At 42.2% G+C, this 144,179-nt stretch overlaps 1 protein-coding gene across 6 annotated transcripts; it reads right to left on the bottom strand.

Moving 5' to 3' along the window:
• Positions 1-8,207: 8,207 nt before the first annotated feature.
• TMEM178A (transmembrane protein 178A) lies at positions 8,208-92,863 on the bottom strand. Of its 6 annotated transcripts, none has more exons than XM_057743417.1 (5): positions 92,819-92,863; positions 51,819-51,928; positions 22,532-22,645; positions 19,578-19,715; positions 8,208-9,182 (listed from the first exon to the last, which is right to left on the bottom strand). In XM_057743417.1, exons 2-5 carry the CDS (start codon positions 51,844-51,846, stop codon positions 8,941-8,943), a joined length of 522 nt encoding a protein of 173 aa, XP_057599400.1. In that variant the 5' UTR covers positions 51,847-51,928; positions 92,819-92,863; the 3' UTR covers positions 8,208-8,940. The 6 variants fall into 6 exon arrangements, with proteins under 6 accessions (XP_057599400.1, XP_057599401.1, XP_057599398.1 ...); XM_057743418.1 differs by lacking the exons at positions 51,819-51,928; positions 92,819-92,863 and adding exons at positions 30,842-30,894; positions 39,577-39,624; XM_057743415.1 differs by lacking the exons at positions 51,819-51,928; positions 92,819-92,863 and adding an exon at positions 59,981-60,453.
• Between the last annotated feature and the right edge of the window lie 51,316 nt (positions 92,864-144,179).

The following is a 144,179-nucleotide window of genomic DNA, read 5'->3' on the forward strand; positions in this document are numbered from 1 at the left end:
GAGACTGGCTGAGAAATCTGGGTTAATGCTCAGCATCTCAGTTTCCTCTGTTGTCAACAGGATGACAATCAGAGCCTCCGTATACCTCCCAAGGCTGTCTTGAGATTTTGTTTTGTTTTGTTTCGTTTCGTTTTGAAGTCACCACACAGCTATCAATGCCTCCAAGAGAAAATACAAAATGAAGTACACTCCTTGATTCAGAATAGAAAAGTGGCGCATTGGTTAAGAATCCGCCTGCCAATGCAGGGGACATGGGTTCCAGCCCTGGGCCGGGAAGATCCCACATGCCGCGGAGCAACTAAGCATGTGTGCCACAACTACTGAGTCTGTGCTCTAGAGCCTGCATGCCACAACTACTGAGCCCACGTACCACAACTACTGAAGCCTGCGCACCTAGAGCCCATGCTCTACTACAAGAGAAGCCACCACAATGTGAAGCCCGTAACAAAGAGTAACTCCCACTCACCGCAACTAGAGACAGCCCACGCGCAGAAACAAAGACCCGGTGCAGCCAAAAATAAAATAAATAAAACCTTAAAACAAAAAAACTTGGAGGATATCCTTACTTGGAGGATGGTTTTACTTTATTGTTTGTGTAATCTCCATGCTCTATTTTCAAAATCAGTTCGCATTCAACTTGGATAAACAAAAGTTTACAGAGGTGTTCAAAGTATTTCACAGGCTTCTCAAAAATGTGATTATAGCCAACATCCCAGAAAGCACATCAGCTCATGGATGTGTCCAGAAGTTCAGAAGAGATGGTTGGCTTTCAGAACCACACATCAAGACAGTCACAAAACAAGGACTAAAATTCCTGAGTCTCTGAGTTCCTATACTATCTCTAACCATATAGTCTCCTTTTTGAGTAATTGCTTTCATTTAACAACTTTTAAAAAGCCATCAGGAATGCTTTCGCAGGACAAAGGAAGGAAGACTTACCCACTTAAATATCAATCTTTGAGCCTCCCTGGTGACATGGGAATTTCTCAAAATGTTCTGTGCGGGGAGTGCCAAGCAGGTAATTAAAATTGCTGTCATACCTTTAGGCTACTGCAGAGGACAGGGTCTGCTGAAGGTCACTCATGTAAGGAGAGGTTCTGTGCTTGTAAAAATAGGTCTGGCATTCTTTATAGAATTACAAAGGGCAGTGTGTGCTCTGGTTTAGAAATGCAGCAGCTTGATTAAAAGCTGCAGAGCAATAACTTCCCAAGGGGAACCGTGAAAAACATGGGGGACTGTGAACCTATTTAGATGTATAAAATTTTGAAAAATAAGCTCAGATATGGTTAAAAGTGCACTATTGGTGTTTGAGCTGGGTCCCGGGTAGGTCGTGTGGATGTCATGTGGAGAAGTATAAAGAGTATTGACTTTGGAGAGAGCAGGACAGAATCCAAACCTTGGCTCAGCCACTTGGTACCTTAGGGAAGGTGATTTAACCTCTAGGAGCCTTACTTTCTCCGACTATAAAGTAGGGGCTATAAAACCAAGATGAGGCTTGTAAGGAGCATGGCCTGTAATAGTCCCTGAGGAAACTCAGTCCGTCCCTTCAGTATCTCATAAATGTCGAGAGACAGAATGGAGAGGACTTGGGAATCAGAGCTTTCTTTTCCACTTCTCACTTATATCTAACATTTACAAGAATGAAGGAAACCTAGGAATTGACAGGAAGAGGACTCCAGCACCATCCTCTTAGAATCAAGTGCTTTGCAAGTGGGAAGTGGTTTTTTGAGCACCTGAGAAAACTAACAAATGGAAACCAGGGCTTAGGGAGAGATGGAAAAAACCTCAACAATCTATGCAGGTGTCTGGGGCCCTTTTGTGTCCCTATGCTTAACAGCTTCAACCAGCGTGATGAGCTGTGATGTGTTTCACATGTGGGGAATGATTTTGAAGCCCACTGATGCCACAGCTGGGTGAAGTTCAGTTCCAGTGTGGCCAGATTCCTAAAGCAAGTATTCAGGTCTCATCACAGTCAACTTGATTGACAGGCAAAGCCATGAGGGTGAAAATAAACGGTGTTCAAGAACTAAACATCCTGAGTGTGACAACTGTCTGTGAGTGTGAGGGACCTTTTGTGTTCTGCGGGCATCGTCAGTTAGGCCCCAGGACCTTCTTGCTGGGATCTAGTGGAGCCTCCATGAACCCCTGCTCCAGTGAGGCTTCCATGCTCTTCCCAGAATCCCCAGAGGATGTTACTCCACATGCATGCAGCTGTTGAAAGAATTCACCTCTATGGTCCTGTGTAGATTTAGAACATTGCCTAAAGAGCCTGTGGGTAAGTTTATCCATCTTCACAACCCATGCTCAAGGTGGTGGCATCGTCCGAGTTTTGGCCATCCAGAATGAGCAGATGATGGGGCAGTGGTCTGTGCATTTTGTGAATGTCAGTAATGTCAGCCCTAAGACATGATGGAAACTTAATGAAAGCAGGCCAATAGTCTATCAGGTAGGATTTAAGCTGGGGGTGGCCAGGGCGTGACATCTGCCTTTCCCATTCACTCACAATCACTACCTCCTTTCCTCTGTGGCCGGAATGAAATCTTCCCAATCACCACTAATTAAGTTCACACACAGACTGAATCCTATTTGCCAGCCCTGGTATAGACAGCTTCTGGAGAACAACTAGAAACCAAAGAGGATGAGGCTAGCCATTGGATCAATTAGAGAGAAGGCTCATTGGGGTCATTGGACCATACATATGATCAAGTACAGCTTTTCAATCCTGGGATCCACTCAGTTAAGGATTTATCCTAACCCAGGTGCCCTACTAGGTGACACTGGGTTTGTCATAAAACTTCGCGTGTTTTCTTTTTTCAAATTATGGTATCCCCTTTTTGATACAAGAACCATAATTTCCTTAGTAAATAACCTACCTCTAAAAATTACTGGGACTTCCTTGTTGGCACAGTGGTTAAGAATCCACGTGCCAATGCAAGGGACACGGGTTCGATGCCTGGTCCAGAAAGATCCCACATGCCTCGGAGCAACTAAGCCCATGTGCCACAACTACCAAGCCTGCACTCTAGAGCCCGCAAGCCACAACTATTGAGCCCACGTGCCAAGAGCCCATGCTCCACAACAAGAGAAGCCACCGCAATGGGAAGCCCTCGCACTGCAACAAAGAGTAGCCCCTGCTCACCGCAACTAGAGAAAGCCTGTGTGCAGCAACATAGACCCAGTGCAGCCAATAAATAAATAAATAAATAAATAAAATTACTTAGTTGTCATCCTTGATAACGTCCCTTCTTCCCCCTCCTCCATCCACTTTACCAGCACATCTCGTCAACTCCATCTCTAAACTATATCCACACACTTCCATCTTCCTCACCATATCCATGGCCACCATCACATCTCCTGGACTCCAGCAACACCCCCTCTTCAACAGGCTTCTCCACCTCCAGTCTTGCCTTCTTCCAATCCATTCTCCATCCAGTGACAACACTGACATCATTAAAGTAGAAATCAGATCCCGTTGTTGTCCTTCTTTAAAAACTTTCATTGCTTTCCATTGCCAGAATAAACCCCAGTCTCCTTATGGTGGCCAGCAAGGCTCTGCCCATCTTGGAAGTCACTGCCCTCTTGCTCTTGCTCCTCCAGCCCATGATCTCTCATTTCCTGTCTGCAGAGAGGCCCTGACAAAAGTCTGCATGTAGCCCAAGGCCTATACATAGCAGGCAATATTTTATAATACTTGCTGACAAGAGAAAAAAATAGAAAATAAAGACAGAAAAGTATCTTATTTTTTAGCCAACCAATTTGTTTTCCTCTTATGGATGCTATAAGAAGACATTCTATTAGGTTTTAGAACAATTAGAAATCTTATTTTGAACAATGGCAAAATACAGATTGTATATAAAGAGGAAACATATTGGATAGCCATATTCCCAGTATACAATAGCATGCCTTGAGTGTCTTCAAGCATTTGTGGTTGTCTTACAGCAAGAACTTCCGGTCAAAGGACAGGGCCTTGGGGAAATTCACATAATGCAATTTAAAAGGATTCTTGGTCAGTATAGCTATTTGCATTCAAAGGAAATCATTTTTGAAGCATTCCTTTCAGAATTCCAATTAGAGATTTGAGACACATCCGAGCATAAATGGAAAAGCTTTAAATTGAGGTGTAGAACCATATTGAGGTTACGAACATAATACTGTTTGAGTCATCAAATAAATGTTCCATAGTACTTAGTTCATAACACATTTCAAGTTATATCTGGGTTAGTTTGTGTTAATCGTCCTTTTAATTATTCTAATGAGACTTCCTTGCTTGCCAAGCTATATTCTCATTCCATTTAGCCCATTATACTACTGTTTATTTTTTTATGGGTTCCCTAAAATTGGTGCTAAGGGAGTCAGTTCTGTCCAGGGAAGAGGAAAGTTTGTGACTGAATTCACTCATTTATTCCACAAAGGTTTATAAGCACCTGTTGGTTCCAGGGCTAAACCCTGGTGACAAAACTCACACAAGACAGGGTTTACCCCTTGCGAGAGTCTATGATCCAGTTAGGGGTGAGCAGGTAAGTGGTATGCAGAGTGTAACTGGGCGGGAAAGGGGTTGACTAGGGTAGTGTGTTCAAACCTGGCTTCTAGGAGTGTTGTGTTGAAGCTGAGACACAAGGAGAAGTCAGTGTGAGCCAGGAAGAGTAAGAGTAGGTGTCTCCCAGCTCAGAGGAAACAGCCTGAGCTATGAAGGCAGTGACCAGGCAGCATTACCTTCCCAATGCACTTGCCTCCATTGGGTAGGTGATCTTGACCTTGTGGCCTCGTGGCCTGAGTCTCCCAGATCCCAGGTCCCTCTTCATTCTTAGCTCAGGTAACCTTAGGAACCAGGTTCCTTAGTGCAGGTGACTGAGGCTTTACTTGTGCAGTACACCTTTGTGTTCTCAGATTTAAGTTTCAATTGGGAAGTCTTAGAAAGGCAAACTCATCCCCCCTCCAAAAAAAATTAATTACGTACTTTTTATGTTATTGAGGATAGATTCAAATAAGAATAATATGAAGTGAAATACATAGCCAATGAAAACATAATTCAAAAGAAACATTTTAATAACTGAGTTGAATTACTTTAATTCTGGATTTATGAAATCATGTGGGGCTTGAAAGGGTGAATTTAATTTTTTACTTGTACTTTACTGCATTTTACGAGAATAAGCTTCACAGGGGCAAAAACCTTGGTCTGTTTTGCATCATTGATGTTTCCCAAGTGCCTAGAATACCACAAGGCACATAGTAGGAATTCTGTAAATATCTGTTGAAAGATACAATGACTTTTATGGAGAAATTACATTCTGTGTAAGTTTCCTACATCCTGGACTATCAAGGGTCCATGGTGCTGTGAAGGAGGGAGTAGGGTTCCCTTGGAGTGGGCAGCAATGTTCAAATATTGCAAATAAGCCAAAAATGACATTAGTAAAAGGAGGGGCCTGTGGGATCTATGATGATCTCATCAAGGCTTTGGGGAGAGCTCTCTTTTTTCATAAATGTTGTCTACATACAGAAGATGGACATGAGTCTTAGTCTACATTCTCAGGTGTTCTGTAAATTCACTTACTTTCTATTCAAAGCCCTTTCTTGCAGGCTGAGGGAGAATTTGCCCTCGTCATTACTGGGGACACACACACAGCTGTACCAATGTCCCTGGACCTTCCAAGTGTCAGACTGGCTACCACCAAGAAGTCAATTATTCCTAGCCCATTGATTCTGCTGCTGTGAAACCATGGTTGGGGCATGAGAGCCATTGTACCAAGGGCCACAGTATCTCTGGACACCCCACGCAGCCTTCCTTCCTGAGGTCCTGATAACCTCAAGAAATGCATGGACCCAGCTAATCACAGGGCTGCCATCCTTTTCTCTTTCCTGTCTCCAGGATGCCCTTGAGCACTTCTAGCCCACAAGGTCAGTCCTCTGGCCTGTCCTCCCTTCTGGACCCACTGCATCCTCACTTTAAGAAGATCAGCTACCTATACTTTCTGCCTGGCAAAAAATGCCCGAGGCAAAAAAAAAACAAAAACAGGCATGCAACTAGAAGTAGGACAGAGAGAACATAGGAAGAACACACACATTATCTCAATTATTTTTCTGCCCATGCAGTACTGCGCAGCCATTTCAATCACTCATTCACAAGCCAATTAAGGAAACATCCCTAAGAGAAGCCTAAGGACTGGGAGCCAAATGCCTGACTTTGGCAACATTTACTCACACTCCGAGACAGTAAATAGAAAGCAAGGAACCTTGCTCTGAGCTCACTTTGGCTGAAAGGCAGGGCAGCTCTGTTCTTGCCAACACACGTTTGAATCCGAAGTGAACTCCCCTGGCTTCTGGGCAAATCTTTCTGGTATGTGAACCCTTCAACCTTCTGTCACTCCGAGGCTCTCTTCCACTCCACCTCAAACCCCTGGGAAGCTGCGCGGAAACTTCAAAAGTCACTCACTCAGACACTGCTTTGGTGGTTGGAATATAAATGCTCAAGAGTCTTGACATTTTCTATGGGGAATCTTTAAAGAAAACTTCAAAGAAACAGCTCTCCTGCTTTGAAAATTTCCCACGTAAGTAATAAATGAAAATAATTGCCCCTTTCTATACGTCTCTGATCTCTTCCAGAGGGACAGGTTTATTAAACAGGCCTGAGAGACTGCCAGGGAGTGCAGCCACAGGCCTCAGAGCTTGTGTGGTCACTGGGATCACCTAACCTCATCCAAAAAGCTTACGTGACAATATGTGGACACCGTCACTTGGAAATCAGACTTGATTTTGGGGTGGAGGCAGGTAGATTATCAGTATCCTTTTACAAATACCATATCAGGTTTTATAATGAAGAGGGAAAAGAGCATCTTTTATAAAATTAAAACCTGAAACACTGTTGTACTTCTGGTATAGCATCTTCCCTCTTTTCAGGACCATCTTTCTCACACATTGTGTGTAAAATACTGGATAATGTCAGAGTTAAAAGGAAAAGCTAAGAAGTTAGCTAGTGCCCACCCTTCCATTTAAAGATAAGGAAACACTATGGAAGGGTTTTAATTTTGTCCTAGGACCATACATTGAAGGAAAAGAAGTGAATGTTCTGAGTCTGCCCTTCAGCTTTGTCATCAGTAAAAATGAATAAGAGTACCTACCCGTATGGTCAGGCCACTGAAGATGATCTCTCTCTTGCTCTCTGTCCATCCTCTGCTCGACCGGTCCCTGCTTCACCTACACCCTACTCACATGAACGTGCTCGCCCCCGCCCCTTAGGCCAGAACGGCTCCACCTGCTAGTTTATTAAAGGGAAACATGTGCTCTCGTGATAGTCATTAACCTGAGGGGCTGTGAGGGATGTGTCGCGGCTGCTGGTTTCCTTGGTAACTGATGAGCCAACCTGACATCAATTCCTCCTATTAATGGTAGCCTCCTCCTCCCCCTAGTAGCAAAGACTGCTGCCATGTCCTGTCTACTATCTATGGTGGGGTGTTGCTCCAGGACCTTTTGCTTCAGATGTGTAAGATCCCTTGTCCAATAAATCATTGCTGTCTCTGTCGCTGTCTCTGGGCTTGTTCTTTGGCCTTGAGGCTGGGCATCCATAAGGCTTGCAGGCCTGCAGAGTGTAGCCCAACACTATGTTACAGAATTTTTGAGAGGATTCAATGAAATACCTGGGAAAAAACCTGGCCCGGTTAGTGGCACACAGGAGGTACTAAATAAATGCTAGCTGCTAAGGCGATAACTGTAGCTCTGACCCAGTACAGTAGCTCTAAATCCCAACTGCACATCAGAATTATCTGAGATTTCTTTTTTTTCCAAAAATACTCAAGCCCAGGCCCAGCTGCAGACAGTCTAAGTCAATTGGTCTGGGGTGGGGCCCAGTTTAGGTGCAGTTGGAGATGATTAACCAGGTGATTCTGATGTGCAGCCAAGGTTGAAACCCATTGGCTTAGGAGGTCCAAGGATAAGGCCAGAGACTGGGAATCCTCATCACTGGCTAAATACCAGGCAGATGGTAAACAGACAGGAAGAGGGAGAGAAGAAAACTCAAAAAACTAAGGTAAGGTTTTAAAAGAAGTTTAAAAAACGACATCTTTTGTCAATAGCATGTGTGTGGTTGCTACAAAACGTAAATAAAAATGACCGACCTAAATGAAATGAAGCAAGTCTCTTAAAATCAAGAGTTCTCACCTGTCCAAATGGCTAGGGAGACCTACTGCCACAGCTGAAAGGAAAACACACCCAGATTAACAAGGGGGCAGTCATTTAATGCAGAAATCCATTTAACGTAAAGAGACAGGTTGAACAACAGATAGGACTTCAAACAATACTGCATAGTATTACAGGTTAGCTCTTCCACGGTTGATCTGCTTCTCTTATGATTTTGATTCCCGTACAGAGATGGAGAAGAGACTTCAATTAAAAATAAATAAATAAGGCAACAGAAGAATCTTCCTGTGACAAAAAACATCCACAAATAGTGCACAAATATCCGGTGCTGACACAAGACACCATTAGGACAAGTTCTGAAGGTGCCGCATTAAAATTTAACAAGCATGGTACGATGACAAGAAAATTATACTCGCTTTGTCATGAATCCTTTCGCAAATAGAAATGACTCTAGGGTAATTGTTATATACAAACTTTCTGAAATAAATGGCAATCATACAAATTTTTCCACTACGGTTTCCTCTTTTTTTCTAAACCCAGAAATGTTCCATGGCACTGCTCCCTACGCCTCACAGTCAGAGCATAAATAGTCATTAAAGCACTTGAATCCACAGTAGTCTTGTCCCTGGAAAGGTATGGAGGTTTTGCATGATTTGATATCATTCATCCAGAAGGGGCTGGCAGGCAACAGGCTGGAATGTAAAAGACCGATTTTGTGCTTGGGGTCCTGACTCGAACTCCGCTCCGTCCCCTTCAAGAGTTGTCCGCACCGTGGACGGGCCACCGAGCAGGGAACTTGAGTGCGGACAGTCATACCGTGGAGTCCCTGCCGGACTTTAGATGTGCAATCTTGGTCCGGCTAATAAATGGGTAAGCGATGCAGAGACCTCCAGCTGCCACAATAAAGCCTAAACTGCACCAGGCACAAAAGATAGACCAGCTGTAGCCGTGTTCCACGTCATCAGGCAGGCTGTAAATTAGCTTCGGGAGCCGGTTCAAATCATAGGAGATGCTGGCGGCGTAAGTGCAGAGGGAAATGGTGCAAAATATTCCTATAAATAACACAAGGAGAGCAGAGTGATCGGTTACAATTTTGCCTGCTACAAGGCAAATGCCAGACAGGTCCTTGTGAACATCGGATCCACAGATGAGACGATGAGTCCAAATTAACACAGGATCGACAGTTCTTTCACCTGAGTTACTTCACTCAACAAACGTTGGCAAAACCTTTATGTGCCAGACTGTGTGCTAGGTTCTGGAGATGCAGAGTGAAAAAGACAGACGAGAAAATTCTGATAACTTGAATTATTCAGAATTATCTCAATTAAATTGGTATGCATATTTGAATCTTTTTTTTTATTCTTAAAAACAACTTAGTAGAGATTTTCATTATTTTTAAGAAAAAAAATCTATGGTCACTCAAACCTAATACAATTTTCATTTCCCTTTGTTCTGTACCTGAGTTGACACATTTTTAGACAGTGGCAATCATCACACCAAGTCTTTCTTTTTCAATTACCATTATCATTAGTATGTACCATGTTGCCTGTGGATAATATTTTAAGTGAATTTTTACAAGTTTTGTTTTTTTTTTTAAGGCACAGAGCCTGGCACATTCTAGGGCCTTAAAAATCGTTTTGTTTTTTTTTAATGAATGGATAAAATATTTTAAATAATATAAATTAAATCCAGGAAGTTGGAATTGACATAAAAGAGCTGACATCATCTACAGGAGACCTATAGTTCAACCACTCAGAATGCAGGTAATTTGGGTGGCCTAAGGAAAATGAACAGACCCAAAATTTTACTTTTTTATACCAACATGTTATATATAATTGTCCTTTCAGAACACTAAAATCAGCATTCTGATAAAAATACTTCAAAAACCCAAAACACAGGATTGGTAGTACTCAAGGATGTAGATGCTTCTATTTCATCACAGTGGACACCCAAGGATGCTCCTTTGGGGTGGGCATGGGATCACATTAAGACAGGGGCTAAGATAAAGGTGGGTAATAAATACAAAAACTGGCACCCAGTCAAGTATCAGAATGTTTCGTTCTGTTCCGAGTTCTACACATTTCTTTTTCATACTTTGGTTCGTCACTGTGTACGATGGAGGTTACATCCATGTGCTGGAAAATTGCTTTGGTAAACCTTAGGGATCTATGCAGCATCTCCATAGGAAAGGGAGACAGAATTGGAAACTGAAGAGAGAGGGCTCAAAGTAACAGACCCCCACACCCCTTTTTAAGAGAGCTTTGGGGATCAGAAGCAATAGCAGAAAAACAAACTTAGAGCAGGAAGCAATCAGGAGGAAATAAGGATCACCTTAATGCCATTTTTTTCCCCTGAACGCCATTTTTAAGTGCTAGAATTCTGCCTGCGCTCAAATCACATAAGAACACATGGCCTGAATCCTTTTCCAAATGTGCATTTAGAAATGCTTTAAATTAAAAGGACACTTGATCTGAGGTGATTTGATATCTCCTATTCTTTGCCTAATTCTATTTTTAGACTCTAAAGTGATTCTGTTTTTCTAAAAAGGACAAAATCTTGTCTTCTGACTTCTTGCTCCAAATTATTATGATAAACACATCACTTTGAGTTCTCCAAAGAAAGAGCATGATGGAAGTAATTCTTTCATAAAGGAATAGTCCAGTCAAAAACAGAACACTCCTCTGCTTTTTTTAAACCTTGTGAAGAGCAAATGTCCTTACATCTGCATGAATGCTTTCACTGGCACCAAAACAAAGACAGTGTTGTATATAACAAGGTCCTTCTAATGAATGCTGGTAAGAGAACAATAAAGCAGTTAGAAAAATCTGACCTCTGGAGTATCAGCAGGTAAAACAGAATAAAAGAACAATAACCTGTTCACAGGGAAAACAACTCTATTCTGCATTTAACTGTCTGCACACAGCTGAATACACGTAAAAGCAAAGCTTTTTACAAGTAACGTAGTTTTAATGACCTCTGAAAGCTTGAATTCAGACTAAGACTCTTAAACATCCTTTCATGTCCAAATGCATTGGGCTGGGATGCAGGGACTATGTATTCTGGTCCCCAGCTCTACTACGAATCACTGTGTGACCCTGAAATTACCTAACCTCTCTGAGCTTCATCTAGGGGGAAAAAATGGGGGATTTAGTTCCTGAAGTCCCTTGCAGTGTCAAATTTCTGTGAGTCTGTTATTCCACAATATTCCACATAGAGCAAGGACATTTCCCAAAATTTCCTAGTGAAGCTAATACTTGGTATTATGCAGCTAAATAAAAAATTGAACGTCATGGATTTCTGCACATACTTTTTTGGATTTTATACTAAACATTGATTTTATTAGCACCTCTTCCCTGCCAACTGCATAAAATTGCTCTTGGTGAAATGAATTTTAGCATAATAACACCAGTTCACACTGAATAGAAAAAGATTATAGAAACAACCTAACCTGAGAATTTAACCACAGGATGACTTTCTCTGCCCTGAGTGACAAGAGTAGTTGTGCTTTCCTAGGGCACTTAGTCTGTGCTTACCTCATAGACACTGTGAATGATGTCATTAATAGAATGTCTTTCTTTGACCAAGTTGCCAGAGAGCTGAAACTCCCCTAAGGCTAAATTAGTGGCCCCCCAGGAGAAAAAACTGGGGACTTCATGGCATGCTTTTTGGCTACCAATCTCACCCTTGGATCCATCTTGCCTTGCAAACCTGATTGCTCCTTTGTCTTATTTGTATTCCTTATTTGAATTTATTTTATCTCAAAATATTATATACATTTCTGTGCCACTTAAGTTCTTTCTGAAATAGGGCATCACCAAATCTTGATAAAACCTGCTTTACTTCCTTCTGTCTTTACTCACTCAGCTGAGACAGGGTGGAGGAGGTTACATGAGCCCATAAACATGCTTGATGTCTGTCCCTCCCCCTTCCCACAAATGCCCCCAGAGGCTGCTCTCCAGTGACATTTTTTCTCCCTCCAAGAGGCTCTTGAAGTGGTTCTGAGTGACAGAAAAGCAAAGATGAACCAAAGAGCATATCTAAGAATTTCCCCTTTCTGGACCCTCACATCTCCAAGGAAGTTTGCAAAATATATAGCTGCCACAGCAGTTATTTGTAGGATGGGCAGAACTCTTTCTGATTATTACGAAGAAATGTAGGGAGAGGAGACAAAGCAGTGGTTCCAATGTTTTCAACCAGCTTTGGTAAAACAGGCCTAACCCATTCAAGATAGCTTAAAAACAGGAAAGAAAAACCCTTCTAACCTCGAAGACACTAAGGAAAAATGTTTAAAGGATGAAAATACCTTTGTTGTAGCTAGATTAGCAGTCTTAGGTCAGTTCTGATCCTGTGGAATTCTATTTTACTTTCATATGCATGTCTTACAGTCCTCATGTGTATCAGTTTGCTCGGGCTGCCTTAAAGTAGCAATAGACTGGATGGCTGAAACAACAGAAGTTTACTTTCTCACAATTCTGGAGGCTAGAAATCTGAGATCAAGGTCCTGGCAGGATTGGTTTCTTCCAAGGCCTCTCTGCTTGGCTTAAAGATGGTGATGGTCTCTCCCTGTGCCTTCACACAGTCTTCCCTCTGTGACTATCTGTGTCCAAACTGCCCCTTCTTTATAAGGACACCAGTCATTAGGGCCCAACCTAATGACCTCATTTAGATTTAATCACCTCTCTAAAGACCCTATCTCCAAATACAGGCACATTCTGAGGTTCCAGGGGCTAGAACGTCAACATATGAATGGGGGGTGGCACACAATTCAGCCAATAACATTGTGTGTGTGTGTTGGGGGGGGTCAATGTATGAAGTATATTTCTGTCCTTTTTACAGCCCTAAGCAAGATTTTACTTTCTTTGACGGAGTTGTCAGCGAGCTGAAACTCCCCTAAAGCTAAATTAGTGGCCCCCCAGGGGCAAAGATTGGGGACTTCATGGCATGCTTTTTGGCTATTAATCTCACCCTTGAATCCATCTTACCTTGCAAACCTGATTGCTCCTTTGTCTTATTTTGAGTGTTATTTAATGAGTTATTCAAGAATTATTTGTAAGCATCTACTATGTTCCAGACCCAGCTCTGATTAGCTTAGCGGTAACTGAGTTGAAGGAGTTCTTGAGGATCACAGCCAGTACTGCTCTGATGTTGATGTGATCAGGAACCCCAGGTGTTCTTTCCCACTCACCTTCTAACATGCATCTCAGGGAAAAGGAGTAGAGACCCCTGGACTTCCTGTAAGTTCCACATGGAGCCTAACAGCACTGAGGACATGCAGTCAGCAAAACCTGCGGAACAAAACTGAGTTCTGCAACACAGTGAGTTCTACACACCTAAGAACCAGTTCATCCCAAATTACCTCCTGTAGGATTTACCTAGATAGCAAGATGAATTTCAGATAATGTTGCCTTTTTGTCAGTAGCGATCTACTTAATGCAAGATATGGGACGCGGGCATGGAAAGATAAGGTACCAGCCATGCATTCCAAAAGTTCAAAATCTTATGGTCCTTCCTGAAAATCCACGAGAAGCCAGATCACCTCTCCTCCCTTTGAAACGGAGCAGGTCTATGACCCCCATGTCCTCAGCCTGCCTTTTGTTTGCAGAAAAAATTTAGCCAAAGAATAAGTTTAATCAGAGAAATGAGAAAATGCAGAAACAAAGGAAAACAGTCAAAGGAGACCAAATAATAATAATGTAGTCACTAAGCAAAGTCAAGGACCTTTAGTTCCTCCTCAAGGGCTACAGATAGTATTCGGAACCATATCCTGTGAGCTGTCTTGTAGATACGGAAACCCCCACCAGGTGGAAGAAGTTAACTACATGATGACCAAACTGCAGCCATGACATAACCTGCCACAATTCTGAGAACTTGCCTCAAGGAAATGGGAACAAACCAGCCCTGGAACTGAAGACTAACTGCACTTAAAACAATCCCAATGCTGCTGATCAGACCACCAATGACCAATTTCAAGATGACTGTCAGGGCTGACGGTGCTGTCTCTGCATGTAGCCCCCTCCCTCAGCTTATAGAAGCTCTTGCCCACTGATTGTCAGTGGGGGAAGTTAGCCTTTGGACAGAAGTCCGCCCTCCCCCCGGTTGCTGCCATCCAAAATAAAGTAAACTTTCCTCGCTACCAACCTTGCCTCTTTATTGGTTTTTGAGCGGCAAGCAGATGGACCCCACTTTTGGTTACACCTTCTTCTTGTGGACTTTTCCTTCCCTTTCGCTTCTCCCCTGACCGGCCAGGAGTTCCCCAGGGCTACCACCACTGACACTCTTCAGCCCAGCTGGTGGTGCCAGGGGAAAGGGGTTTATAAGTCCCAAACTCGGTCCTGGCCATTGCTGGTAGCATCTTCAAAGGGTGAATAATTACTGGTTCTGAACACGCCTGTATGCATCTACTTTTCTTATAAAATATTAAAAGGTTTTCTGCCAAAATTCTTAATTAGAAGATACAGTGATATCATCGAATGACGAGACCGGAAGGGACATTTTCGGATCAGAAGAGAAGCACATTTATGCCACCATCCCAGATCCTCAACCTAATTTCCTTCCCTAAACTCTTCTCGGGTGCCCGTGGCCAGCTGGTACGATGTAATTAGGGTAACTGGGCTCACTCTTTGACTACCCTCCTTTGATGTGCTTGAAAGGCGGAAAGGAATGGAAGTTGCTTCACGTTGGTTAGCATGCTTGATAAATAACAGCTGCAACACCCAAAGGCATAAACATTGATTTCTTTTTTTTTTTTTCTATTCCTTCAAAAGATAGCCTGCCCATCATTCTGGTCTCTTTGCAATTCCAGAAAAAAGGAAAAAAAAAAAAAAAGGCATTCTGCTACTTTTCACACAGATTGCTCAAAAAGCCATTGCTAAGTTGCCTTAACTAAATGACTGGGCAGGACTAAGAGAGACAGACAACACTTTAAAATAAAATCAAATACAAGATCCACAATCTGCAATTACTAAATCCAAAGCACATCCGCTCTTTTTCCAAAAGATTACAGATCATTGACCGGCAAATCCCGGCCTGATGTGACATAAGGCTACTTATAGTCCTTATTGATCCCACCTAGTGTGAATATTCATGTTTGCCTGCAGAAATGTTAATGTATTTGATTTTAGACCCTGCTCAGGGTGTTAGATAATACAGAATACACGTACTACAGTACCTTTCTAAAATAAAACTTAAAAATCCTGAATTCCAAAATACACCTGGCCCCAAGGGCTTCAGATACAGCATTAAGGACCTGTAGTTTTAGGTCATAAGCAATGGATACCCTAGATAATTCAATACACCTACAGAGGAGTCATTTTTAAAATTTGAATGTATGGAAGCAACACAATGGGTTGCCTAACATGAGTGTTACCTGTCCCCGAGCTTTGCTGGTGCAGCCTGGGCTGTCTCTTCTCCCTCTGCTGTCCCGAAGGCCCAGCCTCGTGGGCAGTGGCCACTTAGGGCACAGCATATGAAGGGGAATGGAGGCCCCTATCAAGAGAGGACTAAGCTTTATCCAATTTTTGAGACTCCCAGAATATTAAAATTAAAACCCTACAACAGAAACATACAAATTGTATTTTTAAATAGCTGCGTTGAATAAATTAACCTTTTAACATATTTATATTTCTAACAAATGATAATCATCGTTCCATCACAGGGACAATCTAATAGAATGCATCACTGAAAGCGGATGGAAATGCTCGCGGCGTCTGGAGGCCGTGTGGTCTGGTGAAGGGCAGCCCCTCACGCCTGATCATGAGTTTGATTCCCTTTGTTCTCTGGATATGCCTCTGTGACGGTGTGTGTGCAGCCTCAGAGGACATGGAGTCACAAGGCTGCATCTGGGGCTCTTGGGAGATGTGAGGCCTGCCCCTGCCCTGCTGAGAGGCCCCGGGGAATTAGGAATGAGAAGCGACAGTCAGCAGCCCTGCTCTTCCACATGCAGGTAATCAAGAGCTGCCTGTCTGCACTAAGGCAGGAGAGAGATTGTTTCCAAGTTTCCATTATAACATCTCAAACTGTCATGCCACTGATGATCTTCATTGAAGGTTTGGCTAATAAATTCAGGTAGAGGATGAAGATGCCAGTGCCTTAGCAGAGGCTAAGTTTAGCATCAAAAATCTGTGGGAGTGAGGCCACCGTCTAGGACTGCTGAAGACACTTCTGCTTAATTAAAGTCAATTCTTTTAACCCTAATTTGCTCTCATCTCCTGCTGCTACGTGGGAAGGTCCTACAGCTAAGTGATCTCACCCAGTGGATTAGCGCAGTTATCTCGGTGTTACAAAGGAAATAGAAAGGCATTACTTGTAGTAGCAAACACGAGACAAACCTCCCTAAACCCCACAGTAAGAGAACACAACACAGCAAATCTACTCCATGGAAGAACATGCAGCTATTAAAAGCTATTAAAAACCGACCACAGAACAACATAGGGACATGGGGGATGCTTACGGTATGACGTTGAACAGAAGCCCGGAAAACGAAATAGTCAATACTTCCCATGTGATAACGCTGGCAAATGTTTTTTTTTTCCTTTTCTTTTCTTTTTGTTTTCTTTCTTTTAAATTTTTATCTCGAAATAACTGTAGATTCACATGCAGTCGAAAGAAATGAAACAGTGAGATCCAGTATACCCTTCACCCAATTTCCCTGAACAGTAACGTCTTGCACAGGTCCAATGGAATGGCACAACCAGGAAACTGACGGTGATACAATCCATTCACCTTACTCAGATCTCACCATTTTTACATGCACTCACTTGTGTGTGTGTGCACTTAGTTCCATGGAATGTTACCATATGTGCAGATTATATGACCATCACAGTCCAGATACAGAGTATTTCCATCACGAGGATGCCCTGAGCTACCCTTTTAGAACCACAGCCACTTCTCTCCCTTTTGTTGTTGTTTTTAATGAGACAAAGACTCGGGCAAGACTTGGGCTAGGATGAGGGAAATATTTTGACAAAATTTTTCAGGTGGTGGGATCTATACGTAGGTTTTCCCTTTATTCCAAAAAATGTTGTTTGGCCATCAAAAGCAAAAAAAAAAAAAAAAAAAAAAAAGCCAAACGGTGTTATGTAGTGTCTGTCTGTTCTTCAGGACTGGTCATCAAATTTCAAGTTTATAAGTTTGGGGTGTTTTGGGGTTGCAGTGGGTTTTTGCTTCTGTGGCTATTGTTCTGCTTGTTTTGTTTTTGTTTAATAATTGCTCAGGGACTTTTGATGATAAATCCTGCTGAGCCCTGAGCCAGTCTGGCCCGGCGGGGGAGGGTGGGGGAGGAGTGTTGGTTCAGGAAACTCAGTTCCTAGCTCTCCTCTGAGCCTACCCAAGACTGAACTCCCACCCTCCTTTCATTTAAAACCAAACCAGCCCCTCTGCCTCCCAAGGATTGCTCACTGAGCTTGGCTCTTACGGTCTTGTGATTTATTTTAATGCCAACAATTGTTTTATATCTAAGAGCATCCTAAATTATTCATGCACTACCCACATTAAAAGTGTCCTTTAAAAACAACTACTACTGAGGCTTTTGTCCGGCCCTTGGCTCCTTTCACTTTCCACAGGATGCCACGTGGGGCCTTTCCAGGGCTGGGGGATAGTGAGTCTGCACTTCTTTGATATATGTGAGAACAAGAGTTAGAAAAATGAGGGCTCAACTAATAAAGGAAGGGAAGAAAATGGGGGAGATTTTTCATGACCATTAAGCTTAAAGAAATCCCCCGCACAATACATGCCTCTCTGATTCTTTGCCGCCCTCACTTGTTCATTCTCTACTTTGGATTTTAAATGAATCCCTTAGGCAGGCACCCTCCCAATGACTGGTCTTCAGGGTTCAAATCCTCCTCCAAAACCTCAGGAATTAGAATTTTAGCCTCCCTGGGCTACCACCCTGTAGCCCTTGTGTATTCACCCAAATCTGGAAAACTTAAGTCGGTTTTCTGCTAAGAATGATTCAGGCGCCACGTGATTTTGAATGCTCTGTTGGGATGCTTATAATAATCATCTGTATTCCAAATCATGGCCCATTACAGCACCATCTCACCGGGTAGGAATGGGGCCCACAGGACTTAGAAGGAAGGGACTCTGTCTGTGAATTGGGTTACATAAGCTGACTGGTTGACCAATCAGAAGGCAAAGCACCACCTACCTGTCAGCCCTGAAAGACAGAGAAAATGGTGCCAGCCACCTAGGGGGTGCTGCAGCCTCCAGTTAACAGGGCTGGAGTGAGTGGCTGTGACAGTGAGAAAAGTGCTAGAAAACCCAGTTGTGGTCGCTTGAGTAACAGAACCCCAGGGAAGCAGAAATAAGCTCATTCAAAATGGCTACACATCTGGAAGAACATCACTCCTGATGCTGAGGGTACTTTGTGAAACTGTTAACTTGGCGTTCACTAATCACTAACATAATTTTCTGGGAAGCAGCCAGAGGAAAAGATTTCTTCCCCACAGCCACCTTCAGTCAGTTTCAGCCATCAACTCAGCTCCTGACTCCGTCTTAGACAAAAATGTCCTTCACCCGCTAATCAAAAAGACCATAGTCGTGTCTCCGCACACCCTCTTCCAATCTCCCGCATTAAGAGTAAGTCACTCCTTTGCCTTAAAAGCTTCTGGCGGCTTGTATCACCCTTAGATTAAAATCCAAGCCGCTGCCCGCTTCTCCACCTCATGGGATGCTGTCCTTTCCTTCCCTGCTCTCCAGCCACACTGGTCTTCTCTTTGTGGCTCAAAAGACACACATCAACCCATCCCTGCCTTAGGGCTTGGCACTGTGCCTTCCTCTGCCCGCAGCACACTCCGTATGTGGAAGAGCGTCCCCTGTGCCAACGCGTGTATCTTCCTCACAGCTTTCATCTCTGTCACAAACTCTTACCTGTGTCTCCCCACAACAGAAAGGGAGAAGGATTTTGTCTGCCTTAATCACTATGTGCCTCTAGCACATAAAGCAGCGCCTGGTGCATAATACATCCTCAAAAAATATCTGTGGAGTGAAATGAATGAATGTTTTGTGTGTAAAAATGACCCCATGACTCTGCCACTAAGAGATGGACTTTGAGTTGACCTTCAGCCCAGAGGCACGGGCTGTGCTGAACTATCACCCTCTCCTGGAGGGCTCCTGAGAAGCAATGGCCCATGTGTGCCAAGAATGCAGGCCAGGGTTAGGGGCACAATATGAAAGAATGAGACAGAAAAATCAGACCTACCTCATATGGAGAGTAAACCCAAGACACTTCCATCTAACCTTGTAATGAGCCTCAATGGGGAAATCAGGACTGCGTTTTTAACACTGTTGTGTTCTTTACATTCTGTATTACCCACCAAAGCCAAATGACCTTTTGGTTGCTTTTCTCACAAGTGAGAACAAAATTAATGGAGAGATAACAAAGTGAAGCCAGCTGCCTGCAGAGAGGCCCTCACTTTTGCTGGGAGCGGTATCAGAGGTGTTCCGCGTACCTGTCATGAGGAAAAGGAGTCCGGCCACATGCTGGGTCAGGCTTTCCTCCCAGAAGAAGCTGACCGTGGCCACAATGCAGCCACACAGCAGGACAGCCACAGCCATGCCCAGGAAGCCAGCAGTGATTCTTCTTAAATCTAATCTCAAAACACACAACATTCAAAATAACAAGCAGAAGAAGGAGAGTTACTGAAAATTAGAGAATGAAGAGCTTTATACACATTGTGAAAATTAATAAGTTACATGGACAGGCATAGTGTCTACAGGGCCAAGGTGATTTAGGAAATAAACTTTCCAGGTATTTCATAAGAGGACAGGTGGGATGCAACAAACAGACGGATGAGCATCTACCCTCCCTGAGTCCATGGAGGAGTCCACACCAAGTAGAAGACAGACCAGAGGACAACAGGGTAAACTTGGGTAATAGGTAACAAGTTACTTAGTGAACTGAGAGTGAGGAAGGTTTGCAAAAGAGCTTTATTATCCTTCAAAGAGCAACAGAAACACAGGTCACCACCACTGGAGTGGCTGCAATTAGTCTGACTTTGGGGAAAGAGCCTAAAGAGTGAGCTATGGTGAAGTATGGTTTTACCTGTGCACCAAGGATGCCAACTATTTTATTTTTCAGTTATATTTATTCCTGCATATTTTCAAAAAGGATTTGAGAAACTGGAGGCAACTGTAACTGAAATAGGGTCCAAAATGCCCATATAACACATCTGCTCATAAAGGCCCTCTCCCCTTAAACACAGGCCCTACAACCCAAACACCCAAGTATGCAGGTTAAGGAAGGACTGTTCCCACAGGCCAAGCCTCACTGTATACGCAACTGTCAAATCTGGTCTATCATAAAAACACAACTGTGGTGACTGCGCTGGGAACCCAACCCCTCCCCCACCTCCCAGGCGAAACCGAGAGATGGACTGACTTCATGCAAGTGGGTACACTTCCACTCCGATTGCCCACCCGCCTGCTGTTTTGCTTTTTCTTTCTATTTGCCTCCCTCCCTCCTTTTTTTTTCTTTTTTGAATGAAGCTAATTTTTAAAATTGTGAGCTAGATTTCTCTGATCCTTCTGAAAGCAATAGATCCCAAACATAAGTCTGCCCCTGAGGCCAGTCAACAGGTCTAGGCAAGGTGGACTGTGCACACCTGTGCACACACGGTGCCAAAGACAAGAGGCACACCCCACTGCATGAATGTGGGCTGCTCTGCGAAGGTGTCCAGGCAGCCACCACCTCATTGTGTGTTCCCGTGGCCCCAGGTGACTCGGGGTGATGTATACAGGGCAGATTACAGTAGCTTCCAGGCTTTCCCCTGTCAGATGTGGACCACTCCTTTCTTTTAAAGGGATTTCTCATTTGCAGCTCAGAGCATCAAAACTGAAGCAGGGCATCACAGCCTAGAAGGGGAAGTGTAGACACCACAGAGCTAGGGATCACAGGCACTGATCATTTAAAGGGGCTGTTTAATATTAAAGTGTAAGTCATTTTGAGACATCAATGTAATCGTAGTTCAGTCACCATTCTCTCATACTCTCTTAAAACTCCCTATGGTTCAAGTTTTATTTTCTATGGCCATGAAAAGCCACAAGGTTCAGATATAATCCACGTGGAATTTGCATTAGTACCAGATATATTAAGCTTATCTGGTAAACATGGTACAGATCACCAATTGTGACTTTCTTGGAAAAGGCCATACCTGAGACTATTGAAAGCATCTTTCCATGAGAACCTCAAAGAGGATTAAAAGGAGAATGCTCAATACTGTCTTGCTGGGCAGTAACAGGGTACAAACTCTTAAAGAGATGAGGTTCTTTTCCTGGACCCTGTGATGATCTTTTCTCGCCTAAAACCAGTGACTCCGTGGCTTTCTGGATAGATGATTAAGACAAAGAACTCCAAACATGCTCATAAAGAATTAAGATATAAAAACACTTAGATAAGGCTCTAAGATCTGCTGAGAAATGACCATTCAGATCAGGCAGTAAGAATCATTTTCGGGAAGTCATACTATTAAGAAATAAGCCACATTTTAGCCAATGACTTTTCAAGTCCTAAATTTGCCAGTCATATTTATAATATTACACCACTGCTGTGGGCAATATCTCAAGAGCTTCTATGTACGTGTTTGAGATTCAAAATAGAGCCCTTTGATCTGCAAAGAGATTTTACTTTACAAAATGAAACTCTGCTTGGCTTTCTGTAGTGACTATGGTGACCAAACAAGATCACTGAAGTCCTTGCATTGATTGCATTGGAAATGACGATGTCCACCTCTGTTTAGGGTAAACACTAAAAAGAATTAGGCCTAGTTTTTTGCTTTCTTGCATTATCTATCCTTAGGCAACATGAATCAACAGTTTTCAGGTAAATATCAGTCCTCTTTGGTGTCACACTGCAGGATCCTTTCTACAGTTTCACATTTTCCTGACAGTAAAAAAGATAGTTCCTGCCATTGGGATGTGGAGATAACAGACACCTTCTGAGAAAATTACAACATACACTCATAAAGATATTTTAGCAGAAATACTAAGGTCTGAGATAGACACAGTAACCAAAAATGAATATTGGATAAACAAAACAAAAATAACAGCACCTAAGGTATAATCTCCTTGGTTTACTAGACAAGTGCCAGATCAGGGCCTTGTACCACACGGTTTGGTAAAGAAAATTCAGGAGGTTGCTTGTATACAGATGCTAGCAGGATAGACATGCTCACTGCACTGTCTCACAAAGCCCCACACCTGACTCTCCCACATCTGATCTGCAAACAAGTTGTGACCGTGGCACAGTGAAATGACTCTCTGAGTCTCTGACCAAGTTGGATGGGGCCCAGAGGCCCATGTAGGATCAGCACAGCATCTTTCAGTCCAAATCTGAAAGGGCTAGTGGGAATGCTTTTTGTTCAGAAAGACACCATTTCCTCTCTGACACTTTCCCAGAAATACTCACGAAGCAGGTGCCATTCATCTTGCTGGATTGTCTTGGTCAAATTGAAAGGAATGTTTCGTAAGCGGATTGGCTGAGAAAAGTGGTACTTGATAGCTGTACATCGCTGTGCAATACCTTGAAGGAAATAAGAAATGTGATTTACTAGTCTGTGCACTTGTAACAGAATTCTGGAAACCGAAGGCAGGATAATGCATCCTAAACTGGGTTGAAGGGGCAGGGGATAGGAATCTCTTCATTACTCTCCTTAATAGAGACAAGTCAGAGCAGTAAAAACCCAAAACGTGAAATAATTTTTTAAATCATGTTTCATTTTTGAATGTATAAAATTTGATAAGAATCTAAACTTGCCTAATGGTTTTTCCAACACTGAATTTGTAGTAACTAAACTCAAAACTCCCCAAGGAGAAATGGCCCAAAAGTATACAGATGATTGGGAAAAATAAGCTTGGAATTTTAACAGAGATAAATTTTACGCATCCAGATTGGATCCAACCTCAAATTCTCTAATGGGCTGAATTAAAAAGTACATTAAGAAGTGTGTTTTTTGGACACTAGAAAACATTTTTCCATAAAGAGTCATCCACGTGGTGGTTTAAGCGGTGATTAGGTCTCCAGACAACCCACAAGAGCCTAACTAGCCCTAGAGCAGCTGACATGATTCCTTAATACAGATTCTACTGACCTGAATTCTACGTTCTAAGAGAAAGGGTAATATCAAAAGTAGAAAGGAGAAAGAAATTTTTTTCCTCCCTTTTCTGGTTGTATGTACAATATTTTGAAATGAGCAAGTACCACTGCTTTATCTAGTATCTTTTACTTTCCCTCCCAACCCATGCTTTTATTGTAAAAATTAACACAGGCCTATTTTTCCCCTAAAGTCTTCTGAATCCCATGAAAGTATCTATCGTCCCTTCAAATTAAAACAAAACAAAACCTCCTTCTTTCCTTGTAAATCACCTTGGTCAGTTGTTTGGATAAATGCAATCTCATTAGATTAATTTTTAAAGAGCTGTGAGTAAATGTTAATCCTTTAACGCCAGCAGCTGTTAAAAAGTATTCTCATAGATGCAAATAAATCTCTAATTGGTGGAATTTGTGTTAATGTAATAATAAAGTGAAATTTTTTAAAAATCAGGCATTGAAAGGGGAGATTAGTATTTAAGCACAGTTAACATCATGAGTCAGTCCCTGATGTGAAGGCATCTACAGGATCATCTCCCTTAAATAGTTTCTGTTATTAGTGTGCGTAAGAATCATCTGGGGAGCTAGTTTAAAATGTAGACTCCTGGACCCCAACCAAGATATTCTGAATCAAAAGATCTGGGATGGAGCCAGAAACCTGACTTTTAACAAACATCCCAAATAATTCTGAAACAGGCAGCTGAGAAACACTACCCAACACTATCTTTGCTTTTTGGAAGCTTTTTTTTTTTCCCTTAAGAAACCACAGATTCTCTAAAAGCTCAAAGCTCTTTTTATTTTTCTCTTTGTTTTTTCAACACAGGCCCCTGGCAATGGTTGTGAGGTCTAAGGCAAATAAGTTCAGTGTTTACTTATAAGTTATGTGTTTTTAAGTCAGAAAATGCCTGTGCTTACAAAGAGCAAATGATCTGGTCTGAGAATAATAACAGATAACAGATTGCAAATGTATTAATAGCTCACATTTGTGTTTTTCAAAACTATCATTCTACTTAATACTCAGCATCAGGCTAAACTTGGGTCTCTGTGTAAGCAGGAAGTGAAGGCTAAAACAAAGTTGAACACATGCCCCAACACATACAGAGCCCATAGACAAAGACTGGGGGACTTACTGGTTCCAGGCAGTTAAGGACATTTCTGTCCAATTATTAGCTTCCCACTAAGCTAGCCAAGCAGAGACTTCAGGGCCCACATATGACAAAGGATATAGACTTTACAGAATTAGTTCAGTAGAGTCACTCAAGAAACAAACAGCAACAACACAAAAACCATAATAAACCTTGAGGAGGAGGAAGAATCTAATTTCCAGAGTTGCTATATTGTTTTAAATGTCCAGTTTCAATTAAAAAGTACAAAACATACACAGAAGAAGGAACATATGACTCATACGTTAAAAAAAAAGTCAGTCAATAGAAACTGTCACTGAAGAAACCCAGACATTGGATTTACCTAACCAAGACTTTAAAATTCAAGGTTTGTTTTCTTTTTGGCACACACCACAGCATGTGGGATCTTAGTTCCCTGACCAGGGATCTAACCTTCGCCCCTGCAGTGGAAACATGGAGTCTTAACCACTGGACCACCAGGGAAGTCCCTAACCAAGACTTTAAATCAACTGTTTTAAATATGTTCAAAGAACTAAAGGAAACCATGTCCAAGGATATAAAGGCAAGTGTGAGAATATCTCACCAAATAGAGAATAGCAGTAAAGTGATGGAAAGTATGAAAAGAAAAAAACAAACAGAAATTCTCAAGTTGAAAAGTATAATAACTGAAATTTAAAAATTTACTAGAGGGGCTCAACAAAATTTTGTGCAGGCGTAAAAAAGAATCAGCAAACTTGAAGATACTTCAATTGAGATTATCCACTCTGGGGAGTATAATGGGAGTCCCAGAAAGCAGAAGAAGGAAAAGGGGACAAAAAGAGCATTTGAAGAAATAGTTGTCAAAAACTTCCTAAATTTGATTCAAAACATGAATCTACACATCTAAGAAGTCTGATGAAGTACAAATAGGATAAACTCAAAGGGATCCATACCCAGACACATCATCATCAAATTGTTGAAAGCCAAAGATAGAAAATCTTGAAAACAGCAAGAAAAAAAGCAATGTATCATGTATAAGGGCTCTTCAAAAGATTAGAGACTTTCTCATCAGAAAACATGGAGGTCAAAGGGAGTGGAATGACATATTCAAAGCACTGAAAGAAAGATTATCAACTGAGAATTATATATGCAGCAAAGTTATCCTTCAGAAATGAAGGGAAGGGCTTCCTAGGTGGCACAGTGGTTAAGAATCTGCCTGCCAATGCAGGGGACACGGGTTCGATCCCTGCTCCAGGAAGATCCCACATGCCTCGGAGCAACTGAGTCCATGCGCCACAACTACTGAGCCCACGTACCGCAACTACTGAAGCCCATGAGCCTAGAGCCTGTGCTCGGCAACAAGAAATGAGGAATCTGCGCACCACAATGAAGAGTAGCCCCCACTCACTATGACTAGAGAAAGCCCATGTGCAGCAATGAAGACCCAACACAACCAATAAATAAATAAATCAAATTAATTAATTTTAAAAAAAGAAATGAAGGGAAAATGAAGGTATTTCCAGTTAAACACAAACTGAAAGAATGTGTCACTAGCAGATGAATCCTACAAGAAATACTAAAGGGAGTCCTTCAGGCTGAATGAAAGGAGAGTAACTGAATCCACATGAAGAAACAAAGAACATTTGTAATGTTACAACACAAGTAAACATAAATGGAATTATATTAAATGTAAATAGACCAAACACTCCAATCAAAAGCAGAGATTGGCATTATACATAAAACATGATCCAACTATGTGATGTCCTCTAGAGACACATTTTAGATTCAAAGACACAAGTAGGTTAGATGTAAAAGGATGTTAAAAGATATACCACAAAAACAGTCACCAAAGAGAGATGGAATAGCTATACTAATATCATACAAAATAGACTTTAAGACAAAAAATGTTACTAGAGACAAAGTAAGATATTTTATAGTGTTAAAAAGGTCAATCCACTAAGAAGATATAACAACTATAAACATTTTATCCACTTACCAACAAAGTCCCAAAACATTTGAAAAAACTGACAGAATTAAAGGAAGAAATAGACAATTCAAAAATAATAGTTGGAGACTTCAGTACTCCACTTTCAATAATAGTAGAACAACTAGATAGAAGGTCAGCAAGGAAACAGAAGATTCGAACAACACTATAAACCAACTAAACGAAATAGACATCTATAGACCACTCCACCAAACGGCAGAATATACATAAATTTCAAGTGCACATAGAACACTCTCCAGCATACACCATACATTAGGCACTAAAAAAACAAATTTCAATAAATTTAAAAGAAAGTCATACAGTATGTTCTCTGACCACGATATAATGAAATTAAAAATAACAGAAGGAAATTTGGGAAATTAAGAAATTTGTGAAAATTAAGTAACATACTTCTAAACAACCAATGAGTGATAAAGAAATCACAAGGGAAATTTAAAAACACTTTGAGATTAATGAAAACAAAATCACAGTATATGAAAATTTATGGGATGCAGCTAAAGCAATGTTTAGAGGGAAATTTATACCTGTAAATGCCTACATTAAAAGAGAAAGTCTCAAATCAATAGCCTAACTTTCCACCTGAAGAAACTAAAAAGAGAAGAACAAACTAAACCCAAAGCAGAAGGAGAGAGATTACATAATTAGAGTGGAAATAAATGAAATAGAGACTAGAAAAATAAGGAAAATTTAAAAAAACAAAACTTGCCTCTTAGAAAAGATTAATAAAATTGACAAATCCTTATCTAGACCATTTAATATAAAAAGAAGACTCAACTTACTAAAATCAGGAATGAAACAGAAGACATAACTAGCTGCCTTAACAGAAATAAAAAGTAGTATAAGAGAATACTGTGAAAAATTTATATGCCAACAAATTAGAGAATACAGATTAAATGAGAACTTCCTATAAAGACACAAATTACCAAGACTGACTCAAGAAGAAACAGAACATGTAAACAAAGCTATACCAAGTAAAGAGACTGAGTTAGTAATTAACTTAGTACAAAAATTCCCACAAAGAAATGTCCAGGACCAGAGAGCTTCACTGGTGAATTTTACCAAATGTTTAAAGAAGAATTAACAATGTTTCGGGACTTCCTAGGTGGTGCAGTGGTTAAGAATCTGGCTGCCAGTGCAGGGGACACGGGTTCGATCCCTGGGCCAGGAAGATCGCACATGCCTTGGAGCAACTAAGCCTGTGTGCCACAACGACTGAGCCTATGTGCTGCAACTACTGAAGCCCGTGTGCGTAGCGCCCGTGCTCTGCAACGAGAGAAGCCACCACACTGAGGAGCCCACACACCACAACAAAGAGTAGCCCCCACTCGCTGCAACTAGAGAAAGCACGTGTGCAGCGATGAAGACCCAATGCAACCAATAAATAAATAAATAAACATTATTAAAAAAAAACATTTCATAAACTCTTCAAAAAAATACAAAAAAACCCAGGGACTTCCCTGATGGCTCAGTTGTTAAGAATCCACCTGCCAGTGCAAGGGACACAAGTCAGAGCCCTGGTCCAGGAAGATCTCACATGCCACAGAGCAACCAAGCCCGTGTGCCACAACTGCTGAGCCTGTCTGCTGCAACTACTGAAGCCCATGTGCCTAGAGCTTGTACTCTGCAACAAGAGAAGCCACCACACTGAGAAGCCCACGCACCACAACGAAGAGTAGCCCTGGCTCGCCACAATGAGAGAGGGCCCGCACGCAGTAACAAAGACCCAATGCAACCAAAAAATAAAAATTATGTAATTAATTTTTTAAAAAGCAAAACAAAAACAGAAGAGGAGGGAACAATTCCAAATCACTGTATGAGGCCAGTGCTGCCCTGACACAAAAAACAAAGGTATCACGAGAAAAAAGAATATGCCTTGTGAATATGTATTCATAAGTCCTCAACAAAGTACTAGCAAACTGAATTCAGCACCATATTAAAAAGGATTGTACTCCATTATTAAATGGGATTTATGCCAGAAATGTAAGGTTGGTTCAACACATGGTGATGAATTAATGTAATATACCTTATCAATAGAATAAAGCACAGAAACCACCTCATAGATGCAAAAAAAAACAAAACAAAAAGCATTTGACAAAATCCATTCGATACTCACCAAAATCCCCCATGAGCTAAATATGAAATAGGTATAGTTAGCTCCATTAGGTAGGCAGAAAAATCTGAAGCTCAGAGAGGTTAAGTAACTAGCCCAACGCCACAGTGCAACGCAATAACCAAGCTTTAACGTATATGGTGTTACCTAAACTTGTATAATGCTCACTCAGGAAACTTAGAAATCCTTACTCTTTTAGAAATGCATCTTAATTCTGTGGGTAATGAGAAAGACAGCTTGTTTGTTTTTCATGGAAAGGCATTTTATTTTAAACACAGCAGTGTATACATGACAGTCTCAAACTTGCAATCTACCCCTCCCGCTTCTCCTTTCCCCCAGTAACCATAAGTTTGAGAACTGCAGTTATTAAATGAACTGTCAGTTTGAAGTGAAAAACAACTTTTTTCAGTTTAGCACAAACATATGCTCTTTTGGAAACAAAGCTGATACCTAATTGAGGCTTCCGACTGTATATTATCCATACCTTTCAACACACATTATTTAGAGACAGGATTGGCTCACGGCTGACTTAGTAGCTTCATCCTTCCTGCATCTCATGGAAGCTGCTCAACGCTAGAGACGGGGTTGGGACTGGGGAGAAATTCACCTCTCAGACTCAGAGGGGCTGGCCTTCCACCGATTCCTGTGCTAGGGAAATGTGTGATCCCTTGTACATCACCGCTAACACTCTCAGAGCCCATCTCCTCCTCTGCCCCTTGCTGGGAACAGGCGTGATCCCAGTGGGCAGAAGGAGTAGCAGAAAGGAGGCAGGCGGCCAACCCAGTGCTCTCCTGCTCCACCAGGAGAGGCCCACACGTGCCAGGAATGAGGTAAACAGTGCACACATCACCAAATTCCCTTTCCTTTCCCAGTAGGCTTCCAGGCTAAATTTAAACTGCCAAGAACTCTGAAATGAGAAGAGAAAGGACATGGGGAAAGTGATGAAGGTCTGGACTGGAGAGTCACAAGAAGTACCCAAAGATCCCAAAGACTAGGAGTGTGGTAGGAGCCCAGAGCTTCCCCCTTGGGTCTGCAAGAAAATGCTCTACAGCCCTGGTGCCCCACTCCCCTGGAAGATGACTAGAGACTTCAGGCAGAATTGGAAGAGAAAGATGGCGTAAAGGACAGATCAGCAGTCGTGTCAGAGGCCTGCCATTAGCTCTTTTATTTCCTTATTCTTAAACACGTGTTCTACGCTTATAGCAGAAAGTCAAATAGATTCTAAGAGGAAAGTATATTATTAAGTTTTGGCTTCCTACAGCACACACATAAAACTAACAAAATGAAACGACAAAAATCACGCAGGAAAAGACACGTGGTTGCGTGACGGTTTGCCAAAGACAAATTAAGTCCTTTGGGTAAAAAGACAAATATACATATATACATAGATGGTGGTAAAGACAGAAGTTCCATGCAATATGTTGAAGAGTGATGCTGTGAAAATCCACAAGGAGGCATTAGATGCAAATTTTTTCAAAGCCATGCACGCGAACTTCGAAATTAACTGGCTTTCCGGGTTTAGAGAGCAATGAATCTGGCTCTCTGAAAAGGAACACAAAAAGCATGAGCTCACAGCACCAGATGGCATCACACAATGGGGGGAAGAGACACGCAGGGGGTTGAAAAGAACAACTTGTGGTCTATATTTAGTGATCAATTAGCTTCTTAAAGGACCAAGTAGAGCCACTTTAATGATGACATAAACCACAGAATAAGATATATAAAATATGCTGCACAGGGGTTAAAAATGGGGCATAGGGCTGGCGAATTTCTGTTGTTTCTGATGCTTAGAGAAGTGAATCAAATTCTAAGCTAAACTACAGAAACTCACACTGTAGGTTAAATGAAGGAGAAAAGTGAGAAACAGCAGAAGATGCTGTGTAAAATCACTGGAGTCAAACAATGATGAGGCAGTATATGCAGTGGCTAAAGGCTTTGAGGTCAGCCAGACTTGGATTTGATTCCTAGCTGTGTGACTTTTGGCAAATTACTTAACCTCTCTGAGCCTCGGTTCCTTCATGTGTAAAAGAGGGGGAATAATGGTAGATAACTTAGGGAGTTATTGTGAGGAAAGAAAGAGACGTTACCTAGGATGTGGCCCACTCTAAGGCTCAATAAATGTCAGCATTGGATTATGAGTTATCTCTCAGCATCTGCCCGTGTTCACCAACAGAACAATCAGACACACTAGGAGTCTGAACCCTAAATAAGCATCACAGATCAAGCCAAGTACACAGAGAAATAAACAGACACATGAAACTGCTACCTAAACAATGGCCTAATCAGTGGCTCTCATGTTTCCTCTCCTTTCTCACCAGCACTCAAGACTCTTAAAGAGTCTTCACTCCTAAACAGTTGGCTAACTGGCCTCTTTGCCACTATCTCCCCACCTTCCATCCCACCCTGCTCACCGCTCTTAGGTAAACCAGCTGTGTGAAGATCCTCTGGAGCCTCAGTTGCCCATCTGTAACATAGAACATGAAAACCTCTAAGATTTTTGCTATATATTCACCTGCCTTTTATAGCATAATGAACTTTTTGTTTCTTTAAATGGATAACTAGAAGTGGGACACAGTGTTACTTGCCATCATGTAACTGTATTTATTTTAGAATTATGTATTTATTCAAAAACAAGATAGGTGCTACATAATTGTATCTTGAATAGCTTTAATGCTGTGCCAATGTACCAGCTTCCACACTTAAGCAAACAGAAGATGAGAAAATTTTGGTAGTTTCTGAGAGCAGTAAGCCTGGGGTTTTCATTGTCCAGCTGTTTTTTGCCCCATCAAGAATGTACCATCATTGCCCAGTTCTGGTATCAGGGTGATGGTGGCCTTGTAGAATGAGTTTGGGAGTGTTCCTCCTTCTGCTATATTTTGGAAGAGTTTGAGAAGGATAGGTGTTAGCTCTTCTCTAAATGTTTGATAGAATTCGCCTGTGAAGCCATCTGACCCTAGGCTTTTGTTTGTTGGGAGATTTTAAATCACAGTCTCAATTTCAGTGCTTGTGGTTGGCCTGTTCATATTTTCTATTTCTTCCTGGTTCAGTCTTGGAAGATTGTACTTTTTCAAGACATTATTCATTTCTTCCAGGTTATCCAATTTATTGGCATATAGTTGCCTGTAGTAGTCTCTCATGATCTTTTGTATTTCTGAGGTGTCAGTTATTACTTCTTTTTCACTTCTAATTCTGTTGATTTGCATCTTCTCCCTTTTTTTCCTGATGAGTCTGGCTAATGGTTTATCAATTTTATCTTCTCAAAGATTTTAGTTTTACTGATCTTTGCTATTGTTTCCTTCATTTCTTTTTTCATTTATTTCTGCTCTGATCTTTATGATTTCTTTCCTTCTGCTCACTTTGGGGTGTTTTTTGTTGTTCTTTCTCTAATTGTTTTAGGTGTAAGGTTAGGTTGTTTATTCGAGATTTTTCTTGCTTCTTGAGGTAGGATTGTATTGCTATAAACTTCCCTCTTAGAACTGCTTTTGTTGCATCCCATAGGTTTTGGGTCACTGTGTTTTCATTGCCATTTGTTTCTAGGTATTTTTTGATTTCTTCTTTGATTTCCTCAGTGATTTCTTGGTTGTTTAATAATGTATTGTTTAGCCTCCATGTGTTTGTACTTTTTAGTTTTTTTCCTGTAATTGGTATCTAGTCTCATGGCGTTGTGCTTGGAGAAGATGCTTGATATGATTTCAATTTTCTTGAATATACCAAGGCTTGATTTGTGACCCAAGACGTGATCTATCCTGGAAAATGTTCCATGTGCACTTGAGAAGAAAGTATATTCTGTCGTTTCTGGATGGAATGTCCTATAAATATCAATTAAGTCGAGATGGTCTAATGTGTCATTTAAAGCTTGTGTGTCCTTATTTATTTTCTGTTTGGATGATCTGTCCATTGGTGTAAGTGGGGTGTTAAAGTCTCCTACTATTATTCTGTTACTGTCAATTCCCCCTTTTATGGCTGTTGGCATTTGCCTTGTGTATTGAGGTGCTCCTATGTTGGGTGCACAGATATTTAAAATTGTTATATCTTCTTCTTGGATTGATCCCTTGATCATTGTGTAGTGTCCTTTCTTATCTCTTGTAATAGTCTTTACTTTAAAACCTAATTTGTCTGATATGAGTATTGCTACTCCAGCTTTCTTTTGACTTCTATTTGCACAGAATATCTTTTTCCATCCCCTTACTTTCAGTCTCTATGTGTCCCTAGGTCTGAAGTGGATTTCTTGTAGACAGCACATATAAAGGTCTTGTTTTTGTATCCATTCAGCCAGTCTGTGTCTTTTGGTTGGAGCATTTAATCCATTTACACTTAAGGTAATTATTGACATGTATGTTCCTATTACCATTTTCTTAATTGTTTTGGGTTTGTTTTTGTAGGTCTTTTCCTTGTCTTGTGTTTCCTACTGAGAAAAGTTCTTTAGCAATTGTTGTAAGGCTGGTTTGGTGGTGCTGAATTCTCTTAACTTTTGCTTGTCTGTAAAGCTTTTGATTTCTCCGTCAAATCTGAATGAGATTCTTACTGGGTAGAGTATTCTTGGCTGTAGGTTTTTCTCTTTCAAGACTTTCAGTATATCCTGCCACTCCCTTCTGGCCTGCAGAGTTTCTGCAGAAAGATCAGCTGTTATCCTTGTGGGTTTTCCCTTATATGTTATTTGTTGCTTTTCTCTTGCTGCTTTTAATATTTTTTCTTTGTGTTTAATTTTCGTTAGTTTGATTAATATGTGCCTTGGTGTGTTTCTCCTTGGATTTATTCTGCATGGGACTCTCTGAGCTTCTTGGACTTGAAACAGAGCAAAGTAAGCCAGAAAGAGAAAAACAAATACCGTATGCTAACTCATATATATGGAATCTAAAAAAATGGTACTGATGAACCCAGTGACAGGACAAGAATAAAGATGCAGATCTAGAGAACGGACTTGAGGACACGGTTGGGGGGCGGGGGGGGTGAAGGGGAAGCTGGTAGGAGGTGAGAGTAGCATTGACATATATACACTACCAAATGTAAAATAGATAGCTAGTGGGAAGCTGCTGCATAACACAGGGAGAGCAACTCGATGATGGGTGATGACTTAGAGGGCTGGAATAGGGAGGGTGGGAGGGAGTCGTGGGAGGGAGGGGATACGGGGATATATGTATAAATACAGATGATTCACTTTGTTGTACAGCAAAAACTGGCACAACAGTGTAAAGCAATTATATTCCAATAAAGAGCTTAAAAAATAAATAAAATCAGACAGACCTGGAAGGGAAAAAAAAGAACATACCATCAGCTTCCCCCTGAATCAAGCCCAGGCTATGGGCCCCTATCATCTATCCCTGCCCCAGCTCACTTACACTTACCTGTGACTGGTCCCCGGAGGCTACTTCCACCCCCTCCCAGACATGTCCCCTGGCAGTGTCATGCCCATTTCTTCCTATTCCTACAGCCTTCACCTTAGAACAATCCACAATTTACTAAGCCCTCCAGGCCCACAGCCTTCATTCAAAGACCCAGAGCAGCCAAAATAAATAAATAAATATTTTTTTAAAAAACTCTTCCCCAAGCACACAGCCCATGCAGCTTACCCCCTTCCCTGGCTTTATTTGATGTTAGAGCCTGAGCCACACAATCTGGCTCTAATTACTCAGTCTCTGTTATTTCCTAATAGGTCAGCAAGTCTGCCTCCCCCTAAATGTCCCAAGTTCCTTAAGAGCCAAGGCTGTGACTCCTTTCCGGGTCCGTGATGTTTAAGAGGTACATCAGCAACAGTTGCTGACAACTGCAGTATAACTGATGCTTTAGGTTCCATAGCAGATGAAAGCGTTGCTGAACAGTCTGCATTGTTTCCTAAAACATTTCAAAGGCAACTTGGAATTCCATAACTGGCCCATGGGCAGAGAAATGAAGAGCTCTTTTCCTCCCAGCTCTGCCTGCGCACATGCCAGTTTAAAAGGAAAGACCAACTATGGGCTCACAGGGCAGGCTGGCTGCCATGTTCTTGTCCATGAGATTTAATTTCGGAGGGAATCGGGTGCTAAACAGACAAAAGAAAAGATTTTCCTCGTCACCTCCTTGAATAAGTATGAAGAGCCCTCTCTCAGATAAATAAACTACGTACAGTAAGCTTAGTATCTTAAAGCTGACTTTTAAGCCCAAAATGACCAAAACTGGTCCTGAAGGACAAACCCATCATGAAGTCTCCAGAATTAAAAGGACAAAGATATAAACGCAGTAAATCTAGAGTGTTGCTGTCCAATAGAAATAAAATGCAGGTCACATATATAATTTTAAATTTCCTAACAGTCACACTACAAAAATAAACAGGTGATATTAATTTTTAATATATTTTAACATACAATCAAGATTTTGAAAATTATTAATGAGGTATTTGACATGCTTTTTTTCACACCACGTCTTTGAAACCTGGTGGTTTTTTTCCCCTTACGGCATCCACCCTCTTGGATGAGTCTCATTTCAAGCGCTCAGTAGTCTCCCATGGCTGATGGCTTCTGTACTGGAGAGAGATTTCCAGATGAAGGTGAATAAGACTCCAATTAAAGCAAAAGCAACTAAGAGCAAGAGGATTTGATACCGGAAGTGCCTGAAAGGTGTGAATGTTATTCTTTGCTTAGAAGAATTCTATTCTTTGCTCTCTCCACACCATACTAGCTTGTTCTGCGATAATTACTTCTTATTACTCATGGAGAATCAACTTTGTAGCAGCATGGAATTATACTTGTGTTCACTCTATATTCTCTTTGGAGCAAGACAGCTTGGATTTGCATTCTGGCTTTACTACTCACTAGCTCCGTGCCTTTGGCTAGTTACTTAACCTCTCTGGGCATCGGTTTCCTCAGTTGTAATATATAGACGGTGATAGCCCATCTGACTCACAGGAGGATTAAATACATAATATTTACATAATATAATACTTATATAATACTATCAGTGTAAACTTCCATTATTATTATTGCTACTACTACTACTAGTACTACTAGTACTACTTCTATTTACCTGAACAAACCCAGACAACTGGACTATTTCTTAAAGGCAAGAGTCAGGTGAGTTCCTTGAACTATAAACACATGATCTCTGGGGACTAAAGAGGGAGGGCTCAATGCCAAGTCTGATGGATTCAACCTACTGCAGAAATAGTGAACACCAGCACAGGAAGTTTAAAAAAAAAAAAAGTGACGGGGAGAAAACCAGAAATAACACTGTTCCAACAGGTCTGATCCTGTGCAAAGGTGGAAACTGTCATTGGGTCAGGGTGATGACTGGTTTGCTGAATTAAAATTTAAATTTCCTTTAATTTAGTTATGTTGCTGTGTCTACAATAAAAAGAAATAAAATATTTAAAACTTTCAAACCAGGGGTTCTCAGTTTCTCAGAACCATCATGGCATACAGTCAGTGACGTAGCTGGTGGGCTGGGGATTTACGACTAGAGGCTGAAGGGAGGATGTGATTTCATGTGGCTTATGGGGGATTTCAGCCCAGATGGGCACTCTCTACCTCTCTCTCCCTCCCCGTTCTCATCTCCTCCCCGTTCTCATCTCCTCCCCTGCACCTTCTCTGTATAGCAGAAGATAGGAAAACCACAATGTGGAGACAGGTCCTGGTCTCTTTTTTCCATCTCAGAGTTGCCAGTGTGGGTAAGGGGGAAGTGATTATGCCATTGGAGAGAAGGCGGACACATCAATAACTGACACCCCATCCCACGCCTTGTTCCCTGAGCCCCATCACATGTGAAACCAAATACAGCCACTGACTCAGTGGATGCAGAAGTATCACACACTGTGGTATTTTCCCTCCCACGGGGATATTGTGTTACGGGGACAGGCCAACAGTCACTTCTAGTTACTCTTGCTCTGGTCACAACATGCTGACCTCAGAGAAATCAATACAGTCTGGACAAAAGCTGTCTTAATAGTACCTGGGTCTCCAGCTGTTGTTAATATACACTTGAAGTCAAAGTCTCCTGGATTCAGAAAGATATCCAGTCAATGTGAGAAGCAAACCTAAGCTTTCTTCCTTCTCCAGTCCCCATAACTTTTTCAGTTCATGTGAACATCAATGAATATAACTTTTTCTTTTTTTTCCAATTTTTAAATTTTTGACTGCCTTGGGTCTTCATTGCTGCTGGTGGGCTTTCCCTAGTTGTGGCAAGCGGGGACTACTTCTCCTTATAGTGCGCAGGCTTCTCATTGTGGTGGCTTCTCTAGTTGCAGAGCACAGGCTCTAGGCATGCAGGCGTCAGTAGTTGCAGTACGCGGGCTCAGTAGTTGTGGCACGTGGGCTCGAGAGCGAAGCTTCAGTAGTTGTGGTGCATGGGCTTAGTTGCTCCGCAGCATGTGGGATCTTCCCAGACCAGGGCTTGAACCCGTGCCCCCTGCATTGGCAGGCAGATTCTTAACCACTGCACCACCAGAGAAGTCCTATAACTTTTCCTAATCAGAAGGTTAAAACTTTGTACTCTAAATATTGGGAGAAAGTTGGGAATATGGGGCTTTTTGTGCATTTAATTTGTGCATATAAGAAGCAGCATGCAAGACTGTAAGCTAGAATATCAGCTTTAGAACCAGCTGTATGACTTAGAACAATACACCTGACCACTCTTAGCCTCCATTTCCTCATTTGTAAATCAGAGGTAATACGATCTCACAGAATTGTCACAAGGATCAAACGAGATAACATATATAGAGCATCCTAACAATGCCTAGCCCACAACTGATGCTTAATAAAGGACATTGTCCATCTACCCCCTCTCCTCCCGCCCTCTTCACAAGCAGGACCAGTAAAGTACGAGTTCTGACCTGAGGGAGAGCAGTAATTTCATCCTCATCTCCAGCATTTGGGAAAAAAAACAGTGGCTAAGTATCAATCATTACCTTTTGCCATCAAATGTCCATCAGCTCATCATTTATTCTTCCTTTCACTTACTCATTTGTTCAACAAACATTTATTTAGAGGGTGCCTTTTAGACAGAGAATCTACTTTCTGAATCTAAAATATGGTTCCACAAAAACTGAGAACTAACAAAGTGAAATTAAACCACAATTCTAAAATGGGGAGAGGGGAAAGAGGAAGGGGGTGGAAGGGGGGGGAGCGGAGAGAAAGTGATCTCCCACCTGTCACATGATAACCTACAAATACTGATGGCTTTAGCAGTTTCCCAACTACTCAGAAAAGAGCAACTTACTGGAGAAAGGCTGCCCATTTTAGACTGGGTTGGCAGTGTCCCAGGGCAAATGATCCTTAAAAGCAATGCACTCTTGGCCCCTTACAGGTGCCTTGATAGAATCCTTCAAAGTCTGTTTCCTTCACGAAGATAAGCCCTGGATCGAGCTGAAATGACTAATTGCTACCGTACATGGAGATTAGGAAAGCAACCTTTGGTGGAGCTAATCTATGAAAATATAGACAAGGGCAATAGCTCTGCTCAGACTGTGAAAAAATTTAAACATATTTGCTTCCATGAACAATGTTCTCATGTCCTCTTCACCAGATGGGCTGCTGGATTTATGCTGGGATGTGTCACAGATACACATCAAGATAAATGGAAACTAGGAGCCCCTTTAAAGCCAGCCTTCAGGATCCAAAGGGAGAGCTTGTTCTACTGCTGGCTTGATCACTGACAGAGATGTACTCCTGGGCTTTGATAGATGATTGAAACCAATTTCAAAAAACAATACAAACTGTTTTTAAACAATATTTTCAACTTTTTCTAAGAAATGATCAAGGCTAAGCAATGATTAACCAAAACTGACAAGTCTGAACTTCATTTCCTTTTACTCGTTCAGTCCACCCTCATAGTTAGGTGGCCTGGTAAAATCTCCAAGTTAGATGAATTATCAGGGATTCACTCCAACAAGAGCTGAGGATGACACTCATCACCTTCCAGTGGCAAGAACCTTACGGCAGAAGAAGCCAAATCTCAAAGCCATTTGCAGCAGCAGCAGGAAGATGGCAGTCAGGGCAGGGCCCCCTGTCTTTAGCAGCTTTTACCACTATTTCCCATGTATTCTGTCTCCTCCAAACAGCTCCACAGGCATCTCTAAATCACGACATAAATCTGCAGCCAGATAAGCACACTTTTGAGACCCCCAGAATTGCTTCACTGTAGTTATAGGAAAATGATAATCACACTCTTATTTATTATATGGCCTGTGATGCTGTATTCAAAGTGCCTTCTCACCCATCCTAGAAAGTTACATAAGGCAGATATCCTGTCCCGTTTACACATAAGGCACAGGCCACTTAAGTGGCCTAAGGCCACGTAACTAAATAGTGATATGATAACTTACCGAGGACTTGCTATGTGCACCAGGTTCTATGCCAAGAGCTTTATCCATGTTTCCCCCATGAGATAGGTTCTGTTTTACAAATGAGGAAATGGAAGCTCAGAGAGGTTAAATAATCTGCCTGAAGTCCCACAGCTAACAAGTGACAGAGCTGGCATTGAATTTGCACCTGCTTCCAAAGCCAGTTCTTAGATATCTTAGCAGACTTTGTCAGATGAGAGTCACTATGACTACATCTGATCACGCCTAATTAGTCCTCTTAAGTGAACAAGGACAGAGCAGGCAGGCACGGACTGATGCGTGGCACTGCTTTTATCGTACCATTAATTTGTATATTTCCATCCCCTTTGTTCTCACACTGCCCTGCACCCACAGGAAGCAGAAACAAAGACTCTAGGAAACCGCTGTCCAAAGCTCTGCAGGCAGAGACTTCTTTCAGGTGCACATACCCCCCCCCCACCACTGCCCCCCAAGGCAGAGGGAAAACAAAAGGGGCACAGGAGTGGCTGGGGAGAGAGAGGAAGGTGTGGGAAGGATGGGAGGGGAACGAGGGCCATTCATGGTAGAGATTCCACCCCAGAGCCCCTGGACACACGCAGGTTCCAAATTAGCAGGGGGAGGTGCCGGGCTTTACTACCTAAAGTGAGGATGGGAAGGCTAAACCTCCCGCTGGCCAAGGGGAACCCACCTCGGACAGGAATACCTGGGGGGGGGGGAGGGGGAAGCCCCCCCAGCCCCACAGCTGCACACTCTAAACTGACGTCCCCGTCCTTCCTCCTACTAGAACTACCCACCTACCCACATAATTCAAACAGCCAAAATAACCGTTGCGTGCTTGAGCCTGAAACATAAATGTACCTCTGCTCCAGTTTCAAGGACAGCGTGACGGAGAGCTGTAATTCTCTGTTTCCCACCTGTGCTTATCACATCTAGTCGTCACAAGTCCTTGTCTGAGGAAGAGGACAGGATGAGATAAGCTGCACATGGTCCAGAGCTGCTGTACCTTATCTACTACGGCACTCGCTGCACCTTGTAACACACACACACACACACACACACACACACACACACACCCCCACCACCACCACATTTCAGCCCACATCTCACCCAAACATGCCCACGAAATGTTTCCAGCCCTAATTTTACATCAGGAGGCATGAATGATATAGACGACCAGGCAGGAAAAAAGAAAAGTGCCCGTAGGCAGTTTTGCTGAGGGTCACGTCAGTCAGCTAGTTGAGGATACAGTGCTAAGAACCCAGGAAGTGGGCAGAGTTGATCAGAATCACAAAAATGACAGGTTAACCCCCAGCCCCCATTCATCCAGGCGGGCCAGCCAACCAGGCAATGCGCCTCCCCTCTGCTCCCCGCCCGGCCCCCCAGCCCTGTGCCCGGAGAGGCCTCCCCTTCAGCTGCCCGCTCAGCCCAGAGCTACAGCCATTAGCATTCCTATCACTCCCCTCAACCCAAGGGGAAAAACTTCCAGCTGCCTCATACGTAAGCATCGCCCGGGCACCAGCAGCCTGAGCCTGTGCGTAATTGACAAGGAATGTGTTGCTAAGGAGCAGGCCTGTTCCAAGTTTCTGAAGGATAACTGGGTAATTAAAAGAAAAACCTAATTTAAGAAAATTCGGAAGAAATGTTTGAAAACTCTCTGGCAACATCCTTTACGGATTATTCTCTTTTACGGAGACGTCTGTTTTGCCCTTGTCTGGTTTTCAAAGCCTGGGGCTAGATGGCCAGTGTTCCAGGGCCTCCACAGTCCCTGGGCTCCTCTGGGGGTAACTTTAAAAGTCCTGGATGAGAAGCAGAAAGGCCACCTCCGTTACCCTGCAGGGCTCAGAAGTACCTGAGTTTGCTCAAGTCTGAGCACCTGGCGACTTCTTGCTCGAGATTTAGCACAGTGCCCTTTGAGGACCCTGGCACCCAGCCAGCAGCTGCCCTCGCGTTTATCAGGCAATGCAAAAGGACTCAGAGGGCACCACGAATTCCCAGGAGCACCAGTGCACAGAGATAAAATCAGCCCCTGCAGCACTCCCTGCTTCTGGCTGCACCGCTTCGCCACCCAGCTGGTTTCAGACCATACGGCGAGCCAGCCAGCTGCAAAACGCACCCTGAGACATGCACACAAACCCCTGGGGCTCCACCGCCGCACACCAGGAGGTCCGTCACCTTCCAATGGACAGCCTGGAGCGGGCTGTCTTCATTCCACATGGCCCCCGCTCCTCGAGGCTGGCTTAGCATTGAATTATGCCCCACCCCCCGCTACCTTTATGAAAACCTCTGAGTCTGAGATAAAACGAGGCTGATAATGTTGATTTCACAGGTTATTCCAAGGACTACAGGAGAACAGGCACTTTGGACACATGAGCACCTCGAATGCACGCCGCCTGCGTTGGCCCACCTGGTGACACGGGACTGACCCGGTCTCATCTAGCTTGATTTGCTGATAGTTTTCTAACGTCAGCTACTGGACCTTGTGATTTTCCCCCAATCCAATCCTACCTATAAAAGAAAACGAACACAAGCCCCACCCTCAGAGAGCTTAAAGCCTAGTGAAAGACAGTGGCATCCTTGAAATAATAGCACAAGCAGATGCCAAATCACAACTCTGACACAAGGGAGAGGCACGCAGTGCTCGGAGACCATAGCAGAGGGTGCCTGGATGCTGGGGGAACAGTGGAGGCTGTCCAAGAAGGCTGAGCTCCCAAGGATGAGCAGGCTGACCCTCGTGGAGCAGAAGGAAGGGCACGTACGAGGGCCTGGAAGAGGAAGGCCTGTGAGACTGGGGTGCAGAGGCCGAGGAGGTGGCAGGGAAGGTGGCGCCAGAGAGGAGGGCGGGGGCTCGATGGCAGCGCGCCTGAAGGTGGATTGAGACGCGGCCTCCATCATGAGCCCCAGTGGAAGCCACCTCCGGTTGTAAATGACCAGAACTGATGATCCCAATTGATTTTCTAAAACAAACCAGCCAGAAAACACTTCCCTCGTGCCCTAGAGTGGAGAATGGACTGGAGGGGGCCCAGAGTCATCTGAATGATGGAGATCCAAGCAGGTTGCTATAGAACTGCCCAGAGAAACAGGTTCCCAATGAGGGGAAGGCAGAGAAGCCCCCCCCGGAAAGAATCTTAAAATGGAGCCAGAGTCAGCCAGATTATAGGGATGGTGGCATTAGAGGTAGGAATGGGCATTCCAGATGGAAGAACAGCAAAAGGGAAGGCGTAGAGGTAAGGAGTGTTTTCAGGGACTGACGGCCAGAAGGTTCAGTACTGTGTGAGACAGAGCGTGATGAGAAATAACAAGCTGAGAAGAGAGGTCAGCAGAGGCCAGGCAGGCAAAGCTCCTTCCCCCACACCGCAGGGCCTCATCCAGCAAGTTATCAGCAGCCGCAGAAGGGTTTAAGCAGGTAGGTGATAGGATCAAGTTTTATTTCCGGGAGACGATTCCGTCAGGTGGACCAAAAAGGGATAGGAGGAGAGGCAGGAGTAGGAGAGGTTGGTTAACTAGAAGGCTAGGCACCCACACGTTAAAACGCTCTGCAGATGTGAAAAGTGATTAAACTTGGAAAATTCTTGTGGCTCCATGCTGGATACAAAGCAGTATATATCATATTATATAAATATGTCTTCATATATGTATCTGCATAAAGACTGGATGGAAAAGAAATCAAACTTTGAACAGGATTACATAACTAAGTTGGAGGGTTACAGTTGATTTTTGTTTTCTTCTTTGCAGTTTTCTGCATTTTCTATAATGAGTATGTTTATGAAAGTTCATAATTAGAAAGAAAGAAAGAAAGATGTAAACTACACGGAGGCAGCACTAACGGTCCTATCAAACTGATAGCAACAATTCACATTTCACGAGGGCGTGATATTTAGTGACCCTAAATCTTAAGCCACACGATAAATACCTTTCTCTGTGTGTTCGCAGAGACAAAAATGAAAAACAGGGAAGCAAAATGATTCATTTAACATGACACAAAGGGCTAGAGGCAGAAGTAGATGGGAACTAGGTAGATGCAGGTACTCTTGACCTGGTTCATTTTTTTTTCTTTTTGCTGAGAAATTATTTGAACAGAACAGATCATGCACAATCCAATAATTAAGACAGCCAACATAATTAGAACCAGCCCAACAGACTGCATGACTATCAGCCCCAATCAATGAGGAAGAAGTCAATCCAAAGCCATGGATAAATAAGGCCTCAGGCTACACTGCTACAAGGACTGTAATTCCAGAATCCCGCGTGCAAATATGACAGTATTTTTCCATAAGTCAGGAGGGGCCAGCCTTAGAAGGGAAGAAAGCAGAAGTTGCTTCCACACTGTCCCCATCCTCATCCTTCCTGATGGTGTTAAAAAAGAGGAAAATTCTAGCACAAGTGGGACACAACGGGGGCTCCTTTAACTCCCATGCCAAAAGGGGTGGCGCAGTCCTGTTTCTCTAAGTACTGAACTCCTGGCTTTTCCCTACCCCACCCACCAGGAGTTACAGAAACACAGTCCTGGATGAAGCCACGGCCACACATATGGGACCCTCGTGGCTCCCTCCTGCCTAGGATGCGCTCCTATCCCCGTCCCGGGCAGGGGAGCTGTGGTCCCAGGATAGCACCAGGCCTGACTGCTTTTCTTCCATGAGAGCCCAGAAAACACAGTAAAGAGCCCCACGGGAGACTGGCCCATGTGACATACATTCATTCATTCATTTATTTATTTATTTATAAACTTCAGAAAAGCTTAGAGAAACCCCGTGGTATTTTTCAATATGGCTCCTCAGCCTAAAATAATATTCTCGGCTTTGTTGGGTGAGAGAGGGGAGATCATGGAGAGGGAGAATGGATTAAAAACATGCAAATTGGTCAGTGTCCAAGTTCATGTTGAAATGGACATTGTATTTGCAAGCTAATAAAGCAGCGTGTACACATAAATACACAGAACATGAAAAACTAATTTACATTTTTTTAATCTACCCACAAGTGGTCCCAAGGATCAACAGAATAACAATTAACCGGAAGTTCAGCATCCTTGGGTCCTGATTCAACCTTGCCCCTGCCAATCCCCCTGTATCTGCTTTATCTAAAGAAGGCAGTAATGGGCTGTCATGGTGGAGAATGGTTGGCACGCCAAGGCTGAGAACAGGATGACTGTGTGGGATGCCTTACAAATGAGACTTGGCCCTGCCTGTCAATCACCTGGTCCCTGTCACAGACCCGAACATCTGCCCTCTCGGTGACCCTTTTCTATTTCTGAGCCCTCTGGTAGTCCCTTGGGCTATGTCACTCCTGCCCTGCTCTCATTCTTCTTTTCTCCTCTAGGAAAGATGGTCACAAATGTTACATCATTCCATAAATAGGAAGAGTCAGACACCTTGATAACCAAGGGTCGCTTACTGCAACACAGAACACCCCAAAGGCATCAGGCAGTGACCTGAGGAAGTCCCCAAATCTTCACTCTCAGGAGTGCCTCCTGAAACCTCACCTGGAGACTATCTGGCCTAACTTCAGCCCTAATTCCAGCTTGCTTCACCTATGGCCCCCTGTTCCCAGCCCATCAGAAGCAGCAAAGTGGACTCGAAAAAGGCACAGCTCGAGACAGACAACAGAAGCAGAAGGAAGTGATATTTAGAAAAGCAGCAAACATAAAAAAAAAAAAAAAAAAAAAAAAAAAAACTCAGAACCAGCACAAGCATTTTTGTGCAAAGGATAGTGTGCTGCGTCATTCGGTTTTGAGGCACGTAGCTCTACACACCTCTATATTCCCCAAAGGGACCTGGCTATTACATCATAGTTCACAGTGACGATCCTGAGCCATTCAGCGACAGTTAAAGTTAGTGCTCTCTGTTTCAGGAGGCAGGGATGTGCAAAGTGCACTGAATAATATATCCATCCAGTTAGATACAAACAAGGTTTTGAGGCACGCAAAGGTAGGTTTTCGCTCTCTGGAAAACTCGCCCTTCCCTTCCTGATGCTTTAATAAGTCATAAAAGGCAATAATCTGGAAAACTTCTTGAAATCATGGAGCCCAGCTTTCTCTAGAGAGATTTAAATGACTTGCCAAGGTCCCACGATGGCAGAAAAGTCAGGACCAGGACCATAGCTCGCAGTTCCCAGGGTTCCTCATTCCACCCCACCCCCCACCCTCCCCGTGGCCACCTTCCCCTTCGAATACAAACAGCAATTAACAGCAGTCCCAGTGTTATCCTCCTCAATCCCCTATGCTTAGTCAGAGAACACGTCTCCTTTTTCTCTTTGTAAAAGCCGCTTTGAGTTATGTGGAAGAAATCTGCTGTGGAAATTTAAGGTGCTTTTCCTTATGAATTCCATGAATATCACACTTCTCATCATATGGCTTCTACAGAGTACTTTCAGTTTCCTAGTTCACAATCTCTCACAGGTTCTGTAAGACTCTTCCTAGTGTTACGGTTTGTAAAAGGAAACAAACAAACAAAATCCCAAAAGAATGAAGAGACTTTCTAAGAAATAGATTCCCAAACCCAGAGACCAAAGATAAGACCGTTATGTGATGACTCTCAATCTCCACGAAGCGGCCTCTCCCCCATCTTCACCATCACCATACGATGCAGTGTTGTTAACCTGTTTTGAACAAGTTTTTTCTTCTTCCTCTTAGATAAACTTCTAAGTCTTCCAAATGACCAAAATGCTTATGATGGGGCAAAGGTGAGGTGGGATGCTCGGTACCTTGGACCATATCCACTCTGTCTTCTGGAACTCACACTCTCTCAATAAGAATCAGCCTGACCGTGATGGGGATGATGCAGGTGACTGTCTCATCTACACCATCTCTGCTTTGTGCAGAAGGATTTAAGTAAAAACCACTGGTCCAATCAAGCAGCAGAAGTGGAGCAGCAGATCTGCCATTATAATCATTGCCATGGATGCCTAAAGAGGTTTACTTGGGCACACCCTTCCATCTACATAAAGAAGAAAATTTGGGGTCAAGGAAAGTCATATTGTGTTCGAATTTTTTGAACAGGGCTTTCAGTGAAATTAACTTTATGCCAATTACAACGCGTGGCAAGCCACCTAAAATATCATTTGAGAGGAAAAAAAGAAGTGAATAATCAAGATTCGTAATATGAATTAAAGTGATCAAATATAACTTCCAGGTATTTAACACAGTGGATTATTAAATTCAGAAAGCACATCTCTAAAACTTTTGAACAAAATGAATCATAAAAGATAACTGTGGATTTCTCTTTGACTTCACATGGCTTATAAGTATTAAATACTCTCATGATGCAAAAAAGGAATAAACCTAGGATTTTTTACCTGTAGTAACAACAACAAAAAAAGTATATGGTTTTTTTCTTTCATCAAACTCTTTTGAACTTCTTCAAAGAAATTTAAAATGAGCAAGTAAGGCAAATTTAAATTATACAATGCAATTTTCTAAAGGGTACTCCTTTTTTGCTATTATAAACTCTAACTTCAGTTCCTAAAACCAGATATAACTTATTATTACCAATTCCCTGTGAAATTATCTAAGAAGAAAAAAATTATACAGTTGAGTCCTTCCAACCAAATGGCAAACATTGCTCCTGCAGAAGTGAATTGCTGGAACAATATAGAAAGTCCTGCTTTCTCCTTTGAAACCCTCAGGAAATTAAAAAGAAAAGTAGCAATAAGAGAGCATGTCACATTCAAAAGAGCAAAGGAAAGACGCGTAGGTGAACAATTGAAAAGAGAAAGGCTCTCAGATTTGGATTGTCCTAACGTTTACCTGTTTCTAGAGAGAGCTGACCTTTTTCTATCTTTACACTTTGCTGAGTTAATTAAGCTGCTGTTTGCTGGGCATCCTATAATTGCAGCCAGTTAATGCTGCAGGAGACCCAGCAGGTTACATGGATCCGACCTCTATATTTACAAATGAGAAAATGAAGATCTGCAGAGGTGAGGTGACTCGCCCAAGGTCACATAGCTAGTTACTAGCAGAGAGAAGAAGATGCCCCAAATCTCTGCCTCCTGGCACCTCAATAAAGTACAAAATAAACGAGCTGAGAGGGAGATCATTTCAGCACACAGGAAAAGCCACCGGTCTCTTGGAGAGCTATCTCAGCTTGAAGAGTCCAAAGAGCACACTTGAACCCCATACGGCCCTCCAGGCTTTTTATTTTTCAGCATACAGGAGCCTCCCTCTTAAGACGTCTGACACAGCATCAGAATAGCTCAGTAAAGAGCCTGACAAAGGACAGCCACCAAGAGTTTTTCAGCGATTCATTCTAGCTACTGTGCTTTTTGGTGAAAGGAAGTATGTAGTTGGACTTGCAACAGTTTTACTAAAAAACAGAATATTTAATAAGCCAAAACTGTACAAGAAAATACTTAGAATAAACCTAGGAAAACACTACCCATCTATTGAGTTCCTAGTATCTGAAAGCCATCCAACTAGGTCCTGTGAGAGAACAGAGACAAAGGAACAGTTCCTTGAAGGCAGGGACTTCCGATGGGGTATAAGCAGAAAAACAAGAAAATCACAATAATAATGTAATCCTTTTGTTAAGGATTAAGAGCATTTTATGAGGAAAATCCTCCATAGAAAGCACCCTGTTAGTTTTACACTGATTTTTGGAATACTTTGAAAATAAAAGCAACCATAAATGTATCTTTTTCACATATACTACTACTACTGGTTTTTTTTTTTAATGTCAATTACTTCATCTTCTTTGAATTAATTATTAGTGTCCTGGTCTTTGAAAGCTTAGAATAAATGTCTCTTCTCTTTGTCCTTGAACTGAACAAGAAACTTTGGAGTGGGTGAAAAAGAATGGACCCGATATGACAGTGATTTGAATCAATCCAGTGGAATTTTTTCAACAGCTATTCTATGGGAAGATCGCCATGTGCCAGATACCGAGCTGGGTGGCATCTGTCCCTAATCTTAAGGTAGGGGGTAAAGTGGACAAGGAACTAAACCACAATACAATGTAGAAAGTACTATAAATAGAGGTAGGTACAAAGCACACTGGGGTCCCAACTAATAAAGCAATTAAGTCTGCAGGTAATGAGAGGCTAAGGGGAAAGTCAAGGAAAATCTAATGAGGAAATAATAATAGCACTAGGAAACTTTCAGGGAAGAGTGACCAGATGGACAAGGGGCCATGGCATTTCAGGCAGAGGAAAAAAGTTCCACGACACAGCGTGAAGGGCATATGTACTGAGGTAAGAGCACATGGTCTGGTGGAGCCTGACCCTGGATTTCACGAAGTGTCTGAGTACATAACCAGAAAGGGAGTTGGAGCCACATGGAGAAGACTTTTTTAGGACCTTCGAAGACGTTTAGACTTGCAGATGTGGGCAGTGCAAAACCATCAGAGATTTTGGTTTGGTTTGGTTTGGTTTGGTTTTGACCCCATTAACCATTTTAAAGTGTGTAATTCCTTGTCCTTTAGTACCCTGTACAACCATTCCCACTATCTATCTCTAGAACATTTCTATCAACCCGAAAGAAAACCCTGTACCCATGAATCCGTCGCTCCCCATTCTTCCTTTCTTGTTTTCTGTCTCTATGGATTGGCTGATTCTGGATATCTCATATCAATGGCATCATACAAGGCTTTGCCTTTTGTGTCTGGCTTCTTTCACTGAGCATAGTGTTTTCACGGTACCTCTGTGCTGTGGCATGTATGACTACATCACTCCTTTTCAGAGCTGAATACTGTTCCATTATACAGATGCAGCATGTTCTGTTTATCCATTCATCAGCTCATGGACATCGGGGGTGTATCCACCTTTTGGCTATTATGAACAGAGCTGCTGTGAACATTTATGTACAAGTTTTTGTTTGAGTCCCTGTTTTCCATTCTAGAGTATACTCCATTCTGGGGTATATTCCTAGGAGTGGAATTGCTGGATCATTGGGTCAGGCTATTTTAACTTATTGGGGAATCCATCAGACAGTGACTTTTAATCAAAAGAACGACGTGATAAGATTGTATTTTAGAAAGACACATCAACCTGATGGATATTGAAAGAAACAAGACCCCAGAGAGTTGGTTCCCCAAAGATCCACCAAATAGTTGTTCATTTGCTCCTTCCTGCTTTCCTTTCTTTCCTGCCTCCTCACTTGCTTTTTTTCTTTTTGAACCTACAAATTGGCATGCAATCTGGTGGTCCAAATATATGTCCTCCCACATACCTTGTGGTTCTACACCATCTTTTGAGGCTTCTGTGCTAAAATCCTGCTAGCTCAGCCCATCTGCAATAGTTCAGATTGTTTTCTTGCTCTGTAATTCCTGCTCTAAAGAGGTATCAAGCTTTAATAAATAGGCCTCTCAGTTTCAAATGAGAGGTCCAAGGGGAGCATAGCAATCCCATCAGGAAAGGTGAAGTGCCCTGGAGTGGTTTGACTTGAACATTCCTGCCAACATGCCTGAGCTTCATCTTAATACACTCTCCCTCCATCCCACTCCTCCAAACACAGGATCATATGTTGCTAAACAACATATGATTCCTCAGGTGGCCTTCTGCGTGTGTAACAACACTGACCTCATCAATCCAAGGTGTATTAAATTAATACACTGCACTATCAGATCTTAGAGCACATCAAAAGCCCCTAAAATGCACAGTTCTGGACATCTTACAGTCCATGTTTTAAAGTGAAGTTGTGAATAAGCCTACTTAAAAACAACCAGGCAGTCCCTGGGTTACTAGAGATTAAAGAGTCACAAAGAGCACAGGGCTTTCGGGGTGCTTCCAAATACCCCTGAAGAAGAGCACAACACACCACTCCCAAATACGCCACTGCGGCATAAGAATTACTTTGAGCTGAAGGCAATCGAGAAGAAGCAGATAGAAGAAAAGCTCTCTGCCCTTCTCCTACTTGCCTAAACGCAGGACATAAATTTATAAAGGTGCCCCCCCCTTCTTCTCTCTAGCAGGAAGGATAGAAGTTAATTACCGGGGATAAGTCTAGACCCTTATCAGCCAGAGACGGTACCAGAAGAATCCACATAACACTCCTTGCTAATACTAGCCCTTATCTACCATGAGCTTCTCCCGATATTTGCCTCCCCGCAATCTGTCAGCCCTAGAAACTCAAAGTCCTTTTCCTTTGTCTTATCATGTTTCTATAAATGTATTGCTCTTTCATTAAGGTGCCATGTGAACCCAAGTTCTCACCACCACTGTGAGTTACCCATCTCTGAGGGCTCCATATGCATGACGCACGTTTATAACTTCTGTTTTTCTCGTTTATCTTTTATCAGTCAATTTATAGGGACCCAACCAGAGAATTTAGGAATACAGAGGAAAAAGATGGTTTTCCTCCCCTACTCCCATCAGGGCAGGATGTGGCGAGAGAACGTGGTAAATCTGGAAGAGCTAGCAAAAAATCTGGGTTCTCCTCTCAGTCCTGTTCTACCTATGGAATGGTCACAGGTTGGAGGAGTGCCGTCCGGACTTCCCTGCGGCGGCAGCACTATGGCTGTGCCCACAAGAGCCATGCTTCTGTAGCTAACAGCAGCCAGACTTTGCTCAGGTGTCAGGCAGGCGAGTGCCTCCTGGGGAGACGGAACCCTTAGGCTCCGTCAGTGGGAGCTTGATTGGTAAGGGAATCATGATAATCCCACTCTACTCGCCAGGGATTGGTCTAGGAATGGTCATGTGACATAATTCTAACCAATGAGGCCTATGGGAAATCTGCTGAGAGACTTCTGGGACATTACATTCATTTTAAGAATGGTTTAGAAAAAAGGGGGCATGGCCTCTCTTCTGCGTTAGCCTTTGAACTATTGCTGTGTGAGGAAGTGACTGACAGCCCTGCTGGTGACCAACAAGAGACAAGCCTGAAGGCAAAAATCACCCATGTTGCAACAACTAAAGCCCAATAGAATTCAGTCTCTAATTAAACAGCCCAGGTACAGATGTCCTCCAGACTTCTTGTTATGGGAAATAATACATTTTCCTTGGAGGTTAAGCCATTTTTATTTGGGTTTTCTATTATTTGGCACTAAAAAATCCTTAACTGACAAACCCACTTATGTGAACGGATGAATGTTTATCAAGCACTTTATTAATTGCATTTAAAAAAATTAGACTCACAACCCAAATTATAATGTTTCATACCTGACTTTTCAGGAATAAAAACAACTCCAGGAAGCTACATATATGGGAGAATACTTAGCCAGGTGGGGAAAAATAGGTCTGCCATTTTAACCTGCAAATAGAACTGGAAGAGTGCTAAAACAAGAACTGTGTGATAATTTAGGAAATAAAAAAACATGCTCTAAAAAATACCCATGCCACAAATTTCCAAAATGAAAATCTGGGGCATATTAGTAAGAAGTACTCAATTTCCCCTATGGCATAATCAAATATGACTGCAGAATCATCTTGTATGTGTGGTTTACTGAATAGTGAACTACTTTGTTTAATGCCTCTCAGGGGCTCTCAGACAGATTTATTTCAATAACTCTGTCACACTTGGAGGGCAGACAAAACTGTGACCTTTTATGACTTCTCCTGTCATTTTTTTTTTTTTAACTTTCTCAAATCAGGTATGTTGGGACCAGCTCGGAAGACTGACAGGTAATGAGTTATTAATACAGCTCTCAATTTCCAAATCAGCGGTGGTGCCTGGGGATGGCTTTGGGAGACTGAAGTACGCATGCTCACAATATCCATCAGCTCCCTGCACAAGCCTCACCCCTAAAAAAATACATAACCGAGGTAAAGCTGCCACTCCCACAGCTGTCTCTAAGCCTCTTCTATATAAGATCAAAGGGCCTCCCCTGTCCAAAAGCTAGACTCTGTTTTATAGATTAAAACTGATCGAGATTACGCTGATAACAACATGCCCTCCTTCACAGGCATTCTGAAAACACAGTTTCAGAGAGAAAAGGAGGGAGTTAGAGCTGGTTTGCTAGGAATTGCATATAATCAACAGAAGTTTGTAGCGCACATGAAAATCCTCTATCATGGCATCATATTGAAAAAAAAATGGGTGAGGATCATGGCTTAAAGTTCCTTTCGATTCTATGAATCTTTGATTCTACATGTGCTTACCCATCTTCCTCCAACCAATTTGAGTTTTTTTTTCAGAAAGAAAAGGTAACCCTTGAGAGACAAAAAAAGGAAAGACATACATAACTTTGATGCTTCTTCAACAGGCATCTTCTGGCTGGATTTTATCTCTCACTGCTGAATAGTAAACGGTTTCCTTGTGCCTTTTTTTTGTTTTGTTTGTTTCAAACACCTGAACAAAAAGACAGTATTTTTCAGAAACGTTCCTGTCAGCAGTCACTGTTCCTTCTCCTGCCACTCTAGTTCAGCCTCTTAATTTTTCTAGTATTTGTTAGTTTTAGCTTCTTTCAACCAAAACGAACTTTCCCTAAAATATGTTAGATGCTAAGGATAAAATCACCTGGAATAAGTGATTAAGTATCATTGGCATGAAACAAATACTGAGCTTCAATTGACCCAGACTCAGTTATTGCCATTGGCAGTTATATTTTTGGTTCTTCCCCCTACAGTTTATTTTCTGCTAGGTCAAACTGTCTCTCTGATGATTAGTTCCATAATTCTTCAAACCCATGACAAGCGATCGATTCTGTTGTGTTTCAGGATAACTTCCTTGAATACCACTTAACAGGATGCCCATGCTGAAAATTCCACAACTCTAAACATTACTGTAAGCAGTTTTCAAAATTGTGAGAAAGTAAGAAATGGCATTCAAACTCAAATTCACCAACAGCCCTCACCCACCTCCTCACACCCTCTTCCTCACTACTCCGGGTGTCCTTAGAGAACGCACAACCTCACAGGGCAAGGAGGACACAGCACCCATGTTTTTCACTGAGCAGCCTCTTATTTGCAAAAGCATTTCTTTTCAACACTCAGTAACATTTGTTGACTGATTTCTGAGTGAAGCAAATGCTTACATCCCCCACACCAAATAAAAATTCCTTAAAACGTAGACAAAAGAGATCCAAGTCCCATACAGCCTCCCTCCCCTCCCCTCTCCCCAACCCCCGCCCCACCCCGCCCAATCTCGCCTGTTACAGGCACTAAGGATACAAGTCAGTGCTTACTGACATGGCAGAGGGAAGCATCAGTGTTGATTTACAGTTGAGGTACCTGTTGTAAAGGGACAATTAAGCCTTCTGGAATTATCTATCCATCCAGAATTTTCCACACACTACTGGAATCGCTTCCCTGTCTACCTGTATGGTATCAAATAACCTGGAGAAAGAAACCAAAAGGGAACATACTACATCCTTTCGGTCCTTAGAGGAGAAATGAGTTGATTGATTTCTTCCCATGAACAAAATACTTAAAAGTCTGAACACTGGGGGACATCCAGCAAGTTACAGAAAATAATTCAGTGTGTCCTCAGTCAGTCAAGATAAGGGAAACTGAAATATGGTTCGTATTGTTCCCCTTTTTTCACTTGCTAATGCATTCCCTGATGGGTGTCCCCATGACATTATTGTTGGGTCTGCAATCAGCTCATCTGGCTGAGTTACAAGAAAGATGGAGTGCAGCCTGTAGTTTCCCGGTACTCTGCAGCAAACAAAGGCTGTCAGCTTCATGACGGCCGATGCGGACTCCCTCAGGCTCCAAGAAGTTCAGTTACATCCTTTTAGGTAAAACGTGCAAGAAAACAGATTAATCACTGTAATCACTTTTAACCACAGGGAAACACTATAAGAAAGTGAGAAAAATAAACCATCATAAATGTTACCAGGTTTTGAAGATAAAGTCCATTTTCTACTGACAAACACCTCTATTTCGATAAAAATCTTTATAACCAGCTGTGCAAAGCTGTAGATAACAGCAATGGTGTAGTATTTTTTTTTTAAATATTAATTGTAGAAAAAACTAATTTGTTAAACTTCAAGCAAGTCTACAGGGTTTAAATGATCTTATCTGAATTGCCCCAAACTACTGAACTAAAATGTCACACCAAAGGTGACACATTTGCTATTTGTATTACTTGCCAAACCTCCAGTTTGGTTGTTTTCAACTTTTTTCCTTCCATTTCACCAGTTGCTTTGGCAAGGGAGAGGGAAGTGAAGGGGATAAAACCAAATCTGATTATTTTTATTCTTTTAACCAGCAAATAACACAGGCAAATGGGCCTCAGATGGTCACACAATTGAGTGTCAAAGAAGGACAGTGGAATCTCTCTGAAAGATAAGGTGGATACAAGACAGATGGGCTCAGGAACAAGGACACCGCCAACCTGAGGTCATGGCTTGCTTGGCAGAAGTCACAGATCAGTAGCCTGGGGTATACTGTGCTGCAGGTGCACTCAAAGAGGAAAGGAGAGTTCATTCTCGGTAACCGTCGGGAGAACCCTAGGACCTGCCTAAACTCCTTCAGCGTTGCCACTCCCCACGGTCTCCCATTTAGCATCGACACTGGGAGTCTCCGTTACTCCCTCAATGGAATGTAACTTCCAGATGCTCCCCCAACAAAAGCGCATCTCCTATGGCAATCAAGAACACTTGCAATTATAAGCAGTCTGCCTGATGGGGTTTAAGGGCTCTTTTTGAGCTCTGAAGAAGAAAAATCAGGAACTAAGGGAAAAAAATCACAGCAACTCGGGTATAATTGGATGTGAACTTTCTATGGCATAGCAAAAAACTCTTCTGTTTTTTTCCCTCAAGGCCATTGCTAAATGTTATCCACGAGACATGGTGGATACAAATGTCGTCGACTCCGGCAATTTTGATCACAAACCACTTAAAGCACCATCCATCCACTTTTGTGTTTATGAATCACTTTTAAAAGGTGACTTCCCTGTGTGGATGGAAAGAATGGAAGCAAGTATCTTTTTTTGATAGCAGAGAGGCGAGTAAGAGTTTAATTTCTATGCAAGATAACCTTCAGGAGTGTTAGCAATAGGATGTATTGAAATATAGGGTATCACATTTGGGTGACACTGTGTCTAACGTCAGAAATGATACAGAAATAAAATGTATCTTCTCTCCCCCGCGCAAGATGAATATGCGTGATAAAACGGTGGGCTGAGAGACCCACCACAGAGGTCAGCCATGATAGTAAAAACAAACAATGCTTCGTCCGCCCAGATGAGAAACTCAGCTTTACGGATGGGCAATGAGAGAAGCAGTCTCCCAAGAGGAGTATGTACATGCCGGGGGGGGGGGGGGGGGGGGGGGGGGGGGGCACACAAGCGGTGCTTTGCCAAGTGGGGGTGAAAATAGTTGAACTTCTTTTTCTATTTATTACCCCATCCCTTCAAAGTTTGTTTTCGTCTGTGTTTCACGATGTATATGTCAGTACAGCCCATACAACTAACTTTAAACTGAGTAAATATAAATTACATAGAGTGAGGCTTAAGACAATTTCAGACACCACTACCTTGAGAAGTAAAGAAAGAAAAAGGAAGTCTTAATGATATCCCCAGCACTCACTCCAAAACTGAGGAATCTCTTTGCCAGCAGCATCTTCTGGTCCAGGGAAAGGTCTGAGAACAGTGTGTGAACTAATGGGAAGAGAAACAGTGCTTGCCTCTCAGATTTCCCAGATACATCTGCTCTTGGGAGATAATTATTCTAACACAAATGATACTTTGGTCTACAAATGAGCTGGAGAAAATCATCAATCTATTTCTGTGTCAGGTAGAACTTGATGGGTCCTGTACAGACTATTAATTTCATGGAAAATAAGCCAACAGGGGAAACAGATATATCATTAGCAGAGTGAAGAAGAGACCCAATGAATTCCTACCAATCCTCCCACTTTCTTTTTCTTGCAGAGAGCAAAATGACAAAGTATTTATGTCCTACTGTCTTTGATATCTCTGTTTATCTCATTAAAGGAAAAATGCTTCTGAAACCACAAGGACATGTTCTATTTCAAGTCTCAAGAATTCAATCCCAAATAATTTATCCAAGTTAACAGTATGCCTACAGAATTATAATCTTCACATTTCTAAAATTCTATCACTTTTAATTTCATGAAAACAAAACACTACAACATTCATTTTCCTTTTGTGTATTGCAGACAACATATAATGTTAGGATTTAGTTTACATAAACAAGGTACATATATTTGAAAAGCGGTGTTAATTGTTTTTAATGAAAATTTTTAATTAAAAATTTTTTTCAATTAAACTTAAGGCTAGTAAGAACAGCTGGCACTTTTGATATTTCAATGACTAATTCCTATTCAAAATTAATTTCTCCGAAGTTCCACATAATGTATTCACAAGACTCATCAATGTTTATTTATTAAACTCAGTGTTTTCAGTAACTGAAAGAAGCATTATAGGATGTTTCCAACTGAGTCTCTTTCCATCTGTCCTCCTATTTTACTGTTCATCCAGTAGTTTAAACATAAGAATTGCACTTGGAACAGAATGGCCGTGCATCCCCCAAAAGGTTCAGCTCTCCATCACTTTGCACTGTATTTTCTGTCATTTACCTACCAGCGCTAGCAGCCTGCACAGTGTTCCTCCCACAACCTACTAAGAGCAGCGACTATAATTCACTAGAAAATAACTCCACCACTTGATATAAACCCTATCAGGGCAGGCGTTTTTATCCATTTTGTTCAATCCTGTATCTTGTATACCTAGAACGATACCTGACATTCAATATATATTTATTGAGTGAATAAACAGGATGAATGAAGGAATAAAGAACCTATCTTTAGGTCACCTCCTCTTACTTCCTGGGCTCCATACAGAATCCGTGCCACGCCCACCTGCCTTACTGGCTTTCTGTGATTTTTACATATAAAGCCTTCTTTCCAATGTTACATTCCCAGTGGCACAGAGGGGCCTGAGGCCCTACTCTTTAAACCCATTCTCTTAAGTTCCTACCACAAGGCTTCTTCAACTATTCTAGCCCCCCTGTTGCTGAGTGGAGGATGACTTCATCTGCATACTTATCAGAGGCTGTCTTTACTTTGACCAGCAAAGCTTCCTTAGCAACAAAAGTTAGCTGCAAGAAGGGTCTATATGGAAGAATAAGTTAGTCAATTGACCAACTCAAACACAAAAGAACCCCGACATGTGTAACTGAAATCTCCCTAATATGACCTTGCACATGACAGACTTTCAATGGGCATTTATTGTATTGGACAGTAAATATGGTAATATAGTGTGAAACTTCTATCTCTACAGCATTTGTAAGTTTCCATATTATCCCAGTGGGCAAGATAGCAAAATGTGGATAAGTCAATATAGTCAGAGGACTTGCTGCTGGAAAAACAACTGTATTCAAACGGTGCTGGTGACTGGTCCTTTGTCAGCCTGGGAGAAAAGTATCAAGTTCCGGAAATGCAAACAATTCCAATTGTGAGAGGTCTTCCTTATTATCAACTCTATGTTTCCCCTTTGTAACTTTCACCCACCTCCTGGCTTTGTGCTCTAAGTCCACAGGAAGACTGGCCTCTTTTTTTCTCTCAAAAGCTCACTAAATATGTCAGGCACTTCTTGTGGCCCTTTCCACCCCTCCACATTCTCCCATTGGAGTCTACTTTTCTCCATTTCCTATCAGTAACATTTCTAAATCTTGGGATTCATAAGGTAATTCAGAGAAGAAAGTAAAAATGCAACATGGGACCCTAGTTGTCCAGATTTTTAAATTAGATGTGATGTCAATTTCTACTTATATAGGGCTCATCTAAGAAATTCATACCACAGCCACAGATGCCAAAACATACCACAAATGCCAAATTCATATCACAGATGCCAAAACAAAGGTAATAATGTTTACCTAATATGGGTGTCAAAATCATCTGTTCAAATTATTCTTAGAATCACAGAATTTTAAAACTGTTCATTTCACCCATTCATTTCACGGATGATGAAACTGAGATCCAGAAGAGCTATGTAGGTAGCTCAAGGTAGATGAGTAGCAATACTGAAAGTACTTGAGGCCCTTTTGGCCATCTCCCAAACAACAAATTATGAGCCTATAACGTACTGAATGTCTGTCATTTTCTCCAAACTCCTCACGTCTTTATAATGTCAGCTCATTAACTTCCCAGGAAGCTAAATTTACATTGCTATTAGTACAACAATGACAGATTTTAGAACTAGAAAATCCCCTAAAGAATACTGAGCCTTCCTACTATGAACAAGAAAACTGAAGGCCAAGGAGGCCTGGATACTTGTTGGAGGAAGCACTGCGTTTTAGCCGTAGAGCCCGCGATGGAGCCCACGTCTTCTGGTGACAACCTAGAACTCTTTAGTATTCTACACAAAGGATTAGCTAAACACTGTCAGTATTACAAACCTGAGATCGTTTTAATCTCTACTTGCATTTATGGCTAGAAAACTATAATTCTTTTAACTGGTGCACAAGTTCTGTCTTATGGAAGTACTGAGCTGGATAACTGTTTGTCAGAAAGATGTAGAAGAAGGGAGTCTGAATGATGGGTGGGAGGTTGGACTGAATGACCTCTAAAGTCCCTTCAGCCTCTAGGATTATTCAATTTTGAAGTTCCCTGGAGCTGGGCACCTCAGCTAGCCAGGGCAGGTACGGAGATGCGGAATGAGCAAGCATCCTGTGGGGCACCCTCTGCTGCCTCCGGAGTGAATGAACTCTACCCTGCTGTTTCAGGCATTATTCTATATCCAGCTTACATGCAATCAAATACTCTAGGCACAGGAAGAGTGTAAGGAAATGCAGCTCTGTCATTTCCAAAGACAGACTACACTGCTTAGCTTTCAAAATTGCCTTGCCGAAATGAGCATTTCATAACGGAGCCTCCAAATTCAGCTTTTACAGTTTGTTCATGTACTATGCTACTATCAGAATTAATTATGCAGCATCTTCACAAGGAGAAATCAGATTTGGATGCGAGTTAGGAGAGGAAAGGATAAAGCGCACTTCCCAAAGGAAGGTTACTGTATCTGCTTCCCCCCCGAAAGCGCTGGAGTCCTTCCACACACAGACAGATTTCAGATGGCAGTCCCCAGCTGAGCTAGCCATGGGAAGGAGGAAGTTGACATGCTTGAGAAATGAGGAATACGCCAACTAACAAGACTCTGAGGCCAACATGTTATTAACCCCCTCTTTTCTACGTAATTCCATTCCAAACTGGAATTCAACACAAATCTGCTTCTTTGCTTGCCTGAATGGCTACTAAATATTTAATGTACTGATTTTAGACATCTTTTTTGCAATAATTAGTCCAAGAGAAGAAGGTGGGTTGTTTTATTTTTTCATCTCAGAGAAAAAGAATTCATAAGGGTCAAGCTCTGAAAGTTAGAAGGAAGCTTCAGCAATAGGACTGTCACATTGTGTATTTTTACATGAATGAGATTACCAAAAAAATTCAAACGATCCGATTACACGCATGGGAGCCAGGTGTCGCCTAGACTTCAGAAGAGCAAACTGATGCTCTACAACTCAGTGTCAAATAACAAAACAACAATAACAGCCTTACAAGGTATCACAAAGGTAAGAGAGAGTGATTCTGTAGAGAGACTCCGTGTGCAAATACAGAAAGCTCTACTTTAAAAGGCTTAGACAGGTTTTCCACTCTCCTCGCCCCCAGTGTGACTAGACTAAGGCTGGTGTGCCCACTCATCAGGAAGGTTGGAAAAAAGTAGATGTCCTATCTGCATTCAGCTGCCTCCATCAGTGCATTCACGTTATCTGAGGTCTAACCCAAAGGAAGGTCTAACCCCCTGCACTTCGGGGGTTTACAGGAAGGTTCTTCGGGCCTCCTGAGCTCCCTCCCCATTAACGTGTCAGGCTGGCACGACCACATCAGTCCCGTCTGCTACCAACATCAACACAATACAAGAAAAAGCCCCTTTCCTTCTCTTCTGAGGTTTGCACCACTTTTCCTGGAAAGGTATTTCTAAAAGGAAAGCACAACTTAAGGGAAGGAGCCCAACTGGGAAAGGTCGGGTCTTTTTGATTTTTACCTTCCAGGGGAGCAGCGACCAGAAAATCGACACATGCGTTCCAAGTCAGGCAGGTGTACAAAGACAGCGAAGGACGAGAGGCGGGGGGCGGGGGGGGGGGGGGGAAGGGGGGCGGGAAGGCCAAGGAAGGAAAGGAGATAGAGGCGGGGGGGGGGGGGCTGAAGCCCAGACTTGAGGGAAAAGGGGGAAAGGAAGAGGAGGATGGAGAGGAGAGAAGAGAGCTGGGGAAAGAAAGACGAGCGAGAGAGAAGAAGGGAGGGACGGGGGAAAGAAAGGAGGCGGCGGGGAAGACGAAAGAATGTGCCGGGGACTCGGCGGGGAGGCGGCCGCGGGGACCGGCGCGCCCCCGGGGAGGCGCGGGCGCCCAGGGCGCAGGGCGCGCCCGCCGCTTACCTTTCAGGATGAGGGTGTCAATGTCCCGGTCGATGCCCAGGAAGTAGCACTTCCTCCAGAGGCCAGAATAGGTGGCGAAGAGCGGCCGGCCGCACTCGGCGTCCAGCCCGCCGAGCCCCAGCAGCGAGCGCCAGGACTCGGGGTCGGCGCGCCCCGGGCCGCCCGGGAGCAGCCGGCGCCCCAGGGGGGGCGAGTCCCGCAGCGGCAGGTGCGACAGCGGCATCAGGCGGTTCTTCTGGTCCGGGGGGTCGGCGCCCGCGCGGCTGCGCTCGCAGCTCTCCTTGTGGCGCCGGGGGTCGGTCTCGTACCAGTGGTCGGTGAAGATGGCCGTGACCAGCAGCCCCAGGGAGCAGAGGCTGAGGCCAAGGCTGAGCGCCGTGACGAGCGCCCGCGGCTCCATGGCTGCCCGCCCCGCCGCGGCCGCCGGTGGGCTCGCGCGCCGCCGCCAGACACAATGCACTTGGCCTCGGCTCGCGCCGCTCTCCCTCCCGAGCTCCCCCACCTGCCCCCCGCCGCCCGCCCGCCCGCGGCCTCCCCGCCCTCGGCTCCCGGCCCGGCGCGCTCCCTCCACGGCTCCCTTCCGACCGCGCGCCCGCCCCCTCCCCGGCCCGCCGCTCCGCGCCTCCCCGAGCCTCGAGCGCTTTCCCGCCCCCCGCCTCTCCCGCAGCCCCCTCGCCTCCCTCCCCGCGCGCCCCCTCACCCCCGCGCACCCCCGCCGCACCTCCCGACCCACCCGTCCGCCCTGCTCTCCCGCGACCCCCCTTCCCTTTTGAATCCCTCCTCGCCGCCCTCACTTTTCTCTCGTCTCCCCCTCTCCCCTTCACCCCGTCCCTACTTTCCCCCTACTTTCCTTCAACTCTTCCTCCCTCTCTTTTGGTCCCTCTGTTTCCCGCTCCTTGTCCCTTTCTATCCCTGCCCTGGACGCGATGCTTCTCTCCAGCTACCCCCGAGCACACTGCCTGCCGTCCTCTCCCCTCCGACGACCTGAAAAGACTTCCACCAACATCAGACCTAGTCTTGTCACTTGTCCAAGTTGATGTTGATCACTGTTCCGTTTTGTACCCAGAAGCAAATCCCATCCGGGTCGGGCTGCGTGGTGATATTTAACTCTTAGGAATCTCGATCTGGAGCTGAAGACCCTTTTTTCCTCCTCCTGAAGGATGCAGCCTCGGAGACCCCTTGGCAGCTCTGTCTCCCTGCCATCCTCCCTTTCCCTCTCACTGCCCTCGGCAACCTCTCAGCGCTCTCTCTGCTCCAGACCCTCTTCTGAAAGAAAAGGCACCGAGTGTCACCGGAGCGGTAGACCAATGGCCAGAGATTTTCTCCCACTCCAGCCTGCTGGGAGGTGGACTTCTTTTTCATTGACCACCTCCATCTCCCGCCGGAGTGACGGCCTCTTGGCATTTCTAGAAGCGGATAGGATCAATAAGCCCTGGCAATGGCACCTGCTCTGCGAGGTGATTATTGCCTTTGAATAAAGAAAGCCCTTAGTAATAAATCAAAGGAATGATTTTTTTCTCCTGTGCAACTTTTTTGCACTGGCCGGGAGGGTCAGCAGCGAAGCAGTACTACACACCAAAGTCAACATCGCAGCTTGCTTCTGTTTTCCAGGGCACTCGGCAGTCACAGATGTTAATTCTGAGAATGGCAGGCAGATTCACATTTTCTAAAATAAGGAAGTGGTAGGACTCAGGGTCCTGAAAGAGTTAAATCTCTTGTGTTGTGGAGTCTCACGACAGAGGAGCAATACCCTCGTGCCACTGAATGCCCTTGCGGCCACATCACAGACAGAAAATCATGCTGCGTGAGCCCAGGGATGCCAGTTCTTGTGTTCTTATGCTATGAAATATTAATGATCAAAAGATGATGAGGCATTCATTAGATGCTAAATGTCATTACTCCACGATTTAATGGGACTTATTAATTAGTGCCCCACATCAATTGGTATGAATGTGATTTATATATTTCCTCTGAAATGACATCTGTAAAGGTGGTATAAGATCTTGCTGGGATTTATTTTCATTGCAGTTTGTACTCAGCATCTTCAGAGGGTGTATTTCCCATGAAGACTGTGTACCTCTTCTGAGTGCCTCCGTCCACAGATAGATCACTTAAGCAAATCTTTCAGTCATATTGGACACTCTGTGCCCATTTCTGCTGACCTGACAATGTGAATTATTACTTGGATTTTCTCACAGCTTCAGCAAGATCTATGGTGAGCTTCAGTCTAATTAAGGAAGACAAAGAATTATAATTTTAGTGTTCCTCTCACCTATAAGCTTTTCCTTAACAGGAAACGCTAAGCTCATCAAAGAAGTCTTATCTGGATTTACACAAAAATGATGAGACTTAGAAGTTCTCTCTTATTTACACTCTATAATATGTGTAAAATCCTAGATCTTTATGGATACACAGAGAGAATATCTTTAACTGTGAGCCCACGGCTGATATCTGAAATTTGCTCAAGTTGTCATGTGTCCTTTTGTTTTTTAAAACACCTCTGGAAATAAAGATATTACACACCTTGCAAGTCCCAGGGGTGGTTAAGCCTTTAGCAACTCTTCTTCCCCTTTTCAAACCCTGAAGTGCTCCAAGAAAAAATATTCTGCCACATTTCAGAGTCACCTGATTATCTTCACACAATAACCACATCCCCAACTGGAGCTGACAGAAAGAAACCTCTTTTTTAGGCACTTATGTTTAACTTAGAAGAAAATAATGTTCTGCTTCATTTTCCTACCCAGATCTCTTGAGCATACCCCTCTCAGAAAACAGCACTATCCTTGAAGTTCATTTATGTCTATGTTTAAGACCAGTCTCAGCATATAATCCAAAGGTTACTATATGATGGATTACTCTTGACAGTATTTCATAAAAAATGTCACACATTACAAATATGGGCCAGCAGCATGTAATGAGAGCACTGCCTCTGCTGGTGCAGCAGTAACAGCATCAGCGGGGATGTGACATATGATGTGTACACAGGTTTTGCTACAGCAACTGCATATCGCTCCATCCATGTTCTTAAATTTTCTCTTTTGGATATTTCCAACAATGAACTATCACTAGCCCCACTCTGTTATGGGAATGGGAAATACAAAGATGAATCAATGGTTCCCACCTTCAGGATGCTCCCAGTTTAGTGGCGAGAGACAGACACATAGATTTTTCTACACACTCTAGTAGAAATCAGAACAAAGTGTGTGGCAACGTGGACAATGAAAAGACTAACCACCTGGGGGAGTCAGGAAGGCTACTTAGAGACACTAACTTTCGAGTTAACTCTCGCAGGATGAGTTAAACTTTACCAAGAGGACTAGATCAGAGACACTGGCATTATGCTCAGCATAAAATTCTGATTTATGTATCTACCCAACAGACTTGAGGCTTCCATATTTGAGGCCACTGTAAAAGAAGAATGCTCTTCTACATTTTTAAATCATAAAGTTGGCATCTTCTAATCCCTGACCACAAGCTAAATACTTGCAGACGAGGAGAAGCAGGAGTCTAAGCCAGAACACAGTTGATGTATGAGGGCATTTAGCCTGGCAGGGAGTCAAGATGATGGGAGATCAAATATCCAACCAGAACACTGAGGCATGTCTCAGCTGTGGCTGTGCTGTGTCCTCAATGTTTTCAAACTTAGCTTGTGCTTCACTTGTCTTAAATTTCCCTTTGCCATCTCCAGATTTGATATCACCAACATCTCCCTTGGAGAAGAGCAGAGTCCTAAAATGACAGGGATAGAGCTGGAGAATTTCCACCTGGGCGTCTCACTGTATTGTAGTCAGTATGTCCAAAGGTCAACTGATAATTTCCTGTGGCCCAACTGTCCCTCCTTGCTTCTCTCTCGTTCTGGTGTTGACAAGTCAGTCAAGACACTCAAACTCAATATTTTAGAATTTTCTATCGCATTCACACAGTGGTAGGGATTCTTCCTCTGAAATGTCTTTGTAGCCAATCTTTCTTCTTCATTTCTACTACTTGCTATCACTGTGCGGACAGCTGGGTTCGTGGGCAGCTCCTCCTGAAGTTATCCTGGACACTGCTGCCCAATGCAACTTCCTGAAAGGTTGTTTTGATGACATCATTGTTCAGCATCCAATTCTTCTTTCTAAGTTAGAGGGAATTATCCTCTATGTTACTCTAGAGTCCTGCTTTGTCACTGTCAGTATTCCCATAGCATTTAAACATCCCAAGTGATGTGTTGGCCATGTTTAAATATTTAGAAAACAAAACACTTTTGCCTTCTCCAAACACACTTATAATATCTAGGTGCTTTATGACATTCATTGTATTTCTCTATACAGTCAGAAAGGTCTTAAATATTTTCTCACAAAAAGATACACACATCACACACACACACACACACACACGCACACACACACGGAGAGAGACATCTCCAATTATCACTGACCTATGGCAATGATTTATTGACATACCCATGCTAAGCTCACCATGCTAACCATGAATATTCTAAAAGGCTTTCACCCTTTTGCCCCAGTGCTGAGACCAAAAGCAGTATCTTTCCTCATTTCAAACATTTAGATTCCACAGAATTTAGACTATGCAGTTTAACCAAAACCACACACTGGCTTTCAAAAAGAGTAGGGGTTTATTCTTGGTACTATCAGACATTTTTACAGCATTTAATGTAAGGATAGAGTCAATTATGTTGTTGATCTACAATATGTCATTTCTGCAAATAATTGTGATACCTTATGTTAACATCATCATTCTAAACTGTTCCCCTATAACAATTTTATTTTAATTCAACAACATTCATTCATTGAGCACTTCCAATGTAAGTTATTGCACTGGGTCCCACTGGGTTATGCAAAGATGAAAAAAACAAAACACAAAACACGGCCTGTGCCCTCAGGGAGCTTTAGGTTAATGGAGGAGGAAGATAGAAACACAAGGGGCTATAAAGAGGGAGGCCTGGACTGAGTCCCATCACAGAGGTGCAGACAAAATTCAACCAGGAAACCTAGTACAGGGAGATCAATTTCCAGTGGGAAGAATATGGTGAAGCCAAGTGGAATAGATGCTATCTCAGGGAGGCCTTGGAGGAGACAGGGTATTTTCTGTATGTGTGTCAATTTAGTCCAGGGCAAGCCAAAAGTAAATTTTGGAAGTAGCACCTACCATGGTGCTCCTCTCTACCCCACACTTGTGGTAATTTATCTTGCCATTTTGTCACTAACTTGAAGCCTGGAACCAGAAAATACCACAAAGCCCCAAAATAGACGGTGCCTGATAAGTTTCTCATTTCACTGACACACCACGGAATGTCACCATTCTTTTTCACATTCCTGGATTAAACTGTTTCCTTTTTGGAGTCTTTAAGCACATATGGTGGAAAAAAAAAAAAAACAACAAAAAAAAACACGTTCAAAGAAACCCATAACCATCTTAAGTCCCACTCAGAGTGTGATGTTTTAGCAGATGGTGGTTCATTAATTGCCATACCTAACTGTATTCCCTGCCTTATCTGTGTGTCTGGATATTGAGTTTCTAAGTTGAAGGCTAGTTCAGCTCATTCAGGCCGTGTTTGACAACCAAGGCAGAGCTGGACATAACTAAGATATCAAGTCTCTCTGAGTCACAGCAGCCTGTGATGGTGCCCAGGTGAGCAAAAAAGCTAATTTTTTCAGATGTCTCTCCTTTTTCTTCCCCTCGAATCTCCCCTCTAAGTTGTATCTACTCAAAGGCACCAGGATCTGGGGAACACACATGAGCTGGTGTCAGACCACCTGTAAATTCCAGACCCACTATTTCTTAACTGCTCATCCTTAGCCAGTTACCTAACCTCTCCGAGCCACCCATATTCTGAAAAACAGGGATCTCAGCATCAACCTTTCAGGATTCATGAGTCATCATTACCACATACTAAATACGTTTCCTCCCATTCCTCCCTACTCCATCCACATAAACGCAGAAACATGCCTCAGAAAAGCCATAGCCTAATCATATTAAACCCACGTCATTTAAATGTCATAAATACAAATAGCTAAATAAGTTATTGATGGCATGATTTTTTTCATGTTACCTATTATTCACCTTATCCTTGTAGGAGAGGCAATCTACTAGTTTTGTTTGTTCAGTTAACATGTAGTGAGCACCTGTGGGCCAGGGAGAGCATGTTCCAGGCAGAGGGAACTGCCAGTGCAAAGGTCCTGAGGCATGAAAGAGCTTTGTATCACTCAGGAACTGGAAAGACACCACTGCAGCTAGAGAGTAAGTGAATGAGGCAGCAAGTGGTATGAGATTCAGTCGCAATGTCAGTCAATGGCCAGTTCATGCATGGCCTTAAAGGGCACTTTATGGAGTATGGACTTCAGTCAAAAGAAAACCTTTGGAGAGATTTAAGGAGGGGAAGGGAACGAGTTGATTCACATTTTAAACATCACATAAGACTAAGTGAAAAATGAATTGAGGCTGGGGTTGGCAAATATGAAAGCAGGGAAACCAGTCAGCAGGCTATTGCAATAGTTCAGACAAGCGCTTTAGACTAAAGACACAGCAGTGGAGAAAGAGAAGTGGGTCAAGGCTGAACTCACAGAATTACTGGGAGTCCAGATGAGAAAAAGGAAAGATCAAGAACCAGGCCTACATTTCTGGTTTGCGTGTCTGAACGATGGTATCATGTACTGAGGTGTGCAACGTTCTTGGGAACAAAATAAAAAATTCTTTTTGGGGCATGTGAAGTTTGAGATGCCATTTAGAAATCTCAACTGGATTCATGAATCTGAGAGTGAGGGCAGCAGTCTGCAAGGGAAAATTTCGATTGTTAGAGATGTCAGTAGATAGGTGTTAAATGCACGTTGATATTTAAATTCACAGGACTAGGTGAGATTGCTTAGAGGAGAGTGCTGCTAGAAAAACTACAAGGTTCGGGCAAGGCAGGCTTGAAGACACTCGAGCATTAAAACCTCCATAGGGGGTAGGAAGAGCCACAAAGGAGACCAGGAAGGAAGGCAGGAAGGAAACCAAGAAAATGCATGTCCCCAAAGCCAAGACAGGAGAGTCTAATGATATGCTTTGATGACACAGCAACAAGACATATAGAGCCCGGGCTGTGGGGTCAGAGGGACTTGGGTTCAAATTCTATGTGATTATTTTGTGGGGAGCAAGATTTGCTTAGCCTCTCCAAGCCTCCGTTTCCTCATCTGTAAAATGGGGATCAGAGTAATAGCAGAGTTGCTATGAGAATCAAATACATAATGAAAATAAAGCATTAGCAACATAGTGAATGTAAAGGCTGACATGTAATAAGTGCCCTGTGTATAAGGCAGCTGTTGTGATTGTTGTTATTTACCATCACCAACGATGATGTTTGGTGGCTGCTCACATCTGCAGGTCATGATCCTCGTGCGGTACAGGACGTCACTCTCCCAAAGATTGTGCCCCAGTGCAAAGCCTGGAGGCTTACCATAACGCTCCTGCACACATAAATCGTCTATAGTATTGGTGGAATGATGGGCGTTGAAAAGTGCAAGAAACCATTATGCTCTTTCAATAGGCTATTTTGTTATGAGCCCATAAAGGGGTTTAATGGTGTTTTGTAAACAACCAAAATAAGCTGCCAGAATACGATAAGGTATCTCCAATCCTCAAGGTCTCTAAATAGACTAAATGGAAACGCCTCTGTAGAAAATGACTGCCCATTTTTATTGGAACAAATCATGTTATGGGAATCTAGCGAGAACCTGGATGTCCCCTCCCCATGCAAGGGGGTGGGGAAGCCCAGAGAGGACAGGGGGACGTTAAGCCAGCTGTAAACAGCATCTGGATGAGAAGAGAGAAAGAGACAGCCTCCTCTACAAAGCGTAGGCAGAAAAAGTCAGACTCAGGAAGGACCCAAGACCCAGCCAAGATGAAGCTCCTAGAAGCCAGAAGGTAGCTCTCCACAAGTGATGAGAAATCCAAACTCTGTCCATGCGACCAAAGTCAACATTCCAGAGTCACATCCTCAAGACCAGGGGACAAAGATTGAGTCAAATGTCCCTGAACGTGATGAATTCAACCCAGGTCTGGAGGCATTATCCCCCCACCTCAGAGAGCAACATCAGCACCCTGGACAACTCTGTTTTCTTCTTCAATTCTTGATTTGGATAAGCCTCTTGGAAAATTACTTGAGTCCAGGCAATCATTAGCCAGTGCGTGAACAGCTATTATGAATCAGATACTCCAAAGAATACCCAATAATGTGTCATGTTCTTTACAACTCTCGGCATGCCAGCATTTCATCAGGCACTGTGGAGTGTAATCATCTGATGTGCACAGTGCTTGGAGAATCATCCTGTTCTTCTGGAAGGAGTCACCAGATTGGCAGGACTTGGCACACTGCCACACCTGAGCCCCTGTAATGAATGGGTGCCACATGGCATGGATGGTCACTCAAGTGCAAAAGAAGATGAAAGCTTGAGGACAAATTACCATCTCACCTCTGACTATTGGTGTGGAGAGGCAGAACCTTGTCAGGGTCAGATTTATGAGGCTGATTAAAAAAAGAGAGAGAGGAAATGCACCAATGGCCAAAAAGGAGTCCAAGTAGGTGGCTTTGATGTATGAGCTCCATCTGCCTGATTTATTTGGTGTCGACAATCTACATGTGATCAAGAGCCTTGGACTAGGTGAGTGGCAAGTCAGGGAGGGTGCTGACAGAGGCGGAGATGTAGCTTAGTGTTTTCCAACCAGGCCACCATGTGCCCTCACGAGCCCCACTGAAACAAAAACACAATAGAAAGGGATTCTCTCCAAAGAATCCTGGTATTTAGCCAAAAGAAATCCCTGAAGTTTTAAACAGTGAAGTTTAATCCCCACCTCAGGACTTTCTGAATATTTAGGGAAATTCTTTCATTTCTCAATTTCCTTTGCTGAAAGCTGCCTGGCTTTTTTTTTTTTTTTTTTTTTTTTTTGATCCTGAATAGTAAGGACAGAGTTTGAATTACTTACTTTTTCTATCCTCATTCAGCAGTTTACCCTTTTTCATATCAACCGCTTTTGCAAAGAAGCCCAGGTTCTTTGTGTCAATAAAATGAGAACTGAAAATGGCTCTCATGGCAGTATTGTTAACTGAGTTTATAGAACACTCTTTTAAATGTTATATTTGGTAGCAGTGACAGCAAACTTTAGATATAGAATCCTGAAAGGGGGAGGTCAACCCAGAACAGAGCCAGGATCAGGACTAAGCTTGCCTGGGGTTCCTGGGATCTGAAAGGAGATTTGGAGAAGAGGAGCTATAGAGAACACTCTGGAGACAAAGGAAAAAGAGGTGACAATAGCAAATAGTGTGTAATCAAGAAATGTTAGCTACATACTATCACTCTATAAATCTGCAGAATTTATATTCTAAAAACTGCACAAAATAAGCAATATTTCAAGCAGTAGGCACAGGTCAGAGTGGGTGGGAACAATTTTCCCCAGCCTGGTTCAGTATGGGTCTGGATATTTAAAGATTGAAATGGCTTATGCTTTCCACGGTTTCCCTGACCTTCTTGCCCACTACTTCCCACCTACAGTCATGGAGCTTTTATGGATTTATAAAATAATAGTATGTAGCTGACATTTGTTAATCACAGTCTATTTGCCAGGCATTGTTCTAAGCACTTTATGTTTTTTCACTTAATCCTCGTAACAAGTATCATCATCACCATCACCTTTATTTTGCAAATAAGGAAACTGAGGCACAGAAAAGGTAAATAACTTGCCCAAGGTCACACCCTTAGTAAGTGGCAGAGCCAGGGCTGAAACCTGCACGCTGTGACTCCAGGGCCCACATTCTTACCTGTTATTTGTATCATTAATGAGAGATGACAATGTTTTAGACCAGGTAATAAGAGTAGAATGACAGTAAGTGATTGGATGCCAGATAGATATTGGAAGTAGTGCCAACAGGATTTCCTGATGTGTACCATGTATGGTGAGAGAGAAAGAAAGGGACTGGGTGGAGCTGTCATCCATGGACATGGGGAGGCTATAGAAAGTATAGGTTGGAGTGCTGCCACTCGCAGGAGCTAGGTTTGGGATGCACTAAATTGAGATGCCTATTAGATATCTAAGTGGAGATGCTGAGTGAGCAATGGGATACATACATCTAGGGCTCAGGGAATGGGCTCAGGCAAAGATATAAATTTGGGAGCCAACAGAATCCACATACAGATAGTACTTTAAACCATGAGACTAGATGATGTCACCCAGGAAGGGAGTGTTGATAGAAGAGAGGACCAAGGACTGAGACACGGAAAACTGCTACAAGTTGAGGTCTAGGAGATGAATAGGAACCAGCAAAAGAGACTGGAGGGGCACGGCCAGAGAGACAGGAGTGTGGAGTCTGGGATCCAAGTGAAGAAAGTGTTTCAGATAGAAGCAAGTCATCAAGGTCGCAACGTTTCTGACTGGCCAAGCAAGATGAGAAGTGAGAACTGAGCACTGGACTCAGCAAAGAAGAGGTCTGGGTGACCTTAATAAGAGCATTTTCTGCTGACTATTGGGGCTGTAAGCTCAATTGGAATGCATTCAAGACAGAACAGGAAGAGAGAAGTTAGAGCAGTGCAGAGAGATCACTTTTTCAAGCAGTTTTGCTGTAAAGGAAAGGAGAAAAAATGAATAGCTAGAGGCAGAAGTCAGATTAAGAAAGGGTTTGTTTGTTTTTTTGAAGATGGGAAGATAACAGCATGCTTATGTACTGATGGAAATGATCCAGGAGGGATGGAGAAATTGATACAGAGGACTTCCCTGGTGGCACAGTGGTTAAGAATCTTCCTACCAATGCAGGGAACATGGGTTCAAGCCCTGGTCCAGGAAGATCCCACATGCCACAGAGCAACTAAGCCTATGCACCACAACTACTGAGCCTGCATGCCACAACTACTGAAGTCCACACGCCTAGAGCCTCTGCTCCACAACAAGAGAAGCCGGCACAATGAGAAACCTGCGCACCACAACAAAGAGTAACCCCCGCTCACTGCAACTAGAGAAAGCCTGCACACAGCAATGAAGACACAACACAGCCAAAAATAAATAAATAAATAAATTTATTTTTAAAAAAGGAAAGAAAGAAATTGATACAGAAAAGAGAAGCAGAAATGCTGGAGTGGGTTCTGGTAGATAAGTGGAGAGGTTGTCTTTGATAGGTGCCTGCAGAGTTCATCCACAGTAACAGTGGAAAGAATTCAGGTCATGGTGACAGTTGCAGGAAAATGAGTGGGTGGATGACTGGACATTATGGAAGTTCTCTGCTGATTTGCCATGTGCTCTGCAAATGTTAATGTGTTCAGAGGAAGGAGAAATCTTAAAAATGGAGATGGCCAAAGAAGCATTGATGGGGAGATTGGGAGTTGAGCTTTGAAAGGTCTATGAGAGTGAATTGGTGGAGAAGACAGTATTTCAGGAATGGAAAACCATGTGAACCCAGAGATAGCAATGAACAAGGTATGTTCATGGGATAGTGAACACCCTGGTCCTCCTAGAATTTTTGTGATGAAAAGTTTAAGATAAATTTGGAAATATTGATTAGATTCAGACAGTAGTGGATTTAAACAACACTAAGATCTTAGGCAATGAAGAAAGGAAGAAGGATATGATGGAAGAAGAGAGATTAGGAATTAATCTAGCAGTAATGGTGAAATAAGTGCTGAGAAGGACTTCAGATCACCCAGGCCTGGGTAATGAGAATCACAAGAGCAGCATTGGAGGCAAAGGAAGAGATGCCAGAAACATTATGAATAAAAATAGTGAATAGGTCAACCAAAGGGGATAAAAATAGTTAGATACCAATGCTGGAGATTCAAGCCAAGATGACTAGAACCATGATGGATCTGTTGACTAAAATAAATAAGCAGCCTTTATATAAGCAAGTTGGTACATAAATCAGGAGGGAGAACAGATTAGAAGATTAAAGCTCTGGCCATTTGGGTTTGAGAGGACAGAAGGATACCTGTATAGAAATGTCCACCAGATAGTTAGAAAAGTAGATTCGGCAGATATCTACGTAGAGGCAAACATGTTAAGAAGTCTGGGGGAACTAGGATGGAAAAGAAGAGCAGAAGTCGTGTCTGGAGGCGAGGGCTGGGTGGAGGACGAGGAACCAAGGTCTGCAGCATGCTGTGAGTGAATCGGGAGAGCCACACAAGCCAGGGATGGGGAATTTCAAGAAAGGCCTGGTCAATGGTGTTGAATCATGGGAATATCCAATGGTGGAAAGAAGAGTGAGAAAGTGTCTCAGCGACATAATACCTGGGGACTTCAGCAGGTCATCATCAATAGAGGGGTTATGGCAGGAATCAAACTTCTAAGGTCTGAGGGATGAATAGAATGTAAGGGGGGAAAAATGGGAACATGATTCATTTTCAGAGCATTTTGGCAGTCAAAGGTGGGAGGGAATTATTCTACAGCTAGAGAGGTCAGGAAGATTAAAGTTTTTTGAAGGCAGAGAGAGCTCCTGGATGTTTGAAGGAGAGACATGGAGAGGAGATATGAAAGTTACCCCTAAAACTGAAATTAAAGCAAAAATTTGAATAAAGAAAAAATATGATAGAATTAATAATATTATTATTGCTTGCCTATAATAAAATTTCACTTATCACAGACTGATTTGATGTCAAATAAAGATTTTTTTTAAATCTATGGCTATCCCATTAGATCTGAGGGAGACAAAAAAAGGTAGATCTAAAGTTAGAAGCTTCCTTTTTCTGTCTCAGTGAGGATATCAACTTTGTGGTTGTGGTAGGATAGAATAATCTGCCCCACCCCCACCCCTGCCCCCACCGCCGGGAACCCATGAACATGTTACCTTACATGGCAAAAGGGACTTGGCAGATGTGATTAAGGGTCTTGAAATGGGAAGATTATCCTGGATTATTCCAGTGGGTCCAATCTAATCCCATGCATTCCTAAAACCAGAGAACCTTTCCTGGGTACCATCAGAGAGAGGTGTAAAATGGAAAAATGGTTAGAGAGATGCACTGTTGCTGGCTTTGAAGATAGAGTTAATAGACCAGAAGCCAAGCAATACAGGAAACCTCTCAAAGCTGGAAAAGTCAAGGAAACAGATTCTTTCCTAGAGCTTTTAGGAAGTAATGCAGCCCCACTGATGCCTTGGCTTTAGCCTGGTGAGACTAACTTTGGATTTCTGACCTACAGAACTGTAAGGAAATAAATTGCCTTGTTTTAAGTTCTTAAAGTGGTCATAATTTGTTATAGCAGCAATTGGAAACTAATACTTTAATTAAATTGCTTTCTTTGTAGGATGGTAGCCCACAATTCACCACTACTTCCCCTCCTCCCTGACCCTGTTCCCCCTTTGATCATGCTCCAAGGGTCTACTGAATTCCAACAGACCTGACAATTAAAATTCCTAACAGCTGGAGAGTGAATGCCTCAGCTAATCCTCCTGCACTGCAGGCATCCATTTTCTCCAGGCATTTATTTCAGCTGGGCACTCATTGCCTCGCCCGAGGTGCTGCTCTGCCTGCCATCCAGGAATAGGAAAGGCTGGAGGATGATTGTGGTGGATGCTCCAGAAAGCAATGGAGAAGCCCGAGTGCCAACGATCGTGTCCACTACAGTCACAGGAAAGATGCATTCGGTGAGCTCTTCAGATTTATGCAGAACCATGAGCTGTTTCCTGTATCAAACAGCTGGAAAGATTTTTTTTTTTCAACTTCACTTTGAATTCAATCAGAATGAATTTCCACCTGGCATTTAACAGAATGGAGCATATGTAGCTATTGCCCTGATTACCTGAACCCAAGTTATCAAAGCCCTAGAGGTTGCCTTTGAACTGTGAACATGGACTCTGAAAAAGGACCCAAGTATCTTGAGAGTTACTTATAAGGCAGGCGTGTACTGAATGAGGAGAATTGATCCAGAGGAGGAATTTATTGTACAGGAGGAAGGAAAGACATCAAGGTTAACTAGTAGATATAAAAAGAGCTAAGTTCATAAATCCAGGGGAATGTGGACAGGTCATGAATACTTTATGGAGAAACAGCCAAAAACAAACAAACAAAAGAAAGGGAAGGAGCAACTGATAAATGTTTATATCTTAGCACCATAAAAGTGAGGGTGTGAAGAACACAGTTCGGTGTAGACATAAAGTGCAGAAGGTCTTCCCCAGTCACTGTTGCATTGGGGCTTATTAAATAAGCATTGGGGCTTACTTCCCTTGTTAATGATGGTATAAGAAAGAAAAGTGCATTAGGTTAGTTATTAGAAATTGGGTTGTTACATGTGTCTAATTAGCATCATTTTGAGAGATTTGAATAGGGGTTTAGAAGAAGGTGGTTGTACAGCCATGAATGAGGTCATGAAAGAAAAAAATTCATTACTTCTAAAGAGTTAAGTTGGACTCTTCCAACAGAGAGAGAGTTTCTGGCTCAGAGACCCCCCTCCCCCAGCCCCGTTGCTTCTCTGGCTGAACCAGCAAATGGGTACAAAACGTGTTTGTGTATAAGTACTGTCTTGCCAGACCTACAGGGGAGAAAATACTCGGCACACAGGCCAGTGGTGCTCTGTAGAAGCCAGTGGCTCGCCCTGCCTCACTGGTGTTCAGGAGGATGTGCCCCACCCCGTGGGTGCGTGTAGAAGAGGATCTAGTCAGTGGCACTTATCATTCATTGTAAAAACAAGACTAATCTTCAACAATACATGTGGGCTAATTTTTTAAGTAGGCTTGCTCAAGGCTACCATACATCACAGCAAACAAATCTATTGATCCTGATGACGTCTTTATGTAAGTCATTCCTGAAAAAATGAAAGATGTGTGCTTATTTGTACATTTTTCAGAGATCTCTAGACAAGGGAAGAAGCAGGAGTTGGGAGTGGAGGGACAATAATGTGATAAATCCTTTTCAACTTTAAAATGCATCTTTGTTGAAATTCCAAGGTACTTAAATGAAGGTTTATGTTTTGTCTTCTTGTACCCTGATAAAAGGTATGTGTATATATCAACTTTCAAACACTCACACATATTTGTAAATATACACTACCTCTCAATATATGCTGTTAATGTGTATATGTATAATATATGGGGTGAGGTGGGAGGGCCTACAAATCCCACCACTAAGAACCCCCTGTCACCTGGTAATTGTAGAGCTTCACTGCAGGAGACCTGAAGAAATAAACTATAATCTCAAATGACACAGTGATCTAGCGGTCTTGGAAGAACACACATGTCTTACTAATGCCAAACCAGTGATCCACGAGGAAAGTGGGCTATGTCAGTACACATAATATTATGCAGAGTAATAGGTTATATATCCAATTTTTATTAGCACCACTGCTTGACAATTCTTTGCTTCCCTCTAAGGCTACCCTAATTTAGATCAGCCTGTAGCATGCCTTTTATTCTGAAGCTCGGACACCTGGGGTCTTGCTGACCCTGGAGAGCCTGCCCCTTCCAGGGCCAGCCAACTCCAGAAAGAGTTAAGGACTTGCAGGAGCACACCTTTCATATGCAAACCAACCAACTCAGAGCCATGCCCTAACCACCTCCTTTAACGGGCTTTCCCATGCTGAGCCACATTCCCCCTACCCTAATCACCCCAGGACTAGGGTACCAAACAGCCAGAGATAGCCCCTATATCCCAGAACCCACTGGAATTATTCAAACTAACCAATCCTAAACTTGTTTGTCCTGTCTGACCTGTTTCTTCCCTCGGAAACCACAAGGGCTCTTGCCCTTGCTTTCCCCTTGCTCCTTCTGCCTCCTGACAGAGCCTGCTGCTTCCCTGTATGCCCCTCCCCCTCCTCCTCTCCCTCCCCCCTCCTCCTCTCCCCCTCCCCCCCCAGGCATGGTGGAGCCCCTCCCCTTGAGAACTGTGAGTAACAAACTAATTTTTCAATGGCAGTCATCTCTTGATCTACTGTCCTCACCATTCCTGAATAAAACAAAAGCCGTGTCTTAAAACAGAGCCCTGTGGGGGTAGGTTCATGAAAATTGTGTTGATTAGTTGAAAGTTGCTGGGGAGATGGTACTAATAAGACCAATAGTTCAGTCAGAAGAAAAGTCAATCTCTTTTATCACCCATTGCCAAATATTTACACTGCAAATCCAGTTACTAGCAAATAGTTATTTGGAACTACCACGTACCAACTAGACCTGTATAAAACCATCTCTCTACTTTAATTCAAGTGGAATGCTTATATAAGTAGCTGGAATTACCAAGGCCAGGAAAGAACCACAGTTCACCTCTGGTGGGCCATGACCATCTGTGCCACCTGGAATGGAGGGCCACAGCACGGATGTGACCATATCACCTTGAGTCCCTTCCAACCAATCTGCAATCATTTGTCCTTTAAATCACTTCACAAATATACAGCCTTTAACTTCACACCTAAATATGCTAATAGAAAGGATGGCTGCCATGTCTTTACAACGTCTCTTTAAACACATCCATGGAATTGTCCCAAAGTTAATTGCAGGGTATTAGCTAGGGAGGATCTACTTGGTTTCACTTAAACAATTGTATACTTTTACACTTAGAAAACTTCTCCATCCCAGTGGCATAGTTGAGGAATCTGAGACCTAGAAAAACAGCGATTTTTCTAGAATTAATGGCTAACTGGGGATAGAATCCCTGACTCCTATTGCAGTTCTGCCCTAATCGTGTGATTTAGAGCATGACTATGAACTTCCCTAAACCTCAATTACTTTTTCTGAAAACAAGGATAATAGCACCCCTCACAGCTTTGTTGTAAAAAGTGAAATGTGTCATTTATAGTATCATTAAGCTGACAGAACAAAGGGGTCAGGCCAATAAACAACTTGGACTTATAGTCCCACCTTCTCTCAGAAGACAGAACACATATCCTAGAAACACGCTTGGATGAAATGCTTCATCCAAGAGCCTGGAGCAACCATGGAACCTCTGTTTGTAATTCTGGAGTTATTCTTTTTGGCTACTACGTAATCCCAGGATTACTCTGGGCATCTTGACTGGAAAGCTTTAAATTATTTAATCTCCTTTTGCAAATATACATTTAGTTACAGCAGTAATAGACGTTAACTGCAAACTTCTCAGTAAAACAGAAATGTAGAAAGCCAAAGTGATGCTCCTTCCTTCAGTTTCCCCAGTTCCAGTCCCCCAGGGCAGAACTGCTTCACACACATAGTTTTTTAAACACAGAAATAGGATCATAATAGATAGCCAGAGAGAGAGAGAGAGATTTTTTCCTCAGCAATCTATAATGGGCAGCTTTATTCACATAAGGCTGCTTGGCTGTTTTTCCACAGCTATGTAATATTCTGTTGCATAAATCATACCATAATTGATGCTCCCCTCTCCCCCCGCCATTAAGGCTGTTTCCAATTTGTCATTCTTGTACATGTCTTCATTGTGGATGGCCCTGTAGACACTCGTTTTAGTACTTCTACAGAATTGATTCCTGGAAGTCAAAGGGCAGACACCTTTGGGGGTGTGCTCAGAGAACCTAGACTTGGGGGTTTCCACTTTAAGTAACTGCCCTGACTTTCACCATTCTTTATCACCAACTACACCTCCCAGCAGACAACGGTGCAGTGTCCAAGGCAGATGCCGTCTAGATGGAGCAGAGTCGGTAAGGACGCGAGAACAGAACCAGTTACGTAAGAGGGGTTGTGTGGCGTGCTCTGCAGTGACTCATCCCTCGCGTCGTTTGCCACTCACCCTGTCAAACTCCGCATTCCTGCTGACTCGCAGCATCTGTGTGTACAATGAAACTTTTGACAACACCAGCCTAGGGTTGCTTTAAATACACCAAGGAGGTCCTGTCACAGTTAGCGAACATTCATAAATAACTTCCTAATGAATATAAACAAGAGGAAGCTGAAACTCCCACCCTGCAAAAAGGTCAGGCTCGGTCTCCATTTGCAGACGGGGAATATCCATCCTTCATCAGTCCAGCAAAGCCCCGGCCCACCCAAGGCACGGTTCTACCCAGTGGGCTGCTCACAACTGCAGCCTCTCTCAGCTCCCACAGTCCCAGCCTATGCATGTGAACTCCAACTCTTGGGAAAATGCTGGAACAAATCCCAACTTTTGGAGCTGTCTTCAGCTTTGAGAAAATGTCTTCAGTGGTCCAGTTGCATTTGCTGAACATTCACTGACCAATTCCTGATGCATCCAATTTTCACCCGTTACATTTGGACCTTTGGCCATGTTATAGTTTTCCTAAATTGAAATGTTTCTTAAGCTCAAAGATCTCCCTGGTGTTCAAAAGCAAAATTGGCTTCCTATAAAAACTTGACATTGCTATCATTAATTAACAGAAAGTAGAATGCCTCTGTGTGTTTACCTTCACAGTGCATCCATGCAATGCATTTCTTTCCCAGAGGCATAGCTTTCTCCTATGGACCAGAAATTAAGAATGTATTAAAAAAAAAAAAAAAAAGTGCATGCTTTGCACCAGGAGGGAAGTTTTGAGAAGCAGACTACTATATTTCCTGAAAAGACATCAGACACAGGGGTGTGAAAATTAAATAGAGCCTCTCGCTATGAGAAAGCAAATTATGTTAAATCGCTTGCTGTATCTGAGGCGACTTTTCTGTGGCTTCATCCAATTTGCCAAACAATGTATGGGCTGACCATCCAGCCGGTCAGGAGCTATTCATTGGCCAGCTTTATGGTTGCTTCAACTTGCTGGTAATATTGCAAGGTGGAACTGTGTGCATGTGTGTGTGTATGTGTGTGTGTGTGTGAGAGAGAGAGAGAGAGAGAGAGACAAAGAGAGAGAGAGGGAGAGAGAGAGAGAAAGAGAAAGAGAGAGATTTTATCACTAGTTATAACAAAAGGACTCCTGGAACTGTAGGGCTTAAAGTTAGAATTCCTTTAAAGACCGGCACTGGAAAGTAAGATTACAACAAAGTTTCTCTGTGTGGTTTCTTTTAGGTCCCTATAATTTGAGTCATGGTAGATCTAAATCCATCAATCATATTGTGATATTAGTTACATTTCTATATACATTAAATGACATTTCATTTATTGGCTGTGTTACGTCTTCGTTGCTATGCTCGGGCTTTTGTCTAGTTGTGGCAAGTGGGGGCTACTCTACTTTGGGGCATGTGGACTTCTCAATGCAGTGGCTTCTCTTGTTGCGGAGCACGGGATCTAGGCGTGCAGGCTTCAGTAGTTGTGGCACGTGGGCTCAATAGTTGTGGCTCACAGGCTTAGTTGCTCTCCGGCATGTGGGATCTTCCCAGAGCAGGCATCCAATCCATGTACCCTGCATTAGCAGGTAGATTCTTTTTTTCTTTTCTTTTTTTTTTTATAAATTTATTTATTTTATTGGCGGCATTGGGTCTTTTTTTTGCTGTGCACGGGTTTTCTTTAGTTGCGGTGAGTGGGGGCTACTCTTCGTTGTGGTGTGCGGGCTCCTCATTGCCATGGCTTCTCTTGTTGCGGAGCATGGGTTCTAAGCACGTTGGCTTCAGTAGTTGCAGCACATAGGCTCAATAGTTGTGGCTCACGGGCTCTAAAGCACAGGCTCAATAGTTGCGGTGCACGGGCTTAGTTGCTCCGCAGCATGTGGGATCTTCCTGGAGCAGGGATCAAACCCGTGTCCCCTGTGTTGGCAGGCGGATTCTTAACCACTGTGCAACCAGGGAAGTCCCTAAATGACTTTAATTCATAATGATTTCTGGGTATGCCCTTAAAGTATGGAATCACATTTTATATTATTTTTGCCTCTGTGGCTTCTACAACAAGGTTAGGGATATAAGTAAAACTGATAAATACTAAACATTTGATAAACACTTGCTCACTTTAATTAGAAATGATCTCTTCCCTCCACTATTTATGTGCTATGATAGACAAACATAAAATGAAATACTTTAATTGAAAAATGCTACTCAGAATCCTTCAGGCTTGTCACTCATAAGAAGCCGGGGGCACAGTGTGACTCAGAGTTGAAGGAAATGGCCTTGTTGGCAGTCCTCTTTTCTTTCCCCCTTCTGTTGAAATCAGGGCCAGAGCCAAACAGAGCAATGCCATGTGTCCTGGGAGCTCTGAGTAACATCAATTCTATTAAACCAAAAATGGGACAGAGCCCAGACTTGGGCAGGCAGGAGGCTTGCTGGGGCCTTGGCAGCCAAGAGCAGGCAGGAATGGGCCTCGTGAACCAGAGCATAAGCCTGGCCACCTGCAAAATTGAAGGTCCTGAGTCCAGCCTGACAGGTACACACTCCCTGGCACATAAAGGGGTCACAGGGCCCACAAGATTCGTCCCTCCTACCACCATCCCTCACCTAGACCCCTGCCTGGCCTCTGTGCTAGCCAACCATTCATTTCAGCCCCATTGTCAGCCTGGGCACCTCCACCAACCTGTTCTTTTGTACAATAATGTACCCCTTCACCTCTAAGCCCATGACACTTCTCCTTCCCCCTTGCGTGATGCTTGAACTGCTTTTCTGGAATCTCGGGCATCACGGCCCCTTGAGCCTGTCCTCGGCACTCCCTCCTATAGGTGTCCCATAGGCAACCAGAGCGTTCAGCCCAGCATTCCCAGCTTACGCTTTTGCCCTTGGCTCTGGGAGGAGAGAGTCAGATTCAGTCTCAAGGCATAGTCATCCAAGGGTGTAATGAGGTCACGAGCAATTCAGAGTTTGTGGATATGCAGTTTCAGCTCAAAGGGAGGAACACAGTAGCAAGAGAGTCTCAGGGCAGGCTCAACTGCAAGGTCAGGTAAAAGGCTGCTCTCAGGACTGGGCGATAAGGAAACGCATGGGGCCCAGCATTTGTGGCCATGTCACTGGGCACCCAGGCCGGGAATGTGAACTAATCCTAGAGGTGAGACTGACACACTTCCCACCAGGACTGATTTTGGAACTGAGGTGGACAGGAATTTGGAATTAGGGCCATTTTTAAGTCCAGCCTTCAGGAGTTAGGTAGGGTAAAGTCAGAAGAATAAAGGCGGTCCAAGAAGCAAGTGATCCAGATGCCTCTTGGAGGACATGCAGACTTAAAAGATGACTAAGTTTAATTAGGTCCCATTTGTTTATTTTCATTTTTATTTTTATTTTCATTACTCTAGGAGGTGGGTCAAAAAAGATCTTGCTGTGATTTATGCCAAAAAGTGTTCTTCCTATGTTTTCCTCTAAGAATTTCATAGTATCTGGTCTTACATTTAGGTCTTTAATCCATTTTGAGTTTATTTTTGTGTATGGTATTAGGGAGTGTTCTAATTCCATTATTTTACATGTAGCTGTAAAAGACAACACTCAGAATGGGAGAAAATATTTGCAAATGAAGCCTGACAAGAGATTAATCTCCAAAATATACAAATAGCTCATGCAGCTCAATATCAAAAAAACAAACAACCCAATCAAAAAATGGGCAGAAGACCTAAATAGACATTTCTTCAAAGAAGACATACAGATGACTAGAGGCACATGAGAAGATGCTCAACATCACTAATTATTAGAGAAATGCAAATCAAAACTATGAGGTATCACCTCACACTAGTCAGAATGACCATCATCAAAAAATCTACATACAATAAATGCTGGAGATGGTGTGAAGAAAAGGAAACCCTCTTGCGCTGTTGGTGGGAATGTAAATTGCTACAGCCACTACAGAGAAAAGTATGGAGATTCCTTAAAAAATTAAAGACATAACTACCATATGACCCAGCAATCCCACTACTGGACATATACCCAGAGAAAACCATAATTCAAAAGACATATGCACCCCAATGTTCATTGCGGCACTATTTACAATAGCCAGAACATGGAAGCAACCTAAATGTCCATTGACAGATGAATGGATAAAGAAGATGTGGTACATATATGTATATAACGGAATATTACTCAGCCATAAAAAGGAACAACATTAGGTCATTTGTAGAGACATAGATGGACCTAGAGTCTGTCATACAGAGTGAAGCAAGTCAGAAAGAGAAAAATATATTCCACATATATGTGGAATCTAGAAAAATGGTATAGATGAACGTATTTGCAGGGCAGGAATAGAGACACAGAAGGAATAGAGACACAGAGAACAGATGTGTGGACATGGTGGGGGGAGGAAGGAGGAGGTGGGATGAATTAGGAAATTGGGATTGACATATACACACTACCATGTATAAAATAGATAGCTGGTGGAAACCTGCTGTATAGCACAGGGAGCTCAGCTTGGTGCTCTGTGGTGACCTAGATGGGCAAGATGGGAGGGAGAGGTGGTAGGAGAAAGGTCCAAGAGGGAGGGCATATATGTATACATATAACTGATTCACTTCGTTGTACAATCTTTTATTCCCACTAAAAGAATTATGTTTGAAAGAATTTTTAGGAAGAAAATAAAAAGATGAAGTAGGTAGCAGTTTGGAGTTTTCCAAACTAAACAATAAATGGTTACGACTGTAGCTCTAAACTTACACACAAACCAAGAGCATTTATTTCTGCTGGGCATGCACCTTGCAGAAGGAAAAAAAATAAATGTCCCTTTCAGAACTCACAAGTTTCAGTTAAATGACAACTCTCTCCATACAGCAGTTAGTTCAAAGGAAATAGTCAGACCAGGAGAAGGCCTGCTGGCTATAAGGGAACATCTGAACTCCCATACCAAGATCAAAAGGTGTCCACCCTAAAGTGTGTGTCAGTAACTTAATCCTCCTTACCGTGTAATCTGACTTGTCACTATAAATCAGTGCAATAATCACAGCAGCAAATACTTAAATATATGCTTCAAACTTGGATCACAGCCCAGAAGAAAAATGCATCCAAGGATCTGATATTCTGACATTTAATAAAAGTTTGAATTATATTTGCAGTCTGCTGTGACTTAATTTTCTTGAGTTCAATATTTAATAAAACAATAGAAAATTATTACAAGTATCTTGTGCCATTCAGAAACTGCTGGATATGAGCCTGGTTCTGGGGTCAGATGGTAAGAGAGTAAATCCCAATTTAGCCATGTACTAGTTGTCTGACTAGCAAATGACTCAACCTGTGTGTCCCTCAGTTTTTCTCACCAGCAAAGTGGGAACTGTCCTCAAATCTACTTACCATGGCTGTTATGAGGATTAATAAATGATTATATACAAATTCCTTCAAACACTGCCTGTTTTATAGAGAGGACTCAGCAGAAGTTAATTAATGTCATTATCTTTTAAAGTGTATCTGGGCTACTCACTCTCCTCATTTTGTTTGCTTGTTTGTTTCAAATAGCTGTACAAACATCTGCACACTTTCCCAGTTTGTTTCAAATATTCTTCAAAATAAACTCTTTTGAGAATGAGAAGAATTGAACTGATTATAGACTTCAACATGGAGAATCTGAAGTTATGTGGACTGAGAAGGTACTCAGTGAGGCAACTGAACTTCAGATCACAGAGAAATCTGATTTTAGGGCAATCTTAAAAATGGGCGTGGGCTTCTGAGTTCCAAATCTGAAAAAAAAATTTCAGAAAGCACAAGGAAAGAAAGAGCAGGTGAACAAGGTAATGCGATAATATTGCTTAATTCTACTTCTGACCTCTCTACTCTTAGCCCTGTGACAGCAAGAAAGACGTCGCATTTGCCTTTTTATCCTTGAGGCCAGTAGAATCTCAAGCACCTAGAGGGCACTGGGTGAATGCTGGTTGGTTGTTTAAATGAATGAAATTAGAAATGAACCATAGACATGGCACTGAGCTCGTAATGCATCTTCATGTATGCTAGCACTGGATCAGAGCAAAGTACTGGGGAAAAAAATGCTAGCTGGGGACAAGGATTTTGCTTCATTTTTCAGTAAAATTTTGTTGAGGGCTTTGTTTTTCTTCCTGGATCTCTGATTCTTTAGGTAACAAGAGCACATTATAAGAAGAAATCCCATTTATTGAGAGTTTAAATGTGCCAGGTACTATCTGAAACACAATACATTTAATCTTATAGGAATTCTCAGCTGAGCTATTACTACTCTACTAGTTTTACAAACTGTGAAAGTGAAGAACAGAAAGGTTAAGTGAGTTTTTCAAGATCACACAGCTAACAAGCAGCTGACATAGGCCTGAAACCCAGCTTTATGCAACTCCTAAAGACCCTGCTTTTAACCACTGCATTGTATTAAGCTGTCTTAAAGTCACAAAATACGAGACTAAGAGAATCTTGTGTATTTTACAGGTAAGGAAACTGAGACCAGAGGTGGGAGGTGCCTTGTCAAATATCACCTGGTTCATCAAAGCAGAGCCTAGGACTTGAACTTAAGACTCTTACCTGACAATCCAAAATGCTTTCTTCTTTATCTAATCACTTCCTTTTCAACAAAAGTAGCCTTATTCTAACACTGGTAAACCCAATCAATCTCTTTACTGAATGCTAGAAAGAATTTCCCTTCCAGAAATGACTTACTCTTGTTTCATAAGCTCAATCAGTTCTTTTGTAATCAAAAATATGCACCACGAGATAAATTCCATGGGTTAGTAGTCAAAGCACTCATTTTTGGTTTTTTGTTTTTTCTTTCCCCTGCCTTCGAAATCGCCACTCAGAGCATGCTGCCTGACACAGACTCCTTTCCAGGGGCTGGGACTGATGGAGAAAAAGGAGAACAAAAAGACAAAGTGCAAATCACAATCAGATCTAGCATTCACCAGATGATTGCCACGTAATAGATGTGGGTGACAACAGTCACCTGATGAGGTCTAACATCTTAACCAAGATGCCCATTGTGTCCGATCTATTTGTTAAAGATGTCCATGCTACACCAACCATGTGATGATTAAGGCATTGTTCACCAAACCAGGCATTATGACTGATGTTTAAAGAAAAAAAGTGCATAGATGCAAAATGCAAATCTGTCTACCACAATAATAATCTTTTCTTTAGTTTAAGAGGAGATGCTATTCCAGCATATATGTGGGGCTGTTTTACTCCAGCAGTGATGGAGGTTGGATCACAGGCCCCACACTCCCTCTCCTGTTAGAGTCAAAGGGTATCTTCACAATGGAGGGAGGGAAGAAGATCCAGTTTATGGATATAGGACAAGGGGAAATGGACATGGGATTTATACAGTCTCTTTGGAATCACCAGCAGAACCCCCCCAGTAAAACTGTCCTTTGCATGTAGCTTATGTGGCAAAACGTTGATAATTGTTGAATATGGGGGGTGAGTAAAAGGGTCTATAATTTTGTTCTCTCTGTTTCTGTGAATTTGAAAACTTTCACAATAAAGGTTCTTTTCTTTTTTTCCTTAAAGTAATCCTTTCCTTGGGAAGAAGCTTCCCAGAGTCTTGTCTTAGGGATGATGCTCATCTAGGAAGCAAGGATTAGTAGAGGTCACTGGACTTGAACTCAGAAGGCTGTGACCTTAGCAGTCAAGCAATCTCCCAGGCCACAGAGCCTTGAGGATTCAACCTTCCCTAACTCCTGGTATGTTTCATATTCTCCCCTCCATTTGCTCCCATCATAACCCCTGACAGCCCTTTTGTATTTGCTTTGTCTTCTTCCCCATCCCCCAGGAGTACAAGAACTCCTTGAGAGGTGGTATCACGACCCATTTAATGCTGAATCACCAACACCTGGTACAGTGTCTACATATATCCAATGCTCAGTAAATACCTACTCAGTCAGGCAAGGAGGAAAACAACTGACATTAAGAATATACACTTATCAGCAGTACCCATTTCCTAATGTTGTTGTCAACACTGAGGCCACTTAACACAGTGGTTCGTGTGTAGTAAGCACTCATTTAATGGTAGCTGCTTTAATGACAATTATTATCACTGCTATCATTATTATTACCCACCTATCATACACTATTTCATCATCACCTGAAAGAAAAGGCCCACGGAGGCCCCAGTCACACCGTTACTAAGTGGCAGAATTCGAACCTAAGACCATTTGTGGCCAACGTTCACGCTCTTAGCGCTGCATCATTCTGCTTCATTTCTCAGGTCTCTGTCACTCTAACATAAGTCAGTGTGTAGATGTGCCTAAAAGAGCCGAAGGAGCTCAGTTGTGGATTGTTATCCCCACCAATAGGATGCCAGATTCTAGAGGCAAGACACCTGGCACTTTCCATGGCTGAAAGGAGGAGGCATCAAACTGTTCCAGGCTGCTTCAACTCAATTTAATCCCTGAGTGAACGGAGAGAAACAAATAGCAGTCACTATAGTTCATGTGGTTGAAATAAATGTGTATTTCGCTTGAGTCAGCAGTTTTCTCCCCCAAAATGCATTAGTGTTAGTTTACTGTACATATACTTTTCTCTTTAGACTTCATCACAACTATATTAAATCACATGGGGGCTGCTAGTCCAACAGCACAGGTTTGAATTAAATGTTAAGGAACACTGCACTGAAACAATTTCCTTTTCCTTCATCTGTATGTGAATTTCTCTTTTCCTAAGGAGCTGTGGATGGCAGCTATCAGGGAAGACTAAGGGTGAGGGTGACTGGCTGGGTGAGAGGTGCAGTAAGGAGTAAGCTGTTTATGAGCTCTGCCTATTTCATTGACTTGGTGATCTCAGACCAGTCATTCCTGCTCTTTATGCTTCTGTTTGCCCAGCCATAAATGAGAAAAATCATGCACAGTGAGAACTAGGAATTCTCATTTGCAATGTACTCTGACAACCCACGTAAGAGTTAATAAAAATTTATTACACGTGCAAATCTCCATATTGTTACACCCCTCCATTAAGAAGGTATCAAGACAAATGTCATATGATATCCCTTATATGTGGAATCTAAAAAACATACAAATGAACTTATTAACAAAACAGAAACAGACTCACAAACATAAAAAACAAGCTTATGGTTACCAAGGGGAAAGGGCAGGAGAGGAATAAATTAGGAGTTTGGGATTAACAGACACACACTACTGTATATAAAATAAACGACAAGATCCTACTATATAGCACAGGGAACTATATTCCATATCTTGTAATAACCTATAATGGAAAAGAACTGAAAAGGAATATGTGTGTGTGTGTATATATATATATACACACATACACATATATATACAAAACTGAATCACTATGCTGTATACCAGAAACTAACACATTGTAAATCAACTATACTTCAATTAAAAAATTTTTTAATTAAAAAAAAAATTTTTTTTTTTAAAAGAGGCTCTCAAGAAAGCACAGATTTTCTAAGTTTCATTTTTGTATGCCTTTCCAGCCCACAGCTGAAGAGCCAGCACCAGGGAGCCACAACCAGCCATTCTCAGGCAGAATGTAGCCTTGGGGTCCTTCTGGCTCCCAGAGAGCAGATACATCCTCTTTGCAATGTATTTTCTTTGTGAACTCAGTCAGGGGCCTAGAATTGGACTTCTAGGACCAGTCCTCAGATACTCCTTTTCTAAACATATCACCCAGACCATCAGATAAACTTATAATTGCATCAAACAACCTAGATGAAGCTCACATTTGTAGCTTTCTGGAGAACTTAGAGTGAAATTCAAAATTACCTCCCTAGCAAAGAAAGGGAAGCCCTTAAAACAACAAAATGAATCATTGATGTGGCAATAAAGGGTTAAAGGCAGCCATGCCGCAGATCCTGAAAGGTTTGCCAACGTCTTCAAAGTTCAGTGGCTTCACCTCCTTCCAAGTGTTGGTTTTTGTTTTGTTTTGTTTTGTTTTCTTTCCTTTTTCTCTTTCTCCTTTTCAGCCACACTACAGCCATGCGGGTTCTTGATTCCCTGACCAGGGATCAAACCCATTCCCCCACCCCTCACCCCAGAGGAAGCAGAGTCTTAACCACTGGACCACCAGGGAAGTCCCATGTTGGGGCTTTTTTTTTTTTAAAAAGAACATGAAGAACCTTAAGCTCCTGGGAAGTCAGGTGTGTCCCCCTTCAACAGCAAGCCTTCCAGGGAGATAATAAGGAGCTCCCCTTCCAGCTACACACATGAAATAATAAATAGGAAAATAGTGGGAAAAACAGGAGAACGTAGAATCAATGAGAACCAAATGTTCAGAGAGCAAAAGAGAAATTTCAGGAACCAGAAGGTGAGCTTTTAACAAGTTATTGACCTCGTAGGAAAGTCTAGAAATTGTGATCATAATGGAATTCCGAGACAACTTTCTGAAGGAGTCCATAGCCCTTTAATCATGAACAAAAGGGAACAGTGGATCAAGACACCCAGAAGAGATACGCACCCAGCCCTGAGAGTTAGGCAGGAAAACTCTGTCTTCCCCTTGTGTGATGAGCAACAGCTAAACATAGCTAGTTGTGCATTGAGTTGACTAGTTGAATGAACACTAAATAAACTCTGCTGTGCACACTAAGTTGTCTCCAAATAACTCACTCATGTTTTCAATCTTCAATTCGAGAATCCTAGCCAGATATTATTTACAGCAACAAAAACTGAAACTGACAGATCCTAAATGCCACCTGACATCCACACTGGTGGTTAGATCAGCCTAGATTGGAAATACCTGCATACTCTCCAGCACAAGGAGAAAACATGTAAACACCACATAAAAAAGACCATATCCAGGCTCCCTTGTTGGTCTCTGAAACCACTGCTGTGACCCTTCGCCTAGTTTGCCTCTCCCCACATCACCTTCACCGCCCACTCCCCACCCTCTTCCCTACAAATAACACTCCTGTTCCCAGAATTTGCAGTAATCTGGTTAAAGCAATTTACATTAAATTGTGAATCTTTGATGGCCCTAGTCTTTCCAGAATATTTTTCATTTTTAAAATAGAAGACCCATTAACTTCAACTGATGTTCAGTGTAAAGGTTTTATCAATAGTTACATGTAGATGATTTTTTTAGAGTGTTCTAGTAGAGATACAAGTTACTGAAAACAAATCAAGCTACTGCAAGCCAAGAGGGAATCTGTGTTTCATTCCGTCTCCCTGTAGACCATTTCAACAGCTTCTTCATCCACATGGCAGAATAAAACTGCCCCATGCTCTTGAGATTCCATATTGCAATTCTAGAGACAGACTGGCTATCTCTAAATACCATTTTTAACTTAGAGAGAAAATCTAACTGGCACAGCCTGGCTCCTTTGTGGCCAGGGACATGGGTATGACATAGCCCAACCATGAATACTAAGGTCCTACTTAGGGGTAGGGAGTTGTATCGGTGGGTATCGTACAGGCTGGATGGACATCCTAAAAGCTTCTGCTATAAGAGGCCTTCCTGAAGAAGCTTTGAATCTGTGTTTTCCAAATTTCCCTGATGGTAGAACTGTCAGGCCCTCACCTGAAGAGTCTGAATCAGTGGGCCTGGAAATGTCTCTTTTTAGTAAATATATCAGGTGATCATCAACACAAGGGAAGCTTGGGAAACCCTGTTGAATCAAACCAGAGGCTACTGCCTAGACAGAAGGACATCTCTGACCTGTGCAGCCAAGCTCCACTCTACTGGATTCCTCAAAATGTCTTGACCTAAGGTTCTCAATGAGCCTACTCTCTCCTCAGTCTGATCTCTTGGGAGTCTTCTATCCTGAATCATTTCAACGTCTCAGGAAGTAATTGTTAGGAGATTCAAAATTACCCACAGTTCAACTTTAATAGGTCATGGGGGTCCATCCTTTCAATGCTGGACGTAAAGCAAGGATTAAAAAGAAATAATCAGCTTCCCATAGATTTCTCTCCCCCTCCTTAGAGACCAGGTTCGTAAGAACAACTCTCTTCCCTTAGCATTCAATTGCCTTGAGAGTAGGTGAGTTTGACATCTTTCACATTCTCATTTCACCCCATCCTACCATTCCAGCCAACTGGGTATTCTGGTCTCAGGCTTGGAAGATCGATTTGCCTCTCTGAAAACATCTTCATAAAGGGTTCGTGGGACAGTGTACCCAACTAAAGGCTGAGCTTTACATATTGTTTTAAGAGTCGAATAATATTATCCTAATAACGAGTTGCTGGTTCATCTTCAGGTTGGGTAATCAACTAAAGGACACCACTAGAGTAAGGAACAAGCAGACATTTAATGACAACTGCCAAAATCTTTTTCCTGTGTAAAAGCACAGCTGAGGTTTTCAAAAGGTAGATGTTGCAAAACCAGAAACATAAAAGGCCAGTGAACATATGAAAAAATTGCTCCACCTCAGTAAGAACACAAATTAAAAAAACAACAAGCTCAGTTTTTACCTATCAGATTGGCAAAGATGAAAAAGAATAATCCCCAGTGCTGGTGAGGTTGTGGGAAGGTTTATTCCCTTGCTGGTAGGAATATAAACTGGGACAGCTTCTCCAGGTGGTAACTGGGGTATGTATGGATATTTCTAAAGCCTTAAAAATGGCCACACTTCTTAACCTAGCAATATTGCTTTTTAAGAATTTATCCTAAAAAAAGAACTAAGACTGTGCACAAAGATTTATGACAAAGTTCTTCAATACAACATTGACTATATTGGCAAATACCTGGAGGAAAGAAAACCCAGCAATAGAAAACAGCTGAGCAAACCAAAGGCAGATGCATACAATGGATATACGACACTATACCTAAAACTAAGGAGGTATGATAATATTTATAGGCAGGGAAGTATGTTGCCAAAATATTCAGTTAAAAAAAATAGTTACAAGAGGTATGACCTCATTTTTGTGTTAAAAAATTGTAGAGGATTATTTGGGCATGGTTACCTAGTCTACAATCCATTATTTGGAATTATCCCCACAACACTACTGAAAGGGATGGCCTTCCTGCCCCTGTTTTAATAACAACTTGACTTTGGCTGATTAATGTGAGGGATCAATGAATAGCCTAGAATTCTCTGGCTGTAGAATTAGAAATAAGAGACACCAAACCATGCTCACATGATTGCTGACGTGTGAAATGAAGGCAGTTGTCCAATCAGGGCTGGAGTTCTCATTTACCCACAAGCAGAGGAGCAGAGAGAGCCTTGTCTGCAGGAAGGAGAGGAAGAGAACAGAGAAACAGAATGTGTGCTTCAAGAGACTGTGATGGGTGGAAGGAGGGGTGTCACTAACTCCCTCCTCTCCCCACTTGTAAATAAGTCCCCTTTTGTTGAGCTCCCATGAGTCATATAAGAGTAAGCCTCCAAATTTAACAGATGTTATTCCTGAAAGATGGTATTTCAGATCAATTTTCTTGGTTTTACTTTTTGTTTTTTATTGTAACATATGAGATGAAAGGTCAGAAAGCCTGCACTCCACCCAGGATTATGCTATTAACTGTGTGATTTGGGGGAAGTCATTCCACCATCCAGATTCTGTGTGACTTTCAAGCAGGAAATCCCAGTCTTTTTGGAAAGGACAAAGCAAACTCACAGGGTCAGGACCCAGGGAACTCCCTATCTGCCTGCCTTGTAGATGGCTCAAAACCTAAGTGAAAAAGACTGAATCACGTCCTGCCAATGAGTGGCAGCCTAGATGTGAATCCTGGTTCTCCTACTTAGGGCATGTGGGTATGGGCAAATTGCTTAATGACTTTATATCTCAGTTTCCTTATCTGTAAAACGGGATTAATTCTTATATGGCCTCCTTAGGACTGCTGAAGGATTAAAATGAGGTAAGTCGTGTAAAGTTCTTAGTACACAGCCTAGAACATAAAATCAGCATTAGTTGTGGTCCCAGAGGCCCAGTTCAAGGAAAGAATGTGCCTTCCTTTCCAAGACACAGATTAGTCCCCTAGGCCAGTGCTTCTCAAACTTCAGTGTGGCCTAGAATCCCCTAAAGATGTTGATAACATGCAGATTTGGGGGTGGGCCTTGAGAATCTGCATTTCTAACTAGTTCTAGGTAAACCAATGCAGGTGGTCCACCAGGCTGGTAGTGTTAACAATTCTGCCTCAGAGAAACCCTAACACGTAAAAGCTTTTCATACCTGTTTCCAATATGCAAAAGACCCCTCAAGCAACTAGAAAGCTTTAAGAGTGGGGCCTTTTAATTACTTAGATGTTCTCACTAAATTGGAGTTAAACATCGCCACGTTTTCCGTTTCAGCTCTTGGAGCAACTGTTTCTAAAATATACTATTAGTTCACTTTTTGGCTTTGGTAAGTTCAGGACATAATTTAATCTTTCTTTGATGATTTGTGAGGCACTTCGGACCCTTGCAGCGCCTCGGGTCATTATTTAGAACATTCATTTTCATTGCCCCACTCCACGGACACAGGAGTTATGGGATAAGAAATTGGACTGAATTTGTTCAGACCCAGAGCATAGGCTGAACCCCATTGAAGGGTTTTACGTGTTTCTACTAACTCTTTGGAATGCGTGTCTTTGCTGGCTGTAAAGTGAAATGAAGGATGCTATTCTGATTAGTTGAAGGGCCCAATCATGCTCCAAATAGTTGAGTTATACACTCTGCTACAGAATTAACACCGTGCCAGGGATGCAGCCTGGAGGGCACGAAAGAATGCATCCCTGGGAAGCATTCAAGACCTTGAGGACCCCAGTAGCCTTTCACGTCATCACTTATGCCAATATTCCTTTCTCCCCAGTCTTGTCTTACCAAAGAATTAGGGCAGCTTCAAAGCCATCTCTCAAATAAATACACTCAAGACTGCTGCCACTGAACATTCCGGAAACCTGTTTTTCTTTACTTGTAGTGGTTTTACAGAGGATTTTTGCTCCATGGAGTGGTCATTTCTCAAGCTGTCACAAACTCACAAGATCTATTAGGAGCCACATGAACCATGTCTGGCCTTGCCTGGCTATTTTTCCCAATTCAGTTCTATTTCCCTCCTTCTCCTCCATCCCCCTCCGTCCTTTCTTCTTTTCCTCTTTCTCCTCCCTCCCAGGCATTCTTACGGAGGCATGACACACTCTCAGAGAACACTGCACCCTCTCGCATCCTTGCCCTCTGAGGTTTCTCTGTTAACACCAGTTCTATTCTTGTAGGAAAACTTGGTCTCCTTTTGATATGTTTAAGTCAGGCCCCATTTCTCCCGGATATTTCTCTGACTCTGAATCTTCCCAAGTGTCTGCAGGTCTCAACACACAGACGTACTTACCAAAGCCTGCAGACTAACGCTCCTTTGGGGCCTAAGATGTATCAGGTCTGACCCGCCCTTCCGTTTGGGCCATCAACAGACATGGGTGGGAGTGTCTGCTCGCAGGACCCTGCAGCAGCACCAAAACCAATCCAAAACAAACACAGGTCTAACTCCAGTAGCTCTGAAGAATCATGTAGGTTAGTGATGTCCAATAGAAATATAATCAGTCACGTTATGCTTTAAAGGTTCTAATAGACACATCTTTTAAAGTAAAAAGAAACAGGTGGAATTAATGTTAATAACATGCTTTAACCCAATGTATGTAAAATATTACCATTTCAACAAGTATTCAATGTAAAAAATCATCAATGAAACAGATATTTTACATGCGTTTTTCTACATTAAGTTGTCAAAATTCAGTGTGATTGTGACACTTGCTGTGCATCTCGATTCAGACCAGCCGCACTTGCACAGCTCCACAGCTGAAGGTGGGGCCTGGGGCCCACGCGGGGCAGAGCAGAATGTAGACGTTTACTGTGATTTTCATGAAGGAGCAGGGTGAGCGGTTTTACAAGCATATCATAAAGGCTACATCCTTAAAGTCTTTCTTAGACAACCCTCTCCACCCAAGGCAAGTGCTAAGAATCTCTCGCCGGGCTCACCCGCACTCACCCCCTCACTGCTTTGTTCTGTTCTTCCTTTCCTCTCCTCCTTCTCAACTCGCCCTTCCTGCCCTAGGCCCCTGATACTGAAAACGCTTCTCTGACCGCTTTTCCTCCAAGAATTAGTCCTCCTGGAATTGCAGTGAATAAAATTATCTATTCTGTTGGCTGATTCTTAAAGGTTCCCGGTTCAGCCGGCACCTGCTCGCCAGTCTCCCAGGTTTCTCGTGGGTGCCTGGGTGAGCACAAGTGATCCCCAGCCGGAAACAGATGAGCCACTCTTCAGATGCGTGGGGACTTCACCAAGGCAACCGAATCTGCCTGCAGTGAAAATGCTCCTGCTAAGCAGCCCACTTTTCAGAGCCCTTCTCAGGATCGCTGCCAGCACTGCAGCTCTAGCAGGAGAGTTACTGAGAAAAGGAAGGATTCTGCTCCATGGCAAATGCCATCCCTTCCCTCCAACACCTAGAGACTTGGAAATGAGAGGGTAGAGAACACGGAGGCAAAACAACACTGCCTGGACCCCAGTTTTATTACTCTCGGCTGTAGGGGCTACAGAATTCATCACAATCTGTTTGTACAACTTTTCTGTCAACACCAATTATATCTACTCTGTGCTTCTCTAAGACTCAGATGTGCTATCCTCCAAAGACAAGGCAGGTGGATTTACAGCTTCCGGCTGGTGCAAATGGATTTGCTAATGTTCAGCCCCATCTTCCCTAAGATTCCTTTTGAAACTCATAGTTTTAAATTATTTGGTTGGAATGAAGACGGCAAACTTTATACAATGGACCCTCTATCTATGGAAAAATAGATACACACCATAACAAGTAGATAAGTAGCCTTGACCTTTCTGAGACACTATTGGATCTAACTGAAGTACCATATCCACACAAAAGATATGATTGCACCGGGCAAGATCTACCCCCAAATGACTCACATTTTCACAGGAATCAAGCCAGACTCCCAAGGGGCATCCAGATCAAAAGAGACCTAAAGCTAGTCTAGGAAACCCCTGAAGTTTTCTAAGCCAGTGCAGTACTGACAGAAATGGGTCACCCAGGGAGAGCACGGATCTGAACAGCACTCAGTTCAACATCTTTTACCTCATATCAGTCACTCAGAGAAACCGTGGGCTGATGACCTGGCTACTCTCGATTCACCCTCTTGTATCTAAATATTAATAAATATCCAAGAAATATCAATGTTCTTTTCATCTTTCCCCAGCTGAATCAAGTCATTCTAACACTGAATGGCTTTTTAATATCTTTGACACACTCCCCCTCCTGTGTCTGCCAATATTATAATGTATTATTTGGCTGGTGATTTTTCTCATTTCTCTTCTCAACTCAGCAGCCAGAACTGCTCCTCCCGACTTGGCAGAAGCCGAGGATGTCCATTCTTGCTGACTCTCGTGCCTGTTCATTGACAAAACCCCATGATATTGAAGGTTTTTAATTTTTCCTCTGCATTTTTTTGGAGACAGGTTATTATTTGTGGCCAGAAATTCAATATTTTTCAAATTTACTCTATAGTTTATAAAGTACCTGACATAGGTTTCTACTTCCTTGCAGTCCTCAAGAAATATGTAATTGTCAAGTGAAACAAGTTATGCAAGAATTCTATATACAATCTAACTAACTGAAAGGTGTTTTGTTATTGTTAAATACAGAAGCGTGTTTTCCTGTGTGTGGTACACAGTCACAGTTTCCTCTGAGCTAGTTCATTTATGATGCTTCTCTCTGCTGATCTGGATGAATAATAATGTCAGAGAAGTTTAAGACAGCTGAGGCACAGTGGAAAAGGTGTCAATGAACTGGACTCTGCCACTAACTAGCTGTATCCTTGGAAAGTCACTTAAGATCCATAAACCACATTTATCTTCATCTGTTAAAACAGGAGACTAGATTAGATCAATGGTTTCCAAGGTGCAGGTCCCTGGGGGCCTCCACATTCATGGCATCTCCAAGTCCATGTGTACACCTAGTAGGCTGTCGATGAAATAAATGTTGTGTCTCACTCATACAGGTATAGCTATTTGTTTCAAATACATGTAATTGCTCTTCTGATAAAGTTTAAATTCACGCAAATGATTATTGAATTCATAGTGGCATATTTTCATTATACACCTTCTTAGTCCACAGGTACTACAAGTTTAAGTCCTAGTAAATGGGAATCCAAGAAATGTTGAGGTTGAAAAGGGGTTCTCGCACTTGAAAAAGCTTGGGAATCTCTGTGGTACAATGATCTGTAAGATCCCTTGCAGCAATAAAGTTCTGTGTCTAAACATTTCTATTTTGACAAGGGGTCTTCCATGCTCTAACTTAAAGGCCAGTAAGGGAAACAGCTGAGCACGTGGCAGACCTGGAGTAAGTGTCCCCTCACACCATGCAGACTGGAGCTCCGACTGGTCACACTGCACTCTAACTGCAAAAGCTCTTATAGAAGAGAAGAAAATTCCAGATGGGGGTTATGACTGTCTTAGAAGATTTCTTGAGACATTTTTTTCCTTTTTCCTCTTCGCTGTTTCATTTAACTGTTGACTCACTTCTGGCTGTATGTTTCTGGAATCTGTATCAATTATGGCAGCCAAACATGAAACAAGAAATCTACTCTCCCTTATAGCCTTAGTGTTTTAACTTGAAACAAGAAGTCTTTTCAAAATAGGCATATGCAAATACTAAGCAAATTATACCCAAACCACAAACCACTTCTTTTGGGGACCATCTAATTTTTTTTCACCTTAATATAAGCCTTAGGATAATCCTGTTGGTGAGAATTATTCCAAGGATGTAGGGCTATATACTCATTTAAGTAAGAAGCCAAGTTCAATGATTATAAAAATAAAAGGATATGAATATCTTTTAAAGAAATAAGGAAGGGACAACTTACTTATTATGAGTTCCTTGAAGGATGGACAGTGTTTTTTATCTTTGTGTCCCCATATCCTAGCATTCATGGCTGTTGTTATATTTGTTAAATGGTGAATTTCCTGAAAATAAAAAGAAGAATTAATTGGAAGAGGATCTTGACAGCCCTCAACTAAATGGGATAGGACTGGAAATAATCAATCGCAGCCTATGAAATTAATATGAATAATACAGAATTGAAGAATACTTATGTGAATGGATTTTCTAAAAGCTTGAGGGGAAAATGGGAAATGAGCCAATAGAACTACCAGAACATATCACTGTAAAGCAATAGATACCAATTTTCCCACTATCTTAAACCTGACTTCTTGGGAACTGCTTTATCAGATTACATGTGGAGTTAGCAAACTGCTGAGAGAATATAAAGTGGCTAAAAATGTCAGAGGAAAGACCCGAAGGGACCATTTACTCCAATCTAAAGATGCCAGAGAGCAGTTGGCACTAAAATTCTTAGGAAAAGAATGAAGCAAAATGATTAAAAAGAGAGTTGGGTCAAGATACTCAAGAAATGGAGTTTAGGCAAAAACAAAACAACTGACTTAGAATGTTTCAAAAGAGAGAAGGAAGTGGTGAGTTTGTGATATATGACTGAATGGTTAGCTTGACAATAAAGAGAAACTTCAATCAAAGGAAGAATTATTTCCGTGAATAATAAAAGTGGAAATCAACACTCTTTTTAGTAGACATTATGTATCTGGCACTATTCTCATCTAATTCCATCTTCTCAGGCTTCCCTGGCGGTCCAGTGGTTAAGACTCCATGCTTCCAATGCAGGGTGCGTGTGTTCAACCCTGGTCAGGGAACTAAGATCCCACATGCCTTTAGGCACAGCCAAAAAAAACACGTAATTCCATCTTCTCAATTCTGCCATTAGGTATGTGCAACGTGAACCCATTTTACAGATGAGGCTGGAAATGTTTGCCCCAGATAACTCAACCAGAAAGTAGTCAGGATTCGAAAACAGGACTCTTGACATGCTGGGAGTTCAACATTGCTCCCATTAGGGATTCTAATGGAAACTAAAGGAGCAAGAGGAGAGGCACCTTTGTGAAAAGTTTAAGATCAACTTCTACTAAATCCATGAGAAAGGCCTAGCTAGCTGCACACGGAAGAAAGGTGAAATGGTCTACTTCATAAAACATTGGGACTCAGCATCGTTTTAAAAGAAAGAAAAGGGAGGCATTAATAGCAGAGGCCACTGACATTGCAACACACTGTTTACAAGATTTTTGCAAAAATCCTGCTGCAATGGTTGACAAGAACAGCCAAAGGCATGATTTACACAATGTGGCAGTCTGCCATGGAGAGGCGGGAAAGAGCTGACAGTTGGTGAACTTAAGAGAAGTCACAAAGAGGGGGTGCAAGAGAAAATTACTAGATTTTGAGCTGGGAAAAGGCTTTTTGCTCAGACAACACAAATCATATAAACACAAACTAGACAATAATACAAGGCAGTATAACATCAAGGAAATATTACTTGTGATATAGACTATAAGAAATATAGGAAATCAGATACTAGGCTAGGTACCATTTATGCATTTTATTATGTTTTTTTTTTTTAAAGATAATCCTAAAAGAAAACATAAAAAGAAAACAAGATAATCCTATGCCCTAGTTTGAAAAGTATTCTTAATTAGAATTCAATTAAACAAACAAAAACCAATGAGGTTTCATTGAATAACAGAGAAAGCACTAGATTGAAAGTCCAGAGATTTAATACAACATTTTAAAATAAATACCTTTGTATTGCTAAGTTTAATTTCCTCACTGGTAAACAGGGTATAATAATAATACGAGGCTCAGAGGATCTTTGTGAACATTAAATGCAAAGATGTTTGGGAAAATTGCCAGTGGTATGCAATCTTCATCATTGTGATTATTATTCCTGCTCTGGTCCTACTTAGCTGTATGATCTTAACAACTAGAAAATGGAAGTGGAAATGAGGAGGTTTGATTATACCTTTAAACTCTCCCATTCTCTGCTAATATAAATCATTGCTTTCCTTCAAAATTACATAAATATATTTTGTAATAGATAAGCAATTAAAATGTGTAAGAACACAGCATCCCCATACCCAGTGGGTAGAGAGAAAGAGAAATTAAACTGACAAGGAGAGAGGCAAAGCTGCCCACCTCATCCCATACATCATGTGTGGCATGCAGATCTGTCAGTCATAAGAAAACACTTGTGAAATTTAAAAGCAGTGGAATGAAATTTTGAAAAGAAATATCAATATGCAGGCAGAGCTCCCATCATACTCCATTCAAAGGACACATGTCAGTGATAACAGAATAATACAACAATGCCTATTCTCCATTTATTTCATAAGCTCCTACTGATTCTACAGTAGAATGTAGAATCTGTATACAAATATCTGTCACCTCCCCAGTGAAGCCTTCCCCAATGTGCTTCCACAGCACCGAGTGTATCATAGGCTTACCAGTCTTTTGTAGTTGGTTGGTTTATAAATCTTACTTACCCACTAGATTGCTAAGTCCTTAAGAATTAGAATAGCATATTACTCAACTTTATAGCCTAGCCAACCACATGGTGACAGATAAAAGTTGCTCAATAATGTTAGTTTGAGAATTTAATTAATTAAGTGAATGCTGAAAACAAAGTACATGATTGAAACTGGCTCTTAAGTCAACAGAAAAGACTTTCAAGTTTAAATGGCATCTGACACAGTCTTTCTAAAATTTCCCTTAAAATATCCATGAATCAGAAGGGAAGGATGAATTAAAAACTGACATTTTCATTAACTACCATACTGATGGAACTGTGCTGAAGAGTGCAGTTGGTAAACTCTTGTGCTGCCTTAATGGAAAAACCACTCATCTGAAAAAAGGTACAAAGTCCATACATTTCTCCCAAACTGTCTAGCTCCCTGGAATAAGAACGCAAGACCTGTCTCAACCCAGAAACTAGATAGCTGACTTTTATTGACAGCTGCTGCTTTTGGAGGCTGTCAGAATATTGTTATTTTCCACCTTCCCCAACTTATAAACATCTAACCTATGAATTATAGGTGAAAGAAACCAAAGCAAATGGAATAGAAATTATAATCAAAGACGCAATTGAAAAGAAATCACAAATTGGAAAAAGCATCAATTATGCAAATGTAAGGAGCCCACAATGTTTCAGAAGGAAAAATATGTATAAAGAAAAAACTCTTCCAGCATCCAGACAGGAATAATAAATTGCATAATAAAGGGAGGGAAGTCAGGCTGATCACAAACTTCTCCTTTGAATTATTAAATATGAGAAGGAAATTAAGCAGAATGTATAGAATTTTGAGGGGCAAAAGTTATAATTCAAAGTTTTATACCCAGCTTTTATGACTCTTAGTTGCAACTGAGAGGAAACCCAGCTCTAACTAACTTAAGGGGAAATAAAAGAATATATTGGTTCACAAAACTTCCAAGGTAACTTTAGATACAGCCAAATCCAGGGGCTCAAATACTGTCATTGCCCTTCTCTCTATTCCTCCCCGCCATCAACCCCACCAACTCTTGCTTCATCCTGTCTCTACTTTTCTCTCTATATTGGCCTCATTCTCTCCCACCGTATGTACACTCTTTCCCTATCCCAGGAAGCATGGCCAAGGAAACAATTCCATGCTCACATTGTTTTAGCTCATGATTCAAATGGATGAGAGTCCCTGAACCTGTGACATTTTCAATCTCATGAAAATCTTTGGTTGCTTGTACTCAGACCATGTCTAATCACCATGGATGAGAAGTTGGTCCATTATTGGTCAGGCCTGGGTCATGCACTGCTCCTGCAGCCAAGGTATACACTGTGATTAACAGTCTCATAAGAACCTAATGAGATGGGAGTGAGGCAGTTCGTTCAGGGAAAAAAGGGGTTGGCAGACAATAAGAGCAAATATCAACTACTTTTCCCCCATGCCTACTTAACACAAAGTCGTACGCTTTCAAAAGTCCCTCCACCTCATGTTTGTCCAACTAATGTATAACTAAAGTCACACTTACTCCAAAGAGAGACAACACAGAATCACATCCAGTTACCACCCCACCTTCATGCCCAGGATCTCTGGGTGATGTACACATCTCTGACATCTAGATATGGTTTCTCTCGATTCAATAACCTGCAGTTTATATATTTAAAATTATATTCATGAGACAACTGAAAGTTTGAGCACTGACTGGATATTTAACAATAATGAGTCTGTTAATTTTTTAGGTGTTATTATTGTATTATGGGTTTTAAAAAATAATCCCTATCACTTATTAACAGATTTAATGATATGATGTGTAGGGTTTGCTTCAAAATAATCTAGTGAGTGGAGATATGCATAAAACCAGATTGACCATACGCTGACAACTGCTGAGGTTGGATACATCAGGGTTCACTATTCTATTTATTGTGGTTGTTTGAAATTTTTCACTATAAAGGTACAATAATAATAGCTGTAATAAAAAAAAATAACCTGCAGTTTAAATGATCAATGTAATGATCCCCTACACCTCCATTACACAGTAAAGGAGGAAAAATAGGGTATCTTCAAATAAAACTCCATTCAGGGGATTTCCCTGGCAGTGCAGTTGTCAAGATTCTGTGCTTCCACTGCAGGGGACCCCATTTGATCCCCTGTCAGGGAACTAAGATCCCACATGCCTCGCAGTGCTGCCAAAAACCCAAAAAACAAAAACGCTATTCAGAAAGGGTGCTATGATGTACGCCACAGCATGTACCAGACTCTACAGAATAACATAGCAAGAATTTACATCTTGACAGTGAAACCAATCTGACAACCCCAGGCTTCTGCCTGTGCACAGATCACCCACATTCATTATTCTTCAAGGCTGTGCCTAAAATGAAGGCAGGAAAAAATCCTTCTGGAGGTCCTGCCCCTTAACATCCCTCTTGCATTTGGTGTTATTACAAGGACCTGGGGATTGCCTTAGAAATCCAACAATTCCAAGTGCTTTCCAGTTGACATTTCTCTGGCAATTCAATACTGTTAAACCCCTCGTCATCCATTGATTGAGTCTACTTCCGTAAGTGAAAATCAGAAATCTTGTCTTATCTTGTCTTGTCCTGGATCATAGACCAGACTTTTTTGCATATCTGTTCTTAGCAGCAGGTCTTAGCCCTCAGCTAAGTGAGTGCTAAATGACTCAAGCTGAGGTGTTGAGGCAGAACTGATCAGGGCTGTGCCCAGGCTGAACCCACTGGTTGACTGCCTACTAGGGAATGAATTCTCATCTTCACCACCAGCCAGTGCTCAGCAGGATATTTTGGGGAGGGGTTTAAAGGAACAGGCTTCTGGATTTCTCAAATTCCTCAAATCACATCCCCTACTCCATCTCTCACCTCCCAACCTCTGCCAACACTAACTTCAGCTTGGGCAGGGACTTTTGGCTTTTGTAGTTCCATGAGATGCATGATTATCTCACCCCCAGCAGTCTTAGATTACTGCCCACATCCAATGGAGGAAAGGCATATCTTAAAGTTCTGTACTATTTCCTTCCTGCTTTCACAGGGACCAATTTATACTGAAGTTTTTTCTTTTCTTGAAAGACACACAAGAAGCAGGCAACATCCTGAAATTTTGACGACTCCTCCAAAGCTCCAATCTCAGCAGGCTCATGATCTGAGTCCAAAGAAAGAAGAGGTGATCCCTTAACCATATGCTTTGGAACGTCATAACAAACATGGACAATTTTCCTGCCCTTGGTATGGGGGTCCTCTGCATCCTGTGCTACACTTAGACTCAACCAAATCTTTACTGAAGAGTTTGTTTCTAGCAGTGGCCTATTCCTAATAGCAATTCTATACTTACAGTTTTTAGTTGTAAAGGACAGAAAACCAACTCAAACTACCTTTAAAAAAAAACCAACAAAGGAAATTTATTGGCTTGTTTGACTGGAAGGTCAAAGAGTAAGACTTCCAGTGAGGCTGATCAAAGATCTCAAATAATTCAGCTGGACCCACTCTCACTTTCTCATTCTCTTCCCTCCAGCGCTTGTGCTCTCTCTCTCTCTCTCTCTCTCTCTCTCTCGCTCTCTCGCTCTCTCGCTCTCTCGCTCTCTCGCTCTTGCTCTCTCTCCAACTCTAAGATCTGCTTGTTTCATTTTGTTTATGTTAGCCTCGTTCTCTCTTGCCATAGATGAACTCTGTCCACATGGCAGGGAAGATGGCCCCCGGCAGCCCACCTCTACATCCATACAGCTCACAAGCCATGTATGTAATTTAATTCAAGGCCTGACTGGCCCTATTTGGATTATATGCCTACCCCTTGCATGAGTCATTAAGGACAGGTTATCACAGTTAACCAGGTCTGGGTACATACCTACTCTGAAGTGATAATTACACCAAAAACACATGGGTTGAGGGAGTAAATGTCCCTCAATCGAAAAACAAAAACAGCAACAACAAAAAACAAACAGGAAAAGCTGAGCAGAAAAGCACAACAGATGTTCCACTATTCCAACTTAGTTGTCTTCTATGCCTGAAGGCATTCCCAACATTCCAAGATTCATGGGGTCAGAAAATATATTTTCCATTTATCTTCTCTGAAAAAAAGCACTTGAAGAAGAATTTCAGCTAACCAAAATTAAGACACTAAGGCAGGAGCTGTCCAGATACTAAAAAATACCAATGTACTTCCTTTCCTCAGTTTGACCCTAGACTTGGGAATTAAGTTTATTTGTGCTTTCAGGTAGATCTTGCCATGCTGAGCTGAGACTGGGTCCCTCTTTTTTGTCTTCAACTTAACTTCTGCTTTGGCTCCTTTCCCAATTCCAAGAAATCTGATTCTCAAGTCACATCCTTCATCAAACATTTCAGATAGCACATTTTATTGGATTTAACCAGTTAAACAACATAGTTGGTATATAACTACTAGGATGGATAAAATCCAAAATACTGACAACACCAAATGTTGAAGGATATGAGACAATAAGAATTCATTGCTGATGAGAATGCAAAATGGTACAGCCACTTCGGGAGACAATTTGGCAGTTTCTTACAAAGTTAAACATAGTCTCACCATATGATGCAACAATCACACTCCTAGGTATTTACCCAAATGAGTTGAAAACGTATGTCCTACAAAAACCTGCACATAAATGTTTATAGAAGCTTTATTCATAATTGCCAAAACTTGGAAGCACCCAAGATGTCCTTTAGTCAGTGAATGGATAAATGGTGGTATATCCATACAATGAAATATTATACAGTAATAATAAGAAATGAGCTATGAAGCCATGAAAAGACATAGAAGAAACTTACATGCCTATTGCTAAGTGAAAGAAGACACTGTATGATTCCAACTGTATGACATTCTGGAAAAGGCAACTCTACAAAGACAGTAAAAAGATTAGTGATTGCCAGCAGTTTGGGTTGGGGGGAAGGAGGGATGAATAGGGGATTTTTAGAGCAGTGAAACTCTTCTATGTGCTACTGTCATTGTGGACACATGACATTATGCATTTGTCAAGACCCATAGAACTAGACAGAGTGAACCCTAATTTAAACTATGACTTTAGTTAATAATAATACATCAATATTTGTTCATCAATAGTAATAAACACACCATATCAACGCAAGATATTAATAATAGGGGAAACTGAGGTATATGGGAACTCCCTGTACTTTTTGCTCACTTTCTTTGTAAACCTAAAACTACTCTAAAAAATAAAGTCTACTCATTTAAATAAAAAAAGAAAACATAGTTAGCAGAAGCATCTTTTGGTGCCAGAAATAAGTGCTCAAAATAAAATGTGTGTATGTCAAAAAGGACACAGGATCCAATCTAAAAGAGCTCCCAGTAGCCAAAGCTGAATCAACTTACATAACTAAATAAATAATGACAGCATGAACAAATAACCCTATCAAAAAATGGGCAGAAGACCTAAGTAGACATTTCTCCAAAGAAGACATATGGATGGCCAAGAGGCACAGGAAAAGATGCTCAACATCACTAATTATTAGAGAAATGCAAATCAAAACTACAATGAGGTATCACCTCACACCAGTCAGAATGGCTATCATCAAAAAATCTAGAAACAATAAATGCTGGAGAGGGTGTGGAGAAAACAGAACCCTCTTGCACTGTTGATAGGAAAGTAAATTGATACAGCCACTATGGAGAACAGTATGGAGGTTCCTTAAAAAACTAAAAATAGAATTACCATATGACCCAGCAGTCCCACTACTGGGGAAGAAAACCATAATCCAAAAAGACACATGCACCACTATGTTCACAGTAGCACTATTTATAATAGCCAGGTTATGGAAGCAACCTAAATGCCCATCAACAGATGAATGGATAAAGAAGATATGGTGTGTGTGTGTGTATATATATATACACACACACACACAATGGAATATTACCTATTAAAATGAATGAAATAATGTCATTCACCGCAACCTAGAAATTATCATACTAAGCAAAGTAAGTCAGAAAGAGACAACTATCGTATATTAACACATATGTGGAATTGTTTGCAAGGCAGAAATAGAGACACAGATGAAGAAAACAAATGTATGGACACCAAGCGGGGGAAGGGGGTGGATGAACTGGGAGATTGGGATTGACATACATACACTAACTAATATGTATAAAATAGATAACTAATGAGAACCTGCTGTATAGCACAGGGAACTCCACTTTGCTGTATAGTAGAAATTAACACAGGGACTTCCTTGGTGGCACAGTGGTTAAGAATCTGCCTACCAACGCAGTGGACACAGGTTCAGTTCCTGGTCTGGGAAGATCCCACATGCTGCAGAGCAATTAAGCCCATGCGCCACAAATACTGAGCCTGCGCTCTAGAGCCCATGAGCCACAACTACTGAAGCCTGAACACCTAGAGCCCATGCTCTGCAACAAGAGAAGCCACCGCAAAGTAAGCCTCCACATTGCAATGAAGAGTAACCCTCACTTGCCACAACTAGAGAAACCAAGCTTCAGCAATAAAGACCCAACACAGCACCCCCCCCACCAAAAAGAAAGAAAACACAACACTGTAAAACAACTATACCCCAATTTAAAAATAAGTAATGATAGCGTGGGGTTGTATATAATCCTGAGAATAAAATAAATATCCACAAGGCCATACTGAAATAAATAAAATAAATAAGACACAACTCTTCCTCACAGAAGAATGAATTCCAATTCAGAAAGATGGAAAGAATGGTGGAAATAGAAAATTACCATTAGGACACTATTGCATTAATTGCTGCAGGCACCATCTACTGATGAATGCTCAAACCAATGGGTGAAAGCTTGAAGAGAAACAGGATATTTGCATAGTCTCAAAATATTGTCCAAAAATTATTAATTACAATGGGAAAATAGTAACTGTATAATAAAGTAAAGCAGACATCACCTTAACCAAGTGATCAAGGTTAACATCACTAGTAATAAAACATATTGAATCATGTACCCATCAATATGATGCATTTAGAAGGGTACATAACCCCTAAAGTATCCTTCCCAAAATGCATAATTGCAACCTCACCATGAAAAAACACCAGGTGAACCCAAATTGAGCAACATTCTACAAAATACCTGATCAGACTCTTCAAATTATCAGTCATGGAAGACAAAGAAAGGCATGTTCACACTGGATCATTTGAAGAGACTTTAAACAGGGGTAATTTAAGGTGTCGGCAGGGCGTAGGGGAATCACAAATGATGGTCACAGTGGCCAGCACGGGGCTTGAGGGGAAAAAGGGAGGAGGTAATTAGTGGAGCCTGGAGAGAGAGCTTGTGGAGAGGCCATCCAACAGGACTGTGACTTTCAGCCAAGGACATAGCCGTCCTGATGTGACTCCCCCAGGGAGGGAGCTAGAGGAACACATTTCCCAAACTCACTCTCCCCACTCCCTCCAGTCTCCTGCGGGAGCAAATCGTAACCTGGAGCCATGGGCAAGCAGTGTTGATATGGTCCATACATGCCCATCTGTTGGGTCAACGTGAGGGGTGGAGAAGGCAGAGCATGGACAGGGAGGGACAAATGGAAGCCATTCAGCACAAAGCTTGCTCTCACAAAACACATATTCTACTGGAGGAAGACAACAGAGTAACAGCAAACATTCAGTGAACCCTGACCATGTGCCAGGTGCACTCTAAGCACTGTATGTGTTATAGCTCACTTACTCCTCACAATAGCTAATGAACTCAAATTAATCCATGAGGAAACTGAGGCACAGAAAAGTTAGAAACCTTGTGCAGAGTTTATATGTGGATGAGTTGGTATCCATTCATTTGAAAAAAGACAAAGCCACATCTAAACTCTAAAGAAATCACAGCAAAACATTTTTGGAAACTATAAATTAGTATTTGGGGAGGACAGAACATGAGGGCAAAATAAATATTATGGGTAAAAGATAGAAGTTTTTTTTTGTTTCGTTTTTAAGTAGTAAGATAAAGCACTAAGGCTAATGGTCCTGGGATCAATTGAAATATAGTTGTCAATGGATGTGTTAAAAAAAAAAAAGTCAGAAGAACTGGATCAAAAAGGAAAACACATTATAGAAAAAGAGAAGATAGAAACAGAGGTGGGGAAAGTAATATTAGCATATTCTGTTAAACAAAATTAATATGCAATTGTAAGTATTTAAGTATTCATACTATGTAAATGCCTTTTGCAAATGAGATTATAGATTTGCTTGCAAACAGTAATTGTGCTAAATAAATGTAAGGTGTTATTATTTAAAACAACAACAACTAGTGAATAATATTGGCAGCAGTCCCTACAGAAAGCTCAAGCTTCCAGGAAGATACTATCTATAAAGAAATGTGCACTGCTCACAGCATCCCCACAGCTAGAAGGGGCTTAGTAAATGAGAAACAATTGAGTTCGCCCTTGAATTGAAATTGACTGGCTTGCTGGACAGTAACATGATGAGTTTCAAGATGGCGGTTTAGAGGACAGAACCACAAAGTTTCTCTGTGGGACCAGGACAAACAAACAGTTCAAGTAAATGGCCCTCCAGCTCTGGTACTTGTAACTGGAAACAAGTCTGTGCTGCCCACCCCCCCCAACCCCGTCCACTCAAGCCCCTCCTCCCCTTCATCCAAAGAGCTGACGAAGCACAAGGGTGGCAGGAGAAGCTGAAGTCGCTGTATGTTTAGATCAGTTCTGCAGGACACAGCAAAATCCGAAATGGATCGTGACCTGCTGATAATCTTTCACAGCGAACCAAGTGATCATTGATTAAAAATAGCTTTGAACATGTAATGCACATCTATTTCAGGCCTCGTTTTATTTGGAATGCAAATACTGCTGGAAGCCAGAGCTACACGAGCAGCAGCTGGAAATCTACTCAGACATTCTAGCCAATTCACATCAAGCTCAGTTGGCGAAATGAATGCCATTCTGCGGTCTCAGTGAAGGAGAGATTGTTAATTATGCCCCACTGCCCAGTGGTTTCCATTATGGACACATCTGGACTGAGAGGCTCATTTAAAATCCCCAATTTCACTGCTTCCCGGAGCCCAAACCAAGTTTAAAAATTGATGTGTGAGGATGAGAGGGTAGCGCATACAAACCGCCTCGCCCACAGACTCCAGGTAGGGCTCTAATGAAAGTCTGTCCTCGTTTCAAAGGCTCTTTCATGCCTCGGGTGCTCATATTTTCATCCGTATTTCTTACCAGTTCCTAAAATGCAGTGTTTGGACAGGCTTCTCAGTAAATGATAAATAAAACACACATGCCCATCCCTGCACCTCAGGGCTAAGGAGTTTAGTTTCCACGGTGCCCTCAACCACCGCAGGCTGTGATATTTTCATCTCTGAAAGAAGGCGGGCTGGGACCTTGTCTGTTTCGACAGAAAGCCTTTCAAGGAATGTCTATGCCCTGCATCAAGAGACACAGCCGTTTGTTCTGAGGAAAACTTCCCTCCAAATGATCGCTGACTCCTGTTTTGGCAGCGGGAGCGGTGGAGCGGGAACCGCACTGTAGGTGGTGCCATGCTTGAGAAGGGAATTAAAACAGATCATCAGTCAAACCCAGGGTGGCTATTCAAACCATGCCGGGCTTTACTTTGAGCCAACAAGCCACTTTCTATTGCACTTAGACCTCAAGTAACACAGGTTCCTGACCTCCCTATGCTCCATTCCATCTTCCCATGAGACCACCAGAAACCACCAGTGTTCACAGAGCGGAGGGCATCATCAGAACAGGCAGCAGCCCAGGATGAAGATGGAGGACCAGGCTCACCTTGGCGAGTCAGGCATAGTATATGATGCGATATTGTTACCGAGCAAGGGCTGGCTGCCCGAGGCCCACAGAAGCCAATACCATGACATCAGCTTTTGAGAAAAGGAAGAGCTTTATTGTGAGGTCGACTGGCAAGGACACCGGAAGTAAAGCTCCCAAATCTTGTCTCCTCCAGCCAGGCTTCAGGGTGAAATTTAAGGAGTTAGGGGCATTTCAAACTTGGAAATTGATTGGCTAGTCTTGAATTAGTCCATATAAGCTACTCACGTGTAGGAGGCCAGATTTTCCTTATTGAAGGACTTCTTGCTTTGTAAAGGCTCCGGTGGCAACACTTCTATTCTCTGAGTTCCGTGGACCGAAGATCCTTGGTCTCGAGGTCATACTGGAGACATGGGTCCCCGTCTTGCACATGCGCAGTGCTGTCTCCATAAAGTAACTCAAGGTTTGATTAATCAACCTAGTTACAGAGGCAAAAACCAGTTTAAGCTGGTGCTGTTTCAATTTGATTAATCCATGCTCTATATAAGGAGGCAAAACTAGCTGAAACTGACCAGTGTTTTACGTTTCAATATCAGAAGCCTTGGGAAGCTATGTTCCCTTACCTCACCCTCCCTCAAACTGTCTGATGACTAAGATTCACTTTGAACTTGTTCCTTAATGCCAAACCTTTCAAGGCTTCATCCTTTAAAAAATTATAAATGCGCTTAGGAGGAGACAATCATATTTTATCAATCACTTACCCCTGGTGGATATGTTTCCAAATGTTTTCTGACAGCAGGAATTCTGATGGGGGAAGAAAAGTTAGACTGGAGAGGGTGAGAAGGGGCCGTCCCTAAAGGAAGGCACATGATTAAGGACAATGAAAGTAAACCCCACCGGAGAATCTTGGTAGTAATTTTGCCTGGAACTAAGTAAGCTTGCTCAGTCCAACCTAATTTGCACCAACTTGGTTGGTGGATCAACTTTATAGAAATCAGTCTTTGATAAGATTGAGGAAAATCAATCAGCTGAAGAACTTGAAAATTATAGAGAGCAATATACAAGCTTAATTTTAATAGTTTCTGAGCTGCCTAACAATGTACCAATTAATGGAGGAGACTGTGCCATTCCTTCCCTAAGAAGCATTTAAACAGTCTGATTTGTTTCTGACAATGGTGCTAGACAGGGCTTTTTTGCCTTAGGCAGGCGTGGACCTAGACCAAGCTGGAGGTCCATTCCTGCTCTAAGGTTCTCCTGGTTTACTCAGCTATCTTATGGAAACTCATTATTCTGACCACAGGAGCTGAAGTCAATGTGACCACAGCAGCCAAGCAGGCACACAGGTGCCCGCAATTCACAGGATCAGGATGTCAGGCCACAACTCTTCCGTACCTCCTTGAATTGCCTGGCAGCAAAAGAGGGGACTCCACACTTATTTGGCCTGGACACAGAGATCCTTTGGAGTCAAGGTCACTGTGCAGGACACTTGGCTCTGGAAACAGCCTTCCTCTGAGCTGCCCAAAGCCCACAGGATAGAAGGTGGTAACTTTAGGGAGTGCCTCTTGCCTTTCTCTACCATGAAACCAAATGCTCAGAATGGTGCTTGCAGCTGGAGCTAGGACCAAGTCATGGAAGGGAATGACAAGCTGGGGTCAAATGTGGAAACTAGGCAGAATCCACATTTGCTCAACACTAAGGTTGAGGGTGGAGCCCAGGCTCAGAAACAACAGAAAAAAGCATGGTGCCATGGAAAGAGCAAGTACTTTGGAAGTAAACAGACTTGCATTCAAATCCCAGTTCTACTGCAAGATCTTCAGCAATTTCTTTATGTTTTCTGAGCCTCCATTTTCCTCATAGGTAAAATGAGGCTAATAGTTTTTTCTTTGAGAAATTACATGAGAATTAAATTAGAATATGGCGGGGCAGGGAGCTAGGCTCAGAGTGGGCATTCTATAAATATAAATTATTCTGCTTCCTGCTCCTTGGCTCAGTGACTGCAGATTAGAATCACCTGGGGAATTTTAATCCATTCCTATGCCTGAAACTCCCCTGCCCCAGAGATTCTGATGTAACTGATCTGGGACAAGATGTGGTCATCAAATTTTCAAATGTTTTAAAAATCTTTCCAAGAGATTCTAATATGTTCCTCAGAGTGAGAACCACTAAGAATGAGTATCCGCCTTGGATTTGAGATTTTCTGTTATGGTCTAGGCAAGTATTTTCTTCTCTGAGGCTGAATTTATTATTTTAAGAAGGGAAATAATATTCTGATTTTATAGGATTGTTTTGAATATACAGTGAGAGATATTTAATCAAGCTCCTAAAAGAAGTAACTGACAATTAGTAGTTGTTCAATGAATATTCATTTTTCTCTTTCTTGTTATTCATCAGAGAACACACTTGTGCCAAAATATTAACAAAATAAATAAGGACAACAGACCTGAGATACTACCAATCAGGCAGTTTTGAAATTAAGATAATTGCTGTCTACCTCAGACAAAACTTTGTTACCTATCTTGTGCTGGGACATGAGGTTAAATCCTAGGATAGGGATGACAGGTATGGTGTCTGTTTACCCCAGTTCTCCCTGCTGTGCTCACGGCAGACATCACTAATCAATTACAGTACTCTTTCCTATTGAGCCCTGATGAGGCCACAGAGTCCTTTACCAGACAGCTCTCTCAGGCCTACGCTAACAATTAATCAGAGCCAGTATAGGTCTTGAAACAAATCTGCCATCCTTATTTTAGGTCAGGGCTGCCTTAAGCCTACATATGAGGCATATTTCAGAGATGATTAAGTGGGTTTCCTGGTTATTAGAGAGTGTGTGACCAAAGATAAAAGCAGACCCTGGGAGCAGCCTTTATGCAATAAAGTTTTATGTAATCTGATACGCAAACTAAGCTAAGAATCTATGCTTTCTGGTGAGTGCAGGGAATGCAGCGGGGGGAGTGAGTAAATGCTAAGCTAGAAATGAAAGCGCCAGCACTGCATGGTGCTTGGTGCATTCAAGGGGTCCCTACCTCCCACAACTTCCAGAAAGCATTATCAGATTGTTTTCCAAAAGCCAGATTATTTCTCAGACTTAAAAAATGTGAAAGTAACTATGGCAGGGTTTCTCCCCTAAGGTGATGAGCAAAGGCTCTGATGAGAAACCCCCGGGAAGCTCAAGTCAGTGGGTGAAAGCCTGACCTTGATGCCTGCAGGCTTGTCACAGCTGAGACCTTGTGAATGCCAAGGCCAGAGGACTGGTGCGAATGGCTGGGACCCTTGCCCGCTGTGCCCACCCAAGGACAGCCAACACTTCTGCGATGGAAGCTTCTGCTAATACTCCTATGACTGATTAACGCCTTTGAAGGCCTTAAGTGTGTTCACTTGCCCCGGAGCAGCTTTAACCCCTGCGGGGCGACATCGGGGAGGCTTTGAGCTGATTCCACAGCAGGCGCAGGTTATCATTTTAATAGCCTGTTAAAAGTCTCCTACTTGGGACTTTCAATAAAATTGTAACTTGCTCTACTCAATCATTCCCTTTTTCTTTTGTTGAAAGACTCAGTGCTTTTCTTTGTAAAAATTTAGGAGCAGGAATTAAGAAATAGAACTACTGCAAATGGAGCAGAAGGTTGGTTTTGTTCACGTGGGTTTTTTTCCCCATCAAAACATGTTACCTGCTCCCTCTACTTCCCTTCCCAGCCTGGAGAACTCAACACAGCGACTGAAATCACAGGATGGTGAGAGGTTGAGGAAGCCATGCAGAGGATGCAGGGCAGAAGCGGGTGAGACACAGGGTAAAGAGGTGGGATGTGGAGGTGGTGGGCGGAGGAGACAGCCGGCGTGGTTGGGAGATTGAGCCAATAAGTAAATATACTAGGATAACAGGAGCTAAAACTCTCATTGCCAGAGAACGTATTTATAAACATCAAAACAGGAAAGTCTAGAAAACCCTGAGTGTTTGGATTGAAACTGAGGTATCAGTATGAACTTAGCTTTTATTATTACGTGTGTTTGTGTGTGTAAATATATACATATACACAGATAAATACAGAAATAGTTATAGATGTATATGTGTATATTATATATACATATATACACACTATATATCTCATATGTGTGTATATATGAGATACATGTGTGTGTTAATATATGTGTATATGTGTGTGTATGGGTGTATATATATATATATATAATTTCCTATGTCTGTCCACTGAGTGAATAAGCCTAAAAGCAATGACATCCCAGTAGCAATTAAAACATTGAGTGCACAAATCTTGGCCTCTGAATATACCCTTTATTAAAGGAAGCCAGAGATCATTGGAAAAATGGCTGATTGCAGGCCTACAACAGCAAAAGTACGAGTTAAACCTGAAACATCATCTTATGCCAGAAAATAAGGAAATACTTAACAAACAATGGGGATATGCAATAACATGGATGAATTGCAAAAACATTATGTTGAGTGAAAGAACTGTTACACAAAAGATGTACTATTCCATCTATATGAAGTTCTAGAACAGATACCTATGGTGGAAAAAAAAATCAGAGCAGTAGTTGTCTGATGGAGGAATGGTGTGGAGGCAGGGAATTACCCCAGGGAGGGGGCACGAGGGAACTCTCAGGTATCCTAAAGTTCTCTCTGGATAGAAGTTTGAGTTATGCAGATGTACACATTAGTTAAAACTCATTCAATGGTACACCTAAGATCTGTTCATTTCCTGTGTGTAAATTTTACCTCAAAAGGAAAGAAAATGAACTATAAACAAATATTAAACTATAGTTGTTGATACGTATACTGAAGCAGTTAGGGAAAGGGCACTGATCGATGTCAGCAAATTATTTTGAAATGCATCCCCCAAAACGAAGTGGATCAATGAATGAATACAGAGAGAAGTAGATTTGTGATGAAGCAAGTATAGTAAAATGTTCTGTACAATCCAGATGACAGACACATGTGTTCCTTGTAGATTTCCTTTATCTGTTCTGTATGTTTCAAAATTCCCAGAATAAAGTGTTCGAAATTTTTTTAAACCTTGCCATGGACTAAAAGTAAGAGAGGAATGAAGTTACTAAGGTGATAAGACAAAGAGTTGTACCAATTGAGAAGGCCAGACAAATCGCACTGGAGATTTTCTCCGTAGAGTGTGTCCTAAAAGAAATGAGACATAGGAACATCTATGGGTCTGTTCTTCCCATCATCCCTAATGTTGAGATAAATAAGAATGACTATCCATCTGACCATTGACAGATAGAATATTCTAAACCACAAAATCAACCTATCATTTTTACTTTCTCTTCTGAAAGTTACCAGTTAATCAAATTGCATGAAAACAGTGTATTTGGATATAATGGAATGTCCTTTCATTCCTACTCTAAATCACTAGTTATCTACTGGGGACTGTGCCTCAGATTTGAATATATTTTTTTTTGCTACTGTATTATAATAGTAATGCATGATATATTTATATATAATGTTCTGCTAGTTGCTTTTTGCCTATTATATCCCTGGACAGCTTTCCATGTCAATACATATAAATTACATCATGTGTAAAATGGAAACATGATAATTGTGAAGACAAATTTAGTTAATATTTATAAATAACTTAGAGCAACATCTGGCACATAGTAATTGTTTAAGATGAGCTATTGTTATTTCATTGTAAAGATGTTTCATAATTTGTGTAATTTATTGATAGGCAGGTTGCTGTTGGTTTTTCCCAACAACAAATAATGTGGAATTAATCTTATACATATATCTTGATACGTGTAAATATTCCTAGGATAAATTCCTAGAAGTGGAAGTTCTGGGTCACAGAGAATGTACCCTGTACCAATTATATATCTATTGTTTCTCAGCCAAACCCCATCCTCCCACACTTTTTTGTCCCACCCCGGGTAGGAATCTGTAAACTCCCTTTCCCAGGCTGCCTTACCAGCTGGCTTCTTTTGAGTTTCCAGGAAGATACTGCCAAATCAACCTCCAAAATGGTTGCAGCAGTTTGAATTCCTACCAACAGTGTATCAAAGGATCTCTTTCCCTACTTATGGAGTTTTTTAAAAAGAAAAAAAAATTCAGCTATAGGGCCCCAATCTAGACCTTCTAAGTAAGAATCTTCAGGGGTGGGGCCCAGGCATCTATGTTTTCTAAGAGCATCACAAGTGTTTCCAATGCACAGCCAGATAAGAACCATTGTTCTAGGTCTTTGATTCTCAAAGTGTGTCCCTAGATCAACAGTGTGGGTACCACCTGGGAGTTTGTTAGAAATACAGAATCTCAGGAGCTGTAGCTTAACAAGGTCCCCAGAGGATTCGAATGCACATTAAGGCTTGAGAAACACTGCTCTATAAAGGATGCTGTCAGATGAGCAGCAGCAGATCCAGTTTTTGTGGGGCCTAAAACATATAATTTGGGGGCTCCTTTCACCAAAAGAGAATACAAAATCATAAACAAAAATTAAGCACAAATCGAATATTTACAATGAGGAAGAAATCATAATAAAATACTAATTTCCCAAAACTGAAAAATTCCACAAAATCCAGGGGGAGAAAATGACAAAACATGTTTCCCAGCGAGCCGCCTAAAATACATACGTATAATAGTTTTCAAAATTTTTAGTCGTCTTTTTGTATGATCATTTTTCTTACAATCTTTCTATAAGGAGATGAGAAAGATAATTCAGCCTACTAGAAATTTGTTCTGTCATTACTGATAATTTAGAGAAGCTTTCCAACTTCTACCTCATTACAATGTCATGTGACATTTTTAGAGTTTTGTCAAATTTGGGCTAAGCTCTAACCAGTTTCCTTCACCCGTGAGCTAAAAGAGTCATGGCATTGCAGGCTTCTCGTGCAGTGGCTAATTTTAAATACCCTTTGACCCAAGGACACTCCTTAACTTTCCTGTAGTCCATGTCCTCACACAGACCACTACTTTCACCCTCCTCTGTTCTTCTGTCCTTTTTCCTGGAGTGTCCGGGATCACATAAACTTCCTCTCTCTTCTGCTATCGTTTCATCTATGTTTTCTTTGCTGTTGTGATCCTGTTTCTTGTCTTTATGATTTTGACCATCAGAGGTTTTAGCTTCTGTAGTGATACTAGAGTTTTCAATATTTTGAAATCTCTGCTAGTCTTCTTTCTTCTAGTTTAGATCATCATTTTCCAGTGGGGTACATCCTTCCTTTCCTCTTTGAGTTTTAGTGTATTGACCATTCTGAAAATAGATACAAAATTAATCTGAAATTAAGGCATGCACAAGAGCAAGTCAAATACATTTCTAAATTGTCTCTACAATATACTGAGCTACGTAATAGTATAATCAAATTACTTTTATACTACATCTATCACCTTACTGATGAATATAGGATTTCTGTCACTAGAACCCTTGTTTCTTGAGGACTTTTTAATGCATTGTGTCAATATTGCATGCTGTTTCATCTAAAACCAGCACAATTCATCTCAACAAGATGTGTCAGATATGCTAAGACTCCTTTTGAGATGCATAAAACCTGCAAAATTACAGACTTACTGCTTGTAGTACTGCTTAAAGGTTTTTGCCCCTAAAAACACAGGTATTCTGGAAAATTCTATTTCAAGCACATATAATTTTAAAAAGAGAGAGACAGAGAGAAAACAGTGTATTTTTAATTGTTATGCTGCATTGTTGAGTATATTTCTGATGGAAGAACATTTCCATTTTGTTTAGGCATCATTGAGAACTGAATCCTCCATCTATAACTTTATGTGTCAGACAATCGTAAGAATTTTCAACAGACTAGCTTCTGGCTCTGTACATTTCAAATCTTATCTCTCTCCCAGTCCCCACATGCTTCCAGTGCCAGGTGTTGTAGGGTAAGTTCATTCCATGGCGCCATGTGTGACTGTGCACCTTCATGCTACACTGGTGAGTAAGCATGCATTGATGCAATGCATTAAAAAGTCCTGAAGAAACAAGGGTTCTAGTAACAGAACTCCTATATTCATCAGTAAGGTGATAGATGTAGTATAAGAGTAATTCGATTATACTCTTATGTTGCTCAGAATATTATAGACCCAACTAGAAATGCATTTGACTTGCTCTTGTGCATGTCACCCAACACAGTGGATGGCAGAAACATTCCTGGAAGCCATACCTATATTAGAATGACTTGTAACAACATAACTACACACATAAGGAACTCTGGGCTACATAGAAATGTATCATTAATATCCTCAACACAATTTCCCTTTATCTGAATCCCCAAAACGCTCACAGCCACTTCAAGGCCACCCCACACCTAGGGAATTGTAATGAAGGGAGAGAGGCAGTAAAAAGAGACAGCTGTCTTAACCAATTTCAGTTAAAATATCTTACTTTTGAAACTTTACAAAAATATACAGCCGTGTAAAAGATATTGATGGGGCCCCTCCCAGGGCTTCTGAAAAAAGTTGTGCAAGCAAAGATCCTTGAAGCTTAAGCTTCCTTAAGTTCACAGTCTGTCCCTGAAGAGCAGCATGTAGGATCAAAATGATAAAGCAGAGAAATATTTTCAGAGATCCCTAGTAGAACCCCCTTGATATAAAGAAGGGAAAACTGGGGCCCTTGGAGGTTGTATGACTTCCCCAGGATCACCCACCGGATTGGTAACAGAGCTGGAACTGGAGTCTAGACTACAAGTCCAGTGTTCTTTCTCTAGAGTGCTTCTTGGTTTGTGTGTGTGTGGTTTTTTTTTTTTTTTTAAAGAGAAGAAAGCCTTTAATTAATTCATTTATTTGTTTATTGGCTGCTTTGGATCTTCATTGCTGTGCATGGTTTTCTCTAGTTCTGGTGAGCAGGGGCTACTCTTCATTGTGGTGCACAGGCTTTCAGTGCAGTGGCTTCTCTTGTTGCAGAGCACAGGCTGTATGGGCTTCAGTAGTTGTAGCACGCAGGTTCAGTAGTAGTGGTGGGCTTAGTTGCTCCATGGCATGTGGGATCTTCTCTGCTCAGGGATGGAACCTGTATCCCCTGCATTACCAGGCAGATTCTCAACCACTGCACCACCAAGGAAATCTAAGCTTTGTGGATTTTCCCATTAAGACCTTTAGACTTTGAAAGCTAAATGTATGCCCAATGTGTAATGAAGGAAATAAAGTATTAGAAGAGGTATCCTTCCAGATTTCATGTAGGCAAAGTGCCCAAAAAATACCCTTTATCCCTGTGACCAGTCTCACAGCCTCTCCAAAAGTACTTGCCAACAGAGATATTTCACTGATCCACTGAATCTTACATGGCAAAGAAAAAAAATCCCTTCCATAAGTCACAAGTCACAACATGTGTTTATGAGATGTGGTTTGAAACTAAAACAGGCATTCTCTACCCCCAAAGAAGGAAGGACTACCTACAGCTAATATTAATGCTGATGTTAGTCTATTACAAATGTCTCATGCTGTGGCTCTATTCTGATTTGTGCCTTGAGATAAACATTTAATATCCCTCATTTAAATTACAGTATCTGTTGGGTTTTTATGGGCTGCAGCATGTTCCTATACTAACATTTCAATCCAGTCATTTCCACCCTGAAGATTTATTTAGTCTGACAATTCAAACAAACCACACAATTAACTTAAATATCAGCTATGTGGGCCATATTCTCTTGTCCTCGTTCAGGCAACAATCGTTTACTGGATGCCCCTGCTGTGCCTATTCCCCTGGAATAGGGCAAGTAGGAAAGGCATGTGACATCGGAGAGGCGCTACAAAGAATAAAGACACAAGACGTTTGCCCTCGTGGAGCTCCTAGACAAGAGGGAGTATTGCAATATGGTAGAATCTGAGAGCACAGGAGAAGGGAACTGTCACTTAACCAGGGAAAGGGGAATCCAAGAAGGCTTTGGAAAGCTGACCTTTGAGCTAATTCTCAGAGAAAATGTTCACCAGAGGGAGAAGACAAAGGGTATTAGAGGGACTTCCTAGGTGGTGCAGTGGTTAAGAATCTGCCTGCCAATGTAGGGGACACGGGTTCGATCCCTGCTCCAGGAAGATCCCACATGCCGTGGAACAACTAAGCCCATGAGCCACAACAATTGAGCCCATGTGCCACAACTACTGAAGCCCAAGTGCCTAGAGCCCGTGCTCTGCAACAAGAGAAGCCACGGCAATGAGGAGCCCAAGCACCACAACGAAGAGTAGCCCCCGCTCACCACAACTAGAGAAAGCCCGCGCACAGCAACGAAGACCCAACACAGTCAATAAATAAATAAATTTTTATATATTAAAAAAAAAAAAGAAAAGAAAGGGCATTAGAAGCAGAAGAGCCAAACCGTGCAAAGGTTTAGAGATATGAAGGAGAATACTTAGGAGACAACTAAAAGTTTATTTGGGGGACTTCCTAGGTGGCGCAGTGGATAAGAATCCACCTGCCAATGCAGGGGACACGGGTTTGATCCCTGCTCCAGGAAGATCCCACATGCCACGGAGCAACTAAGACCGTGTACCACAACTATTGAGCCCATGTGCCACAACTACTGAAGCCTGCGTGCTGTATGAAATAAGATGAGGAGGGCTCTAGTCCAGTTATCCAGCCCTGACAGTTCTAGGTATAGACTTTCACAGTGAGACGGTTATCAGAAGATAATCTCTTGAGATCCTTTGCCAGTGGATGCCGTCGTCCTAGTCAGTGTGATTTTCCTAGTTAAGGTTCTTTATTTCTTGCCTGGACCTTTGCCGCACACAGCATGGTAACTCCATGCCTCCTATACTTGGCTTTCCTAAACCCAGATCTTATTAGGTCCCCATGCCGCCTAAAAGCTTACCCTTTCCTGCAGAAGCAAGTTCAAACTCCTTAGCATGGTCCGCAAAGAGATTATCTTCTGATAACCATCTCACTGTGAAAGTCTATACCTAGAACTGTCAGGGCTGGATAACTGGACCGGAGCCCTCCTCATCTTCGTTCATACAGCACGCAGTTATTTACAACATAAAGTTCCCAAATCATTTCTATAAGTAAGTGAGAAGTGTCTTAGGATGACCTGTGTCTGATCATTCTTTCCTGTTCTAGCCTGATGACATCACATGCCATTCACTTTTTCTCTCTTTTGCCGTCACTGGCGCTGGATCTAGATGGACCAATATGTCTGATCTGTAGAGACAACAACCACGTACGAAGCTGAGGACCTGAGTCTCAAAGCTCCTCCCTTCTAGGTCAAACAGGAAAATAAAGAAATGCACTGGCCCAGTGGAAATGAACATATCCGTTTATTACTAGGACAGCAAGTATCCAACAATCCCCCAAATACAGAGTTCATTAGTGAAAGTTAAATTGGGGAAAAAAAGATTCAACTTCAAGACATATGGGCCCTCTGCTCCCATCCCAAATCTATACCTTGGAGCTGGAACACTTGGGCATGATAAATGGGCCCTCATAACACACTGCAAGTCCACTCACCCAGCCATCGGGACAGATGAGGTCTGCAGTGGACAGCAGGACAAAGGGAGAGTTACCTACCTCTTCCCCATGAGTGGCCCTGCTCGGGGGGCTCTTTCAAGAGAGTGGGAGAGAAAAAGACCCTTCAGTGCTTTTGTCCAGACAGTGGAAGCCAAAAGAAGTCAAAGGACTTGCCTTAGACACAGTCATCCTTGTCAGTCAAATGTGGCCAAGGAATTTTGCAGATCCTGACCAATCAGATTAACCAGGAAGTCCCATAAGAGGATGGAGAGAGACAGAAACACCCTCCCTGCATGGTGAGAGGGGCAGACATGTTTGCTGGAAGGCAGAAGTTGCCAGATAGAATACAGAATGCCCAGTAAATTTGGATTTCAGATAAACAACAGATAATCTCACAGCATAAGTATGTCCCAAATACTGCACGGGACATGCACTAAAAAAATGCATTCGTCATTCATCTGAAATCCAAATTAAACTGGGCATCCCGCACTTTATGTGATAAATCTAACAGCCCTAGTGGAAGACTCTTTCTCCACAGCCTAGATGCTCACATCCCCACATCTGAATTCGAATCTCAGGGTTCTAGAAAACAGAGACCTTTAAAATCACCCAGTCCATCAGCTTAAATATATCCATGGTGAGAGTGAGGAGCCCCAGAAAACTGCAATAGCTTGGCCCAAAGTCACGCTTCTAATTAATGGCAGACCAGGGCATAAAATACATCTGCAGATCCTCTTGCGCTGCTCTTTCCCCTCTGTCACCCTAAGTCCCTTTGTCCCTGGCTCGCTAGTTCCTGAATTACATGAAAATTCTCTAAGGGCAAAGAGAATTATTTTTTAATACCTTCTCCCAATGCCTAACACAATGCTTTATGAGCCCTGGCAGTGCAATCGATACTGTGGAGTGGCGGGCCGCGAGGCCAAATTACCTGGATGACTGCCACCTCTCTCTACTCCACGCATACCTTCTGCGTCCTCTGCTGCTGAACCCATTTTGGGGGGTTGCTGGGAGGTTGGCACAGCCTCCAGCCAGGTGTGAAAATTGTCCCAGCCCTCCTGAGAGGCTGTGAAGTGTGGTTTTCTGAATAACACACAGCCTTTGGGAAGGATCCTCTCTACTGAGGTAATGGGTTCAAGGAAAACACAGCTGAGACCTGCGAGCTTCTGTGAAAGGCAGTTGTATTTAATCAGAAATTTCAGCTTCCTCCACAGCAAACCTTTGACGAGAGCTGCCAGCAAAGAGCCAGCTGGACTTGTAGGATTTCCTTCTCTCCTTTCCCTTGCCTCCCTCTTGTGGTCAAGCAGGCAAGCAGTTCACACAAGGGGCTGAGAAGGTAGGAGCCCTTAAACACAGGCACAGACTAATGGAGCCACGACTCTGCTAAGTAAGGTGAAATGCAGTGATCTTCACTGCTCTCTGGCACTTCTCACAACTCCCACCACTGTGTCTTCTCCTTGTTCCCAGGGCCCTGATCATCTTCCCCCCTGTCCCAGCCTCTCCTAATCTTCCTCTCCCTACTCCTGACCTCTATCCACTGTAACTCATCCAAGACCTAGGCTTTGGAGTCCTAGTGCCCCAGGCAAGCAAGTCCTTACTCCTCCAGGGAACAAGCTGCATCATTTCAATTAGAAGAAGCTGCGGAGTCTTAAGCAGGATACTGAGATGCTTAATGACGATAGTAACGTTTTTTTAGGGCTTAATGAGTGTAAGCCCCTTTCGCAAAGTACTTAACACACATTATCTCATTTACATTCATACTTTTCACAGCAAACCAATGAGCCAGATACGGTGCTTACATCCATTTTACAGATGAGGAAATCAAGATTTGGAAACATTAAGTAATACACTCGAGCTTTTGCTCTTAAGTGGCAAAACTGGAATTCGGACTCAGAAAATCTGACTCTAGACTCTAGAAAGCCCTGTCCAAGAGGACTTCCTGCAGTAATGGAAATGTTCTGTATTGTCCGATATTTGGTAGCCACCAGTCACAAGTAGCTACTGAGCATTTGAAATGTGGCTACTGCAACCAAATTTTTAATTTATGGCATTTTAATTTCAATAGCCACAGACAGCTAGTGGCTGCTCTATTGACTGATGTAGCTTAGAGTACAAGCCCTGTGTTATTCCAGTTACTTGCTTTCCCCTTCCCCACCCGCAGACGCACGTGCACACCCCAAGTGGGTTAGGAGATGTTTTCTTTACGTCATTTCCCTAGCCCTCACTCCACACGATTTAAAGTAGACCCTGACGAGAAAATTGATGGCTGATTTACATCTGTGATGTAAGAGATATGCGCTCTTATCCTCACTCTGCTAGTGACGAGTCACGTAATTTCTCTGGGCCTCAGTTTCTGCCTCTGGACAAGGACAGACTACACTCCCTGATCTCAAAGACCACATCCAGCTTTAGGGTTCTGCAGTTGGAAAGTGCCTCACAGAACGCCTCTCTGACTCTCAAGATGGCACATTGAAAACAAGAGCCCCAGGTGAGGAGTCTGGCACCAACAGTGATTACCTGGAGGAAGAGTCAGCAAGCACACTTGATTGTGCATCTCCAACACCCCGTAATACATGGGGTTCTTTTTTTAGAACCCTAATCAGAGATTCCATTTGCATAATTAACATCTTTAGGAATAATTGCAAATGACACATCTGTTCACCAGCACCCCCTCCTTGGCAAACTATGTGTTATAAACACAGCTTCTTCAGCTCTGTAAACACTTGGTACCTGTCCTTTGCTTGCTGCTTTAGTCACTTTCCACCTTGGGACGGTAATAAACCGGTGTGACCTATCCCCACGTTGGTCTCATCCTTTCTGTCAGCAGTGCTCAAACCAGATTAGGACCTGCTTGAGACGGCTATCCATTTTGACATGTCGCAGTGCATGAGTTCTTACACTGGGCTCCCTGAAGATGCTCCCTACAGGCTTCAAAAGATGCATGAAATTTTATGAAGTTCTGGGTGAATATACTTGTGTATGTATGTTCTGGGGAGAGGGTCATGGCTTCCATTTGAGTTTCAATGGGTCTTCATGATCCAAAAAAATCATTAAGAACCACATGCTCCATGATTTCATTCATATGAAAGTCCAGAATGGGTAAATCTATAGAGATAGAAAATAGATTAGTGGTTCCTTCAGGCAGGGATGGAAGGGGGGTATGGATAGAAGGATGAGGGGGTGATCGCTAAAGGATATAAATTTCTTCTTGAGGAAAATATTCAAAACTGACTGTGGTGGTTGCACATATCTGTGAATATACCAAAAAACCACTAAATTGTATGCTTTAAATGGATGGATTGTATAGGTGACTTAAATTTCAACAAAACTGTTTTTTTTAAAGATGGCTAAGAACCACTGCTTAGAGAAAAGAGCTGTAGACTGTGGGTGCCCACAGACAGTGAGGCTGAGCCCTCTCTGCTCTCAGAAAGCCTTGGGTGGTACCACGCACAATTCTTTACTGGAAGGAAGACCACGTTTATGTGGGGCCTCCCATGGAGTGTGAATTAAAGGTGTCAGAAAGGCTCTCTAGACCAGTGCTGCTCAAACTTCAACTAGCATGTGAGGTGCTTGATCTTGTTAAAATGCAGATTCTGATTCAAGTTCTGGGGTGGGCCCAAGATTCTCCTGGTGGTCCAGTGAATACACTACGAATAACAAGGCACTAGACCAAAACTGCATCAGCACCCTTTTGCCTCCCCGGAATCTTCATGCCATCTAGTTACTTATGACGATACTTAATTTCCTGAGTATGGCCCAGGGTACGCTTTCTTCCTGACTAAGGCTTTTTTCCCAACGAACTTACCTGCTCTCTTGCTCTAGTGAACTAAGCTGAACTACTTGGAAACCTCAAGGGCCTCCTTTATCCTTCTCCCTTTAAGTCTAAGCCAGATACAGACCCAATCAGCTCATTAGTTTTATTTCCCCTCAGCCCCACACTGGCCTAATTTAGCTCTTCAGAACAAGGTTGCCCCCTGCAAGAGGCACACCTAGCTCAAATAGAACTTCGACAAAATAAGTCAGCCCGTCTGTGTGTCACAGATGTAAATTTTCTTCTGCCAATCTCACTAAAGGTTTCCTTTCCCCAGTACTGGATAAGAAAAGATGGGACCCTGATGCTTATTTTGAACCAAGGGGATGTTCATCTAAAGGGAGATGGCTGTGGGTGGCCTTCATAAAACGGTTGCCTCAAGAAAGAATAAAAACCCCTTCATTAGCCTTATTCAACTAGAACAATATCACAGATGCTATAACAGGGATTGAAAGGTGTAGGAGATTGAAAAATATGATGACAATATCTGGCAACAACTCCCATCAAGAGGTAGTCTGTTTCTCTGCCTTGAATCTGGGCTGAATCATAATTTGCTTTCACCAATTAAATGTGGCAGAAGTGCCAGTGTATAAGCAAGCTCCAGAGCCTAGCCCTCGAGAAGCCTGGCAGCTTCCTCCCTCTTGAAACACTGCCCTGTGAACACCATGTAAAGAATCCAGTCTAGCCAACTAGGATGAGAGGCTGATGGAGAACGAGGCACCCCAGCCAAGAGCTCGTACCATTTGAAGGGCAGACCAGTGAATGAGGCCATCTCGGACCCCCTCCCCCACCCCCAGTTTAATACAGACACTGAAGTGAGTCCAGGTGAAAACCACAGAGGAACCACTCAACCACCCCACAGGTCTGTGAGAGATAACACATCACTGTTGTTTTAAGTCATTACATTTTGAGGTGGTTTGTTAAAGTAGACAAATAAAATAGATGGGATGATGAACTAGATAACATCTAAAGACTTTTCAAACATGATTCTGTGTTTTAAAAAATGCTGGGGGGTGGGGGTGTGTTGATTAAGCCCCAATCAAGCTTTTTCTTCTATTTTCAGCTCCCTTCTCCATTCACTACCAGCTGGTTTCCACATGTGCTTGTTGCTGATCTGCCCCCTGAGGAAAACAATGAACGCCCCCAAAGGGCCTCTTCACATCTTTAGTGACACTGTTGTAACAGGGTGTCTTGCTTGAACTGTGGCAGGATTTAGATAAGCTCTAAGGGGCTAGAGTTAGGTCACATCTACCCCCTGCCAGGAAGTGCAATGCCTGGAGGCTTTGGGATTTAGACTGAACAAACTTGGGAGAGAGCTGATATGGGGTGCCTGAGGGAAAGCAGGGACAGCAGGGTGGCAATGGCAGGGATGGAGTAATTGTCCCTCTTCCCCGACTTCAAGCTCACTGCACAGGACTAATTTGGAACCTCTAAGAAATGAGGAATTATGCTAGGAGCTGAAGGAAGGCCTTAAGAAAATCTAGGTACACAGGCTGCTTTAGAGCCTGGGAGACAGAGCTGGAGACACGTCTCTCTTCCTTTCCTCACACTGCCCAGACTCTGCCACACATACAAAGCAGCTTGGGCTTCCTAAGAAGGGAAGAGTTTGGATGTGCTTTGTGGGGTCCCATTCTCACTACAGGCTCAGTCATCCAACACAGGGAAAGGGCCCCCGACAATGGAGCCAAAGCACATGAGCAAATTCGTTTCTGAAAATAGAGGAGCCTCTGAGGGGAAAGTGATGGAGGTCCAGCATGGGCAGATAGAGATCTCTCTGGAGCACTGATGTTAATGTGTCCAAACATGTACTCACAGGCTGGTTACACAGTGAAATAAAGACCTTTTTCAGTTTCTATTCTGATGGTCAGAGGTCTCCGTGACCCTGAATCAGATCTTCTGATATTATCCAGGTGCTTTGTACATTCTTCCATATTCAAGAACTGTTTTTGGTTATGTGAAAAACAAAGCTAATATCCCAAGCTGAGTATATATTTTAACTAAGTTTGAAGACAAAGCTATGGAATGAAGGTTTGGAGCTTAGAGGGATGACATATCCTCTCCTCCTGCGACGCGCCCTTTGTCTGTTTATGGTAGAATAAAGCAGAGATGCTAGTTCAGGCATTTTACCTCAAGGAGGATACAGACTGTATTATACTCTTATTTCAAGAAGGGAAACACAACCATAAATATCATGGGCCAGGTTACAAGAAATAAACACAATTTGCCTGATTCAACTAGTTTTTTGTTATGCCTTGTTGCTATTGGTTTACTACAGCTTATTCTTCTATTAGTCTAACCACTAGGGGAATGCTATGTGAACTATTTTTAAGTGCACAGTGTAACAATTTGGTAATAAATGTAAAATTTAAGAGACATTGTAACCCAGCAATTCCACTCTTAGGTATAGACCCTGAAGAGAAAACCTCATTCATGGGCCTACGGAGACTTCAACAAGATGTATTGCAGCATTGTTTGTAGTAGGGAAAAAATGTGTTTATCAATAAGGTAGAGTGAAATAAATTTGGAGTTATTCATACAAAGCAATACACTGCAGCAGTTAAAATCATTGAACTAGATCAACTGGTATTAACATAGGTAAATTGCAACATAATGTCATATGTAAAAAGTTGTTAAAAGTGGACTTAGAGATTATCACACTAAGTGAAGTAAGTCAGAAAGAGAAAGACAAATACCATATGACATCACCTATATGTGGAATCTAAAATACAACACAAATGAACATATATATGAAACAGAAACAAACTCAGACATAGAGAACAGGCTTGTGGTTGCCAAGGGGAAGGAAGAGTGGGGGAGGGATGGATCGGGAGTTTGGGATTAGCAGATGCAAACTATTATATAAAGAATGGATAAACAACAAGGTCCTACTGTACAGCACAGGGAACTATATTCAGTGTCCTGTGATAAACCATAATGGAAAAGAATATGAAAAAGAATACACACACACACGCACACACATGCACACACACACACACATATATATACTGGGTTGGCCAAAAAGTTTGGTCAGGTTTCGCCATAAGAGCATAACAGAAAACCCAAACGAACTTTTTGGCCAACCCAATATAACTGAATCGCTTTGCTATACAGCAGAAACTAACACATTGTAAATCAACTATACTTCAATAAAATAAAATTTTTAAAAAGTTAAATTGAGTTATAAACACATTTTTGAAAGTTGCTGAAAGATACATACAGAATATATCCCAAGGGTTAATACTAAAACTCCACCTTCAAAGACGACTATGTATTCTTTCTGCATATATATCTATATAGTAAAAGTGATTTTAATGAACAAGAAAGATAAATTCTAATGCTGTAATAGTACTTCACTCTGGAAAGAAAGAGAAAGAAATAGGACAGTGGGGTGGAAGTATGGAGATATAGCTATATTGTAACATTTTGTTTCTGAGGAAAGGAAGGAAGGGAGGGAGGCAGGGAGGGAGAAGGAAAGGCAATCAATGCTAATATGGTAAAACAGCATCTCTTCAATCTGGGTAGTTGATACACACTTGTCAATTATATTTTTTCACAGTTTCCTCGTACATTTAAACTATTTTTTTAATTTAAAAATAGACAGCTTGCCAGCAAAACGATTTCACCCCCTCTGCTCTAGTGCCTACTCACTTCCTGGGTTTATTAATGACCAAGGCACAAATAGGCACATCCTTGTATTAAATGCTTATACCCATCTCTTCTTATTCCCACACAAGCTATTTTTCCTCACTATTATACACGTGCATCACCTTTGATTTCTGTGGAGGATACTAGCCCCAGGAGACAGGATAAGCCGGGAAAGGGGGGAAACATGAAACTAAACCCTTGTAAGACAGAAAGAAACACTTGCTCTGTTAGAGCCCACTTTGGACTGCTCTGTGTTTCTGTCACCTCGGGCACTCTGATTCATTCTGAGCATCTCCTCCAGATACAAGTCATTTAGCCAGCCAACAGGAGTAACAATTACTGCTGGCTTAAAAGATTGGTTGAATTCTACAGCGTCTATTTGCCTGCAGTTCTGGCTCTCTGACAAATCAAGTCAGATCAATTTGTACCCTAAAGAGTAAATGGCAGGATGTGATTCTTTTCTGGTTCAATAGAAAAGCATTTCATTTCAAAAGGCTGCGGCATAAGATTTCTTCTGAGAGTCACTACAAAGGGGTCAGGTCTGCAGAGAGTAAAGGATGGGCTCTTAGGAGGACAGCTCGGCTTTGCTTCCCACCTAAGCTCTGGGAACAGAGGCAGGATGTGGGGATGAACAGAAAGCACACTCCACTGAAAGGGAAGGCTCTATATATCCCATTGTCTTAGTCCAGGCTGCTATAACAAAATGCCGTAGACTGAATGGCTTATCAACAACACAAATTTATTTCTCACAGTTCTGGAGGCTTGAGGTCTGAGATCAGGGTCCTGGGAAGGACCCTCATTCGGGCTGCAAGTACCTGACATCTCTTTCCATCCTCACATGGCAGAAAAGAGAGCTAGGTAGGTTTTCAGCCTCTTCTTATACGGGCACTAATCCCATTCATGAGGGTTTGACCATCATGACCTAATTGTCTCCCAAAGGTGCCACTTTCAAATATCATCACATTGGGATTATATGGGTGGGCCAAAAAGTGCCTTTGGTTTTTTAACTAAAAATAAAAGACAGGTTTTTCATTTTCACTAAGAAATTTATTGAACAACGTATTCACCCTCTTGTTCTACTACCTTGTACCATTTTTCAGGCAACTTCATAATTCCATCTTCCTCAAACTTTTTATCTTTTTTGAGCAAAGAACGGTACCAGGTATCTTTTACAGTCTTCCAGGGAATTGAAGTTTTTTCCATTAAGAGAATTTTGTCAAGACCAAAATAAATGGAAATCTAAAGGTGCAGTATCTGGTCAATATGGCAGATGAATCATTCTCAGCCAAGCTGTTACAGTTTTTTTCTGGTCATCAAAGAAACATGCGATCTTGCATTATCCTGATGGAAGATTATGCGTTTTCTGTTGACTAATTCTGGATGCTTTTCATCGAGTGCCGCTTTCAGTTGGTCTAATTGGGAGAAGTACTTGTTGGAATTAATCGTTTGGTTTTTCCGGAAGGAGCTCCTAATTGCACATGGAAATATGGTCAAGAAGGGTTTTTTTGCTTAACTTACGTGGAACCCAAACATCAAAGCGATTGACATAACCGAGCTGGTGCAAATGATTTTAAATGCTTGATTTGGATATTTTGAATATGTCAGCTACCTCCCGTGAGGTATAACATTGATTGTTCTCAATGATTGTTTCGATTTGATCGCTATCAACTTCAACTGGTCTACCCGACGGTGGAGTGATGTCCAGCGAGAAATCGCCAACATGAAACTTGTCAAACCACTTTTGACACGTTTGATCAGTTGCAGCACCTTCTCCATACACTGCACAAATCTTTTTGTGCATTTCAGTCACATTTTTACCTTTCTTGAAATAATAAAGCATAATATGCTGAAAATGTTGCTTTTTTTCCCTCCATCTTCAATATTAAAATGGCTACACAAAAATTCACCAATTTTGATAAGTCTTTTTTCAAATGCACGCTGATATGTCAGCTGTCACATACAATCTAACAAAATTGTTTTGAATGAAGTTAAACACAACTTAAGTGCTACTAGAGCCATCTTACGGAAAAAAACCGAACGAATCTTTTGGCCAACCCAATAGTTTCAACATATGAATTTTGGAAGGACACAAACATTCAGTCCATTGCATCATGTTTAAGGGATATTATCTTTGTCTCATCAGACACAGTGAGTCTTCTAAGAGTTAGAAAACATGCTAAAGATTCTGGAGGATAGAAACATGATTCTACTGACAGCCACATCAAGATCTATAAAACTACCCCTGAAATGGAACAACAACAACAAAAACCCAGAAAGTTCTGGAGAACAAGAGGGAAACAGAAGTGGGCAAACGTTAGAAGCAGTTTGGTCCTTGACATTCTGAGGCCCTTTACTTGCCTGCTAACCGATCTGTTGGTCGAGACACAGCATTGGGGGTTGGTTCTGGGTTCCCGTGGCTGAGGGCTCCTGTGGGCTCTGCCTTCTCAGATGTTAACCCAACACTTGAACTCAATCTTCAGGGTTAGACTCAACCCTCACTCCTGAACATTTTCCATCCCCTCACCCCACACACATTACAGTTGACACTTACTAGGAATAATGTAGGGGAAACACTCCGGTTCTGGAGGCAGGCTGTGTGGGTTCAGTTCTCCACTCTGTGGTTTATTAGTTGTAAGGCCGTGACAAACAACTTATGCTTGCATTTCCTCATCTCTAACACAGTGGTAATAGTGCCTTCCTCAAAGGGTTTTTGTTGAAGGACATGGTGGTTATGGAGCTCTTAGCACAGTACCTGGTGTATGTGGAGCTCTTAGCACAGTACCTGGTGTATATGGAGCTCTTAGCACAGTACCTGGTGTATATGGAGCTCTTAGCACAGTACCTGGTGTATATGGAGCTCTTAGTACAGTACCTGGTGTATATGAAGCTCTTAGCACAGTACCTGGTGTAGATCAAGTGCTCCACAGATGTTCACTATGGTTATTGTTGTCACTGTCTACTGCTTGGGCTGCGTGATGCTATTTGTTTTCCTGTGAAGGACGTGGAGATTTTAAGGACTTAAAATAGTTTAAATAGTTTCCTATTTAAGGACTTGGAGATTCTCATATTTTTGTGGGGATATGTTTGTTACGTGAGCATCAGATATATCCACATAGGTGGGCCTCAACCTTAGAGGTGCAGTCAAGGCTCCCCCTGAGTCATTCCCATCTATCATGGAATTGTCATTCTTCCTTACAGTGATCTTCACGGCAATCAGATATTTACTCTTGCGCCCCATCTCTACAACACTCTACATGAGGGAAGTTTATTCATGAGCACCATCATGTAGCAATGGACACAAAGTCTGAAGGCAAGAGTGCTGGTTCTTTCTGCAGCAATAACCAGTGGTTGTGAGAGATTTGTTAATCATCTCTGCCTTTCGGTTTCCTCATCTGTAAAATGAGGATCATTTTACATGCTCTATTTTCTACACCAGGTTATAAAAAACTGAAACAATGAATGTGAAGGTATGTTGACTTGTAAAGACTAAGGAGGAAATGCAAGAGGCCACGACTGGCTGATTATCTTTTGGTTTTTGTTTGTTTGTTTGTTTTCGGCTGATTATCTTTACTGTGACCTCTGCAAGTCCTTGAATGCATGAACTCAACCGTCTAACATGGTAACATAGAAGGCAGGAAGTACATCGACATAATACTGCTGTCATTGGCCTCATATTGTAACAGCAAGGGGCTTCATAAATATTGTTGATAATGGTGGATCCCTGAGTAAAGTTTAAAACTTTTCAATGTAAACTATAATTTCTATCTGTAAACTGTTCGTTGCTGCCACACATTACATAAACTTGGCAACTTAGAAGCTTTCCTTCCTTAAATTAGAAACTGATCATGTACAACTTCTGGTTGCTTCGTATAACTCATTTATGTCTGATTTTAAAGTCTAATTTTCATAAGGGATTGCTAAGTGACATAAATTTTGGTCTTGTTTTCTTTTCATTTTCAAAACACAATTGTCAAGCAAAGGAGTAACCAACTTTGTGTTTTCTGGCTATATTTTGAAAGTCTCTGGAGCTGTAGCCAAGCCCATTAAAACTTTGTTTGCAACAGGAAATGGCTGCTACTTACAAACATTTTCTTTGTGTTTCTGTTAAGACTGGGCGAACACCTACTGTTATCATTATCTGCCACACAGTCCCAACAGAAATGATGCTTACAAAGTAAATTGTAAATAGCTTATTTGCAACAAGCATTTCCTGCTGCTAAAGACTTATGAACACTCTGCTTCATATCTTTGAGCAATTTGGAGATGATTAATCACCACTGCTGCGTAGAGGACACAAATATAGGCAACTAGGGAAAATGCATTTATTGATATTAATGGATTTATTTCAGATTTTTTTTAAGTGTTCCGTCTCCCTAGCTATGATGAGACTGGAACTCTCAGACCCTTTTGTCCCAGGGAAATTACTTTGTCCTTACCTTCATGTCTTTGTTCACACTGTTTCTTCAGCCTGGATGCCTCCACTCCTCCATTATTTCTACATCCGTCAAAATCCTTTCATATGCCACCTATTCTGTGGTGCCTCCTCCCCACTGACCCCAATCCAACTCCCCCTCCCCTAAGCTCTCAGAGCCAGGTACTTGTATCTCTGCATGATGTTTTTTCTGTTTTGCTTTTTAATTCTTCATCTCATACAGAATTTTATGTTTCTTGAAGGACTGTGACTATATCATTCAGATTTTTATCTCTCTGTCTCAATGCATATGTATATATAGCACCTACATGATGCCTTGCACGTAGTAAACACACAATAAATAACAACTGACAGATCATACCACCCGTAATGTACTCATTCAGTAAGCATCTACTAAGTAATTCCTGGCTTGTGCCAGGCTCTGAAATTGGCAAGGGATAACAAGGATAAATAAGACACAGTCTAATAAAGGAGATGGCCATGCCAATACAAATAACAACACATTGTGATACATGCCCTGATAAAAAAATGCAAAATAATATGGACACACAAGAGAGGGAGAGACCAACTCCACCCGGGGAAGTCCAGACAGGCTTCACAGAAAAGGGAAAGGCTGAGAGGAATTCACCAGGGGGCAAGGCTGTGGTGGGTGTGAAAGGCAGTAAAAGAAAAGGGAACAATTATGAAAAAGTCATGGAGGTATAAAATAATGATGGAGGGGCAGGGGGTTGTGGGGGTTATGTGATTGGAGCCTTGGGCAGGTAGTGGTGAGTGTAGGGAGACAGGTGGGAGAGAGATGGAGCCAGGCTGTGAAATATTAGGTTGGCCAAAAAGTTCATTCAGCTTTTTCATAAGATGTTACGGAAAAACCCAAGCAAATTTTTTGGCCAACCCAATAGTTTCCACGCCAGGCTAAGGCGCTTCCCCTTGACCCAGCAGGCAGGAGACCTGTCTCAGGTTTAGCAGCAGGAGAGCAAGTGGATCAGACCTGGGCTTTAGAATATCATGCTGATGGTCCACAGGCCAACTGACCATCACTTTTGGCCCTTGTTTCCGTGTCCTGCCCCTGGCACTGGTGTTCCACTGCGCTCTGGGGGATTCAGAGCAAATGAGGGTAAGTTCCCAGGAACTGTTAATTTCCTTTAACGCTTTAGTCCAAAGCAGTCACATTCTCAGAATAAAAATTTACTTTTGCATACTTTCACGTAGGCAATCACAGTAAAATAAGTGTTGCTAATTAGTGTTGGTCTTAAAGACTAACAGCATTTAATTTCTCCCCTTTTCCCCATGAAATAGCATTGCCTTTATAGGGAGTCGGAGAGGAAGGGAATGGGGCAAGTGAAATGTATGAATAAAGCAATCACAGTGGTTTAATTAAGTGAAACTCTGCCAGCTGCTGTGAATGTGACCCCACAGCCTTATTTTGTTTGTATTTCAAATCATCCTTTCTAAAGAAAGAGAAGAAATATGCCTAGTAAGAATCTTCCTACGCTCCCCATCCCCCCCCATACACACACCCACACACACTGTTAGCCAAACTAGATCTAAATGGAATCATTTCTCAGACCAACAACAGTGAGAGGCAGTGGGAGTAGTTGGCAGTGACCCTCTGAGCCTTGCTAACAGCACCTAAAGTGCTTCCGGATCCTGCAGGGAGTGGAAATATCCTAAAGTTTCCCCAAAAAACAGGAAAGAAGCAGTGAGGGGTGAAGGATGCTCTAATTCTCAATTGGTTCTGTCACCCTTTGGCTAGTCTTAAAGAGCAGGGAGGAGCCTCGCCATGAGCTGAAAACCCTAATTTCCTAAATACCATGCTCTGTTTTTCAGGACCATAACCTTTAGTAGCCCAAAATGCAAAGATCTCATTCCAAATAGCCAGTTTCCTTTTTCCAGTCCTTTGAGGGGAAACAATTAGCCTGTTCATTTTAACTGTTGACATCTCTAGCCAGCGAGAACAACAGTTCAAGTTTGGACTTGAAGGTCAGACCTCCCAGGTTCTGATCTTTAATCCACAACTTTCTGTGTGATTTGGGGCAAATTACTTACCCTCTCTAGGCCTTGAGTCTCTCATCTATAAATGAAAGTAATCACCCACCCCAAAAGTTATTGTGAGGATGAGGTAATATAATGGATGTTGTCTGATAGCGAATAAGGACCTTATAAATATTAGCATCATCACCAAGTGTCAACCAAACCTTATTAGCTACTACTTCTTATCTAGTAATACTAATTAGTGTGAATTGGCTTATCAAGTTGCTTTAGAAATAGAACTGTAGAATCTGGGTTGTAAAAAACAAAGTCAAAGAACACGAAATGCAACTCTTCAGAGAAAGGAACTGAACTTCAGTAATCTGTCCACCCTGCCTCTTTAGTGGTCAAACTGGGACCCGAGCCCAGGGTCCCCAGTTCTAGGGAAATGCCCTTTCCACCATGTCATGCTTCGCTCTGTGAGATAAAAACCTACAACCACAGAAGGTCACTGAGTACCTGCGAAGCTGGTGGTCAGTTATACACTCAGCTCCTAGACAGTGCTGAGCTTAGAGTTAGGGTGACCAGTTGTCTGAGTTTTCTCAAAACTGAGGTGGGAACTCCCTTGTTGGTCCAGTGATTAAGACTCTACTTCCAATGCAGAGGGCACAGGTTCAATCCCTGATCAGGGAACTAAGATCCCACACGCCATGCGGCAGGCCAAAAAAAAAACAAAAAACAAAAGCCAGAGAGGGTTCCTGGGACATAGTATTTCCAGTTCTAAAACCAGGACAGTGGTAGGCAAACTGGGCAGTTGGTCACCTTACTTAAGTCAGACTCTCCATAAGTATTTATGGAACAGGTGAAAGAATGTCTCCTAGGGACCAGTTAAGTTCTCTGCATGAAGGTGCTGGCTTATGCTAGGACAGGGAGACACGCAAGAAAAAGAGAAAGCAGAGAGGTGGTTTGGCCCCTTGTGTCAACAATGAGAAGTCTCATTGGCCAGAAAACTGTATCTTGTTGGTTAAAAGGAAAGTCTCTCAAAATGGACCTTTTATGAGAAAAGAAAAACTGAAAAGTTGACCCATGATGGGCTTTGTCTAAAGCAAAAGAGCAGATTAGCCAATAAAACACAGCCACAGCCGGGGGGTGGCTAGCCCTGGTTCACCTTTTCTTGAGATCCCTTCTTAGCTGAGGACTGGGAAGGTGGCTGGGGCTTTCCCTAAATGTGGAGAGGGACACCTGCACTGCTCCAGGGCAGGGACCTACCATGTATGCACCCCTAACGGCTGCACGGCATGGGAGATGCTAGTAGAAAAGAAAGCTTCAAACCTGGAGAACTAACACTGTCTGAGAGATAGAAAGCAAAGGACAGAAGAAAAAATATAGCTGGCCAGCCGCCTTCAGAATCATCAAAGGATTCTTATACTGTGAGTCACAGGCAGCCTAGAGAGACGGTCAGGAAGTACAAAGCAATATTTCAGGGCCCAAGAATTTGGTGTGCACAAACAGCCATCACTATCCCTCCAAAACGAAGTGGTATTGCCCTGAAATCTAGTGCTGCATTAAACTGGTAAAACAAGTGCCTTCCCGCCACAACTTGTGTAAAGTTGCATATTAGCAATATGGTTTTTGTTCAGTCAGTGGGTTAAACCCTGAAACACATAGAAGATATTTATTCCCTTTTTATTAATAACAGTTTACTGCATAAACTCCACTTGATGGTGAGAGGTAATAATCATGCCCACTGGTAATTTCTAATTCCTTTTTGGAAAGTTTCCGCTTCCATCAAACACTCAGGTCATCCTGGATAAATCACGGCTCCCCTCCTTACCATACCCGAGTCTTGTCCCAGACTTGGTGAATGAAAGAGTTCATTCCTGCTCTTCCATTCTATTCTATGACAGTGGAATAATGGAAATATTTTGCCTATACTTTCAATACAGCATTGAGGCTCTGACCAGTCTCAGACTGTTCTTAGAATTTATCATCTGTAACAGACCCAGGGAAAGGTGAATGGGACAGGTGCCTTGAACTCCTGGAAGCTGGGTTTAGGAGCTCAGCAGACAGACTTGCCAGAATTAACCAGACCAACCCTCCAAACACCAGACTTGTATAAAGGGGCAGAGAGGTTGCCGTCCAGCTGGTCCTCATCCAATAGCTTTACCTGTTTCTGTTGCCAATTCATGCACACGTTATTCTTGCAGCTGGACCAAGATCACTGAACCAGAAAGAATAAGGTCCATATGTCCCATGATGAAATTTGGCAGCAAGTCTGGGATTTCCTTCCCTAACAGGGCTGTGAATCTGGACCCCTTGAGCATAAAATCAGCCAGCTAGGAATACACCTGTTGTTCACTCCCACCCACATCAAGAGGAGACTTTTTCTGATCTGCCACTACTGCTTCTCCTGCTGCTTAACTAAGTATGCTAAGCAGGGCAAAGTGTAGGCAAAATTTAGCAGTAGATGAATCTGCCTGAGAGATTCTCTCCATTTCTCTTTGAGCATGATTTTGGCTATGCCAATTACCTCCTCCTGCTGCCTCAAGGTCAACAGGATACCACGACCTGGGCACCCCAGCTAGAACTGCCACTGCCATGGTATTATGCTCTAGCCCTTTCCGGAACCATGTTCCTTTCTTGGAATTACCTCTCTCCACCCTTTTCTTTTCAGGGCCTTTATGGCCACCAAGCTAATGAATCTTAGTTAGTTTAGATGCTAGGAAGGGATTCCGGTATACTTGCACTTTAAGTCCTTCACTTTTGTAAAACAAAGAAGTTACATAATAGTAGAACAAATGTCTCATCCAAAATGCTCTTCTAAAAGTAGCAGAACTGGGATTCAAAGTGGTCTGACTCCAAGTGCAGTTCTCTCACCATCATAAATAGAGATGGAAACACACTCAAAGATTTTTCTTAAAATGTGTTAGCTCTTTTTGATCTGCTGTCCTCAGTCTTTCTCTAATAATGCCTTATTTTGAGGGATACAACTGAGCAAGAAAGATCTGCTAACTCTTTGCAACATTCTCTGATAGAACTCTGCTCTCCGAAGGAGATTCATGACGTGAAATAGTACCTGGCTTCAATTGCCTTTATCCTGCAGGTCAGTCACTGCACTGCGACAACTGAACAAGAATCTTCTTCCTCATCTGCTTGTGCATACTTCTCTAGATCACATCCCAAGATACAAACAAGCCTAAGGACTTCTGAGGACATTTCCAGTCAGTTGAGCAGAACATTTCCCAGGCTGTCAAATGAAGTTGAGAGATATCAGGACAATTTGAATAAATAATCATAGATAAGTAATTCCTGCCTCCCTGAGCCAGGCTGGTAGAACAGGATCATATTGCTTTCTCCCCAGCTCCTCAAGGCATTCTCTTAGCCCATGGAGTCTCAACAGCTAGATAGATACCTGGCTGTTAATGTTGAAAATGCTGCCCTTTGTTTTAGCTGGCAAGAAGTTCTGGAAATTTAGCAAGTGCACTTGCATGAAAGAAAGAACAGAATCTGTTTTAAGAGGGTTTGGGGAAATTTTATCAGTAAGTATATTTCTTGGAGCAGGTTGTTTTGGTTTTCTGTTCCCCTCTGTACACAAAGTCCTAATGAATTACTTCTTAGGAAGAGAAGTAGAAGAATGGGGTAAGTGATAGGGAAGCCATTCTGTAACTGTCTCTTTTGTCTTCTATTGCCACTTCGGACTTTCTTCACGTCTCTTTCATTAAAGATAGGAAAGTTATTTTATAAAGTTAAAATTTTTTTTCAAATATTTCTTAGACGATCTCCTTCAGTGACTACACAAACTATGAAAATGCTGCATACACTGTCCAGAAGTCAGGACTAGGAGAGAATCCAATTGGTATCAGGAGTCATTATAAACTAAAAGTAAAGAGACCAGGAGCTTAGGACAAAATTCGAGGGTGGAGAGTGTCAGTGTGTTACTGTGGTCATGAGCCAGCAAAAAGTACAGGGATCGAAAGGTTAAGTGTAAGAGGAAGGAGTGAGTAGGTCCCATGGGTCAGGGCAAATAAGGTCAGGAGCCAAGGGGTCAAGTCCATCCAAGGAATGGCCCTAGGAAGTAGAGACCCTTCCAAGTGGGCCTCGCTCTGGGTCAAAGGTTCCATTCCACTTTACAAATCCTGTCTACTTAGAAACCAGCCTGGGGGTGAATCCAATGAGCAAATAGATATTTCAGATAAACAAGAGATGGAGACAAGAATTAATGAACCCCAAAAGCATGCCAAACATTTGACATACTCGCCTGGTTTTCACAACTCTTTGAGAGAGAATGTATGCCATGTTTTCAGGTTGCCTCTCACCTTTTGTACATTTTGCTATGTTTGGGCAGTTCCCTGCCTTATGAGTTCTGCCTCCCTAAAGTCAAGTCAGAAAATTTCCTTCCCCAGAGACCTCGGCAGCTAGAACGCAGGCATGACAACCTAGGATCTGCCACGAAGATGCTCCCAGGCAACAGTTTAATCAGAAAAGATGAACCAGAGGAAGGAGGCGATGCCTGGGACCCATTTGCTGACAAGGGTGGTGGCAGAGGCATCCAGTCTTCTGGCGTACCCGTTGTTGTAAGATCAGTTCCTGGTGCCGAAGTATCAGTGCTGGCAGAGCTGCAGTAGCGTGTGCATTGCTGGCAGCCGTTCTGGGCTCTGGGGGAAGGCAGGGTCAGCAGCTTCCTTACTGGGTCACTTCTGCAGCATAGTTTCAGGCCCTGACGCCAGAGGCTTAGCCTCAAGCCTGCTTCTCTAGCCTTGCCAACTGCTTTGTGAGCTACCCAACATCTCTGCTGCCTAATCAGCACGAGTCAGCTGCTGCTGCTCATAATTAAGAGCCTGAGTGTTTAGAGATTATTGCTCCTATCCCTTCTTACTGAATGGAGACCAAAATTGAAATATGAAAAGAAACTAAAATAAAAGAAAATAAGTTAAGTAACTTGCCCAAGGACATAAAGTTCATAAGTAGCAGAGGCAGAATGTGAAGCCAGGACTGCCAGACTGTAAAACTAGTGTGGCTCCCCATTTATAACCGGAAAAAGATCAGGGCAGGAGCACTTGTGTGGGCTGGGGTAGGGAACAGCTTCCATTTCCACCGATTCCAGGTACCTTAGTAGTTGGGACACCTTTTTCTCTTTGCTTGCGCTCACTCTTCTGACTTCACTGTGTGCCAATAAGCATATGGGCGATGCTAAAGATAAACCAGCACCACTAATTTCCGTTGCTACCTTCAAATATTGCCATTCACAGTTTGCGAGGGGTGGGACCACTGTCTGTGGATTGTTGAGGAGGTGGCCAACTGTTTGGCGTTTGTTTACCATTGCTTTTGATGAGTCACGGCGAGTTTTGCATTATTCATAAACTGTAAGTGTGAAGAAAGTTCCCTTGTGCAACTTCTGCTCATTGGCTCCTCCAATCCAAGACTGAAACAAACAGCAGCAGGTAATGAAGTATGTAACCCCACCTCCACTTTCTGATTCTATGAACTAATACCCCGAGAACCAGAAAGAGAGGTTGGAAGAGCAAGTTTTAGTTCAGAGTCCTGCCATGTATATGAAAAAATCAAAACTGAGCATATTGATACATACATAACAAATCAGAAATTATCTATTGGCACCTGAAAATTCCAATATCCTTTTTTTAAATATAAATATATTTATTTATTTATTGGCTGCGTTGGGTCTTCGTTTCTTTGCGCAGGCTTTCTCTAGTTGTAGCAAGTGGGGGCTACGATTCATTGCAGTGCATGGGCTTTTCATTGTGGTGGCTTCTCTTGTTGCAGAGCACAGGCTCTAGGCACACAGGCTTCAGTAGTTGTGGCGTGTGGGCTTAGTTGCTCTGTGGCATGTGGGATCTTCCCAGATCAGGGATTGAACCCATGTCCCCTGCACTGGCAGGCAGATTCTTAACCACTGTGTCACCAGGGAAGTCCTTTTATTTATTTATTTATTTATTTATTTATTTATTTATTTAGCTGCTCTAGGTCTTAGTTGAGGCAGGGGATTGAACCAGAGTCCCCTGCATGGGGAGCGCAGAGTCCTAACCACTGGACCACCAGGGAAGTCCCATGAAAATTCCAATATCCTTTAACGTGAAAAATTAAAAATGAAAAAGACCTCAGGCAGGTGCTAGGAGTCAGCACAGTTCCAGCCAAAATGTGAAGTAGCAGAAATCTATCTCAGAGCCCTCAAACCCCCATTCTTTCCTCCTTTATTTCTCTAATGGTACTCTCAACCTTTCTATTCCTCAAATACCCAGATTAAATTCTCTCTCTCTCTCCAAACTCCATTCAACAACCCACTCATTCGCCTTCAAACCGAGATACAAATGACTAATAGCAACTTAAAAAACTACTCCTTCCCCAGGCATTTACACTTAAACTCATTCATAATCTTCAGTACAGGGACCCCATTTTGTAGTGGCCAGCAGTCATTTGTAGTTGCCCCCAAATCCTTTTTTATATCTCATAATAAATACAGTGTTCTTTGATAAAAAGAACAGGTAGCATATTGTGATGGCTAGTTTTATGTGTCAGTTTGAGTCATGGAGTGACCAGATATTTGGTTTAAACGTTACTTCTGGGTTTGTCTGCAAGGGTGCTTCTGGATGAGATTAGCATTTGAATTGGTAGATTGAATAAAGCCAACTGTCCTCCCCCTTGTGGGACATGGAGAGACTGTCATACAGAATGAAGTAAGTCAGAAAGAAAAAAACAAATATCATACATTAATGCATATATGTGGAATCTAAAAAAATGGTATAGATGATCTTATCTGCAAAGCAGAAATAGAGACACAGACCTAGAGAACAAACGTATGGATATCAAGGAGGAAGGGAGGGTGGTGGGATGAACTGGGAGATGGGGATTGACATATATACACTATTGATACTATGTATAAAATAGATAACTGATGAGAACCTACTGTATAGCACAGAGACCTCTACTCAATGCTCTGTGGTGACCTAAATGGGAAGGAAATCCAAAAAAGAGGGGATATATGTATAACATATAGCTGATTCACTTTGTTGTACAGTAGAAACATAACATTGTAAAGCAACTACACGCCAATAAAAATTTAGAAAACAACAACTCCTAACCGAAATATGGACCATGTCAAAATTCACACTGTACTCAATGGATGTGGAAAGAAGGATTTGAGAATATTTGAGCCTTTCCTATATGATAAATGCTCAAGAATGAGAATTTAGTCAGATTATTTTTCTTGAAGGTGATTAGAAAGACTAAATTAATCATAAGAGTCCGCATTGCTACTGGTCCACACACAGTCAATTTAGATGGTAGATCATTCAAACATTTTAAGTTTGTTGGGCTTTTTAATCCATCAAAGTGGTGGTTAGGCTGAGCTGACAAGTTGTTCCATGAGACTGACAAGTCAGTTCTAACCAAGCTCTGAATAGACTCAGTCTGTGAGACTCAACTGCTTTTGATTAACAAAATGTCCTCTGGTGTCCTATGGTGGAAATACCATTTAACAGCGATTTTTAAAGTTTTGTTTTCTGATGTAGGCATAGCCACAGACCTATTCTTTTTTTCTTGGTTCTGGAACCAATACAGAATTTGCCAGTTTGACTGAAAGCTTAATCTCTCTAGACCTCAGAAGTGAAAGAATAATAACACTACACCCACCATAAATTCCATCAGTAGAGGAGTTATGAAGATAAATGAGGCCACATTGGGCCAATTTCCTGTTTTATGTAAATCTAAAACAAAGTCAGAGTCACATGGGATTAGAACCATAAGCACTGTTTTTTAGATTCCCAGAAGAAAGTCACTTTATCAACATAAACTTGGCACAATTTTGAAACCTAACAGCATCCATCTCATTGGCCCATTGACTTGCTGTAGTAAGTTGTGGTATTTTCCTTATTATTTTATGCCTAGAGCCACAGAAAGATTAATGTTACAAGTTAACCAAACAGTATGATATTTACAGCTTAGTCTGTTGGTGAATATTAAAGTTCTTTCCTGGGTCCAACTTCCTGAGGACCACAGGAGAAGGTCACTCGTGTGCTATGGAGATAGTCAGAGCCTTTTTCCCTAATGCTTTGTCCACAGATTAATGTCCATGTTCAAAAGCAGGAAAGACAAGGAAAAGCTACCATCTGTCACTAGGAGCAGGGGTACAGAGTGGTGAATCAATTTAGAGAATATACTGTTTATGAATAAGAAAAAAGATCTGTACTCAGCTCTGGGTCAGAAACAAGCATTGATTTAATAGATGAGAAGGCAGTGGTGAAATATTACTTCCAAAGGGATCTGCTGGATTCTGAATTTTCAAAAAACCATCCCCATCAAGGAGTCTTGCTGAGAATGTCAGCTACATGCTGGAGGATATAAGAGCCACTGGGGACCTTGAGAAGCTTTATTTCTGTGACATTGTAAAAGGGAGTGAATCCTAGGTGATGCTATACCATGAGTACTGTGGGACCCTTTTTCAGAGCTGGTAACATAATGAACACATGGACTCTAGGTTATCTGTGAAGAGTAACAGAATATGCCACCCTGAAACATGCCACTTGGATACATTGATTATTTTGAGCTGAGACAATTTAGAAGAATAAGACAAAAAAAGTTCTCTGCCCTTCCCCTATTTGCCTAGAAGCAGGATATAAATTTGTAAAAGTTCCCCCTTTCCCCTCTCTTCCAGGAAAGCCAGAAGTTAACCATCAAAGACAACCCTAGACCCTTATCAGCCTAGAGACTGCATCAGAGGAATCTATATAACAAACTTAACTAATTAGCCCTTATCTTCTCCTAGTCCCTCCAAACATTTATGCTCCCCAATGCCCCCCACCAGAAACTCAAAGTCCCTCCCTTTCATCCTGTCACTCCCTAAAAATGTATTGTTCTTTTGTTGAGATGCAGTATAAGTCCCAGTTCTAACCACCTCTTTGAGTTACTCATCTTTGAGAACTCCCATGTATCTACACATGCTAATAAGCTTCTGTTTGTTTTTAGGAGGGTTGAGAAAAAAAGAATTTTGCTCCTCCCCTATACCTAGATTAGGCCATCAAGAAGTCAGCTGTCACATATATATGAACACTCACCATGGATCAGAAATTGGATTATGATGGAAGATACACATGGGGTAAGACAAGGAGCCCTTGATGCACTCACAATCCAGTAGAAGAGACAAATGTGCAAGCCAGCCATTAACACGTAAGAGTTTTCAGTCTCTGCCTAACCCCCACTCCATACCATACACACATAGAAAATGCTGTCTTTCTCTGCCTGCTGGTCCCTCCCTGGGCCTTGGAGAAGTATGTAGCTTTCCCAGACAGTTCCAGAACTCTGGGGATGCAGTCTTGGAGGCAGAAAAGATAAAGACTTAAGGAGGGGATCTGCTTATGAAGAGAGACTGGACAGAGTTACCAATAAATAGATGCAAGGAAAAGAGTAGGGGAGACAGAGGAAAGAGAGATGGAGGAGGAGGAGTATGAGGGGCTCCAGAGCACTGGGGAAGTGGAGAGAATTGGAGAAGAAAGATGAAAGGGGTTTCAAGAAATGCTCCTGGATGTCCTGGTTTTCATTCCTTATTAAATTGTTTGGACATTATAAGGTCAAGTTGGACTTCCTCTTCATTGCTTTGGCCTACTTGGGCTATTTCTTTTTATTCTGTGTCCTTGCAGAGATTGGACCACATGGGACCTCAGGAGCAGGACTCATCTTCCCCCGGATGGAAACACTGCATACCTGAGCCCAGAGGGCACTTTTCATCAAAGTTGCCAAGGAAAAATAGTGCAAAGAGCAGAGGTTGAACAGACTCAAGCCATAATAGTCATTTGTAGAAAACTGGAAACCCAAGTAAACATTGAGAACACAACACTAGTCAATGCTACCAAATATGGGAGAATGCATGTTAAGGAGGCAATGCGCCAGCCAGAGAACCAACCTGGGCAACAGAGCAGCATCTCAAACTGTAACCAAACACAATCACCTGAGGATCTGGTTAGAATGCAGATTCTGCACTTCACACCCACTGGAATAGCTACTATCATAAACAAACAAACAAAACCCCCCAAAATAACAAGCGTTGGCAAGAATAGAAAGAAGTTGGAACCCTGTACACTGTTGGTGGGAATGTAAAGTGGTACAGCTTCTGTGCAAAACAGTATGGTGGGTTCTAAAAATTTTTTAAATAGAACTACTCTATGATCCAGCAATTGTACTTCTGGATATACCCAGAAGAACTGAAAACAAGGTCTCAAGGAGATATTCGTACACCCACATTCACAACATATATGAACATTGAGGCATTGAGCTAAGTGAAATAAGCCAGTCACATAAACACATTGTATGATTTCATTTATATGAGGCACCTGGAATGGTGGAATAGAGAA

This window comes from Hippopotamus amphibius, chromosome 7, assembly GCF_030028045.1.
Source record: "Hippopotamus amphibius kiboko isolate mHipAmp2 chromosome 7, mHipAmp2.hap2, whole genome shotgun sequence".
NCBI classification, from domain to species: domain Eukaryota; kingdom Metazoa; phylum Chordata; class Mammalia; order Artiodactyla; family Hippopotamidae; genus Hippopotamus; species Hippopotamus amphibius.

Excerpts from the sequence above, each read along its gene's own strand:
- TMEM178A (XM_057743415.1), bottom strand. The coding sequence starts at position 60,380 with ATGGAGCCGCGGGCGCTCGTCACGGCGCTCAGCCTTGGCCTCAGCCTC. Across the intron at positions 22,646-59,980 it reads TGACACCCTCATCCTGAAAG|GTATTGCACAGCGATGTACA; the intron begins GTAAGCGGCGGG and ends ATTTCCTTCAAG. Across the intron at positions 9,183-19,577 it reads ACTCCTTTTCCTCATGACAG|GAATATTTTGCACCATTTCC; the intron begins GTACGCGGAACA and ends TGTTATTTATAG.